The sequence below is a fragment of the Rattus norvegicus genome, chromosome 14 (genome assembly GCF_021556685.1).
Source record: "Rattus norvegicus strain SHRSP/BbbUtx chromosome 14, alternate assembly SHRSP_T2T, whole genome shotgun sequence".
Classification (NCBI taxonomy): Eukaryota; Metazoa; Chordata; class Mammalia; order Rodentia; family Muridae; genus Rattus; species Rattus norvegicus.
Window position 1 is genome coordinate 85,785,249 of NC_141547.1, and position 138,411 is coordinate 85,923,659.

The following is a 138,411-nucleotide window of genomic DNA, read 5'->3' on the forward strand; positions in this document are numbered from 1 at the left end:
TCAAGAAGGTACCTGAGATCAATTGACATTCCACTGTCCACCCCTGTGGTCACTGAGCCCCTCCTGGAGAGGGCAGAGAGCCCGGGGCATAATAAAATATAACTGGTGTTATACTTACTATGTGTGCCTACCCTCTTGCTTGTGACAGTAACTCGGTGGCACAATGCTTGCCTAGCATGAACAGGCCGTGGGTTAGTTCACAGCCCTGCAAAGGAGAGAAAGTGGAAGACTTGGGAAGGTGGCATGAACCTGTGGTCCAGCTACCCCTGCTGACTGGGCCAGGAGTTCGAGGCCAGCCTGGCAACAAAACGAGATCTCGTCTGTTAAAAGAGGGGCAGTGGCAGTTAGGAAAGCAATATAGCTTAGGGCATTTGCCTAGCATGCTTAAACCCTGGGTTCAATCGGGTACTATAACAGAAAAAATAATTCATTCTTCTGGATGAATTAATTTTTAAATAATCTAAAAAACAAATTGTAGGTAGATGCCTGTACTCCCAGAATTTAGGAGACTGATGTAGGATGATCACTGTAAATCTGAGGCTAGCCAGAGAGCTATGTAGTGAGTTTTCCAGGACAGCCATGGCTTCAAAACAAGATTCCGCCCCAAAGAAAAGCAAAAGGTAATACAAATAACGGGGAAAAAAAATGGGTCTGGAGAGACGGGTCAGTGGCATGGTTCTCAGCACCCCCGTGGCATCTCACAGCCCTGTAGCTCTGGTCCCAGGAAGTCCGACGCCCTCCTCTGGCCTACATGGACAATGTATGCACATGGTCTACAGACACACATTCAGGCAAAACAGTCACATGCGCAAAATAAAAATAAACTCTAAAAAACAGAACAGTGCTCTCCCAATAAAGCAAGCCCCCCACCCCCAAAGTCACAAGTGTCGATGAGAATGTAGAACAATCAGAACCGTCATCTGTTGCTGTCGGGAATGTAAAATGGCACAGCCACTGTGGAACGCCATTCTGCGGAACTTAGGGAAGTTACATTTATAATCACCATTCGACTCAGATTCCACCCTGGATGCTTGCTTAGGACTTCGGAAGATGTACCCATGTAAAAACCTGCACACAATTGTTCCAGCACCATTGTCCCAAAAGGCCAGCGCAAACACCCATTGACTGACCACCCATTGACTGATGGAGAGATAAACAAACAGGGTGTGTCTCCATGGCCTGGAGGTGATGGTAAGGTATTTGCTGTGTGAGCTTAACCACCTAAGTTTAATCCCTAGACCCTATGTAAAGGAGGAAGGAAAAAAACAGACTTCACAAAACTGTCCCCAGGCCTTCATACACAGGCTGGGCGTGTGTATGTATGTACACACACTCGCACAAAAGGTTTGCTGTGTAAACGAATGAACAAACCTAAAGGTACATTGTCGAGGATCTCTCCCCACCCCTTCCCCAACAAGGATTCTCTACAGCAGGGTTTCTCAACCTTCCTATGCTATACCCTTACAGTTCCCATGTTGCGGTGACCCCCAATGTCTTAGGGTTTTACTGCTGTGAACAGACACCATGACCAAAGTAACTTTTTAAAAAAAATTTTAAGAGGTTGGGGATTTAGCTCAGTGGTAGAGCACTTGCCTAGCAAGCGCAAGGCCCTGGAGCCCTGGGTTCGGTCCCCAGCTCTGAAAAAAAGAAAAAAAAATTTTTAAAAGACTTATTCCTTTTTTTTTTTTTTTTTTTTGGTTCTTTTTTTTCGGAGCTGGGGACCGAACCCAGAGCCTTGCGTTTGCTAGGCAAGCGCTCTACCACTGAGCTAAATCCCCAACCCCGACTTATTCCATTTAATTATATATGAGTACACTGTACCTGTCTTCAGACACACCAGAGGATGGCATTGGATCCCCAGTATAGATGACTGTGAGCCACCATATGGTTGCTGGGAATTGAACTCAGGACCTCTGGAAGAGCAGTCAGTGCTCTTAACCACTGAGCCATCTCTCCAGCCCCCAAGGTAACTCTCATAAGGACAAAATTTAATTCGGGGTGGCTTCCAGGTTCAGAGGTTCAGTCCATTATCATCAAGGTGGGAGCATGGGCAGCATCCAGGCAAGCCTGGTGCAGGACGAGCTGAAAGTTCTACATCTTCATCTGCAGGCCTCTAAGGGAAGACTGGATTCCAGGCAGCTAGAATAAGGGCCTCAGGCCCATGCCCACAAGTGATACACCCACTCCAACAAGGCCACACCTCCTAATAGTGCCACTCCCTGGACCAAGCATATACAAACCATCACAGCCAACTGATGATGGCTCAGCAGTTAATAGCACTGGCTGCTCTTCCAGGGGTCCTGAGTTCAAATCCCAACAACCACATGGTGGCTCACAACCATCTGTAATGGGATACAATGCCCTCTTCTGGTGTGTCTGAAGACAGTTACAGTGTATATATATGTGTGTGTGTGTTTAAAAAATTATTTTATTGCTACTTTATAACTGTAATTATGTTACTGTTATGTATCTTCTTTTTTCTTTTTTTCTTCTTTTTTCTTTTTTTCAGATCTGGGGACCCAACCCAGGGCCTCGCGCTTGCTAGGCAAGCGCTCTACCACTGAGCTAAATCCCCAACCCCTACTGTTATGTATCATAATGTAAAAATTTGATACGTGACCCCAAAGGGGTTGGGACCCACAGGTTAAGAACCTCTACTCTGGACTCTCCCAGAGCTTAAGAGCTGGGAATTTGGATCATGTAAACAGATACGGTTCATGGGTAATTCATGAAGAACAGGAGACACACTTAATGTCTAGGAGTGTTTAGAACCCAGTGACTGAAAGGAACCCTTTGGGGACAGAAGTGTAGCTCACTTGGTAGAATGCTCACCCGGCCTGCATGAAGCTCTGGGTTTGAGATCCCTACTGTGTCGACGGGTGTGCGTTGCTCACTATAAACCTAGCACTCCAGAGGTGTGAGCAGGAGGATCAGAAGTTCATGGCCATCCTCAGCTGTGTATGGAGTTCAAAGCTGGCCTGCACAACCTCAGACTGCGTCAAAAGAAAGTCCTGGGGCTGGAGAGATGGCTCGCGGCTAAGAGTGACACAGTTGCAAAGACCCAGAACTTGGTTCCCAGCACCTAATTCAGACCGCTCAAAAGAGCCTTAAAACTCTAGCTCTAGGGCATCTGCCCTCTTCTTGCCTCCACAGACACCAGACATGCATATGGTATAAACACACACGCTGGTGGTTGGGGATTTAGCTCAGAGGTAGAGCACTTGCCTAGCAAGCGCAAGGCCCTGGGTTCGATCCCCAGCTCCGAAAAAAAGAAAAGAAAAGAAAAAAAAAAAACACACACACACACACACACACGCACGCTGGGTGGGATCTTGTTTGTGATCACCTCTCCCTAAATCTCTTTATCCCCTTCCTTATTATCTTTCTGACAAGCTGGCTCACAGTGCAGCTGCCTCTGTTCCTTTGGATCTGTGAGGCTCCCTGTACATTTCATACTGCCTTCTTCTATTTTGAGAATTTATTTATTTTCTTTTTTTTTAAAAGATTTATTTATTATATTTATTATATAGAAGTACACTGTAGCTGTCTTCAGATACCAGAAGAGGGCATCAGATCTTATTACAGATGGTTATGAGCCACCATGTGGTTGCTGGGATTTGAACTCAGGACCTCTGGAAGAGCAGTCAATGCTCTTAACCACTGAGCCATCTCTCCAGCCCGAGAATTTATTTATTTTCAAACTCATGTTTTCAGCACTCTTTCCCACAGCCTTAATGGCTATGCTGAAGATCACAGTATTCTACCTGTTATGGTCTGACACCCCCACCCCCTGAAGAGCTGTGACCACTTTGTTCCACACCTGCCAAACTATTTCACATCGTTGCTATAACATGCTTGCCAGTCATCGACACAGAGAAGTGAACTTGGCTCAGATCAAGGACATGCTTGCTAACCACATTCCCTGTCTAGTTCTGTATGTCCTGTATGAGCTTTGCTAGTCTTAAGTAATTCCACAAAGCTTTATGTAGGACCCATCAAATCAAAGGTCAATATAAACTGGTATGTCTAAAATATCTTGAGCTGACCACTGGGCAGCACTTCCTATATCTGTGTATGAACTCACTGTGTTTTTTGTGGTTTTTTTTTTTCTTTATAAGCTGACAGGGAAAGATGTTTGTTGTCATAGTTCAGATAATTCTAACTACATCCCTATTGAGGTAAAATTAAAAAAGTGCCTGCCCTTGTTCCCGCAAGTTCCCACTCCGCGCGGGATCTGAACACTCTAGCTGTTTCTCTGTTACCACTTTTACACGCTGTCCCCTTGGCTTTGTTACCACGCCTGAGGCTCACATTGAGTCCCACAGGCCATGCTAACCCCAAGCATTCTATAGCCTTGCACGGCTCCCGGTCACAGACTCTGTTCATACTCCCAACTACCCAGTGAAGTCATTACTCAGAAAACTGGAACCCAACACCCAGACTCATGTGTTAAATGCTCAATGTACAATACGTCCACACAATTAACTTACAGCCAACTGATAAGGATATAAACTGCCCACCTAGATAAGATAGTCTGCTCATCTAATCACACAAAATCCTGTATGCAGTCATCCCTTAAGAATATTCATAACAACCTGTAGATGTGCAGAGAGAAATCTTAACATTCACCACCATGTCCTCTAGGCTGCTCCTCTCTCTCTCTCTCTCTCTCTCTCTCTCTCTCTCTCTCTCTCTCTCTCTCTCTCTCCAGGCTCCTCCTCCTCTAAAACTTCTCCCGCCCATCCTTCCTTCTCATCCAATGACAGGCCTCGTTCTATCCTATATCTGCCTTCACCTGCATAATAACATCAACCTACTCATCCCTAGTCTGACCAATATCATGGTGCACATTCAATAAATTATTCTTTTTTTTTTTTTTTTGGTTCTTTTTTTCGGAGCTGGGGACCGAACCCAGGGCCTTGCGCTTCCTAGGTAAGCGCTCTACCACTGAGCTAAATCCCCAGCCCCAAATTATTCTTTCTTAACAGAGATTAGTGTTTATATGGTTTGTGTGGCGATTCCTGAACCCCAAAACTACTATTTTGCTGAGACGTTAGACACCCTTGCCTCCCAGATTCGTGCTGTTTTGGATTATCATGAAGTCACTAACCTTGGCAGAGAGGACATTCCTAGCAGGAGGAATGTGAAAATATGTGCACTATTTTTTTTTTTTCTGGAGCTGGGGACTGAACCCAGGGCTTTGCGCTTGCTAGGCAAGCGCTCTACCACTGAGCCAAATCCCCAACCCCTATGTGCACTATTATACAAACAAACCTTACGCCCACAGCAAGCGTCCTCTGTTTCAGGGTCGGGAAACCATGTCATACTGTCTGTCCCTTACATGGCCAAGCTGGACTCAGCATGTTCATGGAGGACGCTTCACTCAGACCATGGGCTCTACATCTAGTCTATCTCTGGGTTGGGGTCCTGAGATCTGAGATCTTGTCACCCACTTCAGACTGGGTCCTCAGGCCTCCTCTTTTACTTTACGTGGTCTCACAGTGTATTATCAGGGAATGCTGGGTAAGGTAACATTGGCCAAGGCAATGACAGCCACACTGGGTACAAATATAGCATCTTTATTTTGTGGCATTCTATATAAAGGTGGACAAATCCTAGCCTTTAGTACGGTCAAGACCAGGTGTCTAGAACTGTGCGGAGACCAGGCTAGGCTGGCTTGAGCTTGCTCAGTGGCTTGGCCAGAGGAGGGTAAAGGTACTGCGGCTGCATTGGAAATCTGGCTCAGTCTGCTCTGGCCTGGGCTCTACGGAAATGAGGCGCCGGGCACCACGCTGGCTCAGTGGGATACAGTCAGAGACACGGATCTCCAGGGTTCGTCCCTCCCTGCAACAGGAAGATTAGAGGGTCAGAGTGGTAGAGCTCTGTCTGCCCACGTCCCAAATGACCCCAGACTCACCCCTGGCAGTGTGAAACCAGCATGCCCACCAGCTCCCCAATTCGATTGTCTAGGGGTGGCTGGGAACGGTGTAGACACACTACAAGATCATCATGGCCTTGGGCGTGTAGCACCACCAGCTGGTCCCGTCCACTGGTCACACTCAGCCCTGTCACCTGAGACGACAGCTTGGGGTCAGGGTCACATCAAGCCAACCACTTCCTTCCCGGAAGACTTTCCTGAGCACCCCCTGGGCAGCACTGCCCTTGGCAGAGCGTCCGCTCCGGTGTCCAGCCACCCACCTGCCGTCCTCGCCTCTCTGAGCCCCGCTGACTGAGGGGAAGATTGGCATGACACCATGCAACAGCAGTGTGCGCCATGAGAGACAAGTTCAGATTCTTGTTGGAGTGTGCTGCTGGGGCTGACGCTTGGTTTATTATGCTTTGGGGACATTTTTATTGCCATACTGGCATGTAGCTACTGTACCACATAGGGTGATATCTGTGGTCCTTTGACTCTCACAGCAATGAAGTCACCAAGGGTGGGAGACCCAGACATAACACGGCCTGATCCCCGCCCCCAGCTACTCCTCACCCTGTGAGAAAAAAAATATTGGGAACAAAACTGCCCATGCAAAGGGGACCAAATAACCATAGAGCCAGGCAAAGGAGGGGACAGGATCCCACAGGAGGTGGCTGAAAGCTATGGTAAGGGCTCAGATCTACACAGGCAAGAGGCCCTCTAAAAAAATAACAAAGGCAGAGAAAGGGACCATTTGGCTTGGCTGAAACACGAAGGTATGGGGGTGGGGGTGGGAGGTGGGGGTGGGGAGGGGTCGAGGTACTTGAGAGAGAAAGACACTGTAGGGTTTTCAGAGGGGTGCTGACTGCCATCCTTTGGCTAAGGATAACCTGGTCTATCAATCCCTAGCAAACCATGAAGAGGAGGGGAGGGCTCCCAGGGCCCTCATAGACACGCCACAGGGGATATAGTATGTCCACAGTGCTCACCGCATCCAGAGGCACAGCCCGCATCACCCGGTACTGTCGTCCAGGTTCCAGCTTGTAGAGATGCCGGTCTGTGAGCAGAAGGGCCCGGTCCCGGCGCTTGCGGAATCGATTCACCTGCGGAAAAGCCGCCTGAGCCCAGGCTGGTACTCCCCATCCTTCTCCAGGCCCATCTAATCCTCCCTCTCTGTTTTTTTTCCTCGCGGGCTGACCAAGGATGGCCGTTTCTAGAGTATCAGAAGCAACCAGACCTAGGCAGAGGCTGTCTCAGGTCTCCCTGCTGAGTCCCTCCAGTCTTTGTCCCCCATGACCTCCAGGCCAAGTACCGACCTTGCGCACGTGGCTGGAGAAAAGCACGGTTCCGAAGCCATCCTTCTCCCGAAGTGCCTTTAGCTGCTCAGCGAACAGATGGGAAGCTGTGGGGTTGTCAGTGTCCTGAGGACAGAGCATGGAAGACGGATGTGTGGGAGGGGCTTGGGGTCATGCTTGATTGACAGAAACTCTCGGCCAAACACCACCACTGTCCTTCACCGTGGGGAGCCCCAATCGAGGCCCTGTACATAAATAAGCAGCTGGGCACATGGCTTCTCTGAGAGCAAAGGGCACAGAACTGTTTTGACAGTCTAGCCACCTCCTTTTCCTGTGTACTAGCCTGGCTGGCCTGGCCCATATATGTAGTTGTAGAGAAAGCCTTCAGAAGGCGAGAGTGCCTTGCATGTCTCACCCAGCCACATAGAGACCCAGGATGGTGTGTGTCATAGTCAGCATCGGTTGTCAACCTGACACACCCAGGAAGAGGGAAAGTCAATGAAGGAATTGTCCCCTCCAGATTGGACTGTAGCCATGTCTATGTGGCATTTTCTTGGTTGCTAACTGATGTAGGAAGACCATGTCCACTGTGGGCGGTGTTATCCCTAGGCAGGAGGGCCTGGGATGCTGAAAATGATATCTGAGTAGGCCAGAGAGAGTGAGCCAGTAAGCGGTATTCTTCTATGGTTTCTGCTTCAGACCCTGCCCTGGTTTTCTATTTTTGCTTCCCTGGATGATGCTCTGTAATCTGTAAACTGAAATGAAACTTCTCTCTGAGATGTTTTTGGACACAGTATTTATCACAGCAACAGAAATCAAGCTACGAGAGATAGCAAACTTACAGCAGCCAATTGAGAGTGAAGGGAGCAAGGCAGCAGATGTATTGAAGTATTGGTGTGTGTGTGTGTGTGTATGTGTGTTTTGTGTGTGTGTGTTTGTGTGTGTGTATCTCTGTGTGTATGCATACATATGTATGTGTTTGTGCCTGATGGGGCACTATAATTGAGAATATGAGGAGCTGGGCTGGAGAGATGGCTCAGCCATTAAAGGGTAGGCTCACAACCAGAAATATAAGAGAATATGAGGGGCAGCTATACCTGAGAACACAGGACTCTCAGGGGTCAGGGACTGCTCTGCAGACTCTAGGAATCGATATGGTTTAAAAAAAAAAAAAAGCCCAAAACCTGAAGCATGAACTCTTAGGACAGGACCAAGAAGAGGGTTCCACAGGCCAGGCAACCCCGGGATAGACAGAATAGCTGGTAAGACCCACAGCAGTGCCAAGTCTCAGCACCCCCATTGTCCTGGACCTGAGTAATACTCACAGAGGACAGGTAGTCTCGGGCCCAGGCCCTCTGGCAGCCCCAGTCCTGCCTCAATCCTTGCAAGGCCCCCATAGCAGCCACCTTGGCCTTGATCTGGGTCATGTCTGAAGGAGGGATGTTCTTCACTAACTGCCGTGCCCGCCACCTTGAAGAGGACAGAGATCAGAAGGTGCCTGTCTCGTTGATCCCTTCTCCAGCCCTTTCCCCTAAAGGGTCATTTCTGAAGCCGATGTTGACTGCCCGTTGGGTCCCAATCCCTGCCTACCTCTCTGACCTTGGCTCTTTGTACCCAGTGTTTGCACCTAGGAGACAGCCTCTAAACCCATAGCCATCAAACACCTCCTGATCCGACACTTGCTTTGTGTTCTCTTTCTGGAGAACTTCAACTCAGACTTCAAGGTCCACACCAGCATGGAGTCCTCATTTCCCAGTTTTGACTAGCTAGTTTCCCTTGTGAAGACTTTGACACTGGCCCAGCTCAGTGCCGGGACAGTCATGGCACATGGATGGCCAGTTAATGTCACTCAGTCCTATCTCCCTGCTGATTAAGAGTGGGGATTCGGTGATGTGTCTCCCAGTCGGGCTCAAGCATTCAAAGGACGTTGGCTGGATGGGAAACCGTATGGTGGGCTGAGCATGGTACCTGCTGAAGAGAATATGGCAAGTATCCTGGAACGGCTGCAGCACAGCGGGTGGTGTTGGCCACACAAGGTCACGGCCATAGAGTGGGGGCTGCCGTGCAGCCTGGAACCGTCGCTGTAGTTCAATCAGGTGAGCGCGTACTTTGTGCCTCCGGAACCAGCCCATGATGGTGTAGATGGCCCTCAGTCGCCTGCAGCGCCACCTGGCCAGGGTGCCCCGCCAAGCCTAGATGGAACACAGGGAATAGACACGGGGTCATCACTAGCAAGGCGCTAGCCTCCTGATTCTAGGTTGGCCCTTGATCTTTCCTGAGTCTTGTCTCCCGGAAGGCTGGCTATCATGCCTTCTGCTCTTTAGAGCCAATTCTGTCCAGAGGCTTGTTCTTGGGTAGGCATATGGCCCTGAAGGACAGACAAACTGCTCAGTAGTCTGTAGTCTCTCAGAAAAGAGGAGCTCATCTATCCCAGGCTGGCACTTGTAGATGCCCTGGGAAGAAAGCTTGTGTGGGGGCTGGGGATTTAGCTCAGTGGTAGAGCGCTTACCTAGGAAGCGCAAGGCCCTGGGTTCGGTCCCCAGCTCCGAAAAAAAGAACCAAAAAAAAAAAAAAAAAAAAAAAAAAAAAAAAAGAAAGCTTGTGTGGGAGAGAGGAGAGAGGGGATAGAGATTTTCTCCATGGCTCCTGGAGACAGAGGGACATCCCCAGAATGTGACCGTCAGGAACATCCTACAAAGCAAATAGCCAGGGACCCACACGTGACTTCAAAATATCAGGAACACCATCAGGAGTGGGAGAGGAGAGGCACATTCTGCACGATCTGTGTGAACACCTGTCCCCACCCTCTCCTCGCACCTTCTGCAGCAGTAACACAATGATAGGAATCAGGTGAGCTCGGCTCTGCTCCAGAGTGACCAGCGTCCTTGGGGATCGGATGAACAGCTTGCTGTGACCAAAGGCCACATCCCCTTGTAGCCCATGCTGCTCCAGAAGGGCGCTCACCGCCTCCCTGTCAGAGCCCAGCAGGTGGTTGGGCCATGTGTACTCACAGGTCATCTTGTACCTACAAGACACGATGGTGGGTACTTGGCATCAGGAAGGACACACGAGTCCCCCTCCCTGGCCAGCCCTGGGAAGAATGTAGAGGTACTAGGAATTCTCGGAGCTAAAATCATGCCAGTATGCTTCTGGGACAGCTATGGCATGGTGGGCAAACCCTCGCCACGTTTCTCCCTATGCCTGCTGCTTGTGCCCTCACATTTAACCTTGCACATGTACATGTCTTCCCCAGATTTTCTCACAGACATTTTGGTGCCTTGGGGCTGGACCTGCACTGGCTCTAACCTGCGTTATGATGCAAGACGTTATTTAGTCTCTCTGTTCCTATCCCCTAAGTTCCACACAGAAGCCATGGCTCCCATTGTAACGGGTGTGGGAGCTTGTACCTGAGCAGGAACCGAGGGTAGGGCTGCCGGGAAGCAAAGCCAGCCCTGCGGACCCTCACATTCTCCAGTAATCCCAGGTACTCGACCTGGTGACGACAGTGGGCTTCATCGAGTCGTCCGGGTACCTTGTCTTCGTTGGGTTTTATGCAGCGGACATAGAAGGGCTCCTATAGGAACAGAGGATGCTTAGAGGCCTAAGCTAGCCATTTCTGTGGGTCCTGACTCAAGGAACCAGGGCTCAGTGTCTGGGATAGCAGAGTTGGGACAAGCGAAATCACAGCAGAACAAGGGTCCCAGAGGCCTGGAACCTAACCAGAACTCAGAGCTGGGTCTGTCCAGGAAGGAGATAGGAGCCCCTCCACCCCCACTTTATCCCATCCTCCCAGAGAGGTTGCCATTTCTGGATGCTCTGTGGTTAACACACCCTTCCATACCCTCCCCACCAATTGCTTCTCGGACTTTTGGCCCAAAGTTCCTCAAGAAAGCTTAGTGTCAATCTCCTGCCTGTGTAACCCCCAGCTTACCTGCAAGGCAATGAGCTAGGGGTATCTGGTTTCAAAGCCTGCCATTGCTCTGTCTCCAGTGGGGCAGACAGGGTTCAAGCAGAGAGAACAAGAATGCCCCTCCATGATGTGTGCCCGGGGCACGGAGAAGGGTTTGAAAGATCATACCTTGGAGGCCAAGTTCTCCACCAGGGCAATCATGGAATTCTTAAAGAGTGTGCCGGCTGTCAGGGGGCGCTTGGTCACTTCTGTGATGTCCTGTTGCCCGTCTGGCCACATGGCTCGCAAGGTGGGATCCATGCTGAAGACATATGCTGCTTTACCCAGATACCCTGGCAGGGTAAAGCCCACCTGACCCAATATGGCTACATAGTTTTAGTCTTGAACTTCAAGCTGTCTGTGAGTTAAGTAGGGATTAAACCCCAGAGTCCCTGCAGATTCCCAATCCTGGTCCAGCAAGCCATGCTCACCTATTGTTTTGTTTTTTTTTCAGACATTGCTTTTTTTTTTTTGTTCTTTTTTTTTTTTTTTTTCGGAGCTGGGGACCGAACCCAGAGCCTTGCGCTTCCTAGGTAAGCGCTCTACCACTGAGCTAAATCCCCAGCCCCCATGCTCACCTATTGTACAGCAGCCGTTTGAAGTCCTGGAAGAGAGAGTCTCTATTCTTGTCAATGAAGCCTTCCACAGAGTACCTGACCAATACCAGGGTAGGAGAGTAGATTAAGGGACAGGCTTCCAAGAAGGTCCCCACCTTCTGTCACCTATCTCTAATTTCCTGGCTCAGTTTCTTCCAGCCTGCTACCCTCTGCTGGGTCTCTCACATCTGCATTCTCCTTGTTACCTACACTTGTTCTCCTCAGATTAAGTTTTCCGTCCTGGAAAAGGACTCAGAGGCTAAGGCCCCAGGTCTGAAGCCAGGCGTCCCAGCACCAAGTCCTACATTTTCCACATGTGCACTGGGTGGCTTTGGAAGAGCCATGCAATTTCTGTGCTCCTCCATGTACATTAAAGACTTGAACCAAGGGGCTGGAGAGATGACTCAGTGGTTAAGAGTGCTGACTGCTCTTCCAGAGGTCCTGAGTTCAATTTCCAGCAACTACATGGTGACTCATAACCATCTGTAATGGGATTCAATGTCCTCTTCTGGGGTGTCTGACGGTGTACTCACATACATAAAATAAATAAATTAATTTAAAAAGTACTTGAACCGAGTCTACTGAGTTTCTACAAATACCAGCAATTACAGTTATGATGAACTTCAACCTTGTGACATAGACATGGGAGCCCCAGAATGATTATTTGGTTCTTGGACTACTAGAAAGTTTATTGATAAATATTGATTGGTTCTGTTTGTAGCACTAGTGAAGACCAAAGGCATGGGTTACTGGGAACAGGTATATGATTGTCTATTTTCTCTCCTTGGGAAGCTTACATCAAACACTGTATTTCTCCGAGTTGCCTCAAATCCACTTTAGAGAGGAACGAGGAGGGGTAAATTATTAGTTGTCATGACAACTCCAGAAGGAAAATCTAGGCTTCGATGCTCAGAGGCGGTGTGCTGGGTAGTTTCTGACAACTTGAAACAAGTTGTCTGAGAATTGGGAACCTCAATTAAGAAAATGCCTCCATTAGATTGTAGGCGAGTCTGTGGGATGTTTTCTGTTTCATAATCTCTAAAAGATTCATCTGTTTATTTTTATTTCATGGGTATGGGTGTGTCTATGAGTGTCTATGGGACCATAGAGACCAGAAGAAGGCGTCAGATCCCCTAAGACTAGAGTTACAGACAGCTCTAAGCTGTAGTGTAGGTTCTGGGAATTAAACCCAAGTTCTCTAGAAGGGCAGACAGTGCTCCTAAGCCCCCAGCCATCTCTCCAACCCTGGGACATTTTCTTGACTGATGTGATAGAGCACAGACCGCTGTGAGCAGAACCATCCCTGGGAAGGTGGTCCTGGGTTCCGTAAGAAAGCAGGCTGAGGGAGCCAAGGTAAGAAAGCACCAAGCATCATTTCTCCATGGCCTGTGCTTCAGTCCTGCCCCTATTGCCCTCCGTGATGAGCTGCAAATGCGTTATGCGACTGAAATAAACCTTTTGCTCCCAAAGTTGCTTTTGGTCATCGTCTTTATCATAGCAATAGAAAGCAAACTAGGACAGGTGTCTGGGGACTGCGGTGAGCCCTCACCTGGGGACTAATCAATGCAGGATCTTAACCAGGACATGGTGGTACACATCCATAATCCCAACTGGAAGGCTGAGGCGGGGGAACGGCAGGCTCTGGGTCAGACTGGGCTGTGTAGTCACAACGTAGGTAGAATATATAAGGGCTGGAGGCAGCTCACCAGTACAGCGCTTGCCTACCATGCACACAGCGCGCCAAGTTTGATCTTCAGAGCCAAAAAAGAAAGAAGAAATAAAGGAAGTAAGGAAGGGGAAGGGAAGGGAAGGGAAGAAGGAAGGAAAAAGAAGAAAGAGAAGAAAAAAGGGGGGGAAGGAAATGCAGGATTCTGGCTTTCTGGGATTCACTTTTCAACTTGAAAGTCCTTCAAATAACAGGGATAGAGCAGGGCTCAGGAGTGGATATTTTGCTATTAGTTTTTCTGTTGTTCTTGTTAACAGAGTCTCTCATTATGTAGCCCTGGCTGTCCTGGAAGTCATTATGTAAAGCAGGATGCCCTTGAACTTACAGACATCTGCCTCCTTTTGCCTTCCAAGTGCTGGGATTAAGGTGTATGCCACCATGCCTGGTTTGACCTGCGTATTTTTTTTTAAGAGTTATGTATGTATATGAGGAGTACACTGTCGCTGTCTTCAGACACACCAGAATAGGACATCGGATCCCATTACAGATGGTTGTGAGCCACCATGTGGTTGCTGGGAATTGAACTCTGGAAGAGCAGTCAGTGCTCTTAACCTCTGAGTCATCTCTCCAGCCCCTGACCTGAGTATTTTAAAAGAACTTCTAGATGCATACAGATGGGGCGAAACATAAAATTTTGTCCTGTATCTATGCTTCCTGGGACTTTGGGTGGGACTTACGTGACATCCCCTGCATAGTGTTTGATCTGGAAGTCTCGGCCAAACTCCATGGTCTTGTCCGTAGGGCAAAGCTATGGGACAGACCAGGGTAAGACACAGACGATGGGAGTAACCTTGTAGTTTACACAAAGGGACAATCCCACGATCACCTTTGCTGGACAGAGGTGACTGTGACTTTAGTGCTATCAGGCTAAGTTGGCCAAGAACCCCATGAGGCCTGAGCGTCGGAACTCCTCCGTGTGTCCCACCCGCCCTCTGTGCTGCCCTAACATGGGGGACAGCGAGAACACCTGGCGGCTGGAATAGTGTGGGTGGTGGCGGTGGTGTGTGTCCAGGGTCTGCAGGAAGATCCGGTCAGTGATGGGGCCTGCCGTGCTGCAGGCTTCATCTAGTACAGCCAGGATGCCTCGGCGGGGCTGCTCTACAAGTTCCACAATGGTGGCGTTGTTGAAGTACTCGATCTGAAGTGGAGACGGCCAGAAGGGAGGCCCTAGAGAACCTTCCAACACCAGCCAGTCATGTCCCCCCTGCACGAAGCTGGCTTAGCACCCTCAGGTCACACGAGGCTCCTAAGGCCCCCTCCCTGACTGCCGCCAGCTCCCCTCTTCCCCCAGCCCAGGTACTCACGCTCTGCCAGGTGATGCCTTCTCGCTCATACTCCTCCTGCTCTTGCTTCAGAATCAGCTGGATAAAGAGCTGCTGGAGCTTCTCATTGCAGTAGTTGATACAGAACTGCTCAAAGCTGGGGGGTAGGGCGGGGCCTTAGAGGGGTTTTCACTCTCTGGGAGGGAGGTAGTGATGGGCAGCTGCCTTTCTCCTGCCCTCTGCACTGTGGGGTCTGAACTCTCTGCCCTACCACCCCTGCCCTAGAATGGACTTGGGAGCCACCATCCAGAGAAGCAGTGTGGTGGCACATGCCTTTAATCCCAGCACTCTGGAGGCAGAGGCAGACGGATCTCTGTGAGTTCAAGATCAGCCTGGTCTACAAAGCAAGTCCAGGACAGCCAGGACTCTGTTACATGGAGAATCCTGTCCCAAAAAACAAAAACAAACAAACAAAAAAAACCAAGCAAACAAAAAATGATAGGGGAGGTGAATGAGCCCCCAAATTTTGCTTGCCATCAAGTTCCCTAACTGGCTGGGGACACAGATAAGGCAAACTTAGAATACTCAAGGACTGGGGCTAGAGAGATGGCTCAGTGGTTAAGAGCCCCAACCGCTCTTCCAGAGGTCCTGAGTTCAATTCCCAGCAACCACGTGGTGGCTCACAACCATCTGTAAAGAGATCCGATGCCCTCTTCTGGTGTGTCTGAAGACAGCTACGGTGTACTTATATATAATAAATGAACAATTTTTTTTTAAAAAAAAAGAATGCTCAAGGACCAGCAGGAAAAGCCAAACATTTCTTCCTTCTAGACCAACCAAAGTTTCTGGTAGCCACGGTGGTTACAGGGTCAAAGGTACAGAAGGGGTTGATTGGTTTGCCTACCTGTTGACAGGGAATACTTCAAAGCCGTAGATGTCCAGCACCCCAATGACAGTGTCCTTGCCATCACGCCGAGGGTCCCGGTCCCGGGGTTCCATGATGCTGTTGATCTTGTTCACAACCCACTCAAACAGTCGCTGGTACATTGCCTGGAGCAGAGCACGGTGTTTTGTGCTACCAGCCCAATATTTCTGTCTTACTACCATGGCTTCTCCCTCCAACTCCTCTGAGAATACCTTTGCACAGGCGTCCCGGGCATAGCTGGCCTCAGCCACAGTGTGGCTCTTCTCAATGACCTCTCGGCCCCCTGAAGCCACTGTACGAGCCAGCAGGGTTCGCAGAACGAGGTCGCTGGGGGTGGCTGTCAGCTTGGCCACATATCCTACCAGGGCCTCGTCTGCCACTTCCAGGCCTCCTTTCTGTGGTCCATTTTCCTCTGTCTCCACAAATTCGATGTTTCCCTGGTGATGAAGGGACCATGAACAGGCTAGGCTCCATGTGTCCAGAGAGCCTAGCTCTCCTTTGGATGGAGAGAAGGAAGGAAGGCAGAAGGTGTGGGTATGGGAATCACAGCTTCCACTCAGACGGTCTACTAATCACTGTGGACTGCAGACGTGGCAGAGTTCTAAAGCCTTCAACTGGGGCCTCTCAAAGAGAACTGAAGCTGAAAGTTACTGAGGAATACTGAGGCCACAGTGCCAGAGGCTTGACTTTCAAGGCTCAGCTGTTAAGGAGCACAAGCTCTCCCAGACCCTTCCTGGGCATTGCCAACTTAGTCTCAGCAGAGGAGGGAGGCAGCTCAACTGGTATATCACTAGTGAGTCCAACCCCTCCCCTCTGGAGGTTCCCAGGCAGGGAGTTCACTCTCCCAGGTCTTCCAGGCCAAGCTCACCAGGTGCAATATGGCGGCTAGGATACGATGGATGGATTCTACCTCCTCGGGACTGAAGCCGATAATCTTCATGGCCTCCATCACTCCTTGGTGGCTCTTCTCATCACTACCCAAGGCCTAGGGGAGAAGGCGTTTACCACCCAGGCTAACGTGGACCCAGGAAACCTGCCCTTCACAGACCTCGGATCTCCATCTCTGGCACCTGCTCGCCCCATCCCTTCTCCTCCACGAATCCCTGTTCTTCCACCCCTGGTACTTGTTCATCCTGTATCTGGCCCGAGCCAATCACTGTCCAGTCCCTGAGTCTGGCTGAGACCTGTACCCCTTGCCCTCACATTGTGCACACCCATGTTGAGCCCAGCTCCCTGACGCGTGAAATTATACACAGCGGGATTTCTCTCCAGATGCAGCTCTTGCAGCTCTTGGTCCTCGCTGCCCCGAAGCAACTGAAGGGCACACAAGTTCTTTAGTTAGGACACCGAGTTTCAAGGACCCTCCTCTACCAATCCCATCCCCCAACAGAAACAGGATGACTCAGACACAGAACCTGTGGTCAAAGCTGACTGTGTCCCAGGGCACTCTCATGTACTCTGGGTGTCCTATGTAGAGGACATCTCTGGTCTCAAGGATCTCCCACCCTTTGGTGTCTGGGGTAAGGTATTATGTTTGGGATAGGGGTTAGGGGAATGAAGTCAGTGGTTGGGGGCAGGTTAGTGTGGGATAGAGAGGGGAAACTGGGGGTAGTGAGGAAGGGATGGAGGACGGGTCCAGCCTACTGCCCCTCCCTGCTTCTCCTGTTTGCTAACTCTCATCCCCTCTCCACTCAGAGAGGCTTACCTGGTAGAAAGCATGGAAGTTCCTCTCCCCCACATGCTGCTTGAGAACCCTAGACTGAGGCAAGAGGGAGAGTTGGATTCCAGACTGGGAGGATATCTGTATCAGGGGCCCCATCATGTGTTACCAGGCAGAAAGCAGCCTGGGACACAGGAACGCTGAAGCCCAGGGAAGAGCCACAAAGAACTCTTGTTTTCCTACCATTCGACATCAAGTCACTGTGTTCCCAATCCCCAGGTCTCTCATGGAGGGGAAGGGCGTCCGCAGCCAAGCTCCCCACCTTCTCTAGCAGGTAGCTGTGGATGTGTCCTCCAACAGGATCCCCCTTGAAGTCGAAGTTGATGTCCATGTACTTGCCAAAGCGGCTGGAGTTGTGGTTGCGGTTGGTGCGGGCATTGCCAAAGGCTTCCAGCACACAGGTAGACTTGAGAAGAACGTCCTTCACCCTGTGGACAGAGGCACTGTCTAAAAACAAAGCATCCCGGGATGGGCCAGGAAGCTGAGCTGACTCTGAGGGACTGAGTGGTCCACCTTGTTCAGAGTTTCCCTGGCGCTGAGATCTGGGAGGATCCAGCTTGCTGGTGTCACATGCATTGTCTGTGTAGCTCTGAGCCCAGAACAGGTGCTCAGCAAATGCTATGTGCTGTTTCTTGTGGCCATTCCCCGTGACTCATCTGTTTTGCAATAGATCTTTTGCTACAGATAGTAGTGATGACTGACATCCCTACTACTGTCCTGCAAGCCCCTACCACATCACTACAGAAGAGACAGGCTAAGACTTCTGCAGGGTCTGTATGGGGAATAGAGGACTGGACAGACCAGCCTATCTCCTGGATCAGGCAGCTGGAATTTGCCTGCCTGACCCTCTCACTAGGTTGCCAATTTCTCCAGACTTCTGCCGGCTCCCCCCAGATGTTCCCTGCCTTGCTTTGAGACACTTTTGACAACTCCCTGTTGATACCACCCCTTCCCCAATTGGCAGGGTACATACACCTTGGCTGGATCTCACCTCCTATATCTGAAAGGTCCTTGGTGTGGCTTTAGAACTCAGGGAGCAGCCTGGCGCCTTCCCAACAGAGAGTGACTTAAGCTGGCCTTTACTCTCTTTTTTTCTTCCTAGTCCAGGGCCCTTCTTCCCCTAGCAAAGAAGCTTCAACCCAGCTGGGACCCCTCAGTGCTCACCTCTCTACCTCAGCCCTCTGGCTTGGGTTGGTGACAGCAGCAATGTACTGCATGATGTGCTTGCTGGCTTCCGTCTTCCCTGCTCCACTCTCCCCTGCCGAGAAGATGGGAAATGATGGAACCAGCTGGGTTTGGTACCGCTGACCCAGATCCCTGTCCCAGTCCAACCCACAGATGTGGAAGCACCATCATCCACATTTATTAATGAAGGGTGTCTCTGGCAACCAGTTCATTGGGACAGGTACCTGAGATGACAATGCAGGTGTCCCTGGATCTGCGCTTCATTGCCTTGTAAGCAGCATTGGCCACGGCGTAAAGATGAGGTGGTCGCTCATAGAGCTCACGGCCCTGGTACTTGGCAATGGCCTCTGGCCCATACAATGGCAGTTCCTGGTAGGGGTTCACAGATACCAGCACCTCGCCAATGTAGGTATAGATACGGCCCTTCTCAAACCTGGGTATGGCAGAACAGAACAAGGCCTCTATAGTCACATCCATGAGAGGCCCACATGGCAGGCCTCAAGCAGTCCTCACTCCCTTCCAGAAAGAGAAGAGAAAAGGGGCCTCATTGACTTAAGACCCCTTGGTGCCATCCTGAGTAAGCACCCAGAGTAGTGCTCAGCACAGTGCAAAGGGTGTGGTCCACACTGCTCTCTGCCAGGATGCTCAGGTCTCTGGAACCAGGAGGATCCATTCCACAAAGGTGAAAAGAGTCCTGGGTCTTTCACAAGAATCAGGGCTGGTCCCAGGTGACCCCCTGCAGGGCAGTTGGGCGGAGACTGAGAAAAGGGCACTCTCCCAGAGAAGGGGGGCCTTGGTTGTTTCCTGTCTCAGAGTCTAGGCGGGACCAGATCCGGAAGGGGACTCACCCTGCCCCACCCAAATCATAGGGTGGTGATTTGCTGGTCTTCGCACCCCCCAGCCATGGCCACCACCCCTCTCCATCCCATCTCAACTCCTCCACCCTTCTGTTCACAAACCAAGTTACGAACAGGAGCCCAGGGCTGTGCCTCTCTTGGATTTCATGCTCTAGGAGGGGTCCTGGCCTGCCTACTCCTTGGGGCCCCAACAGTCCTGGGTGTGTAGGGCCCGCCCAACCCCAGGCAGGCCTCTTCAGGGTTCCTCTTTCTCTGCCCCTTCTGACAAGTTACTCCTAGGGACTACAAGTTGTGTGACGTGCACCCACTGTCCTCCTCTGCTAAGCACACAGAGCAGGGACAGCATGCTTGTGAGCCTGCTTTTCATGAGAATGAGGTAGATTAACAAAGCAAGGAACTCATTTCCTGGATAGTGCTGTCCATGTGTCAGCCTCGGGGCTCCATCTCTGTGCCCGGTGAGAGTCCTGGTCCTCAGTTGCTCTCTAAAGAGCTTCCCAGCACACACAGACCTCCCTCGGAGGTGGGCATGAAGTCCAGCCGCACAAAAGGCCATTTGTCATGCCCTGCTTCTAGCTCCTGGACCCCTCCTTGCCTTTTTCAGTGAGCCTGGGACCCCTCCCAGGAACAACTCGATTGTTGGGATTCTGGGGTGGAGCCCACTTCATTCTGGAGTTCCTTAAGGAAACTCAAGTCAGGTCCCACATGAGACCCAGAGAAGAAGCATCAGCAGGTACAGAGAGGAAATGCAGTATAGCTCCTGGTCCCCATGCCTTTGCCCATCTTTCTCAGAGGTTATCATGCTCTGGGCTTGTTAACCAGGGTGTGGTGAGAGGGAGTGGGCAGCTCCATTTCTGACAGCTGGTTACTTTCGGAGTGGCCATTATCTCCTGCAGATGCTATCATTTCAGCCTGTGTTGTCTAGGTATGTGTAGCCCTGTCCCCATTCCTGACGATGGGACCAGGGTACCTTCCGTGCTTCTGTCAGGTCGGCGTGGATGATGAGAAGGGAGGAAAGGAAGGAAGAAACCCAGCACCCTCCACCCCCATGTCATGTCTACCTGAGCTGTAGGTTCTTCATAAACTCCTCCATTGTTAGTTGGTCCAAAAGCACAAAGTCTGGTTTCCCATACTCAGGACCTTCTTCATCCTCCATCCTGCCCACTGGAAGCCTCCAGACCAGGACGCCAGAGCTTTCTGTACAGAGGTCAAGGGGAAGACAGAAAGGGGAGGCCCAGCACTGCCTAACTCCTGCAGAACTGTAGTAAAGTAGGAAGTGGGTTCTGCCGGGGGAGTTTGGCCCTGCCCACTTGCTACTCCCTTGCCTGGGTGCTTCAGGCACTGTTTCCTGCTCCCTGGCCCGCAAAGCCTGTGCCTAACGGTTTGTTCTGATGGGATCTTTATTGGCCTCCTCCAAGCTCTTTCCAAGCAAGGCATGGGGGTACGTACTTGTACTCCCAAGCACTCCAAAGATTATGGGCAGGCTGGGAATGTAACTCAGTTGGTAGAATGTTTGCCCAATGTTCACAGAGCCCTGGGTTCAATCTTCAGAGCACTATTAAAAACTGGGCACAGATGCCAGACATGGTGCCACAAGCCTTTAATCCTAGCACTTGAGAGGCAGAGGCAAGGGGATCTCTGTGAGTTCATGGCCAGCCTGGACTACAAAACTAGTTCAGGATAGCCAGGGCTGGTTACACTGAGAAAGTCTATCTCAAAAAACTAACTAACTAACTAACTAACTAACTAACTAACTAACTAACTAACAAAAACAAACAACTCTGGACATGGTAGTGCATGTCTGCAGTCCCAACATTTGGAGAAGGAGCACAAGTTCACAGTTGTACCTTACTGCAAGTTTGAGACCAGTCTGGACTATACCTTGTATCAGGAGAATTTGGAAGATAACAGGGTGTGGTGGCTCATGCCTTTAATCCTAGCACTCAGGAGGCAAAGACAGGCTGATCCCAGCCTGGTTTACAGAGTGATCTACAGGATAGCCTGGGCTACACAGAGAAACTCTGTCTCTTAAAAAAAAGGGGGGGGTGGTTGGGGATTTAGCTCAGTGGTAGAGCGCTTGCCTAGCAAATGCAAGGCCCTGGGTTCGGTCCCCAGCTCCGAAAAATAAAAAGGAGGTGGAGGTGGAGGTCGCTGAGGCAAAGGCAGGAGGGTTGTCATAAATTCAAGGCCCACATAGTCTACGTGAGTTGAAAGCCTGATATAGCAAGACTGTCTCAAAACAACAGAAGCCCCTACTTGCCACAAGATTTTTGAGGGTTGGTTTCCAACCTTGGCTGCACCTAATCTGCTTGCTCATAGAGACCCCCCTTTCCCTTGCCTCTTCTTCTCGTTCTTCTTTCCTCTATCTCTGTAGTCCAAGCTGGCCTCCTGCCTCAGCTCCCCCAAAGTAGCTAGGAATTGTACCAGGCCCAACAAAAGGGATAGTTCTTTTCAAATTTGAAACATCTATTTTGAAACATCTTTGTCCGCCTGTGTAAGTGCGCCACATGCATGCCGGGTGTCTGCAGAGGGCTAGAGGGCTGGACAGCTGTAAACTGTAGCCCTCTGGAGGAGCAGCCAGTGCTCTTAACTTCTGAGCCATCTCTCCAGCCCAACAGATATTTCTTGACCCCTTGTGGTTACCCAGCCACATATTTGCTGCCCCAGAGCTCAACATTAGCCAGGCGTGGGCACAATGGAGTTTAAACCATAGACTTCCTGCCTGACCCAGCAGATGTGGGGGCAGGCACTCAGCACCCTGCAATTTCTCACCACAGTTACAAGGGAGGGGAGGAGTGCACCGTGCAGCCCTCTAGTGGGCCACCCTTTGGTAGGACCCTCTTGCATACACTCTTTCATCCAGCCTCTGAGATAAGACCATTATCTCTTGGAGCTCTGGGCTCCAAGCTCTCATAGTTCTCAGCCCATTGTTGGGTTAACATTAAACATTTTAAAATGGCTAGGTGACACTCAGGTTTCTCTGTGCAGTCCTCCCTCCTGATCACAGGGTCTGCCAGCAAGCAGCTCTCTCTGCTCCCTTCTCCTATGCTGGGAGGAGGCTAAACGTTCCCAAATAAGTTATTTGCAGGCCAGCTTAGAGAGAGACCTTGTATTCATAGGTGATCTGACAATTGTATTTTGTTTTGGTTTTGCTTCGTTTTTTGAAACAGGGTTTCTCTGTGTGCCCCTGACTGTCCCGGAACTAGCTCTACAGGCCGGCGTCGCCCCCCACATGCTGGGATTAAAGACGTGCATCATTATCATCGGCTGACAGTTGTATTCCAACCATTCCATTTGATTTTTAAAATTCCTTGATAATGCAAACGTCTAATGAAATTGTAAGTTCTAATCCACCATGTGGTAAAAGCAGGCACCGTTAGTGAGAAGATGAGCCACTGGTCTAAACTGTCCTAGATCCAGTGGTAGGGCTCCGGCTCCTCCCTGGAGCAGTACAGCCCTTCAGCCCAAGCCACGCTGCCTCAGTTTAAGCCTGATATGAGAACATTCCATCTGCAGCCTTCTGGGGCGGTGCTCTGGTAGGGTTTCCCCAACCCGGGGACTCCCACCCTTGGGTTTCACTTCGCAAAAAAACCCCAGGCCTTGAAAAGCTCTGGGACTTGTGGTGGTTCAAGTTAAGAAGGGACATGGGTGAGTTCCAGTTAACGTCTGAAACACGGAACTCTGTCATCATCTAATATTACACCTGTCATGGTATAGTGTATTTGGGGTTTTTTTCTTCTAACCACTTAAAAATCCCAAGATCATTCTTAGGTTCGAAGTTGACTCTCAGGTGTAGCATTAGACTCTGATTGTTTCTACACCCTGTCAGCACGTGATTGAGACTCTGGCATGACCCACACAGGAGTTACTATTGAAGCTAAAAAGACGACATATTAATTTCTCCCTGGATTGAACCAACTATGGGCCCTTTCCACACCAAACCCAGAAGCTTCAGTTATTTTAAGAGAAGAGTTGGTCAGGCGGTTCCCGCTTGAAGCTCCCTTATATCAAGCTTGCAGATAGGGCAAGAGGGTGGAGCCACCACCCACTCCAGTCTGCTAGGGACTAAGGAAACCCTGGCAGTTTCACTGTCTAGTTTAGTGGCAAATCGACCATCTTTGGGTATATGTGTCTCCCAGCACGAAGCATCTTTTGTTGGCACCCACCAGTATGGTCTTTACAACTGTCTTGCCACCCATACCTTAGCTTCCCCCATAAAATTGAACCATAGCTTTATATATATATATAAAATTTAATGAGTGCCATCTTCATGCACACCCGAAGAGGAAATTGGATCCCAACATGGACGGTGAGCCATGTAGTTGCTGGGAAGTAAACTCAGCATCTCTGGAAGAGCAGTGTTAACTTCCATCCCTCTAACCCATGAATCATAGTTTTTTAACCCATTTTTAAAGTTTGTGTGTGTGCATTTGGGCGCGGGAGTGGATGGTCTCTTGTTTGGGTAGTTTTTGTTGAGGGCCTGGCATGTCTGGGTACTGTCCCATTCATTCGCTGTCTGTAGTAATGAAAACTAAAATTTACTCATTGTACCTTCAATGGCCGACTTGGCCAGGCCTTGCCCACTATATTTCATAACAATGCCTGTGTGAGCTAGTCTGCGGACATACCCATGGACAGACTATACTTTTAGGCTGAATAGTCGATACTCGGGAATATCCCTTACTTGGCTTCCTATTCTTGGTCCTGACAATTATTGGTATATGAAGAGTAAGATATGGGTTTTCAAACACACTCAAAATGGCCTCAAGCTCACTGGAGATTCGCCTGCCTCTCCAGTGCTGAGATTAAAGGAGCGCTCAACCACTGCCTGGACCAAATTATGTACCCTGGGATGGGAAGAGACAGGGAATGCCAGGTTATCCTCTAGAACCGGTTTGACTGCCTGATACAGGGACTGGAAACACATACCCTTGACTGCTAGGCCCTCAACTCTATCAGCCAAGAGCAGATCCTCAGGATCTCGAGGTAGTCCCTTTGTACCTCATCCCAACTAAGCCTTGATGTGACCACAACTGCAGCAACCCTCCTCCATTCAACCAAAGTTCCAAACGGTCATTGAAAGTATGTATCCAGTATGGTGTGTGTCGTCGTCATCTGCACGTGCTTGATTGAGAATGGAAAGGCACCTTGGTTCATTTGGGCTGCCACCAGAGTCAGTTTGCCCCCCCCCCACATGTAATGTGGAAAGAAAACAGGCTAAGACAATTATATATAAAATCACATTTATTTGAGACTGGGACTTTCGAAGCCCAGTCTGGCCTGATCTAGTGTCCAGAAGCACTGATTAGCAGATGTGTTTTCCTCTAGCTGGCTACAATGGCTGCGGTTCATTCTATTCAGATGTCAGACAATAGGCACAGCTGGGTTCCTTATTCAAAATCTGAAGGAGTCTGGGAGGAGGACAAACACATAGATAGAATCAAGCTTAGGCCAGGAACCAGAAACTACGGATTGCTTTGTTAAAGGCCAAGGAGGCTTCAAAAGCGATCAACACAGCTGGAGTCTCATTTCAGTCTCCATTTCCGCACCTGCAAAGATTAGAAACACCAAGTAATGCTGTGATAAGGAGGTACTATCACAAGATTAAGGGCTGTTGTAAAAGCCCACTGCCCTGAGGGGCAGTAACAAAGCCTAGCTAGACTGCACCCCCAGTAAGCCATGAGGTCCATGGTCCACTCCCATTCCGGCAAGACACATGACCTCATGTACACCATGATGAAATCAAACCAGAGGCAAATGCCATCTACAAGAACCAGGACCCAGAAAGTCTATTTCAAAATAGTTTCATAAACTTCAACACAGCTAACCTTTCTGAGATTTAGTCATACGACTCATTACATGGAAAGGTCACAGGCTTCCTGTTTTATTTTATATATATGTGAGTACACTGTCGCTGTCTTCAGACACACCAGAAGAGGGCATCAGATCCCACTCCAGATGGTTGTGAGCCACCATGTGGTTGCTGGGAATTGAACTCAGGACCTCTGGAAGAGCAGTCAGTGCTTTTAACCTAAGCCATCTCTCCAGCCCTCGTTTGTTTTTAAATACACTTTTTGTAGCCAGGTGACTGAATGACGGGACAACTACTAAGTCAAACAGAAGCGGAGCCTGAGCTTTCTGGCCCAGGCCCATAATTCAAACTCCTGGGAGATGGAAGCATGAGATCAGGAGTTCAAAGCCAGATCAGGAGTTCAAAGCCACCCTTGGCTACGTAGCAACTTTGAGGCCAGCCTAATTGACAGGAGACAAAATTCCAGATGTGACCTAAGAGTGTCTTCTTGCACACTTACCGCTTCAGTGGAAGTTCCATGAAACAGCCCGATGGTTCTGAAGTGCCATCAAGTCACTTCGAGCTCCAGCAACTTAGGTTTCCTAGACGGAAGGAAGCGTCGGTGAGCCAAACACATAACACTAAGCTGCCAACCGTCCACAGACCTTACACCCCACAGCTAAGAGCAGGACACTTCCCTTTAGCACAACTCAGCCACGACTGGCCCTTGAGAAAACAGCATGGGAGATGCCTGCTATCAAATTTCAACCTCACAACCCCTGGACAAACAACCACTTCACACAGTAACGTGTGTCAACGACAGCCTCAGCAGAGAAAAGCACTTGCTGCCCTGCCTTACAACCACCCGAGTTTAGTCTCCAGGACCCACATGGTGGGAAAGAAAACCAATTCCTGCAATTCTTCTCTGACCGCTATGATCTATGCTATCCACGGGCCCACACACAGGGACATGCACACAAAACAGAATAAAGGTTTGAGTTAAGGGGCTGGAGTGATGGCTCAGCACTGACTGCTCTTCCAGAGGTCTCAAGCTCAACTCAGCAACCACGTGGTTGCTCACAAGCAGCGTAATGGGATCCGATGCCCTCTCCTGGTGTGTCTGAATAGGACAGAGTGCTCATATACATAAGATTTGAAATGGGGGCCTGGTGTGGTGGCACTCTTCACCCCAGCACTTGGGAGGAAATGACAGGCAGATCTGAGTTCAAAGGGCCAGAGACCCTGGCACGAAACATACCCAAGGTAAAGCACGAAGGTCCATGCTTAAGGATTGGGAGTTCAAGGTCACCCTCACCTAACTGGTTGTCTTAATGCCAAAAAATACCTCCCAACACCAATGCCTTCCGCTACAGGGACGCCTTCCTTAGCTATTGGCACACGGGCCAGGCTTCTACCATCTTGGGTCTCTCCGATCCTGGTTTTCTTGCTTGCTAAGAACCAGGCCCAGGGCCCACCTGGAGCAAACACCATGTGACCACACCTCGAGTTTTACTTGAACTCATGCTGTATTTTGTAATTGTTTTAAGGACTTAATAGTTTGCATTAACTCTGGACCACAGAAACAAACTCTACTCCCTTGTGACTTACCCAGGCGCCAGGTATCTGTCGTACTGTCTGAAATTTCTATAACCTTGCTCTGGAGAGAGCAGGGCAAGGCCTCAAACCACTTCACAATTGTTTTGGCAAGCACTGTAGGAATGCACAGGGTCACGGCAGACCCAAGCACGCTGGAGGCTTGCTAAGTGCATTACGAAAACCCTGTACAACCCACAGTCCACATCGCAGTCTCTCCTTCCCTTGAGAACTCTTGGGAGATTAGTCCTGAATGTGAATTCAAGATACGACGGAGTTTGGCTTCAGAGGCCCCAGATAACCTCTGTTCTGGCTGAAGAGTAAGGCTCTCTGGAAGAGGCCACCTTTCTTTCACAACTGACTTACCAGGACATCTTCTAGAAGAACTCGATCATCCCTTCCACGTTATGGGGCCACTCACCTGGCCTCGATGCCCACCTAGGAGGGGAGACAAGACACATTCAGCTCCAGCCTGGGCCTATCACCCAGTTGTATGCCCTCCAAACGTTCTTTCGTAAAAAGAAAATTAAAAAAAAAATCTCTTGAGGGGAGACCCCGCTTGCTTCCCGCAGGACTCGCTGAGGTTTAAAGGGAATCCCCTAGAAACAGGCGTGAATCACCCGGTGGCACGTGTTTCCCCACGGGGAAAACGTCCCTGCTTCACCGCAGGCTAACCTCCTGCTACCGAGCTCCCCAATTCCTACCTGGACTCGAAGTAGCCCTGCACCGCGCCTGTACCCTGATGACGACGGATGCAGAAAAGGTGAGGGCCGCAGCACATGCGACAAAGGAGCCGCCAACCATGGCTGCCATCTGAATGCGCACACGTGTCCGTAAAGTTATGGCCACAGCAGCGAGCGGCGCGCGCATGTAACGACATCACGCAGCCCCGCCCTGAAGCCGCGTGCGCGGGCTCAAGGATGGTGACGTCAGCAGTCCCAGGGCGTGGTCTCAAGCGCGGGCTGCGCCTGCTGGGCCCGCCCTGGTGTTGGTTGGTGGTTGACCGCAGGCGGACCTCAGCCTCGGCGGTTGCCTTCTACATCATATCCTCTTAGTAATCCGGGTGACAAAGCTAGGGGCTGGAACCGGAGGTAGCCAGGGCAATTCAGGCTGTGCCTTCGGGGCCGGCGCCCAGGCTGGGAAACACGTGGGCGCGGCGCCCACGGATAGACCAACACTTGGTAAAGTGATGTGCATAGACCAGCAAATGAGAGAAGGCGGGAAAGAAAACCTCGGTCAGCCCTATCTTCCAGAATCTTTATTTTCTTTACGTTTTGTTTGTTTTGTTCTCCGTGTAGCCCTGGCTGTCCTGGAACTCACTCACTCTGTAGAATAGGCTGGCCTCCAACTCTGAGATCCACCTGCTTCTACCCCCCACCCTCCCAGTGCTGAGAGTAAAGGCTTACGACACGAGTGCCCTTCTTTTCCTTTCTTTTTTAAAATATATGTCTCCCTTTTTTCCCCTTTGCAACATGAACTGCTTCATGAATTTGCCGCAGAAACAAGCACCACAAGAACCAATTTTTTTTTTTTTTTTTTTTTTTTTGGAGGTGGATGGCTTAGTTCTAGGTCTAAAAAATAATGAAAGCCCAAACAATCTCTGGTTCATAATGCCCTGTCAGAAGCTCAGACATCCCATACAGTGCCCAGATAAACCAACTGAGAACTGAAGAAGCCCGATGGCATATTCCTTTATATTTTTTTAAAGATATATTTATTTATTTTATTTTATACGAGTATATTGTAGCTGTCTTCAGACACACCAACAGAGGGGATCAGATTCCATTACAGATGGTTGTGAACCACCATGTGGTTTGTGGGAATTGAACTCAGGACCTCTGGAAGAGCAGTTAGTGCTCTTAACACCTGAGCCATCTCTCCAGCCCCCCGCCTTTTTTAAATTTATCTTTATGTGCCTGAATGTCTGCCCGTGTAAGGATGTCAGATCCCCTCGAACTGGAGTTACAAACAGTCGTGACCTGCCATGTGGTTGCTGGGAACTGAACCCAGGTCCTCTAAGAACAGCATCCAGTGCTCTTGACTACTGAGCCATCTCTCCAGTCCCGATGGCACATTCTTTTTTTTATTTTTTTATTTTTTGGTTCTTTTTTTCGGAGCTGGGGACCGAACCCAGGGCCTTGCGCTTCCTAGGCAAGCGCTCTACCACTGAGCTAAATCCCCAACCCCCAATGGCACATTCTTAATGAATATTGAACACACGGTTTGGGCTGACTAGGACACCATGATGGTGGAGAAATGGAATGTTCAAATCAAGCAGCACAATTATCTAGGGATATCTACATATGTGTGCATGTCTCTATGCACACATGCAGTGTCCTCAGAGGCCTGCTCATAAAATGTGGGTGCTGGACACCAAACTCCTTGTGCTCCTCTGAGAGAACAGCAAGCACTCTCAACCACTGAGCCATCCTTCCAACACCTCTCTAGTCCCTTTTAACAGCCACGTATCGCCAGCCTCTATATTGACCTAATTAATAAGTAGGCTTCTTGCGACTTATCAGTAAGCTTAGCAGACAGACGTCTAGCCTCCACTGTCCCTGACACTTAAGAATGGTAAGAACTGGGGTTGGGGATTTAGCTCAGTGGTAAAGCCCTTGCCTAGGGAGCACAAGGCCCTGGGTTCGGTCCCCAGCTCCGAAAAAAAAAAAAAAAGATTCTAAAAAAAAAAAAGAATGGTAAGAACTTCTGGAACCTACAGAGGGGATTTCCGCTGTGTGCCGTATTAGGCTCCCCGATGCTCCATCAGTGTAACTGGTAAACCCATCCACTTAAGGATTTCCTTGGCTCTGCTGTTATGAAAGGGCACGTGACCCCCTTCCAGGGAGGAGCATGTTATTCCGTATAGCTTGAATCCATGTTTCTCCATTGTCGCACATATTTGGCTTAGAATAAACTACTTTGCCATTTCCTTTAAAGAGTCATCATCTCATATTGACAAAATATTGTAAGCCACCTTGGATAAAACTGCTGTTCCCTTGTCAAATTGCTAATTTTTTTTTTCAGGCTTACATCTGTAGGAAACCAGAATGTGCCACCCCCAGATATGATTATAGAAATCACGGAATTTTTATAGTTACAGGATAAAAGAAATTCATAGATCAAGGCTCTTTTCAGATCTCTCTTGGTTTGGGTGAACACGTGTCCCACAGACTCGTGGGTTTGAACACTTGAATCCTGGCGGGTAACACTGTTTTGGGATGTTTAAGAGCAATGGTTCAGTCTTGTTGGAGAAAGTGTGCAGTGGAGGAGGGCTTTGAGAGTTTAAAAACTCTCGCCCTTCCTGGTTTCTCCTCTCTGCTTTGCGCTCACACTTCAAGATGTGAACTGGGCTGGAGAGATGGCGCAGTGGTTATGGGCACTGTTCTCAAGGCCCCAAGTTCAATACCCAGCAACCACATGGTGGCTCACAACCATTTCTAGTGGGAACCAATGCCCCTTTCTGCTACACATGAAATACTTAAATCTTTAAAAACAAAGCAGGGTTGGGGATTTAGCTCATTGGTAGAGCGTTTGCCTAGCAAGCGCAAGGCCCTGGGTTTGGTCCTCAGCTCCCGGGGGAAAAAAAAAAAGCAAATGATGTGTGCTCTCGGCTTCCTGCTCCAGCCTCCGTGCTTGCTACTGTGTGTCTCTTACCTTCATAGTGATGAACTCTTGAACCTTACACCCAAAACTCTTTCTTCTATAAGTTGTTTCGCTCCTGATGTTTTATTACAGTAACCAAGAAGTAACTAACATAAAATTCATTGGTAGAAACAACAGGCAGGCAGGTCCTATCAGTAGGTTTTTTGAGACAAGGTCTCATGCACCTACCTGGGCCAGCCTTGATCTTGCTATGACCTCGAAATACTGATCCTCCTGCCTCTCTGATCCTAAGTGGATTATGTGAGTGTGCTGTCATGTCTGGCTTCTTTTTCCAGTGTAGATTGGAATCAAAAGTAGGCAAAGGGCAGCTTCCTTAGTGTTAGCTGCTCTGGGCTCTGACTGGCGGCAGCTACCTGGCTCTCAGTGGCTCTCCCAGCATCCAGAGCCTGAATCTTATTTTGCAGTATTCCTGGTAGTGGAGCCAGGAGAGATTCCTGTGGTTTTCTAGCTGGCCCTTCTAGGAGTTTCCGCTGTAGTTACTGGAGACTGGCTGGCACGCTACGCAGGGCTAATAGTCCTGGATGTTATCAGCTCCTTAATGGTAACGAGAGAAACCTGCTCTACCTGAGATAGAAATCATGAACTGGCAAAATAAACCATCCCAAAGTGGCTTTTCTGTGATTGATTGTGGGTGTATAGAGCGGAGGCTGTCCCTGGATTGACCTGATGTGGGTGAGGGGAAGGTTGTAAGGTTGTTTCTGGTTATCTTCAGACAAGTTATCACCCCCCTCAGTCCTGGATGGACTGGTGGACTGAAACTCACCAAGCAGACCATGTTGGTCTCAAACTCAGCCAGGCTACTAAATCCAGGGAGGGAGAGTTGAAAGGGTGACGATGTATCAGGCTTGAGATCAGCCTGGACTCAAAAAAACAAAAAAACAAAAAAACAAAAAAACAAAACCAAAAAGCAAACAACAAACAAACAAAAACATGCATAAATCACTGAATTATGATTCTAGCTGTTTTCGTTGGGGTCTGAGTGACATTAATCCCTTAAACAATCAGACCACTTATTTATATCCTGTGAAGTCTGATGGACAACCAGCAGCAGATTGCACAAGAAATCAACCCTCAGCTATAAACACTGTCACAGGAAGCCAGCTTGGTGTAAGTCAGACTTGCAGGAAGCTCTCCGGTGACAACCAAAAAGTCAATTTATAACTTCTGGGCCAGCTCCAAATATTCAGGACCTGATTAATATTTGACGGCTTCCCTAATTTATACCCTTGCTCCCAATTTGAGACAAGCTAGAAGAAGACACCTATGTTCCCCTATCCAAAATATGTGAGGGCACAGAGTGGACAGACCCTAATAGAATGTGTGAACAGATGTCCACAGTGTGAGGTGCCCACAGTAGACAGCTTCTAACCAAGCCTGTGAGGTGTTCACAGAGGACGGACTCCTAGTATCTAATCAGGACCTTCTCCTCTCCCTCCCTGCCTTATTCTTGTCTTTGTCTTTTTTGTTTCGGGTTTGTTTGCTTGCTTACTTTGAGACAGAGACTTGCCGTATAACCCCTGCTGCCCTCAAACCTCAAACTCCTGGCAATTTTCTTTCTCTTCAGCCTTTTCTGTGAAAAGTACCAAGCCTGTTGGGAGCCCAGTACGAAGGTCCTTGTGCCCACAGATCTCCAGGGAAATCATGACCGTTAGGTACACAGGATGGTCCTCTCAGAGAAATGGGTGTAGAACCTGTTCTTCCATCCAGAAAGCTGGGGATTGGAGGTGATTGATTAATACCTCCTAGTGATTGGCGTGATCACTGGGTCAGGCCATACCCAAGTCCCTATAGCTAGAATCAGACACACCCAGTAATTGAAATGAGCCTTTCATCCAGGGGCTCCCCAAGCTTCCACAACAAGGACCAGAGATGCCAATAGTCTAAATGACTCTTACATTATCTATATAGCCAGAGGCTACCCAGAGGTCCCACATGCAGGACCACAGGTAGCTAATAGCCCAAATGACCTCTATCTGTTTGATGGAGACCGGGCTGTAGTCTTCCTTGGGTCTATAGCCTAATACAGAATACAGGTATCCTATCTCCAGAATATTATTTCTTGGAAGAAATAATATGTACCCTGAGTTGAGTTTCAATGTAATTATGCTTTCTTGTGCACCAGAGATTGTGCATCAGGATACCTTTTCCCAAATAATGCTGGGTTTAAATATACTGGCAGTTAATTCCGTGACATCAGAATCTCTGAAAGTTATGACCCAGGTTTATGAAATCAATCTGAATCGAGTTGTCTCATGTCTTTGAGGTTCATTTGCTTGCCCATTCCTGCAGGGTTCCCCACACAAGTCCACCTTTAACCAGGACATTTTTGTGTTTGTTGCTTTTTCAGACAGCACCTCATGTAGCGCATGATATCTTTGAACATGCTGTGCAGCTAAGGCTGGCCTTGAGCTCCTAATCATCCTGTTTTAGCCTCTAGAGTGCTAGAACAAAGTGAGCCACACACCCGGCAATCAGAACTGTCTCAAAGTGTTTTCTACTACAAAGCTTTTCTACTCTGTGTGTCTTTGAGTCTGTAAACATGGCGGTCATAGACGCCCTAGTATAGCAAGCTCTGGACAAACCTCTGGAAAAGCCTCTGCTTGTTTGGTTTGGCCATTTTAACTTATTTACATAGACATCACTATATGATCATCAGTAGATGGATTTTTACTTGAAACATGGACCGTGTAGGTAAAGATGAGGTGTGGCATTTCAAGTGGTTCACAGGGAGCAGAGAGACTCAGGAGCTCCAGGGCAGTCTCAGTGCTAAGGGAAGATGTAGTATTTTCTGTGTTACAGAGTGATAAATATGGAAGAATGAAGCTCATTGGGTAAGGGGCTTGCCAAGTGTACACACGAAACGCTGGGCTTGTTCTCTAGCACAGAGTAAACCCTGCGGCTAGTGGTACATGTCAGTAATCCCAGGACTCTGGAGAGAGAGGCAGGAAGGTTATAAATTCAAGGCCCTTTTGGGTTAGAGACCAGACTGGATTGGAGGAGGCAAAGCAAGAGCGCTCTATCTGGAAGGGTACGTTAAAGCAGGATTGTGAGATGGCTTAAACGCCAGGCGTCTGATGTTAAGCATTTAAAGACCAAGTGAACTCTTTTGTTTGTGTCTACGGATTGTTGCAGAAGGAAGACTAAAAAGGCACTTCCGGTACCTCAGCTCGGTCTGCCACGTGGTGGAAATACACACACTTTTGAGAAGTACTAAAGGCCAGAGGATTCCGATGGCATTATAAGCAGAATCTAAGGCTTTCTGCTCCTATTACCAAGAAACAGAGACAGAACTATGTGAAAGGAAATGAGTCTGTGACTAGCAGGCAGTGTCCTGGGGTTCCTGGTTCTTGGCCTTTTTGCCTAAGAATTTAAAATGAAGTGCTGGCTGTATTTACCTTTCTATTGTTATGATAAAATACTGACCCGGAAACAAGGGTGGGGCAAAGTTTTATTTCAGTTTGCTGGTTACAGACCATTGAGGTAAGTCAGGGAAGAAACCTGAAGGCAGAAACTAAGGTAGAGGCCATGAAGTAGCTTGCTCCCCAGGACTTGTTAACCTTTTAAAAAAAAATTATGTATTTTTATTATATGTGCATTGGTGTTTTTTGCCTTTGTGTGTGACAGTGTCAGATCCCCTGGAGACTGGAGCCACAGACAGCTAGCTGTGAGCTGCCCTGAGGGTACTGGGAAATGAGCTGGAGTCTTCTGCAAGAGCAGCCAATGGTCCCAACCCCTGAGTCATCTCCAGCCCCATCGGCCTTTTCATACCACCCAGGATTACCTGCTCAAAGGTGGCGCTGCCTACAGTGAGCTGCACTCCACATCATCATTAATCAAGAAAATTTGGAGCTGGAAAGATGGCCCAGTGTTCAAGAGCCCATAATGCTCTTCCAGAGGGTTTGGATTAAATTTCTAGTACATGGTATCTCTCCTCTGTTTATAACTCCAGTTCCAGGGATGCTGCTATGGGCACCAGGCACGCCCCCCCCCCCCAGTACATACAGTTAAATACATGCAAGTAAAGCATTCATACACATAAAAATAATCTTAAAAAAAAAAAAGGTAGAAAATGCCTGGCAGGCATGCCCCAGGGCAATCTGATGGAAGGAAGCAATTCCAGCTGAGGTTCCTTTTTCCCATATGACTCTAGTCTGAGTCACACTGGTGGACACTAACCAGCACATAATGGCTCACACAGATTTGCAACAAGCAAGTTTATAGGGAGCAAAGCTATATAGTACAGAGCCGAGAGGGCCAATTGTCTGAGGCTTCCTTTTAGGAGTCAAGAGTTGGAGCTTGATGCCTAAGGGGTATGGGATGGCCAGTTCTCTAGGCTACTGATGTGTTAGGCCAGATAATAATTTTTTCAACTGTATATATCCCTTCCTATAAGACCCGACTTTAATCATGTGCACACCCAGCTATGCACTGGCATAAGTTAGTAAATGGGGAATTCTCTCTGAAAGTTTGTTTGGGGCGGCAGATTTGCTGTACTGTGCATGCATCCTGAAAGAAAGAGCTCAGGCTGGATAATATCCCTATCCTGTAGCAGGATGCAGTAGAGACATAACTGGATAAAACTGTCTAAATTTGATTATATCGGGATAGAGAAACTTATACTATTTTACAGAGAGAGGAGCATGTGCCTAATGCAGGTTTGGGTCCGAGATTGCTAGATGCATCACTCAGAGAGGACGTTTGCGCGTAATATGTGCAGTAAAGGATTGAGGCTGGATTATTAGAAGAGGGGTTGTTCAGAACCAGATCGAGTCCTAGGCTATGAAACTATTCCCTATGCTTACAAGCCTCAGTTATTACAAGCTCTCAGGAAGAGAGTAATTCCATTCCATTCAGCCTCCCCTCTAGCAACTAAAACTTGTGAAAAGATGAAATAAAATTCAGGCCATAGGGGCTAGAGCGATGGCTCAGTGGTTAAGAAGGGAATACCACATAGAGTGTCTGTGGAGTGCTCAGTGACAAATGGGACATCTATGTCATCCCCCCCTACCCCACCCCCGCCCCAGGCTCCCAAGCTCAGGAGCCATCACCGCAGAGAAAGTAGATTATAAAAGCCAGAGGTGCATGGCAGTGGTACACACCTTTATTCACAGCACTTGAGAGGCAGGGGCAGCAGAGCTCTGGTTTCTAGGCTAGCCTGCTGTACACAGCAAGTGCAAAGTCAGTGAGAATTACACAGAGACTCAGTTCAGAGGCTGGGAGGAGGGCTGAGGCTATGTAACAGCATCTTCTGGACATGACAGGACTCCTACACTCATGGACTCAAAGCAGCTGTGGATGCTTGCTTAAGACCCGCACAAGATCAGCCAGTCAACATTCTAGCATGGACTAGGAAAGGATTCATGAGCCTCCCCCCAAGAATTGTGAACTGGAAGGGGAGGAATCATATTTCTTTGAGGGCATGGCTTCCTCTTGTAAAGATGTGCATGTGGCCCTGAGAGAACATACTACACTTAGCAGGATACTTAGTATTCTAAAATAAATATTGGCTTAATTTAGTTTTTTTTTTCTTTTGAGACACAGTTTCTTTGTATAGCCTTGGCTGTCCTGGAACTCACTCTGTAGACCAGTTTGGTCTTGAAGTCAAGAGATCTGCCTGCTTCTGCCTCCCAAGTGTTGGAATTAAATACATGTGCCACCATGGCCCAGTTTAGTATTAATTTAGGATCAGTAAAGTCCTTACTGTGGGTCGGCATAACAGCAAAAGGGACCTGTTGGGATGCCAACTTGCAGCATGCTTTTGAAAAAAAATAAAATCACCTGATCCTCTGAAATTGTTCTGTGAATGTAGTAACTGCATACGATGATTGTTAAGATCTATTACGTTGGGGCTGGAGAGATGGCTCAGTGGTTAAGAGTGCTGACTGCTCTTCCGAAGGACCTGGGGTCAATTTCTGTCACCCACATGGCAGCTTATCACCGTCTGTAACTACAGCTCCAGGAGGTTTTTTTTTTTTTTTTTTTTTTTTCTATTCTTTTTCGGAGCTGGGGACCGAACCCAGGGCCTTGCGCTTGCTAGGCAAGCGCTCTACCACTGAGCCAAATCCCCAACCCTGCTCCAGGAGTTCTAACACCTTCATATAGATACATGCGCATGTATGTATGTATGTATGTATGTATGTATGTATGTATGTATGTATGTATGTATGTATGTATGTATGTATGTACACAAACGTTGTATACACTACCAAGGAGGTTCTATTGACAGCTACGGTTGATCTTGAACTCATTTTCCTGTTTCTACCAGCCCAGCCAGGTGCTAGGATTACATAGAAGTGCGCTGCCACGCCCAGCCAGAACAGAAAGTTACTAGAAAAAAGGGTTTCCTTGTGGCTCAGAGTAAAAAGCAAGAAATGCCAAGTGGCAGGGCGCCCAGAACCTGGGTTGGAGACTGGCTCTGTCCCTTCCCAGGGGCTTGAGGCCCGCCTCCCAGATCGCGAGGCAGGCTGGGAAATCGGCCTCCCTAAAGATGGCGGCAGAATTGAAAAGTTGGATCCACTCCCGCGCGGCCCTGAAGGGTTCGGGCGAGCTGGGGGGTATTGGGGCGTCTTTCCAGAGGGGATGGGAAGGACTGGAGGGTAGGCAGACGTACTCCATAGGCCCTGAGGAGGCGTGGAGGGGTCCGGAATGAACCGGGATCTCCTCAGGGGCATTCGGGAGAGCCTTTGCCCTGTAAGGAAGCGCCCTCCTTGGGCCCAGCGGTTTTCTCTGGGCGGAAGTGCGGGAGCGCGGAGGCTGTGGGCGGGGCATGAGGGGGCGGGGTCTCTGCGGTGGGCTGGCTCCCTAGGTCCGGAAGTGCGGGTGGGGCGCGGCCGGGGCGGAGACTGCGGGCGGGCCGGCGGCGCGGTGAGCGCGGGGGTGGCGGGCCCAGAGCGAGCATGTAGCGGCCGCTGGCGGTGGGGCTCCCGGGGCGGGCCGCGGGGGCCGCACGCGGCGACATGGAGGAGGAGGGCAAGAAGGGCAAGAAGGTGAGCGCTCACCGGCGCGTCCTCCCGCCGGGCCGGGGCGTGGGGTGGGGGTCCCTCGGGGTGGGCGGGCGGCGGAGCGGGCAGGGACAGTGGTCAGGTGGGCCTGCGGCTCCCGGAGGAAGTGCCGCGCCTTTCCGGTAGGGGGGTCCCTTTTGCTGCTCGCCCCCGGCCTGCTCCAGACGGCCTGTCAGGGGGCCCGCCTTCCCCGCGCGACGGGCTGGGGCCACAAAGGAAGTGGGCCCAGCGAGGGGCCAGAAGGTGGCCTGGGCTGGAACTTGGACCACTGGGCTGTGCCGCGACCGGCGAGGCTTTTACTGCCCACTTGGCTTTGTTTTTGGATGTCCAGTAAAAGCAAAGATGGACTTAGCTTCTCGGCGGGTTCGCTCGTCGACTGTCGCTCGTATTTAATACCACTGAGCGATTTTAGTGACGTTATGTTTGGCAGTAAGATTTAGGACATGGTTCAAGAGGCTCCTTCGTTTCTGTAGTTTAAAAAATGTGGCTTTAATTACAGGCTTGAGTAGTTGATAAAGAACATTTTAAGGATCCTGGGAAGACCATGTGGGGATAAACTGCTTTAACTGTTTTTAAAGCGAAAACTGGGGTTTGATAAAATGTATCCCTTTCAAATAAATGCTTTGCAATCTTAATGTTTGCCTGTCATTTTCATTTTGATAAATGTGTGCACCTTGTGGACAAGTTTAACACAGACTTTGATGTCCTGGCTCAGTTAACCACCCGGCCTCCTTGTAGCCTTTAATTGGCCACACCACTCCTCACCTTGCTTTAGGAAGTGTCCCATTTTTCAGAAAGTCTTACTTGAAATAGAGTGTGGCCAGGTGGCCTTCAGGGAGTCCAGGCCAGCGGCGGCGCTGCCCCCACTTTTCTTTTGTTTTAAGACAGAAACTTGCACTTGGCTGTTTGGATGTCCTATCAACTTGTTACCTCCGGAGATGGTTACAAGTATAGAAAAGGGGGGTTTGAGCATTGTAAAAGGATTTAGCTAGAAAAGAGGAGTGCTGTTTAGGAAGGACCTGGCCCAAGTGTGGATGAGGCTGAACTGTGCCAGCCGGTCTTTGCAATGCTAGTAGCCTACATCCCTGGAGACTAGTCATTGTATTTGCAGCACACTCTTAGTGCTCTGTAAGACACCTGGCCCACATTCTTGTTTGGGACAAATTGCCTGGCTGTTTTTTGTTGATTTGTATATCATACAAGTTCAGATAGAAAGCAGAGGAGCAGAGCGGTGCATTAAGACTTTCCCCTGAGCTTTCAAATCAGTAGCGAGAAGAACTTAACAGTTACATGCTGTGAAAAAAACAGAAGTACAGACTAAGGCAATGATTAATTTCATTGTCTCTATTAAAGGAGATAATGGGTTGTGTCGGGATCTGTGCTAGCAGTTGTAGGCAGTCTGCCACCTGCTTTAGTTTGTTCCCTGTAAGCATGTGAGACAGCCTTTGGGACCTGAATTTCTATGTAGGCCATGACTTAACATAGTTTACCAGGTATCTTCTGATCAGGAGCTGGCAGAACCTTCTTCACGTGTTTGTTTGTTTGTCTTTGAGATAGGGTTTCTTTGTTATGTTGCCCTGGCTGTCCTGCAACTCTATATCTAGATATCTGGCTCAGGCTGGCCTTGAACTCACTGAGATCCTGCCTCTTCAGTATTGGGTTAAAAGCTGTGTCACTACACCTGACTCCTTAACATGCTGTTTTTGTTTTTTGGTTTTTTTAAAGATTAATTTATTATATATGAGCACACTGTTGCTGTTTTCAGACACGCCAGAAGAGGGCATCAGATCCCATTTCAGATGGTTGTGAGCCACCATGTGGTTGCTGGGAATTGAACTCAGGATTTCTGGAAGAGCAGTCAGTGCTCTTAACCGCTGAGCCATCTCTCCAGCCCCAACGTGCTGTTTAATATGTAGTATCTCCTTCCAGCTTAGGAATTTAAGTGTTTTTCATAATAGTCAGTTAACAAGAGGCACTCGTTACAAACATTTAATGAATTCATCCCATCTCCCACCGGAAGACAGAGATTCCCTGTGTAGACCTGGCTGTCCTGGAACTGTTTCTGTAGATCAAGCTGCCCTTAAACCTAAGAGATCCACCTGTCTCTGCTGGGACTAAAGATATGTACCACAACAGCCTGGCTACAATTCAAACTTAATAAATCTTATTACAATTTGGATATTTAAACCACCCAGCTCTTCCTAAAAGATGTAAACTTGAACCTATGACAGTATGAATGGGTGCTGAAGATATAACTTGTTTGATACAGTGCTTGCCTGCCAGGAATGAGGCCCTGGTTTGGATCCCCTTTGCTTTGGATGGCCCAGAGGCATGATGGTATATTGTAATCCTGGCACTTGGGAGGGGGAGGTCAGAGGCTCGAAAGTTCAAGGTCATGGCCAACTTGGAATCTATAAGAACCTGTCTTAAAACGGGACCGGCAGGCCTTCTCCAGGTCTCAGATACTTGATGTCCTGTCAAGCAGTGGTTTTACTCTAGAAGGTCAGTGAACTGCTAGTGATCCCGAGGACCAAGTAGATTTCATGGAAGCAGTGCCCCGCCATTCTTGAAGCTACTATAGCAACAGAAGTGTGGAGGTTATATCTCCATCAGACAGTCTGTGGCACCCATTGTGTTTGTGCACCCGCAGTCAAGGAGAAGCAGGAAAAGCTAGAGAGCTTGAGAGCTGTTGTAGAGCTGGGTCAGTCCCAGGCCAGGCCAGAGGGATGAGCGCCTCAGAGAAACTGGTGACCACTTGATGTCTATAGAGTGGCTGCTGCCTTTCAGACTGAAGCGAACGAAGCTCTTGTTTTTATATTAGAAGTTTACTTTGAATTGAAAATTTTCAATGATTTTTATTTTGTGTACATTGGTGCTTTGCCCGTATGAGTATCTGTGTGAGAGGGCCGGATTCCCTGGAACTGGAGCTACAGACAGTTGTGAGCTGCCGCGTAAGCGCTGGGAATTAAAGCCAGGTCCTCTGGAAGAACAGCCAGTATTCTTTTTGTTTTTGTTTTTAATTAACTGATTTATTGACATCCTAAATGCTGTCTCCCCTTCCAGTCTCCCCTCACAGAGTTCCTCCATCCTTCCTCCTCCTTCTCTTCTGAGTATGGGGTTCCCCCTGGGTATCCCCCCACCCTGGTACCTCAAGTCTGCCAGCAGCTTGTGTTCTTAATCGCTGAGCCATCGGTCCAGCCCCTTTTGATTTTGTGTATGTACATGTCTGGGTTTGCTCACACGCATGTGGCTGCCTGTGAAGGCCAGAGGCAATGGCTCCCCTGGCGCTGGACTTAGAAGCAGCTATGAGCCACAAGATAGGGTGTTGGGAGTTAAACTAGAATCCTCTTCAAGAATAAACAGTAAGTGATTTTATCTCCTGAGCCATCTCTCCAGCCCTGAATAAGGCTCTTATGTACAGAGTAATCTCGGATGCTGTATATTACAGCATTATACTATATTATATATGATGTAATGTCACCCTCTCCCCTGCCCTCCTTTTCTGAGACAGGGTCTCAGATAGCCCAGACTGGTCTGGAACCCACTGTATAGTCAAGGATGGATGACCTTTAACCCTGATCTTCCTGCTTCCACTTCTGAGGAATGGGATTACAGGTGTGCACATGGAGACTAAATCCAGGGCTTCGTGTGTGTGTGTGTGTGTGTGTGTGTGTGTGTGTGTGTGTGTGTGTGTGTGTGTGTGTGATAGGCAATCAGTCGTTCTATCAGTTTAAACTACATTCTGCTTTCTTAAGGACAGGCACCTAACAGCCAGGCTGGTCTGGAACTCATTTTGAATGATTGAACTGTTCAACTACTGATCCTCCTGCCTCTGCCTCCGGGGTACTGGCATTGCAGGCATGGACCACCTTGTCTGGATTTGAGGGTTGCTGGATTGAGCCCAGGGCTCTGTTCAAGCTAGGCAAAATTGCTTTGCTAATTACACTATATCCCTGACCCTCTAACCTACCCCACATGTGTGCGTGCGTGCATGTGTGCGAGCACAGGGTTTCTCGTCCCAGATGGGTTTGGAACTCCTCACCCTGTTTGTGAAGCACTGGGGATCAGTGCCGTAAGCTCTGTGTCAGGCGAGCACTCTACCAACTGAGCTCCATCTCTAGCTCCCCTTGGTCTTCTTTAAGGCAGGGTCTTGCTGTGTAGACTTGGCTGTCCTCAAACTTTACGTTTGTGGCAGTTTTCTTCCTAGGTGTTGCGATCACAAGCATGTACCAACACACCTGGCTACTAAATGCTCTTTAAATTATTATTTTTAATTTTTTTAGATTTCTTTTTTTCTTTTTTTTCGGAGCTGAGGACCGAATCCAGGGCTTTGCGCTTGCTAGTTAAGCGCTCTACCACTGAGCTAAATCCCCAACCCCTAGATTTCTTTTTTTAAAAAAGATTTATTTCATTTATATGCGTACACTGTCCTGGTCTTCAGACACACCAGAAGAGGGCATCAGATCCCATTACAGATGGGTGTGAGCCACCATGTGGTTGCTGGGAATTGAACTCAGGATCTCTGGAAGAGCACTCTGTGCTCTTAACCTCTGAGCCACCTCTCCAGCCATTTTTTAGATTTCTTATGTGAATGAATGTTTTGCCTAAATGTATGTTTGAGCACTATGTGTGTACAGGTGGTCACGGAGGTCAGAGTGGGCATTAGGAGCCCTGGAATTAGAAAGCTGTGAGCTGCAGGGTCGGTGTTGGGATGGAACCCTGCTTCTCTGCAGGAGGAGCTGACTCTCCGGCCGCCGTACTTGGTTGCGTGCCCACTAGTTGGCATACAGAGGTCAAAGACTAACCTGCAGGGTAGGCGCTCACTTCCTAATACTCTGGGTGACTTGAAAGTGTTTGTAACTTCAGATCCAGGGAGTTTGGTGCCTTCATCTGGCCTCCGTGGGTACCCACATAAAGGTGGCAACACTCAGAATATATACACACACCCCATACAGATAGATAATTCTGTTTTCTTGAGACAGAGTCTGACCATTTCTCCCTGGCTGGCCTGGAACTTGCTATGTAGATAAGGCTGGCTTTAAACTCCAAAAGATCCTGCCAGCCTCTGCCTCCGTCTCCCATTTCTGGGGTTAAAGGCTAACACTCCTGGCTTTTTGTTCTTACTTTTGCTTTTTCGTGACAGGGTTTCTCTTTGTAGCCTTGGCTATCCTGAAACTCTGTAGACCAGGCTGTCCTCAAACTCAAATCTGCTGGCCTTTGCTTCCCAAGTGCTGGGATGATAGCCGTGCCTGACATGTGCCTCGCTGCTGTCAGTATCGAGTCTTCTGTATTTACTCAAGTGCCCATGCCATGCTTAGCATAGAGAGGGAGGGCTAAGGACTTAAGCTTTAGGAAGTTGGCCCCTTAGATGTCAAATCCGAGAATGAGAGGTGCTGCATTAGGAAAGACGAGAAGATAGCACCAAGTTCTAGGTGGGGATCTGGGGCTACTGCTGAAGGTCAGAAGCACCCTTAACTCTGCCGAGGCTGTCTTGGGCTGCAGGAGACTAATGTTGGTCTGCACACTGAAGCTGTTAGAGGTGTGCTAGTAATCTGCTTATTTCCCCATTAGACGAGTGTCGGTCAGCACACCAGTGCCAAGCACACAGCCAGCAGCTTCCACCTAGGAAGCGGAGCCAAGGACAGGGCAGAGAAGTTTTGATACAAATGATCAGGAAAACCTTTCCATTATGAAAACTTCAAGTAGAAATGCAACCCCCATGCCTGACTTCAAACAAGAGTGATGTGTAGGCAGCCCTTTTTGTTACTTTATTCTCATTCCCGCTTGTACCTGAGTGGGCTGAATTGTCCCTATATCCCCCAAGTTCATATGTTGTAGCTCAACCCCCACGATCTTGTGAGGTGACTGTGTATGGAGGGGAGCTCTGTAAAGGTGCCAAATGTTTCTTGTTGATTGTTTTTGAGACCGGATCTCTAGCTTAGGCTGTCCTAAGCATACTTTGTAGCCCAGGCTGGCCTTGAAGCTATGGAAATTCTATCTTAGCCTCCCAGAGTGCTGAAGTTAGAGGCATGCACTGGCAAGAGATGCTTAAGCTTAAATGGCGTACCTGAGGCTCACTGTGATCTGATTTGAGATGCTCTATTATGAGAAGAGATAGGGACAACGTGTGGGATTGGGGAAGAAGATGATATCCAATTATGTGCATAGAAGCCCAGGAAAAGTAGCCCTGCCTACACCTTAATCTTGAGTTTTCAGCTCCCAGAGCTGGGAGAGAATAAGCTTCAGCAGATCAAGTAAGCCATTTTTTAAAAAATTAACTATATTTATCTTTGGCAATGGAGGGTATTGAACCTAGGGCCTTAAGCATATTAGGCAAGTAGTGTCCCACTGAATGAACATCTGGGTTTTCACAATGAGTTTACGATATGTCTCTGTGGCCCTAGGAAGATCTATTTACTTACTTTTACTACTTTTAGAGACAGGGTTTCTCTGTAGACCAGGTTGTCCTCAAGCTCGGAAATCCTCTGCCTCTTCCTCCGGATACTGGGATTAAAGAATGTACCACCCCCAGTTTAGGAAGATTTTTCTTCTTTAAGTGTTTTTCTTCTTTTTCTTCTTTTTCCATGTGTATATGAGGAGGGGAAGGAAAAGGAGAGAGAGAGAGAGAGAGAGAGAGAGAGAGAGAGAGAGAGAGAGAGAGAGAGAGAGTTTGTGTTCCTGTGCATATTTACTCAGGTGTACTTGTACTCGTGGAGGCAGAGATTAAACATTGTCTTCCTCTACTGCTCTTCACCCTCACAAGGTCTCAGTGAGCCTGGAACTCTGTCTCAGTTAAGGTCGTCTGGCCAGCGAGCAAGTGTGCGCGTGCGTGCGTCCATGCCTGGTTGTTACGTTAGTGCCCAGGGTCTGTCCTTGTGCAGCAGGCATTTTGCCCATTGAGCCAGCTCCTCAGTACCTTAGCAGGGAATCTTGAGGCTGACTGTAAGGGGCAGTCGGAGGTGGAGGACTGTGCTCCTAGGGAGGTTTCTGAGGGACTGATCTACACGTCACTCTGGACGAGCTCTTACTGTATTTTGTAAGGACCATGGATTGCATCTCACTCTATCTGAGGGAACTCGAGATAGCGTTTTACCTTGTCCCTAGCTGCCCCAGAGTTCACTGTGTATGCAGCGCAGACGGCTCTTGAACTTGTGGCTCTGCTCCATCCTCCACCTCCTGAATGCTAGGATTGCAGGCATAAACCATCAGACGTGGCTGCAGTTCACTGTAGCTGTCTTCATTCATACCCAAAGAGGGCGCCAGATCCCAGTACAGATGGCTGTGAGCCACCATGTGGTTACTGGGATTTGAACTCAGGACCTCTGGAAGAGCAGTCAGTGCTCTTAACCGCTGAGCCATCTCTCCTGCCCTCTTTTCTTTGTTTGCTTGTTCATTTGTTTGTTTGTTTTCTGAGAAGGGGTTTCTCTGTGTAGCCCTGGCTGTCCTGGAACTCACTCTATAGACCAAACTGTCGGAAAACTCAAGAACTCTACCTGCTTCTGCCTCCTGAGTACTGCATTAAAGGGGTGTGCCATTGTGAGCCTGGATCCCTCAGTATGCTTGCTGCTACTCCACTTACCCCTTAGTCTGAGAGAAACAATAGGATCTGTGTGGCCCAGGCTGGCCTGGTACTAGCTATGTAAACTAGGCTGGCCTTGAACTCAGAAATATTCCTGACTCTGTCTCCTGGTGCTGGGATTAATGGCAAGTGCTTGGCTTCAAGAGCAGTTCCTCAGGTGACTACGAGAGATGAAAGCGTTTGCGTTTGGATTGTCCGGTGAGGCAGACAGTGGATGTTTGGGGTTTTGGGTTTCTGGTACTGAGGGTTGAAAAACCCAGGGCTTCAAGAACGTTAGGCAGGGGCTCTATCACTGAGCCACACCCCCAAGCCAGATCTTTTCTTTTTCCAGTACAAATGGGAAATTTTTTTCCTTACCTCTGTGCTGGTGCCAAATATGTGACACTTTTTCCTCTCAAGTGTACCTGATTGGTAACAGTTTTTTGTTTGGATTGTGTGAAGAATTAGGCATTTGACTAGAGGCATTAAGTGTGTACAATGAAAGTAATCCTCTTTAATAAGCACAGAAGGAAGTTGGAATCTGGCTTTTGTTTGGGGCTTAAGGTGGCGCATTGTGTCACCCGGGGAGGTGGAGAGGCTGGCTGAACTCTGCAAGTGAGCAGAGTGGTCAGCCTAAGCTGCGTGTCACTGTTCTTATGGTACAGGACTCCGTGTGTGCTGTCACTGCGTGTAAAGTACATTTCATGTGCATGGTTACTTGTAGCTTTGAGGGGTAAAAAAGTGTTTGTATCCATCCCATAGTTTAGAATTCCATGGCAGTTTTCCTGACAGTTTTTTTTTTTTTCTTTTTTTCGGGGCTGGGGACCGAACCCAGGACCTTGCGCTTTCTAGGCAAGCGCTCTACCACTGAGCCAAATCCCCAACCCCTTCCTGACAGTTTTTAGCCTACTTTATGTGGTGCACTGTTACAGGAGCCCTGCATCTTCTGTGACTTAGAGGATTCTGTCTCCTTTATTGATTTCTGAGGAGTGCATTGTTAAGGAAACCTAGGGGCTGGTATGGTGGGGCACACCTTTAATCCCAACCCATGGGAGGCATAGACAGGTGTATCTCTGGAGGTTGGAGGCCAGCCTGGTTCTAGGCCAGTCAGAGTTACATAGTGAGACTCCGTTTCAAAGAGGAGGAGGAACTGGGTATGGCACAATGGTAAAGAAAACCCTGGCTAGCTACTCTTCCAGAGAACCCAGGTTTGATACCCAGAATAAATATGGTAGAAGCATTTGTAACCCTATGTGACATCTGCTTCGTAGCCTTCTCGGGCACCAGGCAAGAATGTGGTACACACAGGCATGCTAGCAAATCACATAAAATAAAGAGAAAGGAGACGGCCCAGATTGGCAGGCTCACATTCTGTCACATGCGAGTATCATGTCTGATAACGTGGCTGTTGTGTGTCTGCTGTTCAGTAACCCCCTCCCTCTCTCCTGGGGGCTGGGCACCTGTTGTCAGCCCAAGCAGCTCCTGTCTTGAGACGCCTCACAGTGTCATGTTTATCCTGAAACCCACAGGGCTGGGCTTCCGATCTTTCTTCTGTCTCTTCTCTTTGTTTTCTTTGTTTGTTCGTTTTTTTTGTTTGTTTTCTGAGAAGGGGTTTCTCTGTGTAGCACTGGCTGTCCTGGAACTCACTCTATAGACCAAACTGGCCTCAAACTCAAGAACTTCACCTGCTTCTGCCTCCTGAGTGCTGGATTAAAGGTGCGCGCCACATTGACCAGCTGGTTTAACCCAGCTGCCACAGCAGCATTTTATTTTTAAACATTTATTTTTATTTTATATGTATGAATGTCACCTGAATGTGTGTGCACACCATGTGCATGCAGTGCCTGTGGAGGCCAGAAGAGGGCGTCTGGAGTTACAGAAATTTGTGAGCTTCAGTGTGTGGGTGTTGGCAGTTGAACCCACATACTGTGCAAGAGCAGCCCGTGCTCTAACTGCTAAGCCGTCTCCAGCTCCCTAGCATTGCATTATGAATTATGATTTTTATTCTCAGGTGTCTGAGATTACAGGTGTGTACTACTGCACCTGATTTCTGTGAGAATTAGAACTCAGGTTCTCGTGTGTGTACCTCCCCTATCTGTACCACATGTGAGCCTGGTGCCTCTAGTCCTTAGAGGTAGTGTGAGCCACCGTGTGGGTGCTGGGAGCTGAACCAGTCTTTCCAGCTCCATTCTCTGTCTTTGTGTTACAGTCTCTCATAGCCTAGGCAAGTCTCAGATCCACTGTGGGGTTGAGGCTGCCCTTGAACCCTGAGCTTCCTGTATCTACCTCCCAAATATGGACTGCACTTGACTCTGATCTTTGTTTTTGTTTGTCGAGACAGTTTCTCCCAGTAGTCTTAGAAGTCACTGTAGACCAGGCTGCCTTTGTCTCCCAATCACTGGGATTGAAGCCATGTGATACCACACCTGGCTTGGTTGTGTTTGCTTGGTTGTGTTTCCTTGTTTGTGTTTCCTGTGTTTGTTTTTTGTGGGCTGGGGTGGGATGGGCAACCACAGGGTCTTCCATAGCGGAGGCTGGTCTCCAACTCTGTTTAGGGAGGGTGTCCCTGCATGATCTTCCTGATTCCACCTTCCAGGTACTGGAGCAGCAGGTTAGGCTAGACCCGTTAGGTTCATACCCATTGTCTCGATCTACCACTGACGACTTCGTCCTTTATACCCTGTCCAGTTAGCTGATCCTGCCAGTCACCCTCTGTTCTGATGCATTTCAAAGGAGTTTTTAAAAAGATCTTAAAGTTTTTTTTTTTAATTTATTTTATGTATGAGTACACTGCTGCTATCCTCAGATGCACCAGAGAGGGCATCAGATCCCATTACAGATGGTTGTGAGCCACCATGTGGTTGCTGGGAATGGAACTCTGGAAGAAGCCAGTGTTAACCACTGAGCCATCTCTCCAGCCCTGTTTCAAAGGATTTTTACAGATGCTACTTTACCCCAGAATGTGTGAGCATCCATGCTATTAACCAGACATTTGCTAACAATTTTCTTTCTTTCCTTTTTTTTTTTTTTTTTTGCTTTTTCAAGACAAGGTTTCTCTGCTGTGTAGCCTTGGTTGTTTGGCTGTCCTGGAACTAGTTTTGTAGACCAGGCTGGCCTCGAACTCAAAGATCTGCTTGTCTCTGCCTCTTAAATGTTCTTTCTTTTCTTTCTTTCTCTTTTTTTGTCCTGGGAATTGAACTTAGGACCTCACTCACACGTTAGACAAGTGTTTTACCACGGAGTTTTGAGTTATGTGCCTAGCCCTTGCAATAATATCTTTTTTTAAAGTATTTTTTGTTTTATGTGCATTGGTGCTTTGCCTCCATGCATGTCTGTGTAGGGTTTTAGGTTCCCTGAACTGGAGTTATAGAAGAGCAGTTAGTACTTCAGCTGCCGACCCAGCTTTCCAGCCTCTCCCCTTTCCTTCTTCCGTTCTGTTGTTTCTTATTTATTTAGAGTCAAGATCTCACTATGTAGTCTGAAATGGCCTGGAACTTGCTATGTAGAACAGGCTGGCCTGGCAAAATTCTTCTGCCTCCAGTGTGCTGGGTTGACAATTTAAAAACAAATGTTTTTTTTTTTTAAAGATTTTGTATTTATTTATTATATATAAGTACACTGTAGCTGTCTTCAGACACACCAGAAGAGGGCATCGGATCTCTTTACAGATGGTTGTGAGCCACCATGTGGTTGCTGGGAATTTGGGAATTGAACTCAGGACCTCTGGAAGAGCAGTCAGTGCTCTTAACCGCTGAGCCATCTCTCCTTTGCCAAAGCAGCAGTAGTAGATTCCCCTCGAGTCTCCTGGGCTTTGGGCGGATTTTCAGTACCAGGCATGGAGCAGGCTTCAGAGCTCATTCAGAAGAGTTTCTTTCTTTTTTCTCTTTTATTTTAGACAATGTTTCACTCTGTAGCCCGTACTTCTGGAACTTAGTGGTCCAGGCTGTCCTTGAAGTCATGACTATCTACGTACTTTAGCCTCCCGATTGTAGGTGTGAGCAGCTATGACAGCAAAAACCAGTACGCATATTTTTCTTTGTAGTACATGCGTGGTAAGCATTCTAGCTCAGAGCTATGCCCTCAGCCTTCCTCATGTTAGTAGCTGGGTTTTTTTTTTTTTTAAAGATTTATTTATTCATTTATTATATATAAGTACACTGTATCTGTCTTCAGATATACCAGAAGAGGGCATCAGATCTCTTTACAGATGGTTGTGAGCCACCATGTGGTTGCTGGGAATTTGGGAATTGAACTCAGGACCTCTGGAAGAGCAGTCGGGTGCTCTTAACCGCTGAGCCATCTCTCCAGCCCCCTCCCCCTTTTTTTTTTAGTAGCTGTTTTTTAAAAATAATTTCTTTGAGAATTTTGTCCGATTCACCCCTCCTAACTCCTCTCATGCCCTACCTCCTTCCCTACCTCCTTCCCTATTCCCCACATTTGTGTCTTTTTTTAATCTCCTATCTACAAAGTCCAGTTTGTGCTGCCCATATATTCATGGGTGTGCAGCCTTCCACTGGAGTATGACTGACCTATCAGGGGCAGCTATGAACTGCTAATAACTCCCCTGCTGTGTCGGAGTGGGATTTCATGTCCAACCTCCCTCTCCATAGGACCAGTCGGCACAGCACACTTCCTGAAGGGGCTGAAGACAGATGGCTTGGTGGTTAAGAGCACTGGCTTCCAGAGGACCCAGGTTCGATCCCTAGCAGCTCACAACTCACAACCATCCGTAACATTAGGCAGCAGACATAGCCTTGGTGCACAGGCACACACGCAGGCAAACACGTGTATTTATAAAATAAAATCAACAGAACAACCTTCTGTAAGGACAAGGTAGAAAGTATTTTATTAGATTTCAGGCCATTACGTAATACTTAAGCAATAAAAGAGAAGAATTTTTGCAAAGCTTATACTGAAAAGTTCAAAATTCTATAATCATGGAGTGAGCAGTGTTTCCTTCCTCCCTCCCTTCTTCCTCCAGAGACGGGATTTCTCTAGTCAGTTCTGGCTGTCCTAGAACTCACTGCTGTGGGGCAGGCTGGCCTTGAACTTACAGATCCACCTGCCTTTGCTTCCCATGTGCTAGGATTAAAGGCCTGTGCCAAGTGAACAGGTTTTTGGTTTTTTGTTTGTTTGTTTGTTGTTTTGCATTTTTTGAGGCAGGGTGTGTCAGGTATCTTTAGCTGGCCTGGAATTTGCTGCATAAACCAGGCTGGCTGGTCTTAAACTCACAGAAATCTCTCTGCCCAATGCTGGAATTAAAAGTGTGTATCATTATGCTTGGTTTAGAACACATTTTTCTTGTATTTTTGGTTGTGAGACTAGCCTTTAATGGTGGAGCCATCTCTCCAGCCTGGAGCAGCTTTTTCTAATAGAATTCTGTTACTGAGAATGGAATTCTTTTGGTGACCTAACACTTTGCTGGCTTTGGTCCATGCAGCCAAAGCTGGCCCTTAGCTCTCTCTCCGCTGACCCACCTCTCAGGTGCTGAGATTACAAGTGTGTGCCATCATTCCTGGCACAAATGTTTATTTGTAAAAGTGCAGGTGGTGCAACTCTAGTGCCCCTGGAACTCTCCCATGGAGAACGAGGTAGGTTCAGACTCAGTGTGAGAAGGAATATTCTTGTTGGAGCCGACATTCAAGCTGCTTCCGGGATGTGCTTTCACTGGAACCCTGAGCCCTGCTCGGAGATGCTGGGTGTCTCCTTCACAGTGTGCTGGAGGAGGGTGGTGACCAAGATTGGGGCCTGCAACCAGGGGTGGAATGCATATTTAGGATACACAAGGCCCCGGGGCTTCAATCTCCAGCATCAGAAAATAGAACAAATATTTATTTGTATTTTTGGGCTACAAGCAACAAGCAGATGTTGGCCAATCCCAGTCTGCCCAACTCCATGCCATTCATTTTGGTTTAGCTATGTCTGTGTTATTACCCTGATGAGCTTTTTGTAACCTCTAAGACAGCATACTTGTTCTCTTTTTGTAGCTGTCCTTAAACAGCTTTCCCTGAGTGTCTCTCCCTGTTTGCTCTGTAGCCTTCTCTTTCCCTCGGATCCCCTGTGTTTGTGGAGGGAGGATCCTGTTGATTGGTGGATTAGTGTAAATTACCTTTAAAGTCACATTGGGGTGGGCCTGGAATTACAAAAGCAATGTGGCCTCCTGTGCCTCACTTGGTCTTCCCCGCCTCCTTCACGGTCAGGGTTACCTGGTTCCACTCTGTAAAGCATTTAGAAAGGAGCCTGAGGCTGTGACCGCTCTGGTTTATAGGTCTATAGGTCGTGACAGGCCAGTTGGTGTCAGGTGTTGAGTCATGAGTGTGTGGGATGCTCTCCCACTATTCTGCACTTTCTGAGTTTTTGAAATACAGAATTGGTCTACGGTAGCAGCTTTTTGGAACCAGGAAAGATTAGATTTATTTGTTGTAGGTCAGTGAAGCAAAACTATGAAATTGCCCTTTTTACAGACTAAGTTGGACAGGACATGTTAGCCTTTTGATTCAGTTCAGCGTGGAATTCATAAAATGGCTAATGGCTTCCTTATAGAATGGTTTCACCTAATGGATTTTCAGCTTTATGATGACACAGAAGGCACCCACACAGTTTTCACTTTCAGAATACAGAATTTCAATAGATTACAAAAATACCTACTGCTGGATTAGGTGTTTGATGGGCTGATGTAGGCGGTCTGAGCACCTTTAAGGCAGATGCAGCTTCACGGGGAGCTTAGGTAGGTTTTTTACTTAATTTATGATGGATTTACTAGGCGCTTAATTCACCATAGGGCCAGGAATATCTGCATTTTGTTACATTTGCTAATTGGTCTGTGGGTATAGATAGTCATACTAGTTAACCAGTTAAATAGCCATTCCTGTTGCAAGCCGTTCTGGAACTTTCAACTGTAAGGATCTTTAATCAATAATAAATTTAACTTCTCCTTTCCCAGATGAGGAAGTGTAACTGTGAGAATTAAAACAACAACTTGCTTATGAACACACTGTTTTGTTGCAAGTCGGTGACTTAAATTCAGGTCTCCTGGCCCTAGGCACACCGGAAATGGACCAGGAAGTGCACCTAGAAAGGCCTTGCTGTTGGAACCAAGTGCTGAAACAGGATGTGGAGCAGGCTTGTCCTTGTCCTCCTGCCACCGGGATCTGGGGGTCTGGGGGCCTGGGGGCCTGGGGGCCTCCGGCCCTCCCTGATGGTAGCCCTGTCTCATGCCTATGGTCAGACGTCCAAAGAAACACCCCTGAGCAATGGATTGCAACGCTGCAGGGTTGGATAGAAATGCCACGGGGGCCTGTGCTGCCTCTGGGATGTGCTCTGAGCAGCGGAGAGGATTGCTAGTTTCCTTTGTGTCTCTCGCAGCCTGCCTTCTTGGAAGGGGCCAACAGCTTCTGGACGCTATTGCTCTTTAAGCGTTCTTAAAACTGTAAACAACTTCAGTAAGCCCTGCAGAAGGAAGCTGTGGTTTCTGGCCTTCCTGTATGCTCATGTTTTTTAGAGGGAGGGCTTAGCATCTGATCATCTTTTTCAACTATCTCAGAAGGGACTAGAAAAGGCACGGCGGCTGTCTGCAGAAGGGGAGGACCCAGGATTCCTCCAAAGAAACTTTTCCAACTTTAGTGCCCCTGGAACTCTCCCATGGAGAACGAGGTAGGTTCAGACTCAGTGTGAGAAGGAATATTCTTGTAGGAACCAACATTCAAGCTGCTTCCGGGATGTGCTTTCACTGGAACCCTGAGCCCTGCTCGGAGATGCTGGGTGTCTCCTTCACAGTGTGCTGGAGGAGGGTGGTGACCAAGATTGGGGCCTGCATGTGGGTGCTGTCCTGTCCAGCTGAGGTCAGACTGAGGCACTCATTTACCTGAAGGAATGAGAGGCCTTGGGGTTTTGTGTCTTTCAGGGAAAGGACTTCCTGCGGACTTGTAGTCTCTTGAGTTCTAAGGGTACAGTTGAAAGTTGGCGGAAGGTAGAGTTGAGAAATTGAGGGAACTCTGGGGAGCCTCATCCCTCGAGTGCACAATAGTCCATGAATGAATAACAGGACTGGGCTGCCAGTAGGGACCCTGGCCTGCCCCCAGCACAGCCTCTGTGGGGTTAAGACTCCTGGGGGTGGGGTTGGGGATTTAGCTCAGTAGTAGAGCGCTTGCCTAGGGCAAGGCCCTGGGTTCGGTCCCCAGCTCCGGAAAAAAAAAGAAAAATTAAAAAAAAAAAAAAAAAAAAGACTGCTGGGGGCTTATCGAGAGTAGGCGGAGATCCCATTTGATTGCATTACTCCAGAACCTGGGAGTTCTGAGGTAGGATGTACACAGGGGATGTTGTGCCCATGTCTTGGTCCACATGCCCAGGTCCTTTCTCTTCCCTCCCCCAGCATCTCTAATATCCCAGTCTGGCATTAGTTACGGATGATCTTGACTTCTGATCTTCCTGCCTTCATCTCCACTGACTTTTATGAGGAGTTGGGGACTGAAACTTAGGTAACTGAGCTACGTCCCCAAAAAAGTGAATGTGTCACAGGCGTTGCAGGGAGTGCCGGGAGCTGGTTGCTGTGCGTGAGGCTGTGTGTGATGCTGTGGGGTCAGCAGGAGGGGCTCCTTTTTGTTTGGTTTGCTTTGCTTTTGGCTTTTTTGAGACAAGGTTTTGCTCTGTAGCCCTGACTGACTTGGGACTCAGAGATCCTCTGCCACTGCTTCCTGAGTGCTGGGATTAAAGGAGTCACCCCACCCCCACCCCTGGCTCCAGCTAGGAATGCTCTCTGTTAGAGCTGGTGTAAAATGCTACCTGGGCAGGACGCGACTGTGAGGGACGATAGGTGGAATCGGTAGGGACTGGCTCCTGCTGCCCCACCGGACAGAGCAGTGCAGGGCCATCCACAGATCTCCTTTCAGACCCTCCACTGACCTCTGGCCTCTTCCCCTTACAGTCCTTGTCCGTCCCTGGCCCGCTCTGGCTGTCTCAGTGCAGTTGCTGTCTGCCTTCCTGTTAGACTGCGGGAGGGGAGGCAGTCCCTTCGCCTTCCCGGTCTTTAGCTGTCCTGTCCTGTGCGGCTGGTACAGGCATGCTCAGGCCTTTCGCGTTGAGCTTTGGAGTAGTCTTAGGATGAGGTGAAACCTACCAAGTAGCTGGTGGTGAAGAGTACATGACACTCGCATGCCGAACCGTGAGGGCTTCGGTACCTTGGTTTGCGTCTTCTGTCTCAGGACTGCTAGCACTATCCAGAATAATGTGCTAAGCCTGGGGCCTTGCGAGGAGAACACAGTTAGCATATGTGGCTGCATTTACTTACTAGTCCTCAAAGAAAGAGCTTGCTTCCCAGGAGTCTAGAGGTACTGGCCTTTTTTTTCTTTCGTTAAAGCTTTTATTACAGAAGGAGTCACTTGTTTCTCTGTGTCTTCCTCCTTCCCAATATGTACCTCCAGGGGAGGTCAATGGTCCATTATAGAAGAGGAGTCTGGGAGAATGAAACATGGTAATATTTTTCCAGTGTCCTCCAAATCCTTCTGGGTGCTGTTGAGAATCTTCTGGTAGAAGAGGTAGGAACTTTAGGTCCTGTCTCCCAGACCTTCCATAGCTACGTCCTGGGGAGCTTTTATTTTCTCTTGTTTTTTGGCCCGTGGCTGACTAGTCCTGGTTGACTTGGAGAGGGCTTCCACTTCATGGCTGCTTTTTCTTTCTGGGCAAGTCGGATCTGCTGCAGGAATTTTCTGCGCGGCTCCTCAGATAGAGTGATGTTGGTACGTGCACTGGACGTTGCTTCTTGAGGTGGTGCCTCGGAGTCAGCCCTTCTGTGTCACAGCCCTGACCACCTGGCGCTTCCTTCTGGATCCCTGCTTAGGACCCCGCGCTTAATCAAGTTCTTCTTCAGCTCCGTCTGGGGATGACTGATTTTCTTTCTTCCTGGAGGTCCCATTGCTACACTCAGGCTCACTGCCGGAGCTGACAGAGAGACAGACAGACAGACAGACAGACAGACAGACAGACAAATACTAACATTTCGTGTGTGTGTGTGTGTGTGTGTGTGTGTCTGTCTGTCTGTCTGTCTGTCTGTCTGTCTGTCTGTGTCTGTACCATAGTGCATGTGGAGGACAGCCACTACATGAAAAGACCAGTGAGTCAGTTTCAGAGATTTGTGTCTTTTTTTTTTTTTTTTTTTTTTCTGGAGCTGGGGACCGAACCCAGGGCCTTGCGCTTGCTAGGCAAGCGCCCTACCACTGAGCTAAATCCCCAACCCTTGTGTCTTTTTGAGATAGGATCTCCTTGTGTACCCCAGGCTGGCCAGCATCAAGCTCAAGATCCTCCTGCTTCCAAGGGCCAATACCATGGGGTGTACCACCATAGTTGTCTGGATAATTTTTCTGTTCTTGTTTCTAGATTCCTTGCCCCCCCACCTCCCACACATAACATGCACACATCTTTCTTCTTTCTGTGACACTAAAGATTAAATAAGGACTTCGTGTTTGCTAGTGAGGTGATTTTTTTTTTTTTTTTTTTTGTGCTACCAGGCTACATGCCCACTCCCATTTTCAATTTGAAGGACTGTTTTGGGCATAAGATGGCAAAGAATGGAAAAATATTGACAGAATCTGAGAGGCTGTTCAGAGAGACTCTAGCAAAATTCTCACTGTGTGTCCAGTAGTTGCGTCCCTGTGTCCTGGCTTGCCCCTTCCACCTGAGGACTCCGTTTCTTCAGGAAGACTTGTTCTGGAACTACTCGCCTTTGTTGGGATTTCACTTGCCCTGCTGCTCCTCTGGGGTCCAACCCATGCACACTCAGTAGCGTGCTACAGAATGAAGAACAGCAGTTGCTAGATCTGCCTTTTGTTCTTGGTGTATTTATCTATGGGACATCACAGCAAATTAAAGACCTGCTCAGTTACTGAAATCTGACTCTGCCCATCCAGATATTGTCTGTTTTCTTAATGGACTGATTGATTCGTTCATTGAGACAGGATCTCTGTGTACCCCTGGCTGACCTGGACCTCAGACCAGGCTGGTCTCGAACTCAGGTCCTCCCTCCCCTGCCTCCCTTACAGACGTGTGCCGCCACATCTAGTGCCTTTGCTTTTAGCCGTAATCTCCTTTACGTTTGCATGGTAAGAGCTAGTGTGGCAGCGCTCTCCTATAATCATGGCATTCAGAAGTCTGCAGCAGGAAAAGTGGCCGTGAATTCTGCCCTAAGCCAGCCTGAGCTATAGAATAAACCCTGTCTCAAAGAGAAACCAACCGAAAACAGACTCATAAACAAATAACCAAACAAAAAGCAGCTGAAGATCTGAGACATAGCCTCCACCTTTTTCCTTGGCTCTGGAATGCTAAGCAGATGCTCTCCCCACCCGCTCTCCCCGCTCTCCCCACCCGTGTGTCCTCAGCACTTGGTGTTTTATCTGAGACCCAGACTGACCGGGATCTTGCAGTCTTCCTGCCTCAGGATCACATTCCTTGTCCAGGTTTGTTTCTGCAATGTCTGAATGCTGTCCTCCAGTCCTGATGTCCTAGCTGTTTGTCCTATTAGCTGAGAGCTGAGGCAACACTAATGGGTTGGTCAGCCCTGTCCAGAGAATCAGTCATGTCTTGTTATGGGCTGTGTTTCAGTGTTGTACATTGTAGGAACCAATTCAGGTAATTTGAGGCATCGGGGACAGGGGGTGGGACACATAATGCTTGTTCTCTCCAAGGTTCAGTTGTGGGCCAGACACATCTCCTTCCACAGACACACAGGTGCATCGAAGGCCCACTAGAGGGTGCTTGAAACTGAGGGGCTACTAAGCCCAGTATCTATATAGACTCTTCCTGGTACCTCCATGTCTGTGCTAGAGTTCCAGTACAGTAAAGAGATGAGTACCGTATATTATTACGTAGGGCTGTCATGTTGTCCTGTCGTAAATATATTTAAACTTACGAACTGTTGCTCTCGGGAGTTCTCCACTTAGTACTCAGCAATCACAGTAGACTGGGTAACTGAGATGCAGGAAGTCAGGCCATGGGTAAGGAGGGATTGTTTCAGTTCACTATCCGAGCTTAGTTAGACTTGAAGGCCCATGCCTGAGGCTCCTCATGACTGAGGCCCGGGATTTGGGGATTGTGCTTTTTCTGGCTAGTCTGTGAGTGGACCAAGGTGACATCGATTCTGGTCAGCTCTCCTGTTCTTGCTGCCACAAAACCCAGGTGGTGTGACGTTATGGTAGGCCACCAAAAGCTGCTGAACTGCTGGCTCTTGCCTGTTTTTTTGCCACGGGTTTACTTTCTCTTACTTTGTTCTTGTCCTGATTTCTCTGCTTCACTATAGCCCTCGTGAGGGCAGGGACTGACTGGTCCACCCACGCCTTCCTGGATTATCAGTCTGGTGGGCACACAAGATAAAGGTTCTGCACTGGGATTCCTTACGTATTGTAGTCTGTACAGGCTACACATTAGAGGCCACATAAGCTGCAAAGGCCAGACTAGGGATATAGCTGTGACAGGGCACTTGCTGGCCTGTGTGGGGCTGGGGAGAATCAACTCCCATACAGTGAGAGACATCTGTAGGGGCATCAGGGGCTGGCCTGGTTTCTCTGTAGAGTTGTAGCCCGTGTCACCTCATCACAGAGGTCCGTCTGTCTTTTGGGATGGGATTACAAGCCACCCCAGGGTCCTTCCCAACACCGAACTGTATGTTATGGAAACTGTCCACATGGCTGTGGTCTGTGGGGGGAGAGCTTGGTTAGAGGTTGATTTTGGCAAACCTCTGGTTTCAGTTGGTTTCCTGTTGCTTCCATATGTAAATTAATAATGAGTTGGACTGACAGACAACTGGAAGGGCAGACAGACAGAGCTGAGCCGCCTGCCTATAGGAGCCAGCCTCAGTCACTGTCTTCTGCCAGGAACTGTTACTGAGGGAAGAGCTCTATGGGGCTGTGGGGGTGGGGGTGTGGATAGACACTCTTCTGTCCAGAGTGACGGACTGTGGCTGTAGAGATGCAGCTTCCGGGGCATCGTGTTCATGGCCCATGCATGAGGACATCTAAGAACTCAGGGAAAATAAAGGGATCAAACATAACACACCTAGCATAATCTGAGCGCTATCTGAAGGTCCCACGGCGACCAACTCACAGCTGTCTTCACTGGGGTTTGCGTGGCTCAGATATGTCGCTAAATTTGGGGCCATTTCTAGCCCGCAGTTTACTGTCAGGTTGTCTGATAAGTCTCAAGTGACCACTTCTCATCGTTGTCCCATATGAACCCCACTCTGAGATCATCCTGCCCCTGCCCCATCCGTCCATTGCCTGTCTAAACTCATCCTGGGGCTGAAGGAAACGTTGTGGGAGCTCACAGAGAATGCGCCTGGAAGGTCCTCAAGGACAGACAGACAGCCTGTCCTCACTCATCTCCAAGTGGGGACCTGGCAGTTTGGTCCTCTTAGCCCTCTGGAAGTGCCTCCTGCCTTTCTGCTGGTTGTCACCTTCTACAGATCTTGTTCTCCTGAATTTTGTAGTCTAGGCCTGGGCAGTGGTAGATGGCAGTCGTTAATCTTTCGCAAGTATGAACTGTTATGAAAATCTAAATTAAACAGTGGAGGGGCTGGGGATGTAACAGTAGAGGAATACCTGACCAGCGTGTGCAAAGTCCTGGGTCCTAAGCACTGCAGAAAAACAAAACAAAAACATGTGGCACAGGCCTACAATCCTAGCACTAGCCCTCGGGATCAGGAGACAGGACTGCCGTTCCAAGTCCTCAGCTACACAGTGGGTGTGAGGCTAGCCTTCGAGACATCTCAGAGAAGTAGCCCAAGGGCCTGTGCTTACCACTCCGCTATGGCTGTTGTAGTTCCTGTCATCTTTTTTTTTTTTTTTTAAGAATTATTTATTTATTTTACATAGATGTCTTCGGACACACCAGAAGAGGGCATCAGATCCCATTACAGATGGTTGTGAGCCACCATGTGGTTGTTGGGAATTGAACTCAGGACCTCTGGAAGAGCAGTCAGTGCTCTTAACCACTGAGCCATCTCTCCAGCCCAGTTCCTGTTGTCTTATTTCATTCTTTTTCACACCAGCAGGAAGCACCAGAAGCTGCCCTTTACGTGTGTGTGTGTGTGTGTGTGTGTGTGTGTGTGTGTGTGTGTGTGTGTGTGTGTACAAGGCAGGACTGCAGGGTCAATGACAAACTATTCCAGGTCACAGAGGCTGCTGACGGGTGAATCAGCTCCCGTGAGTGGAATATTGTAATATTTACAGGGCTGTGGGTCAGTCTTTTCCTGCCTTGCGTGCATGGATGCAGAGGCAGGTGGGGGGTCGTGGGTCATTATCAGAGAGTCTGTGGTTATGGTAGTGGAAGACAGTGAGGCTTTGGTGCCGGACTGTAATGACAGCAGTTGGAGAGGAAATGGATTGTCGTGAGTAAAACTACTTTATATAATGTGTTGGCTCAGCTTTCTGTAGCTGTCGGATGGACTGTTCATGAGGACTTACAGGGATCATAGCTCATTTTACAGAAGGTAGCTCGGCTAACTGTCTTGTATGGGAAGGAAGCAGGATAGCTCAGACCACACGAGAGGAGTTGAGCCTGAGGGTTCCGAGTTCACCCTAAGCCTGAGGCCCCAAACTGGAGGGAAGCCTGTGGGAGAGCAGCAGGCATGATGGCTGCGTGTACAGCACTAACACCAAGACTCATGCTGCTGTTTGATTTGTTGAATGGGCCTCCCGGAGCTGTGTCCATCTCAGCAGATCAATGGAATAAACAGGCCAAGGATGTGATGCTAAGGGGCAGGGTGACATTCTGAGGCTGGGTGAGGCTTATTTGATCGAGGCTAGGGAGCAGCCCACATGTAGCCTCTCCTGGGAGCCTTGGCGGCGTGAGTCCTGCCCGATAATTTATTCTGTATGTTTTTTGTCTGTTACTAGTTTGGGGCATAAGGGAGGTCAGAGCTGAGTCTGCTGTGGTTTCCCAGCTGCTCTGCCTGGGTGCTAGGAGCATAGTGGGAGAGCGGCAGAAGTGTGGACAGCTCTCCCAGCTGCCTACTGCAGAGAGAAACAGTCAGGGCGTTCCGTTGCTCATGGCTTTGGTCTCTGTGAATTAAGTGACTTGGTTTCTCGAGTGATGAAGAGTGACCGGCAGCGCCATCTTTCTGCAGAGCGAGGGATAGCTTCTGTTACTGTTCTTTGGGAGGCACGAGGTTTGATTCCCCTCTCCCTAGCCCACAAGTTCATTTTGATTCCAGGTTGAGTCTTCAAAGCCTTGGTGCTAACCTCACATCCAGCAGGGTGTGTGTGAGGCTGTGAGTGTCGGTGGCCAGCTGGGAGCCCTACCAGAGGGAAGGAACTGCATGAGAACCCAGGGCTCTGTTAGGGCCTAGGCTCCTTAGAGTTCATTTGACCTCGATCACTCAAACAGATGCCTTTGTGGGTGGCAACCCTGTCCCACTTGCACCCTCAGAGCTGAGACGACATGGCCTCATAGAGCTGCCAGGAGTTGGAGCTCTGCTGTGTGACTGTCTTCGGGGGAACTGTTCCCCACATAGCTTCATGACAGCGAGAGTTGCCTTCTGAGTGTGACAGGAGCCACTGACAGGCTTGTCTGTCCTCTGGGCAGAGTCCGCTTGGACACCTACCCTACCTCGGCATATGAGCTGGCTGTAGAGCCATGCTGCAGCCTCATGCTGGTCCTTTCTCATAGGCTGGTGTGGACAGTCTCCCGTTCTCATGGTGACTGCGCTAACAGTGTTGGCCACTGTGTTTGTTAGTGGTAGGCACAACACAAATGTGTGAATAACGACCTCCAATCATTGCCATTTCTGCCTGCAGCCTGGAATTGTGTCGCCGTTTAAACGAGTATTCCTAAAAGGTGAAAAGAGTAGAGATAAGAAAGCCCATGAGAAGGTGACAGAGAGGCGCCCTCTACACACTGTGGTGCTGGCCTTGCCTGAGCGAGTCGAGCCAGACAGACTGCTGAGCGACTATATTGAGAAGGAGGTGAAGGTAAGTCACTGTGGGCCTGCCGCCGGGCACGCCTGCCAAACAGCCCATTGCCAGCTCTGTGTAAGCATGTTCGCCTGCGCCCTACCCACTGTCTTGCCTCTGGATGGATCAAATAACGAAAACTCCAAACCCAGGCCCAGTCCGTAGCTTTGGTTGCTGAACCTTCGTTTGGCAGGACACTACTCTGCCTTGAAGGTCATGGATATTATGTGGAACAGGGAAACCTTGCCTCCTCTGATTCGCAGGTGACAGCATGTACTCGTCCAGGACCCACTCAACCTAATGCTGGAGGCCTTAAATCTCAGGCTTGTGCCTGAGAGACGGCTCAAGCTGTGTGTGTCCCTAAAATGAAAATAAGTTGATAAAATGATAGCCATGAATTCAGAGAGGAGAGGAGAGGTGGCGACAATGGGAGCCCACTGGAAAGAAGAAAGCAGTGAAGTAGCCTAGTGGGTGGCCCCAGCTGGGTCAGGTCCCTGATGGAGTCCAGTGGCTCAGGAGGCTCCATGTCTGACTAAATATGAGACCCTCCACACTGGGTGGTGGGCTTTGGATTTACTGACTCCTGGCACACAAAGAGGTGGGAGAGACCCAGGCTTCCAGAATGTCTCTGAATAGGCCTCTCCTACAAATGGTTTGCCATCAAGTGTCCCTTCTCCTCGATGTAGCTGAGAAGATCCCTACTGACCCTAGGAGTTCTCTGCCATTCAGCTTGAGCAAGGCCTAGCAGATGGAAAGATTGCCCAGTGTGCATCTTCAGCCAGCTCTTCAGGGCCTCATTTTAAACACAGGCAGCAGCACATAAGCACACACTTGAGACAGACTTCTGACATTGAGCCCAAGACAGTGCACGTGAATTTGAAAGCGATGGCACTTGGGTGAGGGCAGCGGTGGGGACCGTGGGTGCTGATTGATAGTGGGGCGTGTTCTGAGGAAGGCGTTGTTGGATAGCCTTATTGCTGTGAACATTGGCATGTGCAAACCTACATGTAGATGGCTGTGCCGGCCAGTCCTTCATTGGAGATGAGTGGCGGGAGAGGCGGTGGCCTCATCTGCTGCTGGCTGCTAGTGAACCGCTTTCAACTGATAACCATAATCTGCGATTTTAGTTTTTACAATTTTTAAATGAATTAATTGGTTGGTTTTGTACATATGGATGTTTTGTTTACCTATATGTCTGTACACCATATGCATCAGTGCCCACAGAGGCCAGAGGGGGATGTGGGGTTCCCCCCGACCTGCTGCTGAGAAATGGAACCCAGGTCCTCCAGAAGACCTCAGCCATCTCTCCGGCTCTGGTTTGCTATTTTGAGATAATATCTCACTGTGTCTCAGGCTGCCCATGACTGAAGGTCTTCCTTCCCCTGCCCCCCAAGTGATGGGATTGTGGGTGTGGGTGTGGGTGTGGGTATGGGTATGGGTGTCTGGGTGTGTGGGGGTGGGGGTGGGTGGGTGTGTGCCCTCACTTGGTTGTAACTGTTTTAGGCTGGATCACTTAGAGCTGAGAGGTATAATAGTGAATGCATGGACCAGTAGCATGGTTATGTTACTTTTCTCTGTTTGGACAAACTAGCTGATGGAGACGACTCGAGGGAGCTTTTCTTCTGGTTCCTAGTGTGAGGGCGAATTGTCATAGCAGGAGAGTCATGGCATCAGGATGGTGGGGCTCCCTGACTTACGTGTGTGTGTCCACACCACACACAGTGCTTGCTGGCAGCGTCAGTCCCAAAATGCCAGCATCACCTACAACTTTAATTCCAGAAACCTCTGAAGATTGTCATTTTCTCATGTGTGGGCAGAGCAGGTAGAGCTCTGGGAAGCTTTGGGCACCTTGATGTCCAGGGGCCAGAGGATCAAGCATGTCGACCAAGGCAGTGGGGAGGTTGCTTTCCCTCCTGTGACTTTTGTTATTGATAAATGTTGATTGCTGATTTGTGTTAGCTCAGCTGTAATCCTAGCCCTCAAGAGACTGAGGTGGGAGCCAGCCTAGACTACACAGAGTTCTATGTCAGCATGGGCTACAGAGTAAGACCGTATCTCGAAATACAACAACAATAACAACCAAACCCTGAAAGGCTCAACTAGTGAGATTCCTTACCTATTTGAAGAGAGTAGAATCTGGGCTGGAGAGGTGGCTTGGCTAAGGTGCTCACTGCTCTTGACAGGAACCATGGTCTCGTTCTTAGCACCCGTATCAGGTAGCTCACACCGTCTACAACTCAGTTCTATGACATCTGACACTCTTTTCCTCTGCAGGCACCTGCACACACATAGATATAAGAAAAGAAATAAATCTTTCATTTTTAATGTTTTTTCTGAAGCAGGGTTTCTCTGTGTAGCTCTGGCTGTCCTAGAACTTGCACTGTAGACCAGGCTGGCCTCAAACTCACAGAGATCTGCCTGCCTCTGCCTCCCCAGTGCTGAGACCTAAAGGTGTGCACCACCACACCTAAAATTTTAAAAAATCTAAAAGATAAAAAAAAAAAATAGAATCCTTTTTGTCCCTTGAGCCTAAGTAGGAAGCATGGTGGCTGGATTTTGGGTGACACTGAAAAGGATCAGGGCCTTGTATTAGTGACCCCAAGTCTTGGAACTACATTAGGATTCCTGTGTGATTGTAGACAGAGCAGGGTACTTTGTTTTAGCACTTGACATACAAAGATAGGAGAGTTAGCTAATAATACAATATCATATTGATCGCTTGTCCTAGTCAGGGTTACTCTTGCTGTGATGAACTGCTATGACCAAAGCAAGTAGAGGAAGAAAGGGCTGTTTCCACTCATATTTCCAGCTAACAGTCCATCTCTGAGGGACGTCAGGGCAGCAACCTGGAGGCAGGAGCTGATGCAGAGACCATGGAGGGATGCTGCTTCCTGACTTGCTCCTCATGGCTTGCTCAACCTGCTTTCCTATAGAACCCAGGAGCACCAGGGTGGGCTGGGCCCCTGATCGCTAGTTTAGAAGATGTCACACAGCTGGGTCTTATGGATGCATTCTGCAGTGGAAGTTCCCTCCTTCCAGATTGTTCTAGCTAAATAAAGTTCTAGATAAAACTAGCCGGTGCATCTGAAGGAGCTTTTAACAAATTATTTCTTCTTTTCTTTTTAAAATTATTTTTGCCGCTTTATTTCAGGCATTTTTGTTAATTAAATTCGTCCTTTGACAATTTCATATGTGTACAAAGTACCCCCATCTCCCTCTGTCCCCCTCTGATCATTCTGTCTGCAACCCTGTCTTCATTAAACATCTCTTTCCCATATTCTTGTCTTTTCATTTTGCTTTATGACCCACTTAGTTTAACCAGGGCCATCTGCATGGTTTGAGGTCATCTGTTGAAAAGCGGTGGGCTCAGAATTGGGGACACAAGTAAATGACCGTTCCGTTCCAGGGTCTGTCAGTAGTTCAGCAGTGATGGAGTAGGATCCCAGGAGCCCCTCCTCTACCCGTGACTGAAGCCGCTGTGAGTCCACGACTATAGCAGTGATAGAGTTTAGAGGATATCGCTTCACTATCTTCAAGTTCTCCCCCCACTCCCACCCCCCACGCTCACTCCTCACCAACAGCCTTAAGATAGGATCATGTAAATGAGATATGGTCTCACTATGTAGTCCTGGCTGGCCTGGAACTCGCAGAGACCTGCTTCTGCCTCCCAAGTGCTGGGATTAAAGACCTGTGCCCGATAGATGATAGGTGTTACTATAACACCGACTAGCTGTGTGTGTGCTCATGTTCATGTGGATGTGTGTGCACTTGTGTGGAAAGCAGCTGGCAACCTCAGATGTTGGTCATAATAGTCATACGGCAGGGTCTCTCTTGCTTGCTGCTGCGTACCCCAGGCTAGCAGGCTCTGGCTCAGGGAATTCACCTCTTGCCTTCCATCTTGCTGTAGAAGTCCTGAAGTTCGTATGCCCAACTTGATGTGGTTTCTGGACACTTTAACTCAAGGTCTCACATTTCCATGGAAAATGTTTTTGCCTACTTGACCCATCTTCCCAGCCCCTTAGACTAAACTGGCCTTGAACTCCTGACCCTGCTTTTACATCCTGAGTGCTTTGGTTACTGGCATGCTCTACCGTGCCCTGCTTGAAACACCCTCCACCCCCGTTCCTTTCTCCGACATTCAGTAGAATTCACTATTGAGCCTGTCTGGGTCTGGGATTCTGTTTAGGGAGGCTTTTAGTTTCTATTTCTTTGATAGACCATTGGATCATTCAGATTGTCTGTTTCTCCTGTGAGTTCTTCCTCTTCTTTGGTAGATTGTTTCTACAGGCAGACATTGTATAGTGGCCCTTTCAAAGGTAAGTTGTATTTATGGCCGAGAACATGTAGGTCACTGTAAATGGATGCCCTGAAGACTGAATCCGCTTACTTTTGCTGAGTGGTACTGATGGTGGCTGCTAGGCACAGCCAAGTGAGTGGTGGTGCTGCCACTTCTGTCTTTCTTGCTGGCTGGGGGGTGGGGGTGGGAGCAATGTTCAGGACATGAGTGTGTGTGTACATGTGGAGAGGCCAGAGGTCAATACCAGATGTCTTCCTCCATTGCCGTCCATGTTATTTTGTAAGGCAGTGTCCCTTGCTGAACCTGGAGCTTGCTGACTTAGCTAGATTGGCTGGTCAGCAAGCCTCAGGGACCCTCCTGCCCCCACCTCCCCACAGGATTACCGGAATGTTCTTCCTCACTGAGTGCTAGGGAGAGAACTCAAGTCCTCAGGCTTGCACAGTAAGCACTTTACAATGAGCTCTTTCCAGCTCCCTTCTGATCTGTCGTCTGCTTGTCTGTCCATTTCTGATTAAGGTTGTTGAAGTGATAGGACACGCCTTGGAAGTCAGAGGCCGGCATATTTCTGTGCCTTCAGAGCTACATAGTGAGACCCTGTCTATAAAATGAAGCAACAAAAAGTGACTCCTTAATCAGTGCGTCTGCCTCTTTTATCTCTGATTTCCCCCATGGTGCTGGGATTCAGTCCATGGTACACACCAAGCAAGTGCTCTACCACTGAGCTAACCTTCTAGTCTCTCTACCCTTTCTTTCCCTTTTTGGGGGGGATGGGGGCAGGGTTCCCCCATGTGTAGCCCTGGCTGTCCTGGAACTTGCTCTGTAGACCAGGCTGGACTCCGACTCACAGAGATTCGTCCCATCCCCCACCTCCCACCTCCCACCTCCCACCTCCCACCCCCCACCTCCAATGCTGGGATCAAAGGTATGTGTGCTTGAGCATGGCCTGGCTCCCTCCACTTTCCTTATCTGAAGCCTTTATCTTCGCTGTTAAACTGCATTGGTTTTCTCTCATTGAGCACCACCTCAAGAGAACGTTTCTGCTTCCTCTCAATCTATGTGCATCTTCATAAGGAACGTGGTTTTCTTGTAGAAAACATAGCTAGATTTTGCCTTATTTTAAAATCTAATCTGGTCTGGGTGGTTCTCGCCTATAATCTCCGCACCGGGGAGACAGAGAAAGGAGGAACTGTGTTAGAGGCCAGCCTGTTCCAGGACAGCCAGGGTAACAGAGAGACCCTGTCTCAAAACAAACAATTCCAATATAATAAAATAAGTAAAGTCAGTCTGACAGTATCTGTCCTTTTTTCCTTAAGTGTGTGTATATAAGCCTATAGTTTCACAAAGGCCAGAGAAAAGAGCATCAGGTGTCCTGCTTTGTCACTTTCTACTATATTCCCTTGAGACAGGGTTTCTTACTGAACTAGGCAGGCAGCCAGCAAGTCTGGCGATCCTCCTGTCTCAACCACCCACAGTACTAGGGTTACAGGCACCTATGGGACTGTGCCCAGCTTGTTACATTGACTCTGGGGATTTGAACCGAGGTCCTTGTGTTTGCATAGCAAGTGTTTTTACCCGATAGGCTATCTCCCCATCCTCGTGAGTGTGTGCTTTTAATGGGATTAAAACTAGGGCCTCACATATGCTATGTCCCCAGTACCCAGTCTCTCTATGAATTGGTATATTTAGGCCACTCGTATGCCAGTAAGTACTAATGTAGCTAGGTTAACACTTAGTATAGTTAGCCTTTGGCCTTCCCTGGGTTTGTTTTCTTTTTCTCCTTCTCTTTTCTGCTTTCTCTGGTTTTATTTGAGCACTTTGTACAGTTATATTTCTCTCTCTCTCTCTCTCTCTCTCTCTCTCTCTCTCTCTCTCTCACACACACACACACACACACACACACACACACAAGTTTAATTTAATTTAATGCCTTGGGATTTGCAGAAAGCATTTACAGCGAACCTTTCTCCAGTTTCAGACAGTGTAGTCCTGTTTCATGTGTGGTTGTGGCTGTTTTACTACTGAAGACTGCAACCCTTACCAGGTCAGCACTGACGGTGTTTCAGATCCTGGAGTTTTTCTGGCACTGGCACATTTGTATGCTTATGGCACAGTTGAGCATCCCTGGCAGCCCAAACACTGCACAGTTTGAGACTTTTGAGCATTGCCTTAGTTCAGATTTTATTGCTGTGAAGAGACACCATGACCACAGCAACTCTTACGAATGAAAACATTCAGTTGGGGGCTGGATTATCATTATCATCATGGTGGGAAGCTCGGCAGCGTGCAGACCGACATGGTGCTGGAGGAGGAGCCGGGAGCTGTACATCTTTATCCAAAGGCAGCCAGGAGGAGACTGGAACTCCACTCTGGGTGGAGCTTGAGCATAGGAGACCTCAAAGGCATCCCCCCCACCACACCTAATAGTGCCACTCCCTATGGACCAAGCATTCAGACACGCGAGTTTATGTAGCTCTTCAAACTACCACAGGCATCATCATGCTGATACTCAGGATGCTCAATCCATCCCACATCCAAGTAACTTTTGTTTTTTCTGTTTTACTCACTCTTATGCTACCCTCACCCAGTGACTATTGCTGGTTTTATTTTCAATCAGCTGCTTTTAGGGCAGTTAAAATAGAAAATAGAAGATTTGATTTTATCTTTATTTACATATTACTTCATGTAGAGCACAGATTCTGATCAGGTTATTTCCTGTATTTTTTTTTCTTTTTTTTTGGAGCTGGGGACCGAACCCAGGGCCTTGCGCTTCCTAGGTAAGCGCTCTACCACTGAGCTAAATCCCCAGCCCCATTTCCTGTATTTTTTATATTGTGTATATGTGAGTTCCTGTAAATGTGTGTGTGCACCACATGTGTGTCACCTGGTGCCTGAAGAAGCCAGAAGGCAGCATTGGATGTCCCGGAAACGGTAGTGAGCGGCCTTGTGGGTGCTGGGAGTTTAAGGCCAGCCTGCATTGTATAGTGAGTGAGTTGAGGCTAACCAGAATATAGCAAGATCCTGTCAAGAAAAATAGAAGGGGTGGGAGAGATCTTTAGTAGTTGCTGCTTTTCCAGATGACCTGGGTTTGATTGCCAGCACCTACATGGTGGCTCACAACTGTCTAAAGCTTTAGTCCCAGGAAATTCAATGCCCTCTTTTGGTCCCCATGGGTATCAAGCATGCATGTGGTGCATAGGTATGCAGTCAAAACATTTATTCACATTATTCGTACACACATGTATCATAGACACATACACACACATGCGTGTGCATGCACCATACTCACATATAGTAATTATAAAATTAAAAACTAAAAATATAGTTCATGGGACCTGAATTCCCTTCGCAGGACCCATGTGGTGGCTTACAACCATCTGTAAGTGCAGGGGGCGGGAGAGAGGGGGACCTGAGAGGCTGTAGACACAACTCGGTGGCTAGGAGCAGAGAGCAGCTCCTCTCTCAGAGGATCCTGGTTTTATTCCCACCCCCCATGTGGTACCTCACATGCAGTGTGTAATTCTAGTTCCAGGGATCCTGTGCCTTCTGCCTCCGTGGGCACCAGGCACACAGGTGGCATGCAGACACACATGCAAACTAAAAAGATGAAACAAGGTCCTGCCTCTGCTAGTGTGCCATCCCTTCATTTCTAGGGCAGAGCCTCTGTGGCCTAACGCCCCCTGCCCGCCCCAACCCACCTTTCAGTGCTCTGACTTAAGGGTTAAGTGTCAGACGTGAATTCTGGGTGTGCATTCAAGCTATGGCACTTCGCTTTTCCACTTGTGTGCATTCGTTGACTGAGCTGGGTTTTGTGTTTTTTCTCTTTTAGTGGGGCTAAACTCAGTGCCCCAACAGTAAGCAGGAGACATCTGCCATCTAGGTCCCTATGCTACCGAAGCTAGTCTTGAGATATCTTTGTGACTTGAGATTTCTGGTGCCAGTCGTGAACACAGAGCAGTAGGAAATGTGGGAAGATCATGTACAGCTGCCGGGACTTCAGTAAGCCTAGGGGCTGGAGATGGCTCAGTGGTTAAAAGTACCAGTGCTCTTCCAGAGGACCCTGGCAAACACAGACATACCTGCAAGTAAAAACAAACACCCAAACCACACGACAGACAGACAGACAGACACGTAGATAGATACGTACTGTAAGTACGTACAGAGTGAGTTCCAGGACAACCCTGTCTTGAATTTAAAAAAAAAAAAAATGCAGGGCTCTTCTGAAACTTTGGAAAATGGATGGGCTGCTGGCCCGGGGACAGGCGTGGGTCTGCGCTCTGTAGCGACAGTAGTCCTGACTGTTTCTCTCGGTACTCTTTCCTCCTCTCTTGCAGTATTTAGGGCAGTTAACATCCATTCCTGGCTACCTGAACCCTTCCAGTAGGACGGAAATCCTGCATTTCATAGACAAGGCAAAGGTAAGCGCCCCTCCTGCACACGCTCTGCTACAGCCTGCATCAGCCTGTGGTGCCCTCACCTTTGACCCCAGCCTTGGAGGGGCCACCTGGCTCTCTCACTCCGTGGGTGTTCTTGGCTCTACAAAGTCTTCTACAAAGGTCTCTTAGTTGGGACCTTTTCTCTAGACTTGGCTTTGGGCTGCTTCCCAAACTCAGTTCGAAGATATTTCTAGATACTGAAAATCTGGATCTAAAAGGTAGTTCCAGAAGAGTCCCCTACATGATTCAAGCATGTTCATGTACTTGGAGCAAGGACCACTATACTGAGGGGAGCAGCACTTTTTGTCACCTCTCCTTGGCTTAGAACCAGTTGTGTGGACTTTAGCCAGCACAGCGCTCCCCGAGGAGAGCTCGATACAGTGGCCCAGCGTTTCTGATGCCTGTGGTTCTTTGCAGCGGTCCCACCAACTCCCTGGGCACCTGACTCAGGAGCATGATGCTGTGCTCAGTCTGTCCGCCTACAATGTCAAGCTGGCCTGGAGGGATGGGGAGGACATTATCCTCAGGGTGCCCATCCACGACATCGCTGCTGTCTCCTATGTCCGAGATGATGCTGCACACCTGGTGGTCCTGAAGACAGGTATGGATTGCGGGGATGGCAGCCTGGAGGTCTGTGTCCCAAGGAGGATCCCTGGTTTTCCTGACGTGGTAGAGGTGGCTTCTGCAGGTCTAGGCTAGGTGCCGTCACCTATTATGTCTATAAACTAGATTTCCTGCCATGAGCTTCTGCCCCAGGGTCCCTGTCACACTCGGGGCCTTTGGAGACTTGAGGAAGACAAAATTCAGGGTCAGTGTTCTAATAAGGCTTTTCCTGGGCCAGATGTGGCCAGAGATAGGTGGATCTCTGTGAGTTCGAGGCCTGGTCTTTAGAGTGAGTTCCAGGACAGCCAGAACGACATAGTGAGACTCTGTCTCAAAAACACCTTTCTCCTGGTGACTCCTTAACCCCTGCTCCCCGTTATTGATGTTGCCTCCATTGTGTTGGTACAGTGGACCCCCAGAAAGAAAGTGGTGACTGAAAGCTGTGACAGGGACTTCTGAGCCCAATCCACATTTGTTTTGTTCTGTTTGTTGTTTTGTTTGTTTGTTTGTTTGTTTTTAATGAGACAGGGTCTCTTTATAGCACTGGCTGTCTTAGAACTCTCAGAGATCTCCCCACCTCTACCTCCTGGACACTGGAGTTAAAGGTGTGCCCCGTCATATCTGGCCTCCAGTCTACATTTTGAGCCCCAGTGTTCCCAAAGCTGAGACAGCAAAGCCAGTTCCCCTGGTCCCTGTGCTGCCCCCTTGTTCAGACAGCAGGGTGCTCCTTCCACTGGCTGTGCCCCTCCTCTGCGGCTGCTCACAAGGCCTGCCATCCTTCACACTAGTGTACAAGCTTCTACGAGCTTCTAGGTGTCCACCCCAACATTTGAGCCAGTGAGAAATGAGGGGAGAACCTGCCCTACCTGTCTTGGCACAGGCACACTGGCCTAGGCTTGCTGGGTCACTGTGAGTGGTTGGGATGATCCCAAAGCCAGCCCCGGAGGGCTGGTGACAAGGCACAAGGGTCAGATGGTCTCACCTTTTTCACGGTGTGAAAGGGTGTCTGGCTTATAATGCTGGTTGAAGTGCTATGGTCAACTCCAGCAGCTGGAGGATCGTGAAGGAGTTTTAGCTGCTCTGCCTTGTCTATGTAGAAGGAATGGCTCATCGCCTGCCTAGCACACTTAGATACTATATTTCCTCTTACACAACTCACGTGTCCCATACCACACATACCACACACACACAGTTGCATATGTCACAGAAGCCGCAGACTCGAATGCACTTGCCTGCTCAGCCCAGTCACATCCACACACATATGTAGATATATGTGGTAGATACTTGCCCTCATGCAGACACCAGTCCCGTCTGAGCAAGCTCCCCTTGAATTATTTAACTTATATGTGCCAAGGCTTGCTTTAGTTAAGCTCTCACTCTAATCTCATCTGACCTGGGATTCACTCTGAGGTCCAAGGCAGCCTCGAACTCACAGCAGTCCTGCCCCAACTTTCTCAGTAATGGGATTACACTAGTGAGCCACCTCACTCAGCCTGCCACAATGGGGAAAGGCTTGTTTGGCTCATGGCTTCTGAGGTTCCAGTCTGTGATCAAGAGACTGTTGCTTCTAGGCTTTTGGTGCAGGTAGGGATGCACAAAGCTGCCCGCCTCACAGCCAGAAAGCCAAAAAGAGGAAGAGGGTTGGGCCCATGGTCTCTTTTGATGGTGTGCTCCAGTGACCAAAGCACTTCCTGAAACTTTCTCACTTCCTGGTAGCGCCACCCTGCGGCCGCGTCTTTGCCGCGTGTTCAGCATCCGAGTCACTGTGCTTGGTTTTTCTTCTCAGAGTTGAGTGGGCCTGTCTGTTCGATGCTTGGCATTGAATTAGATTGAGCAGTATGAAATTGTCACTATTTTAACCTGTAAAAATGCCAATTTAACATGACTCAAACTAGTACAAAGTATCTGACATGAATTACCTCAGTTAGCATCTAGAATAGACCTAAGAGGAGCTCCTGAGTCTCCTCTCACTGGTGGGTGACAGTAGGTGTCCTTGAACTGGTTCCTTCTGGCTTAGACCCCAGCCACTCAGTCCAGCATCACCAAGGAGATCCTTTGGCTCTTGGCCCTCAGAGACAGAGAGGGAGGAGACTGGCTCCTGAGTGGGTTCCTGCGAGTATTTTAAGCTGGTTAGAGAAGTGGTCCCTGTATTTCTCATGCTGCAGGAATGTTTCTCTACTTAAATCATTAGAATAAATTGTTAAGGAAGAGAAAATAGAGATTTCCCTCCATATAAGGAACATTCCAAAAACATGACAAACAGTACTGAGAGTCCTCTCCTCTCACCAGCAGAGAATGCGCCCTGTGTCCCAGGGCCTGGCCTCACGCTGGCGGGAGCATATGTGCATCCCCTGATTCAGGCACATGGGCTGGTTTGGGTTTTGACGTGTAGTTTCCCCACCCAGAGCCAGGCGGATGGGTCAGTAATGTGCCCTGGGCGCCTCCTTGCATGGGGCCGGTACCTGTGCCTCCTCTGTGCAGAGGGTTGCTAGAGTTTGAGGCAGTCTAGTGTGGGGAGATCAGGGTCCATTCTCCTTGGAGAGGGGGTGAACCAGGGACCTGTGTATCTGCCTGTGTCTGCCAAAGGGTTTTGAATGATGGAGGAAAGACAGGTGGCAGTCTGAAGCTGGTGGCATGGAGCAGCCTGTGGCTGTCTCGGCCTGCTGCCCAGAGGGTAGCCGTGACAGCGTCACAGATGGCAACTGGCTGGTACCCACACCTCGCAGCTGCCCACCGAGGGCCAAGAAGCTAATTTAAAATGTTAACAAAAATAGAAAGAAGTGAAATGACTTATAGTAATACATCCATAGACTCTCTCTGTGTGTGAGGGTGGGGCATATACATATCAGCCCTATACACATACATCCCTAACCCTCTATTTTTTTTAAAAATTCATGTTCACTTAATATATTTAATTTTTTTGAGACAGTGTTAGTCTGAGGCTGGTCTGAAGCTCACCGGCTAGCCCAGGAAGGCCTTGAGCTCACGGTGATTCTTCTGCTTCTTGTCTCCCCAGTGCTGACCTTGCAGGCATGCTCCACCGTGCCTGACTTTGGCGGCATATTTAGTTTGCCCCCTGTATCTAATATGTCGCTATGGGAGCACATGAACAAGATGAAGACCACTGAGCTAGTTATTAGTTAAAAGTGATCAATGGGGGCTGGAGAGATGGCTCAGTGGTTAAGAGCACCCGACTGCTCTTCTAGAGGTGCTGAGTTCAATTCCCAGCAACCACATGGTGGCTCACAACCATCTGTAAAGAGTTCTGATGCCCTCTTCTGGTGTATCTGAAGACAGCTACAGTGTACTTATATATAATAAATAAATAAATCTTTAAAAAAAAAAAAAAAAAAAGTGATCAAGCCCTGGGTGTGATTTAGCCTGTGCTGCACAATTCAATATAGCCTCGTCATGGTTCTTACACTCAGAAGCTCTGTGGTCAGTGGCTGTTGTAAGGACACTGTTGTCGCAGGTTCTCATGGTGTTTCATGGCCATTGTCTGCACTCCCACCTCTCTCTGGCTAAGCCTGTCTCTGCCTGTGTTCCCAGGGCTGTAACGAAAGCCTCATGTTTCTCCAGTTTTGCCTTCTGCACACACCTGAGGACAGTGACAACAGGGCCACCTCTAAGCTTAACATACAGTCCCAGTGCCCTTCCAGGTGCTTAGCCCCACTCCCTGGTCAGCTGCGGAACCAAGTGCGTTTCCTGTGTATATGTTCTGTGTACAGTATGAGGATGTGGCCTTAGGCCTTGACCTTATCCACAGCTAGACCATTCACAGGCTTTAGTTTATCCATCTGGAGGAGGAGAGCGCCTTGCGCCCAAACTCCGTTGAGACAGGGACCCCTGCTGGGATTATTTGTAGTCTGAGTCCTGCGAGCCCCTCCGTTGAGACAGGGACCGCTGCTGGGATTATTTGTAGTCTGGGTCCTGCGAGCCTTTATGTAGCTCTAAGCAGTCGAGCAGCAGCCGCGTAGCGTGGCACACAGTGGGATATGAAGATGGGTGCTCAGGTGCGCTTCCCACAAGCTAGTTTTGTTTGGAAGGACTAGGGGCTGCATTTTATTTATTGATTTATTTTTTTATTTTAAACACACATGCACGCACGCACGCACGCACACACACGCTCGATGTTGTGGGTGTGTGCATATTGCTGTGGTGAACGCGTGTGCCGTGGCATGCATGTGGAGGTCAGAGGACAGCCTGGTGGAGTGGCTTCTCCTCTTCCACCATTACGTGCATTTCTGGGGATGGAGCTCAGGTTGTCAGCCTTGCACGGCAAGTGCTTTCCCACTGAGACGTCTCACGGGCCCCTGGGGAGTGAATGTTCCTGCCCTCCATGCACGCACTAACCCATGTGTTTACTTCTCAGCCCAGGACCCAGGCATCTCTCCCAGCCAAAGTCTGTGTGCGGAAGGTTCTAGAGGCCTCAGCGCAGGCTCCTTGTCAGAAAGTGCAGTGGGGCCAGTAGAGGCCTGTTGCCTGGTCATCATGGCCACAGAGAGCAAGGTGAGACCTCCGTGTTGTGGACCAGAGCGATCCACAGCCTCTGCCTATCCTTAGTCCAAGCCTTGCCCAAGACCCAGCTCCCAGCCTGGTCCTGCCTGTGATCAGAAGTTGCCTTGCCTCCAGCCCAGCCCTGCCCAAGACTGGATCCCATCCCATTCCTCACGGCCCCACTTAGACCCCTGGCCTTAGTCAGCCCTTCCGTCAGCTCTGCCTAGCACTACTTGCAGACGTTGTCCTTTCCTGTTGTTTCTCCCTGACCAAGCCCTGCCCATGTCCTAGTCAATGCCCCACCTATAACCACAGCAGCCCACATTCCCCGGCTCCTGAGCCACCTCCCATACCTAGATCTACCTCTTTCTCCTCTGCCACCCTTGCCTTTGGGCTCCCTCTTGGCCAGTGCCCCAGCACCATCCCTGAGATGGTCCGTAGAGTGTTTACCTGTCTCCTCTTCGGAATGCCTCTCTCCACCCCCACACCGACTGACAGTGATGGCTACAGCCATGGTGACCTGTATACCATACCCACCTGGTGCTTCAAACAAAGTTAGCATTTCCTCAGCACATGGACGCCACAGTGGCACAGAGGGGAGCCTTAGGAATCACTTACATCTTCCACGTGGTTTTTGCCTCTTACTTTCATTGGCTAATGGTGACTGCCCACCTAAACGTCCTCTAGCTTAGCCCACATGCTAATCAAATGATCAAATACTTCATTGTGGGCAGCTACCCGTGCACTGTAGAGTGTTGAGCAGAGTCCCCCAGATACTGTCACATCTACAGTTCTGGACAGAATTAACCCTCTAAAGAAGCCCTGTTTTAAACAGCACGCTGTTACATTTCTTTTGGAAATGTCTCTAAGGTCAAAAGTGAGACCCGTGGCAAAGCCGATGCCAACACCGTGTTGGCCTGTGAGGCTACCCTGGGCCACAGTCTCTTCTCGGGCATTGTCTCTGTCGTGTGAGAACCCTCTGGGCTGGGAGAGTCACTGGTCCTGGTCTGCTCCCCACTTGTGTTTGTGACACCTCTGAGAGATTATGTACCCTAGAGACTGGGAAAGTGCTGAGGACAGCTGCTGTTCTTCCTTCACGGTAGGTCGCCGCTGAAGAACTGTGCTCCCTGCTCAGCCAGGTCTTCCAGATCGTCTACACAGAGTCCACCATCGACTTTCTGGACCGAGCAATATTCGACGGGGCCTCCACCCCTACCCACCACCTGTCAGTGCACAGCGGTATGTGGGATGGAGGAGGGGGAGTGGTTGTCAGTGCACAGCGGTGTGGGGAGCGGTTGTCAGTGCACAGCGGCGTGGGGAGCGGTTGTCAGTGCACAGCGGCATGTTGGACGGAGGAGGGGGAGCGGTTGTCACTGCAAAGCGGTATGTGGGATGGAAGCGAGGGGGTGCTGTGAGCGTTCACAGGAGCTGTTCCCAGACAGGGCTGCAGGGGAACTGGGCAGGCGGAGCATGCTTTGAGGACCCTCCCTTTTGGTATACCTGGGCTGCTCTCAGCGTGTGGTCCCTTGCAAGACCGCAGGCAGACTGCTTGAGGTTGCTGAGGTTTTGTGGGAGGCTGAGAGACCAGGAGACTGGAGAGAGGCAGGAAGAGCCAGAGGACCCTGGAGGGCCAGCACCTCTCTCTGCACCACCATGAGAGCTGACGTAGTGCGGTGCAGACCTCCTGTCAGTCAGTAGATATTTCCTGTCTGGGTGTGGTGACATATACCTGTAATCCTGGAACCCAGGAAACAGAGGCAGGAGGATTGCTACTAGTTTGAGGCCAGCCTGGGCTACATAGCCAGACCATGTTTCAAATCAGCACACTTCTTATATGTGTTACTTTTCTCATTGCTATACCCAGTACCTGAAAGATGGCCGTGTAAGGGAGGAATGGACTATTGCCTGTCTGTCCCTCGTGGAGGGGAAGGCGTGGCCGCAGGAGTCAGAAGGCTCTGTCACGTCCGCTTGTGTCCTTAGTTGGGAGAGCAGGAGATGAGCAAGTGGGGCCAGGCTGTCACACACCAAAGCTTGTGAGCCTTCCCTCAGCAAGGCTCCACTGCGTCTCAAACAGTGCCACCAGTTAGGACAAAGTGCTCAATCCCGTGACCAGTGTTGGAACAACCTTTGGGAAATAGTTCACATTCAAACCAGTTGCCCATGGCCCCTCCCAGCATGCTCCTGGCAATCAACTGATGCAAAATCAATTCATTCTGACTTCAGAAGTCCCTGTGATCCTTGACAGTCCCAATACTGTTCAAAAGTCCAGTCTCTCCCCAGAACATATGACAGACCTTTACCGCCCCAAAACCAGTTTCCATACTTGGAAGCCATTTCCAGGGCATAGGGGCACAGGACACTGCCAGCTTCTTCTTCTTTTTTTTTTTTTTGGTTCTTTTTTTTCGGAGCTGGGGACTGAACCCAGGGCCTTGCGCTTCCTAGGCAAGCGCTCTACCACTGAGCTAAATCCCCAACCCCGCCAGCTTCTTTACCAGAGTGGCCCTCCCTAGTTCCCAATAGAGCCTATTCCGTATCTGAAACTTAGGAGCACAGTTTTCACCAAGTGCATTTCTGTTCCATTCTGGCTTTCCAGACTACTATGAGCATGTCCCATTAAGCCCTAAGTTCAGACTCTAAAACATTCCTCCTACAGGCCAGTTTCAAAGGCCTACGAACCACACACTCAGATTTCTCTCTGCAAAGGCCCTAGTTCTGATAGTATAATCTATTAGCGTTCTTTAGGTAACAAACCCATAGAATGAATATATACTACAAGGAGAGCCATTGGACTGGCCCACGCAGCGCAGGCTGGGTAGTCCAGGAGTAGCGATCTGTCAGCACACTGGAAAGGCTGAACTCAGTGTCTGCTCAGTCTGTCAGGCTGGGTTCTTCAGCAGTTCCAAATGGTGCTAAAGGCCTGGGGGACTGTCAGCGACAGGGTGGGCGCACTGAGGAGGAGGAGCAAAGACAGCAGGTGAGCGGCCGCACTCACCTCCTCAGACAGCTCTACAGTTGGCCACGCCACTGGCAGAGCCGCCCTCTCTGGGGGAGGATCTTCCGCTCTTCAGTTGGTCCTTCCAGGAAATGCTTTCACGACTGACCCAGACGGTCAGTCACCTCTCTCTTAGTTGATCTCAAATCCAATCAAACTAAAATTAGCCACCACAGTTCACTGTGAGAAAGCTCACTGAAGGTACGTCTGACCGCAGCTGACAGACCCCAGTGCTCAAACAGCCCAAGCTCGTGGAGCTTAGTCCTTTCTAGACGCTCCAGAGGCTCCAGTTCCCCGCCTTTGCCAGCCTCTACTCCAGTGCTTCTCCACCTTCCTAACGCTGCGACCCTTTAATACGGTCCCTCAGGTTGTGCTGACCACCAACCATAAGGTTATTTTCATTGCTACTCCAGAACTGTAATTTTGCTACTGTTAATGGATCCAGTGTAAACATCTGATGTGTAGGATATCTGATTTGTGACCCCCGAGGGGGTTGAGTCACCAGGTCTCATGAGAACCACTGTTCTAGAGGCTTCCCTAATCACTGCGTGTGCATCTCTGCCTCTCTCGATGATGGCCACACCTCCCGCTGACACACACGGGAGCTGTGTTGGGCTTTTCCTGACCATGACATGACCTGTCTACTAAGGAACACTTCCGGAAGTGTTTGCCTGGCTCACGGCTTCTGAGGCTTCGGTCTGTGGCCAGACCTGTTCCCTGGGCCACGATGAGACAGATCATGGTAGGAAATCAAGAGGAACAAAGACGTCACTTCCTGGTGGCCAGGAAGCAGAGAGGCAGGGGGCTTCTGGACGTGATATGGTTCCAGTGCACATAGCCCCAATGACCCTACTTGCACAGCTAAGCCCCACGTCTTCAGGTTTCCAAAACTCCTGAAATAGTGCCATGAGCTAGGACAAGGCTTTGGTACATGAGCCTTTTTGGAGGGACGTTTCCTAATCCAAACCACATCAGATTCCCCCAGCACAATTCAGGTCCTCTCCCTGTCTCAGGTCTTCTCTTTAGTAACCTTTATTAGTGTTTGCCTTGCACTGTTGCAGTCACAACCCCAGGAGTGGATGTGACATCTTCAGAGGCCATCGCATGTACCCGGTCCCTCCCCATCACTGTCTCCCACTCCCAGGTAGCCTCACTCAGGACTCCATCTCCCCGAGAGCCTTTGTTCACTGCCAGTCCTGTTGTTGGGAGTGTCTTTCCTCGGGGCTGGAAAAGTACAGTGTAGTCCTAACTACACAGAGTGGTACTTACTGGGTATTACACAGGCTACTGCCGTGGGCCAGATCTCTGCTATACCGGGGCACTCGGCTTGTCCAGGCTGAGATCAACTGCCCAGCTCTGTGGCTTCTGCTGGGTAACCTGGGACAAGTGGCATTCATTGCCTCCAATTTAGCTGAGCACATCTCCAAAAGCAGCTGGCCATCTGTGAGTTCTCTGTGGACGTCATCCCAGCCTGTGACAGGATGTGTGTTTGAAAAAGTCCTCAAGGGTGATGTGGGCTCAAGTCTGGGGACCTTGCCTTGGTCACTCAGCACGTTCCAGGGTACAAGCTGGACTCCTTCCTATAGATGTGACATGGGGCTTACCTGCACGGAGTGCTCAGTGTCGAGCCAGCTGGGCGCCTGGGCCTGAAACACCTGCCAGCCCCTGAAAGCCCTCTGTGTGTTCTTTGTCTTTGCACAGATGACTCTTCCACGAAAGTGGACATGAAGGACAGTTATGACGCCGACGCCAGCACCTTGTGAGTGCAAGCACTGATTGCTGGGTCTCGTGTCTGATCTCTATCTAGCTCGGCCCCACAAGTCTCTTCAGCACCACAGAGTCCAGTATCCCCCGTGTCCACCTCTAGAGCCCCGCCAGTCCTTTCTCGTTCCCTACCTTCTGTGACCTACAGAAGGGACCTTGGAAAAGACACAAAATGGTGGTGCCTTGTACCCTTTTAAAGCCTGTTAGCTCGGCCTGTGCGTTCTCCCAGCCTTCCTGACCCCCTTGCAGAGGGCCAAGCCTTCTGCCCTCGCTCTCCCTCCCTTTGCCCACGGCCCACTAAGGTTGGCTGACTCCTGGGATCTCCTCAGTCTCCGTGTGTGACTGACACCAAGCAGTCTTCCTTAGTCAGTGTCCTTTGCTCATATGGTCGTATTTGTGAACAGGACAGCAGGCCCCACCCACATTGTACCTTGTGCCTTTGCAGCTGCTTCCCGGACTCTGGGGATGTGGGGGGCTTGCCGCCCTTGCCCTTCTGCATGCAGGCATCCCCCCACAGCAAGACGGTCAGCGAGAGTGAGCTGAGTACCAGCGCCACGGAGCTGCTGCAGGACTACATGCTCACGGTAGGCAGAGCCCCATCGCTGGCCTGGTTCTACCGTGGGGCTGTGGGGTCTGTGGGGTCTGTGGGCCCGAGTTGGCGCTGGGTTGTTTGGCCTGGCCCATGCTGGTTCTGGTTAGGAACAGCAGTTCCAGTGGTGCCTAGGCCTCCTGCCTCTGTCTTTGACGTGTGTACCCCAGGTCACGTGTGTGCCCTTGCTGCTCCATGCAGAGCTGGCTTCATGCCCTTTAGCCCTACTGAGGACCTTTTTGTTTCAAGTCAGCAGATCTGTGTTTGCCCTGCTTCTCCGTGTAGTTCCTCTGCTGAGCCTGATGACAAGACACACACGGTTGGTACGTAGCAGGCACACGCCAAGCCCTCATTTCTCTGCACTCCTTTCCCCTCAGTTACGTACCAAGCTGTCATCACAGGAGATCCAGCAGTTTGCAGCCCTGCTGCATGAATACCGCAACGGGGCCTCCATCCATGAGTTCTGCATCAGCCTGCGGCAGCTCTATGGAGACAGCCGCAAGTTCCTGCTGCTTGGTGAGTGGGGCCGGGAGGGCCACTGGTCCCCTCTGGGAATGTGCAGAGTTCAGACAGGAGCGCTCCTCCACGTGCGTCTCATCACAGCTTGGCTGAGGCTGCAGGACTTACTCCTTAGATCCCTGAGCTGAGCTGATGGGCTCTGCCAGGAAGTGTGAAAAGGGTCCTGAGACTGAGTCTAGACAAAACCCATCAAGTCAGAACTGCCACTGGGAAGAGTCTAGGGACTATTTAAGGGGGTGTCTTTGTCAGTGGGTTTTGGGGAGCATGTAGAAATTTGTTGAGTGGAAAAGCAAAGACTATGTAGATAGAAGGACCCATCTTTGTACATGACACCCAAAGTGCCTGGCACATTCTTCAGAGCCACGGCCAGCCTAGGTGTCAGGTCTGCTGCATCAGCCTCACACCCAGAAGAACAGTGAGCTGGCAGCAGCTCTCTAAAAGCTCTGGGGTTCTCCCAGTGCTCCCTGTCCGTAACCAAGGGAGGCCAGCTGATCTTGCTTTGTATTGGCCGGGTGAGCACCAGCTGCTGGCCTAGGGCTGTCTTCGGTAGGGAAGGACTGGAGATAGGCTCTAGTCTGAGCCTCACTTCCTGCAGGACCAGGTCCCCAGTAAGGTTCTGGTCTGAGCTCCTCACTTCCTGCAGGATCAGGTACCCATAGTCTGAGCTCCTCACTTCCTGCAGGATCAGGTACCCAGTAAAGCTCTAGTCTGAGCTCCTCACTTCCTGCAGGATCAGGTACCCAATAAAGCTCTAGTCTGAGCTCCTCACTTCCTCAGGACCAGGTACCCAGTAAGGCCCATGTTCCAGGCCCCTGGCATCCAGCCCAGGATGCACACTCAGAAGCCTGAGGCCAGCTCCTTCCCATTTTGTTCTCAGCTGCCTCTATGCCAGAAATGGCAGTCGAGTCATGCATGATAGGACCCAGCCATAATCTGAACACTTGGGAGACAGAGGCAGGGGGATAGCAAATTCAAGATTAGCTTGGATCTCAGAAAACGAAGGCTGGAAGAGAATTGAGCTGTGGGTACTGCCGCTTCAGGCCTCTGCTTCTGTTAGCCTCGAGGCCTCTCTACCGCCTCCTGGCCACAACCTAAGCAGGTTTTTGTAGGAGTACAGAGTCTCATGCAGGTCACGCTGGCCTCAAACTCTGTGTAAGGGGGGGTGACCTTAAGCGCCTTACCTTCTGTCTCCTGTGTTCTGTAATTAGTAGTGTAAGTGAGGCTCCACCTCAGGAGAGTGCTGTCTGTAAACTCATCTGCTGTGGCCATGAAACCCTTATCCTGTCTGGATGGGCCCAGCCTGCCTGCCCACATCAAGGTTCTGGGATTCTGAGATACTGGTCTTTCTGAGTAGGACTGGTTTTGGCATGAGTCCTGGCTCTGAGGACAGACATCTTTGCCAATGGCTTTGTGGCTTTTGCTTTCTATCCTATTAGACAGGGGCTTTGAAGGTCACAGACCCTTAGCTGATGTCATGCCTCAAAGCCAAAGCGGGTGAGATTGACAGACTGCAAGCTGTTCATAGCTGGGGCCCTTGTTAATTAAACCTGCTCCAGGGCACGGCTTGTGTGGTGTGGGGGTCCTGAGCCACCCTCTGAGGTGTCACTCTGGGGTCATATGTTGGCAGGTCTGAGGCCCTTTATACCTGAGAAGGACAGTCAGCACTTTGAAAACTTCCTGGAGACCATTGGCGTGAAAGACGGCCGTGGCATCATCACTGACAGCTTTGGCAGGCATCGCCGTGCTCTGAGCACCACCTCCACATCCACCACCAATGGGAACAGGACCACAGGCAGCCCTGATGACCGCTCAGCGCCCTCAGAGGGGGATGAGTGGGACCGCATGATCTCAGACATCAGCAGTGATATTGAAGCACTAGGCTGCAGCATGGACCAGGACTCAGCGTGAAGGAGCGTGACAGCCTGTCTCACAGCCATCCCAGGCCTTCCTTCCTGGGAGGAGTGCCCAGACCCAAGTGCTAGCCCCTCCCTCCCAGCTTGGAGCTAGGGAGGGGCTGCAGACAAAGGTGGCTCTGGTGGCCAGGTCCTCTACTGTGAAGGAGTGGAGAGCTGCCACAGGACATGTGCCCCAACACAGGGCGGAAAGCTCTGTGCCTATTCCTCAGGGGCCCAGCAATGCCTGTAGCACATCCCCACTCGGGGAGGGCCAGGTGCAGCTGCAGGGAGAGCCAGTCCTGCCGGCCTGGCCCTGCACAGCTGATATTTGCACATGACTCTCCTCTCCTAATTCTCAGAGACCTTAAAAAGAAGTTTACTGCAATGTGAATAATTTAATCTCCGGTTGTCAAGCATTTTTTTTTTCTATTCCTTTTGGTTGAAAGCCATGTTATCACAAATGGGGACAGGTCCATTCTGGTCCCTGTCTACTGGACCATGACTGCCCGTAGCATCCAGGGCTAGGGTAGAAGAGACCACTGGTGCTTCTGCTTTGGCTCCCTGGACAGGGACAGGAGCAGGCATTTTGGTATCTCTCACATGTCGGGGCTACCTTGATCTATGCATTCTGTGTATAGATTATCCAAAGGACTGTCCCATGCTCTGGCCCTGTCCCTAAGCCTCCGTGATGATCAGGAGTGCAGTGTATAAGGAAGAGTGCAGCCCACAGAGCTGAGACTCAGGGCTGCTGGAAGGCTGACATGGGTCCCGTGGCCCTCACTCTGTCCCCTACCAGTCAGCTCTTCTCATGCCTGTCCACTTCATTCTGGTCTCTACCCTCTAGACCCCTTGAAGCTCTCCTAGCCACCAAGAGAGCAGGGGAGTGACCGGGGGTCAGGCTGCCCTAGAAAGCTAGGCCGAGGAGACTGGCCTCTGCTGCTCATCCTTGGGGAGGAGGCTCTGTGTCCTGGTCAGAAGGCCTGGGATGGTGGCAGAGCCCTTGGGGTTCCTTGGACACCTCAGTTGTACCCAGCACAAGCCACAGTGTCACGGATGCTTTCCTGAGCGGTGTTGTGGCTTCAGGACAGTGTGTGACAGAATTCTCCTGTCACCTGTCCTGGAGCTAGTCATGGGAGCCCAGGCCAAGCCAAGGAAGTCAAGCACTCTTGGGGTGATCTCTTGCTTGACATGCAGCTGATTCTCTCCTGGAAGTGGAGATCCTGAGGCGAGGCTGATGTCCACCCTGTGCCCAGTTACACCCAGTTCATGTGCACAGCAGCAGGGTGTGTGGGAGGGCAGGACCAGGGCAGCCAACGTCTATAGCCAAAGCTGCAGGAGGAAAGGCCAGGGAGTACAGGGGTGCGGTGCCAGAGAGAGGCAGGCGAGGAGACACCAGAGGGCAATCGGGTAACAGCAGAGATGGATCAGACACTAAGGGGGGGCAACACTGGGGTAATGGTGTCATGCAGTGAGGTGACAGAAGGCAGCGAAGTGTACCAGGTGCCAAGGGGATGCTAGAGGGCAGTGACTGGACATCAAAGGCCCTGACGAGACACCTAAGGGTGACGAGACAGACAACTGAGGGGACTCCAGAGGGTGATCATGTGACACCGATTTATTGGGCTGCAGAGCTGAGGAGAGGCAGACCGGGCCCCCGCTTCCAGTCAGCAGCTACATTGTCAGTTCCTGCAGAAGAATCGTCATGTTAGCAGAAGGTCTTTTTTGAGGGACCTCCCTAGGATCTGGGCTGAAGAAGGCTAATATGTGCTCACCATGATGGCATTGACAATGTCACTGTGGTTGTCCTTCAGGGCCCGCACAGCCTTTGCCCTGGACACATTGGCCTGGGCCATCACCAGTTCAATGTCACGAGGTTCTAGCCCGGCCTCCTCTACCTAACAGAAGGGAATAAGGAGGTAGCTTAAGCTGCCTGAGACCCTTTGAAGCAGTGTGCCCACCCGGACCTTCACCCCATCCTCAGGCACCCTTCAGTGCCCAGAGCCTCCAGGCCTCACCTCCTCCTCTTCCTCCTCTTGCTCCTCACACTCTGGCCTCACCCGGGGCCCAGGGGCCAGCTCAGGGACCAGGGCTGAGGACTCTGAGGGCACCTTGAACTTCTCCGCTGCTGCTTTGTGTACTTGCTGGGACAGATCCTCAATCTGCAGCACAGACAGATTGAGTGGAGCTCACTGACCCGGCCCTCCCCTCCCCAACCACCACATGATCACAGCCAAGACAGACCTTGGCCTCACCAAAGACCACATAGGTGTCTGAGGCAGGGCTCTTGAAGACATCTGGCTTGGCAATCACAAACAAGATGTTCTTTGACTTCTGGATGGTGATCCTGGTGACTCCCTGAATCTGCCGTAAGCCCAGTTTCGACATTGCCTGTGGCAGAGAGCAGGAGACTCAGACCGCCTTTCCCGGTGTCTGGATGGCTGCCCTTCCCCTGGTCAGGCAGACCTCCCTCTGTAAGGGCCTCCTCAGGACATCCTCGTGTTTAGGGGGAGGGGCGGGTTTTTAGATTTGACTCAACCCTCTTCATGATAGTATTTCTCTGGCTTCTGGGTTTGGGGTCATCGGTGAGGATGTCTCCCTTTATATATGTCCTCTCCCAGGGTCCTCTAGGAGAGCTCCCAGCTGACCTTTCGAGCCTTCTTCTCGCTGCGGCTTTGCTTGGCTTTGGCAGTGGTCTCCTCATTGCTGCCGGCTGGGTCCTAGAGGAAGGTGAGAGCTAAGCATCTGTCGGGCCCAGCTGGTGCTCACCCAGAGACCCTCCCCCTTCTGGGGCCAACCTGTGCCGGGCACTGCGATTTCTGAGGTGAGATATCCTGCTCATCCAGCTCACCCGACGACTCCCCGTGGCTCTCCGAATGCTGGCCGGAGCCTGGGGCCCTCTGCGAGTCTGGGGGAGGGGCGAGGTATGAGGGCCTCTTACTAGTGCAGGGTCCACCAGTCCCATCCTCTAGTGTCTCCCCGGAAAGAGTCCAGCTGGCCCAGTCACTGACTCCCCCACCCCCACATCCTCTTACCTTCCTCCAGGCTGTCCTCATCCTCTTGTTCATGAGCTGGGAACCCTCGAGGGCCCGATGGGTTTTGGGTCCCAGAGGGAGGAGGCACTTGGCAGGGGCTTGAGATGATGCAAGCCGGGTCTTTGGCATCTGTGGGGGTCACCTTGGGATTGGCGGAGTGAGGTGAGAGGCTGACACGTTGCCGGGCTCCCAGAGGCTTTGTGGATCCTGAGGTGGTAATGGCAGCAGCTCCCTGGACTCCTGCCCGAGACCTCAGACCATGAGAGGCTGAGGGCTTCTCCTCTTCCACAGGGTCTTTCTGGGAAGTGGGGCACAGGCAAGGGTCTGGGGGCCCTGGGGATGATTGGAATGCCCTGTTGAGGGCACTGGGAGCAGAAGGGTCAGGGTCAGGGTCCAGAAGCCTATTCTGAGGTGTGGTGAGCAGGTCACCTGCAGAGTTTTCTGAGGAGAGATTAAGGGTACCAAGGGTCACCTTGGGCTGTTCTCCGCTGCCTAGGCCTAGCACAGGCTCCGGGTGCTGAAAGGGTGGTGCACACCTGGCAGTCTCTTCAGAGTAGACCCTGCTCAGTGTGCATGTGGCTCTTGCTGGGGACCCTGGGCAGGAACCAAGCTTGGATTGTACAGATACAGCCACAGGAAGCCTGGGGCCTGAGGAGTCCTTGACACTCAGGCTTGTTCCCTCCCCAGCGGAGTTCATCAGCTGTGGCTGGCTGGTCTCAGAGCGTGCAGCAGAATGCGCCTTGAAGGTCTCCGTGGTACCCTGCGATGCTGTTGACTTGGACCCCTTTCCCTGCCCTGGTGGTTTGGGGCCTCTCCCACACTTGTTCTTGGCCCTCGAGGCCTGTCTTTGAGGTGAGTGTGTCTTGGCCCCATCGTGGGCTTCAAGACATGCTCCTGGCTTGGGTGCAGCTAGGTTCTCAGTTACTTTCTCCCCCATACAGGATAGGGGCTCAGAGGTCTTTGTGCTCAAAGTGGGACCTGACCCTTCTCCTGGAACCCCAAGGTTGTCATTCTTTACAACTGGCTCTGAGCCATTCTGTTGGGCTTGGTCTGAAGCTGGGAGCTCAGAGTGTGGAGGCTTTGCATCCTGTTCCTTAGGCACTGGCCTCGGTCCTAAGGCCACACCTAATTCCTGATGGGCCTCAGAGACAGAAGGCTTGGTTCCCGGGGTGTAGCCTGCTTCTCTCTGCAGGGCCTGAGGGGTGTCTTGAGCACTCAGCTCTGGGTCTGAGGTGGACTCTATACCTCCAAGGGGTGGAGGTGCCACCACAGGCATGTCCTGGGTTGCTGTGGCAATCCCTTCATCCTGCCAGGACTCCATTGTGCCTGCAACCACAGATTCTAGGTCTGAGGTTGAATCTAAGCCTTGCAGTGGTGAAGGTAATGCTACTGGGGCAACCTGGGGTATGGTGACACCCTCCTCAGGCTGCTGTGGTTCCGGTGTGGCAGCAACCTCAGGTTCTGGCTCTGAGGTGGGATCTGAGCTTTGCAGGGGTACAGATGATGCTGTAGGAGACTCCTGGGGTACTGTGACAATCTCTTTATCCTGCTGGGACCTCAGTGTGAGCACAGCCTCAGGTTCTGGCTCTGAGGTGGGATCTGAGCTTTGCAGGGGTACAGATGATGCTGTAGGAGACTCCTGGGGTACTGTGACAATCTCTTCATCCTGCTGGGACCTCAGTGTGGCAGCAACCTCAGGTTCTGGCTCTGAGGTGGGATCTGAGCTTTGCAGGGGTACAGATGATACTGTAGGAGACTCCTGGGGTACTGTGACAATCTCTTCATCCTGCTGGGACCTCAGTGTGAGCACAGCCTCAGGTTCTGGCTCTGAGGTGGGATCTGAGCTTTGCAGGGGTACAGATGATGCTGTAGGAGACTCCTGGGGTACTGTGACAATCTCTTCATCCTGCTGGGACCTCAGTGTGAGCACAGCCTCAGGTTCTGGCTCTGAGGTGGGATCTGAGCTTTGCAGGGGCACAGATGATGCTGTAGGAGACTCCTGGGGTACTGTGACAATCTCTTCATCCTGCTGGGACCTCAGTGTGAGCACAGCCTCAGGTTCTGGCTCTGAGGTGGGGTCTGAGCTTTGCAGGGGCACAGATGATGCTGTAGGAGACTCCTGGGGTACTGTGACAATCTCTTCATCCTGCTGGGACCTCAGTGTGAGCACAGCCTCAGGTTCTGGCTCTGAGGTGGGATCTGAGCTTTGCAGGGGTACAGATGATGCTGTAGGAGACTCCTGGGGTACTGTGACAATCTCTTCATCCTGCTGGGACCTCAGTGTGAGCACAGCCTCAGGTTCTGGCTCTGAGGTGGGATCTGAGCTTTGCAGGGGTACAGATGATGCTGTAGGAGACTCCTGGGGTACTGTGACAATCTCTTCATCCTGCTGGGACCTCAGTGTAAGCACAGCCTCAGGTTCTGGCTCTGAGGTGGGGTCTGAGGCTTGCAGGGCTGGGGATGATGCCACAGGGGTATCCTGAAGCTCTGGGACACCTTCCTTAGCCTGCTGGAACTCAAATGTAGCCATGGCCCCAGCCTCAGGACCTGGGGTTGGATCTGTACTTTGTGGGGATGGAAGTGATACCACAGGAACATCCTGGAGTACTGTGACACATCCCTCATCTTGCTGGGGCTCTAGCATGACTACAGCCACAGACTCGGGGCCTGAGGTGGGATCTGTATTTTGCAAGAGTGGGGGTAATGTCATAAAGGGGTCCTGCGGTATTGCGACACCTCCCTCAGCCTTCCAGGGCCCCACTGAAGCCACAGCCACATACTCCATTGTGGAGGGAAGGCCCTGGCCTCCTTCCTTCAAGTTCTCAGGAAGGACTGGACACATGGCAGGGCCTGCTCCTTCCTGCAGATCTGGAATTGCCTTTGCAGTGAGGGGTTTACAGCCTAAGATCATGCTTGTCCCCTTCTGGCAGGGCTCAGGAAGAGCCTTGGATGCTTGTTCAGCAACTGAGTCATCTTTGTTCTCCACCCATGGGGTCACTGTGGTAGCTTCCTCCACCTGGGGGTCTGGAGCTGTTTGCCGATCAGGAGGTGTCCTAGTAGCTTCGGACTCTATGCCTAAAGTTAGAATCTCTTCTGCTATTTCTGCAGCCGACTCCTGGCTATCGGTTAGGCAGATCTCTTGCTCTGATGTCTGAGGTGTGAACTCTGCTGCCCCTGGAAATGCGGTCCTGCTCCTGTACTCCTGCTCTATATTCTGAGCACTGGGCTGGGCATGGGGCTCCCCACTGTATAGCCTGTCATCATCTGCCCCTGCGTAGGAAGCTGAGTCTGAGTCAGAGGAGGCCGCCGAGGTATCGTCCCGGAAGGCGAAGGCCTCATCCATGCCCTCGATAATGGACAGGTCGGACAGCGACTGCAGGAAGGAGGCAGATGTGCTGTCGTCCTCACCCTCTCCAGCCAGGTCTCCATCCGGGGTTGCAGCAGCAGCAGCAGCAGCAGCAGCTCCCTCCTCTTCATCCTCCTCCTCCTCTTGGGGCAACGGTGTCACCTCCACAGCTTCCACCTGGAAGATGAGGCTACCCCGGAAGGGCAGGAGGGCGGCAGGGATCATCGGGTCGTTGGCCAGGCAGTTTGGGTCAAAGAAATGGCCCTCTTGGCTCCAGGAAGAGCTGCAGTCTGCTGAGAGGCTGGACTCAGAGGATGGTGGCTCGGGAGGTGCCGTGGGGTGGGGCTCTAGTTCATCTACCACTGACCCTGATGGGGAGAGGCCCCACTCGGAGGGGAAGTCCAGCCCCTCGGCAGGGGCCAGCAGGCTGAGGGAACAGGAAGGCGATGAAGCCCAGCTGTCCCCGTCTGCCGTAATGTAGGAGCCGGAGGGTGAGGCTGGTGTTGAGTCCAGTAACTCATCCAGCAGCTCGGCCTCCAGACCCCAGGCACCCCTGTGGGGCCCATGATCAGGAAGCAGGGCATAGGTGGTCTTGGTGGGAGTAGAGGGGGGTGTGAAGTAAGAATCGAGATCAGGGGGAGGGGAAGGCACAGGAGGATCACCCTGAGAACACAGCTCCGGAGGTGGGTGCAGGGCAGTGTGCCCACCCTCCCGGTCCCTGAGCACTGGCCAGGCCGCCCTGGGTGAAGGGAGGACCTGGCATGTTTCCTCACCCATCACGATGCGGGGCTCCAGGGTGGTGGGGAGAGGGACATCGGCAGGCACAGGCCGGAGAGGCAGGCCCTCAGGGAGGACCACTAGGCTCGGGCTGCCCTCTGCCGGGTCCACCCAGGTTGAGGCAGCCCCACTGGGCCCTGCATCCCAGCTGGCCCCCTCAGGCTGGGGCCGGGCACCTGGCTTGCTGGACAGGAATGTGAGCGCCAGAGGGCTAGGCCCTGGGGTCAGGCCATGGGGCTCTCGTTGGTCCCCTTTCAGGATGGTTGCAATAGCTGCATCACATGGGAGATCTGTGGAGACAGAAAAGCACATGAGCTGCCCTCTGGACACATCTCAGGGTCAGGCCAGGTGAAGAGCTGAACACGGGGATAGGCAGGTTTCCATGGAAGTTTGTGGAGAAGACAATGGCCTGTAGGCTAAGTATATTTGAGGAAGAATTTCCAGGTGTTTCAGCAGATCAGGCAGCTGCTGACAGGCTCTGTAAGAAGGGGAGCCATGAAGAGTGCCATTGTGTATTAGATACTGAGGCTTTTTTGGGGGACACATCAGCACAGGCCGTGTCTCTATTCATAATCCAGCTTGCCCGTTCAGCTTGGTTCAACTGGGCTGGGCAGGAACAGAGAGCCACGAGAATCCACCGGGCTGCCAGCTCCTTCCTGTGACAAGGGCAAGGGTCCTGCACACTGCAGCTCTGGAACATTCCAGGTCTACTGTAAGCAGGAGGTTTTGCCTCTAGCCCCTCTCTCTCCTACCCTTGCTGCCCTTACTCGAGGCTAACCTCGGACTCCTCAGAGCTCTCAGCGTAACCCTGCATGGAGCTAAGTTTCCGGAGAACGGAGACAGACATGTACCACAGAGTCTGAACTGCGGCCTCCTGCTCAAAAGGGCCGTGGTGGGAATTGATGCCCTGGGAACAGGACGGCTGAGGGAAGAAGGCTGGTCATGTCCTCTCCATCGAGGCAGCTGCTCATGGTAATAGATTCTCCACCATGCTGCGAGCTCCCGGCCTGCCCTGGGGTCCTTCTCTAGGTCTCAGGCACTGTCTGGGTCAGGTACAGGTGCTCACAGAAACTCAGGGGCTGACACACCTTCTGCTGGCACGGTGCGCCACTTACACATGCTGGGGCCGTGGAGCGCTGTGGGTCAGAAAGTACTTAGGGACTTAGGACGGTAGCAAAGAAACCTGTCCAGATGGCGGCACTCCACACTCCCTCCTATCTTTCTGGCTGATGCTGTCTTGCCTCTCGATGAGCTGCATGTCCCTACTCGGGTTACTCTGCACATTCATTTGAGTCTGTGGCTTTTCGCTCAACCATCTAAGTGTTTCTCTGAGTGCTCATTTTTAAAGACTCTCTAGCAGCCCCTCCCTCACCTGGACCATGGCCAAACACACATCTCTTTGAAGTATCCACTTAAAGCCTTCCCAGTGTCCCCAGAGCTCAGTTCACGTCCTGCGTAAGAGGGGGAGGGGCAGTGCCTAGGGGCCTGCCGCTCCAGCAGGCACACAGCCAACGCTGCTGGCTTTACCATGCTCACTGGTGACAGGGCAACATTGCCTGCACCGTGGCGGCTTTGTCTTTCTCAGCTACTGAGCAGTTCTCAGCCAGGATGAGAGGGAAGCTGAAGGGGAGACAGCCACCTCCCTGATATCTGTTCTCAGCAATATCTGAGCACTAGGCTCTTTGACACCAGCTGGATTCGTTGACCCGAAGCTGGGCTACTAGGACAATCAGGGCTCCTGACAGAAAGGAAGGGGGGTTCCTTCAGGTTCTTTTAGGGACATGGCACTGGACGTGGGTGTGGCTAGTAGCCATCACTGGGTGTTCCCAAGTCAGGTTCTTGCCATCTACACTTCCTAGTGTGGCCCCAGGGCAGTAGGGCAGAATTGGGCCAAGGTTAAAATGGAAGGGGGAATAGAAGACCAAGGTGTGTGTGTGTCATTCAAGGTCACCAAGAAAACCAGCTTCTGACTGGGTCTGGGGAGTTCCAGCCTAGATTGCCTGTTTCCCTAGCAAGAGTAGAGTGAGAACTGTTAGCTCTCAACATGGACCCTGGCACAGCACTGGTACCACCCCCATTCTTGACCATCCTGTCCCTGATAACTTCTTGCACCCAGCAAGGTGCCCTTGGCTTTGCCCAAGTTACACACATCCCATCTCCAGCAGGAAGCATTCAAACTTTGAGTATCCTCAGGCCTGCAAGTGGACTGATCTCTACCAACATTTAATGCCCCTTCCTCTCCAAGATCTGTATAGTAAGACCACTGATGGCTAGGATACTTGTTCAAGGCCCCACCTCTCAGACCCAGCTTTGCCGGTTTCCTCTGGCTGGGCTTCCAGGTTCCATGGGTCCTACAACTCTCTTGTAAGTCTAGCCGCTTGCTGCCCTGGGTACCCAAGGTACCTCTAAGGACCCTCTGGTGGTCACAGGATGAGCCTATGAGGACCCTCTAGGCCTCCCACTTCCAAATCTGCCACCCCAACATCGGTTCTGGGGCCCAGCTCTCTGTGGACAATGGAACGCGATGTGGCACAGAGACCCAAGTAAATGGGACTTGGTCCAAAGAATACGGCCCCCCACAGCCCAGAGTGAAAGGCTAAGACGTTGCCCTTCATAGCTTCAAGGCTAGGAAGATGCTGCCTGCGGCCTCTAGGCTTTCATGAAATCCTGGGGCTGGGGGATGGGGGAAAGATGCAGATGGAGGGAAGAACCGCTCTGGAAAGTCAGGGGAGGGGACTATGAGGAGGTAGAGGGATGGAGGAGAGAGAAAGCCAGAGAAAGGTTTTGAGTCTGAAAGGGGAGCCGGCGCGCGCGGTCTCACCTGTGCGGGATCCAGACCCTCCTGCCTCAGGCAGCGGCAGCTCAGCGCCCGCAGCCTCCCCGGGCATGGCCTGGACGTGTGCCTGCCGATACCCCTGTCTCTCTGTCCCTCTGTCCGTCAATGCGCTCGGAGTAGCCAGCACGGCCACCGCCCCTCTGCTGGGGGGGGGGGCGGCGTAAATGACGTCAGCACTGCCCCGCCCGCCTATCAAGCCGAGTGAGCGTGCGCCAGCTCGCCGAGCACTGCGGAGCGCCAGAGGGAGGGCGCTCGTTCCCTACGTTCACCTCATCGCCTCTCTCCCACTGCTGAGCCTAGGGCCATTAGGCTGCGCCCTGCCCCGCCTTCCCCGCAGCATCCAAGGGGCCGCTTGGAGGCCAGACTCCTCTCAAGGTGACATCGCTTCTTAACTGAAAAGAGTCAAAATGTGTCTCCAGAGCCAGGGGTTAATCTGGGGAGATGGCTATATATTCTGCAGAGGGGGCAGGGCCACTTTAATAAGTGATGGCTCAACCTATCGCTCAATGTCTGGACAGAGGACACAGGGAGCCCAGGAAAGGAGCCTAAGCCCCTAAGCCCCAAGATGAGCTGAAACAGCAGCGCGGGATTGGCTGCTCCTGGAAGTCAGTCTCCATAGCAACTACCTCCTGTCTCTGTGGCAACGGGAGGGAGATGGAACCAGGTGCGCCAGGGAAAGCGGCTCCAGACAAGATCTTGGGCTGAGCTGGATCTTTGACTTCTAGCTCGGCAGTCTTCATTTCTTTCAACCTTCAGTTCCAACAGGGAAGAAATGTATCTCACTAACTCTATTCCCGCCAGCCCTGTGCCCCATCTCCAGAGACGATGCTTACCATTTCCCTCTCTGAAATGTACTATGTTTCCATCCCGGCTGTTGCAATGCTCAGCGCGTGCCCCCTCCCCTCCCAGTGCCAGGCACCAGATGAATGAATGACACATTGTCATCTGTGAGCTGGAGTCCGGGAAATTAGTAGCTATTGAGGCAAGCAAGGAGGGAGTGTCCAATGTATAGGACCTTCTGGATCTACAGGAAGCCAGGTGCTGTTCCCTATTCCCCTGTACCTGTCTTGAGGTGCACACCAATGTACCCCCAGCACCCTTACCCACCACATCCAAACAAGATCAGCATCTCCTGAAAAACTGCCTCACCTCTTTCTGTTGCTGACAAATCACCCTGTCCTCCTGATATTTGACTTTATATTTAAGGACCCTTACCTTACCTCCAAGGATCTAAGTTGTTTCCTCCTGTGGAACCCCCCCCCCCTTTTTGGAGTTTTTTTTTTCTTTTCCTGTGTAGACCTGGCTGTCCTGGAATCCACACTGTAGACAGGTTGGTCTCGAACTCACAGAGATCATTTCCTTGTGCTTCTAGTGTGCTAGGACTAAAGGTGTGTGCTGCCACCACCCAGCCCCCTAGTTGTTTTTGTCCCTGGTGTTTATCACAGCAACAGAAAGCAAACTAATCCAGCAATTGGTACCAGATGGGTTGTGGCTGTGGCGGTCTGACCATGTTGTTTTGTGGGAAGATTGCAGAAGTATCTGGAGCTTTGGGCTAGAAAGGACCGCCAAGAGCTTAATAAGCTGTTGTAGGGCTTGAAGACAGGAATGCTGAGGTACAGATGGTGGAGACCTGCCTTGTAATTACGACTGTGGTTTCTGGTTAGCTGGGGCTGAAGAGTCAGCTGTGATTTTAACAGGAGACCAGCACCACTAAAGTGAGACCCTTGCTTTACTGAGACAATTGACAACGGTTAACTGGGGCTGGAAAAGGGTTGAGCTGTGTTTAGAGACCAGCATCACTGAGACAAAGTCTTCTGAGAAGTGTGTTCTCAGGGTCAGCACACTGAACTTGTGGTCCAGCAGGACCAAAGCTTAATTTCAAACTGGTACCGAGCTTAGTATTGCTGTAAGAGTATCCCAGATGGTTCTGAAATCACCCTACCAGTACTGACGACATGAAGGGTTATGGAGAGCAGCCGAGAACAGTGTGTTGGAGACACCGGGTCTGTGGGACTAGGAACAGCAGTGGGTGGAGTCTGTAAGACTCCTCAGGCCTGTTTAGAGCCCAGATCCCAGTGCCTCCTAGACACTGAACTACACTGCTGGGGCTTGGCTTTGCTCTGTAACTGTGCCCTGGTCCTTCCCTCTTGGAATAGAAGTACATGACTTGTTTCGGATTTTACAGAAGTCCAGTTGAGAGACTGGATTTTTAAGACTTAACTTTTAAAGGTGTGTGCCACCATGCCAGGCCCACTGTGTGTGGTATGTGCACACGTCACTGCAGATGTGGAAGTCAGAGGACAGTGTATAGGAGTTGGCTACAATCCTTCCACCATGCTGGTCCTAGGGACTGAACTCAGGGTGTTAGGCTTGGCAGAAAATGGCTTTACCAGCTGACTTGTTTTGATGGTCTCATAAAATATGTATTTAAAAAAATGTCCTGGGGTTGGGGATTTAGCTCAGTGGTAGAGCGCTTGCCTAGCAAGCACAAGGCCCTGGGTTCGGTCCCCAGCTCCTAAAAAAAAGAAAAGAAAAAAAATGTCCTTAGATCATCCTTCAAAACATTTTTTCTAGTCTATAAAACAGTACCAACATATTTAATAACTGGGCTTGGTAGTAAGTTCCAGGATAGCCAGGGCTAACCAGTAAGGCCCTGTCTAAAAAAAATCAAAATAAGGCAGGCATTGGTGGTATACACCTTTAATTCCAACATTTGGGGGGCAGAGGGAGGCAGATCTCTGAGCCAACCTTGTCTACAGAGCATGTTTCAAGACAGTCAGAGCTACAAAGAGAAACCCTGTTTCAGAAAACAAAAACAAAAAAGTGAAGCAACAAATATATTCCCATACCAACATGAGCAAAAATCAGAACTCAAATAACAGAAAGACAACAGGAAGGAGGAAAAATAACTCTTCATGTCCAAAGCAGGGTCTGGGGTATGTCCCATAATTCCAGTGTTTGGGGGGCAGAAACAGAATTACTCCAAGTTCAAGGCCAGCCTAGTCTACACAGTGAGTACTAGCTCAGTCAGAACTACCTGGTAACACCCTGTCTCCAAAGAAACACAACAACAACAACAACCCAAACCAAAAAACTAGATTGGAAATTTCTGCCAAAAAGTGAAATTAACATAAAAATTTTAAAATGTTTCAGGAAAAATAGCTGTGTCATCATTTGTTTTCAGGGCAGATAACTTGGCCCAACAGTGGGGCTGTCTGGCAGGAGCCATCAGTCCTCTTCCTAGACCCTATACAGACCTGAAGGAGAGCTGCAGGACTTCTCACTCCTTCCCCTCAGCCTCACATTTGGTCCCCACATCCCAGGAAAGCAGTCTCTAGGAATGGTTCCTACCCAGGGTCACCCACATCTTTTACCAGGACCTCTCAGCTCCAAGTTCCAGATGTAATGCTCCTGATATCTCCTGACACCGTCTGTAAAGCACTGTGGTTCAATGAGAATGGCTCTATCGGGCCATGTATGAACACATGGCCACGCTTGAACCATTAAGAAAGGATTGGGGGGTTGGGGATTTAGCTCAGTGGTAGAGCGCTTGCCTAGGAAGCGCAAGGCCCTGGGTTCGGTCCCCAGCTCCGAAAAAAAGAAAAAAGAAAAAAAAAAAAAAGGATTGGGAAGTGTGTCACTGGAGCAAGCTTTGAGACATAAAAAGAGCCTCCTGCCATGCCCAGTGTGTTTCCTGTCCCTGCTTGGCATGAGCTCTTAGCTGGTTTTGGTCCATTCTATCAACGTCATCACACTGACTAGATCAGGTGAGCTCAAGGTAGCAGCTACACTGGGTTGTTCTAAAGCTATGCACATCAAAGAATAGGAAGTAAATTCAGCCAAAATTCCAGGGCTGAGACAGGATTCCCAGAAGCCTGTGCTTTGAATCATCACCCAACATATGGCACTGTTTCTATTACTGGGATTCATGGGCCCAGCATCTAAGAGCTGGGGATGGTACCATTCACTACCTCTCCTAGTGACACCAAAACCTTTTGCTTTTTAACTCTCGAACATTGTTACTCTACTGGCCAAGTGCCTCTGGTACCACACCAGGGAGTGCTTCTAACCAGGGGTGACAACAAACGCCCCACTGAACTGTAAGCCAAGACAGTTTGGGCTCCTGATGCCCTTGACTCCAGATTAAGACAGTAGTTACGGCTGGGCGTGGTGGCTCACATCTTTAATCCCAGCACTTGAGGCAGAGGCAGGCAGATCTCTGTTGAGTTTGAGGCTGGCCTGCTCTATATAGTGAGCTCCAGGACAACCAAGGCTCCGAGAGAGACCCCATCTCAAAAAACAAAACAAAAAAAACGCAACAAAAAAACCCTGCCAACCACCTCCTCCACCAAACAGCCTTAAACGCATTCAAGCAAGCAGTTCTTGTGTTTGAGGTGACACTTATATATCATGACCCAGGGGAACTGGACTGCTTCTCCAAAATGAAGTCAGCTGTCAGTGCAGGAGATCCTTTCAGGGTACTTTGGTGTGGCCATGTCCTGTGACTAAGTCCAATGGGAAGTTTCAACCCAGTCCAAGTAGGAATGCCAAGGGCCCAGTGCCTTGGGGATGAAAGGAAAGAACCACGACCTGTTAGGGTGAATGGGTGGAAGAAGACAGTTAACAGATACCAGCTAAGGCCATTTGATAAGTCATAGGAATAAGGATTGTGAGTAATGTCTGACAGGTGTTAGACAAGCTGTGAAGCATCTTTGGGGGAGGGGAACACTCCCCTCCAGAGTGGGTAGCTTTGGCTTATCCGGATACACAGGAGTTTGAGGTGGGCTGGCAGGACGGCTGACTGGACTGCTATGCTTGCTGCATAAACCTGGGGACCTAAACATAGAAAATGAACACGGACAAACTCTCCTCTAGCTTACTTCATGCACATACAATGGCTTTCAAGCCCAGCTACCATAATAAAGTAAAAGATTAGGCAGCTGTGACTAAGAACTGTTGAAGCAGTTAGCGACTCTAGACTGACCACCCCAGTGTGCACTACTGAAGTGACAGGTGGCTAGGCGTCCAAACTCTCCAAGACCCGAGTCATTCACAAGTCAGTCACCTGTGCCCTCACCATCATTAACCACACGTAAATAAAGAGACCTGAGGAAATTCTTCACGGGTGAACACCTGAGCAGATGTATCGCACCAGTGATGCTTGTTTGTCTGCATTGCTCCTTGATAGCATTGCGGCCACACCACCGTTCACTAAACACTGGGACCCTGCGTCTCCAGCCTTCCAAACGACTGAAGACAAGTGACTCTCCAGGAGTGTTCCAGTCTTGAGCACAAGACTGACGTAACGCAGCTGGCTAGGTTGAGGGCTAAGCAGCTACCAGGTTCTCAGCTCTCCGATGTAGGAGTGAAGCCGTCAACTGGCTCTGTTCCTCTAGAGAACCCTAACACCCAGAAAATACGGGCACACTCCTGTAATTCCGGAAGATCAGGATCAGAGTTCAAGGTCAGCTTCCACTAACTACAAACAAACAATGCATGAGACTAACGGGAGCTCAGCCACAGGCCTTTAATCCCAGCACTAGGGAGGCAGAGGCAGGTGGTCTGTGAGTCTGAGGCCAGCCTGGTCTACAGAGTCGAGTTCCAGGACAGCTAGGGCTACACAGAGAAACCCAGTCCCCAAAAGCCAAATAAATAGAAAGGAAAAAATAAAAGAGAGCCTAGAAATCAGACAGTATAAACAAACTAACAAACACATCTGTTTGGTTCCCAGGCCACCATCTGTGTCTAAGTCCAGCTCTAGGAGATCAGGCACCTGTACAGTCAGAGACACACGTGTATATACATAACTAAAGCTTTAAAAACAAAATAGTGCACCCTGTTAAACCCAGCACTATGGAGGCAGAGACAGGTGGATCTCTTGGATTTGAGGCTAGTCTGGTCCAAGACAGCCAGAGCTACATAGCGAGAATGTCTCAATTTCCTCTCTCCAAGCCTCCCAAACTGAACGATTATCACCGTGCCACTCACAATCAATCATTCTGAGACCTTGGCCACACACCAAAGAAACAAAAGCCACAAAGAGTGATGAAAGCTATCAGAGACCTACAAGAAGAAACATTTGTTTACTGAACAATTCAGGACATTGATGACTTGCCTCCCCAAACTGTTCAATGACTTAAATGCAATTTCTAGTAAACTCTCACACTTACTAAAACCTTGATGGAAAGACAAAGTAGCTACCATAACAGAAGCCATCTTAAACAAGAGGGCTCAGCAAGCAATTTTTTGAGACATCTCACTATGTAGTCTTGGCTGTCCTAGAACTCGCTCTGTAAATCAGGCTGGCCTTGAACTCACAGACACCTGCCTCCTGTTGCCCAGGTGCCGGGATTAAAGCTGGAGTCCCTACACCTGGCTGCTCAGGCTAGTTCACACTTGCAATCTTCCCGCTTCAGCAGGAATTACAGAGCTGGGATTACGAGAGTCCACCACCATGCCTGCAGTGCTGGGTTACAAGAGTCCATCTCCATACGTGGCCTAAGGCAATTTTAAAGCCACACGGACAAGCATATCAGCCCCCAAAACTCAGAAATAGACGGAAAAATATGCAAACTTTTAACTGAAGTACAAATACAAAAATCAACAAAGGAAGAGGGCTTTTCAACACAGGATCTAGAGTATCTGGACACCTAGAGGCCACACCCCTCACCTCATTCTAAATCTCACAAAAACTGTAGAGTGCTTGCCTGTAGGTGTGAGGGCCTGAGCTTGACCGGAGTGCATGTGTTTCCAGACTTAGCGGTCTGGCTTACTTGGCACAATCCTGGCCAGACACCACATCACCAATAAATACACAACTGAATGAGTCAGAGTGTAAGCAACAGAACGGGATGTGGACAGTGCCCGAGGAGTAACACCAAGGCTGAGCTCTCGTCTGCATATGTAAGTGCACACACATGAACACAGGAGCACAAAGACGAGAGAAAGCTGGGCGAGACCGTTCCTCCACTTGCCTCAGAAGGATTAGAGCTGGGGCTAGAGAGAAGGCTCAGCAGTTAAGAGCATTCGCTGGCTGCTCTTTCAGAAAACCCAGGTTTGGTTCAACTCCCAGCGCCCACATGGCAGCTCACAAGTGTCTGTTAACTCTAGTTCTAGGGATCTGACAGCCTCACATAGACATACATGCAGACATAACATCAATATGCACATTAAAAGAAAAATGAGCGCAAGGCCCTGGGTTCGGTCCCCAGCCCCAAAAAAAAAATAACCAAAAAAAAAAAAAAATGAGATTAGAAAAAAAAATAATGGCTCGAAGACTTAAAGCCCAGTGAAGAGGACTAAAAACCACCAACTATTGATTGGGAGAAGATATTTGCAAATTGCATGCCCAACAAAGGACTAAGACCTATAATCTTTACAACGATCAAACCCACGCTGGAACCGTAGCTCAGCAGTAGAGCACTTACTGAGCGTGTGAAGGATGATCCTGGGTTTGACCTCAGCACTGCAAACAGCCAGACCTCAACACCAACCACTGGGCCATTTCGGAAGACAGACAGGAGGCAAATGCTCATCTGTCACATCAAAGACAAATGCCGCCCAGAACATACCGGTAACTTAAACCCTCATCACGAACAACTTGTAAGAACTGAACAGAGGCGGAGGAGGGCTCAGCTGCTGTTCCTGCAGAGGACCGAGTTCTGTTCTCAGCACCCACACTAACTCCAGGGGAGCTGATGCCTCTGTTCTCCACAGGCACCTTCACTGATGTGCTGCATATACCCACAGAAACACACACATACAAAATCAAAAATAAACCTTAAAAACAAATAGAGGGCTGGAGAGATGGCTCAGCGGTTAAGAGCACCTGACTGCTCTTCCAGAGGTCATGAGTTCAATTCCCAGCAACCACATGGTGGCTTACAACCATCTGTAAAGAGATCCGATGCCCTCTTCTGGTGTGTCTGAGGACAGCTACAGTGTATATAATAAATAAATAAATCTTAAATAAAAAATTAAAAACAAAAAAACCCCAAATAGAAACATTACCAGTAAGACGTTAGGTTGTCATGAACTAGCTACACTAATCCAGAAAGTCTATTTCCAGTTTCCGTCCTGAGTCCCCTGTGTACTACTCTTAGAGGAAGACAGTAGCAGTGAACAGACAGCTATAGGCAGTTAATATGGGCCAGCTGCCCTATGGATCCTGTGGTGACAGCAGTATCTCACAGCTGACTTCTGATGTAGGCACCAGCATGGCTTTGCAGCAGTCCTACCACTGGAGATCTCCAGTTAGCTCAAAAGAAAAGCCAGTGGCCCACATGGCGAGCAGCAGATTTTTATTTCCTTATACACCAGACTTCAACTGGCTTTTCAGCACTACCCACCCACCCCACCTCAACCTAGACAAGCTGTGGCCAGCTGTTCCTTCCTGTAAGCCAGTTCTAGCTGTTTTTCTGCTTTTCCTTCACCTCTGTAGAAACCAACAGTCTGTGCAGGACAAGAGAAGTACTAGGTCACACAGAGGACTTGGAGTGGTGCTTTGGGAGGAAGAACCCTCTTTTTGGGAAGGTAAGAACCCTCTTTGTTGTAAGACTCCCCTTCGGGCAAGCTTATAAGCATCTCCTGCAGAGGATAGAAGGCAGACATCCTGTTGCCACAGCTGCAGAGGACCCAGGGCTCCACTGGAAGGGCGGTCTCGGAGTAGGCTGTGGTAGTCCTGAGAGTGACAGTCTGGCCAAGGATCTTGTTTTCAGCCAAGTGGACTTTACTCTTGTCCCAGAACTAGGGTCTTCCAAATGCCTTCACAGCACCTGTTCCCTTCAGATACTCTCTTAGTGACATGGTAAGGGAGGGAACCTTGCAGGACAGTAACTGCAACTCTGCTATACACTCAAGTACACACACTTCCTGGGAAGCCCAAGTGTCTAGGACCCTACCCATTTAAGGCCTAGGTTTTCTGTCTCTCAAGTCCCCCCTCTGCTGTGCCACACCAGCCTATTATTGGGGAAGTGGAGGAGGAGAGTACACTCGGTAGAATCCTGGAGAGCCAGGGAAGTGGAGGTGTGTGTGTGTGTGTGTGTGTGTGTGTGTGTGTGTGTGTGTGTGTGTGTCCAAAATAAGGGAACGAGGAGACAGATACTACAGAGCCTGGGAAGAGACCCGGCATCCACCAAAACAAGTGATTTATTAGGACCGCCTGCCCTGGGAGCTGCTGAGCACCCCCTACTGTGGCCAAGGTCCTACAGAGAGTTCATCTCGCTGATGGGTGACAACTCTGGCCGGCCCAGCACTCACTGCTGGGTCTGGGTCCCTGAGCCCTCAGGTCTTGAGATGCAGTCTGAACAGATGGGAAAGGTCACTTGGCCAGCTCCTCAGCCACTGCTTTTCGCATCTTGTCCTTGAGGTAGGCGGTTTTCTGCCATTCAGACTTCAAATCCAGCCACTCATAATATGGGACCTGGAAGAAGGTAGTACAGACAGTCACATGGACTGTGGAATCCTTTCCCGCCTTTACATGTCCAGGGGCCCCTCCCACTCTGACAGAGCTGTTGACTGACAGCTTTAAACACCCAGGTCTTGGCCTCAAAGTCCTCAGGAAGAGTGCAGAGTGTAAGGCTATGCACATGGAAAGATGCTGGCTGGCAGGGCAAAGAGATTGCAAACCAGATAGGTCCCAGCAAGGCTACTGAAGAAAATGTGGCAAAGCTATGAAGTTTCTCTTTGCAGGAGACTCAACACGGCACATGTGATCTGAAGCCACACATAGCCACACAGCAGCACAGTTACAGGTCCAAGCCCTAGCTCTAATGGCAGAGCAAGGGATCCCGTGGCTGTACTGAACTTTCAGTGTGATGTGCTCACAGGAGGCAAGCTAAGCTTTTGTGTGCGTAGAGTGGGGTGGGGTAGGGGAGAGGTGCCTAGCTTAGGCCTGAGAGCTGAGTATCCACCCATATCCTTCTAGCTCTAGGGGCTTCTCCCTCTGCAGTGACCCTTGTTCTCCAGGTACTCACATCCACCACTAGGAAGCCTGCAGCCAGCACATGTCGACGGGCCAGGACAAAACGCCCCAACAAGTCCTTGCTTCTGCTGTTGAAGTTGGGGAACTCCCAGCGTAGGAAAGCGATTCTAGCAGGAGACAAGGGTACTTATAAAGCGCGTTCCCGGACTAAGGCCGAGGAGTTAAAAGGCATTTAAGAACAGCAGTGCTGCTGAATCCCTTCCGAGGGCATGACCAGGGATCTCTGGCCACATACCTTTTAGCTCCCGGGGGTAGTGGCTGGTTCCCAACTGGCTGGGCAAGGTGAGGAGCAACAAAATCTCTCAGGGGCAGGAAGTGGCCCTCAGCATCCAGCAGCACCTCTGCATCTGCAGGGGAACAGGATGAGCCTGGAGGTGAGGCCTCAGACACCCCACAGTGTACCCACAAGCAGGCATTAGAGGGAGGTACCCGCTGTTCTCTGTGCTGCTTCTTGCTATACCATGCAGGGTTACAAAGGGCCTGTTAGACTAGACCCTCTCCCAGCGGAAGGGAGCCCTTACCCAGCACCCAGCCATACTGTGTGGCCACCTCCAGGCTGCCTGTGTCATTGTTCCCCAGCAGTGCCTTCAGTGCGTCTTGCAGCTCCTTCTGTAGGGGTGTCATCTTCTTGTTGGAGGGTGAGGGACTGGGGGCTACAGCTGAGGCTGGCAGGAAAGGGCCTTTATATTCAGGGTACTCCAGCAGGGCAGTGCTGTTGATGTGGACCAATTTCTGGAAGGTACTCTGGTCCTTTGGAGACTTGCTCTCTGGGGGAGGAGAGAAGGTAGGCTGATGTACAGTACTGGGTACAGAAAGGGGGACCACAAGACATAGAGTAGCATTGGGAGCTCCCACCCCGTCTTAGGCTGGTGTCCCACAGTTAAGCTTGTAGGCCAACTGCAGGGAGTGGTCGGAAAAAAAAAAATCACAAATCACGAGGCTGTGCTTTGTGTGCTCTGCCCTCTGTCTCTGCTCTAGTGTCTTCCCTGGCTGGTAGAGCAGAAGGCCTCCATGTTCCATGGGAGTGCATGCCCATGCTGTGTGCAGGAGAGCAGTCTCACCTAGAAAGCGTGTGTGGAGCCCAGGATGGAGAACTGTTTGCAGCTCTGCTACCTGCACTTGCTGTAGCACACACAGGGCCCACACCAGGTCCACCTGCAGGGCTGGCTCCAGGCTCCCCAGCACGGAGTCCAGCTTCTCATGCACCTGAGCAAGGAGCACAGAGAAGAAAGCAGGGTCAGCCAGCGACCACAACACCCTAGGAAAGTCTGAAGCCAACCTGTGTTCTTGACCTGCCATACTGGAGCGAGGGACAGCTACTGGAAAGCAAGACCAAAGTCCTGACTTGGTAAAGCCCACACCAACCCAGGCTGAGGTATAGGAATCTTCCTCAAGCCCGGAGCTGTTTGTTTAGCTATTTCACTCACACCCTGCCCACGAGCAGGGACCCAAGGTCTCAAATCCCTCGTGATAGTCCCTAGTGGGCACTGTGATGAAGGAAGAATGTCTGGGCAGGTCACCTAGGTGTCCACATAGCTGCTGCCCCTGGCTGGCTGCCCTCAAAATCACCCCAGGCAATGTCCCAGTAGTTTGCATGTTCTCCAGTGGTCTCTGGGATGCTGCCTATTTCTCCAAGTCAAATGTTGTGCCCACTCCCAACCCCCACTCTAGGCAGTAGCCCGAGCCCTAAGTCAGTGTGTCAGAAGCAGTGTTTGGTGCTCGTACCAAGTTGAAAAACTGATCCTCTTGTTCAGGATGAAAGTTCAGCCGGGCAAAGGCAAGAAGAACGCTGCACAGATGGGACAGGGAGACATCCTGAGCGCTGTTCAGGAGGTGCTAAGACATTAGAGGGACAAAGTAAGGGCCCAGCAGCCATTTTCTCCCTGTCTAGAGCTCAAAACTGTTCACCCAGTAGCAGCTTCAGAGTTCAACTCCCTGACAGTGGCTTTAGAAATTGTCTGCTGGCCACAGGACATGCGCACACAGGCATCATGTACTCATACAATTCTACTCAGAGTGGTCAGTAGTCGGAAATACAGGGGTGTCTCCCCACTTGCTATGGCTGCTCCTTGGGAGGTCCAGAACTGACCAAGGCAGATGTGGATGCTCAGAGCCAACCATCAGACTGAGCTCAGGGATCCCATGGGGGAGCTGGCAGAAGGACTGGAAAAGCAGAGGGGGATTGCAACCCCATAGAAAGAACATTGGCCAGCTGGACCCCCCAGTCCTCCCAAAGACTAGACCACCAACCAAGGAGTGTACAGGGAGGACCCATGACTCTGGATACATATGCAGCAGAGGATGGCCTTGCCTGACAGCAATGGGCAGCCCTTGGTCCTGTGGAGGTCTGATGTCCCAGCATAGGGGGATGACGGAGTGGTGGGGTAGGAGAGGGTAGGTAGGGGAACAGCTTTATAGGGGCAAAGGGAAGTGAGGAGAGGGTGGATATGGGGGTTGTGGAGGGGTAACCGGGAAGTGGGATATCATTTGAGATATAAACGAACAGAATAACAAAAACAAATAAACAAACAAAAAAACCGCAAAGGTGCCTTCCCTTCCTGTGTATAGTCATGGCTGCCCCAAGGTGAATGGAAACAGGACACTCAGGAACCAAACAGGCAACTGCTCTCAGACATTTCCCTTACCATTAGACATTGCCCTCCAAATCAAAGTAAGAGAGAAATCTCTATTTACAGCCCACAAATGAGCATTTCAGCTTGGCTTTGCGTCCATAATAAAGCAGCAGTTCCCAACGGAGGCCTCTACAGATAACCCTGAGGTCCTAACTCACCTGAGTAAAGGCTTCAAACAAAGGCAGGTTGAGCCACTTGAGGAAGGCAAAGGACTTGGCGCAGCGGGCCACCTCTCCAGGCGTCATGCTGGGAATGAAGGGCAGGAGGTCAGCAGCGAGGCGCTGGGCCACTTGGGTTTGGTGGAAACTGAGCTTACCTGTGGGGTGGAGCAGGCACCAGACATCAATGGGGGAGGTCAGTGTCCCACACCCACCGCTCTGCCCCACCCTCGACTTCATATCTAAGGGCTTGATGTCTGTGACTAAATTCATCCTGAACCTGGCATGGGGACAGGGCTCAGCAGTCACAGTTTCTATGGCAGCCTTCTGGGCCAGTGCGTGCCATCGTTAGGACAGGCACTGAATTTGACACAGCTGCAAGTGCCTGTGGCCGGGGCTCTTACCATAGGCGTAGGCCAGGTCCAGGAGCATGCCTTTCGTCATGGGGAAGGGCTTCTGTACCAGGTGGTAGGAAATGGCCCGCAGCAAGGGCACCGACCGCCGGCTCTGGGCTGCCAGCGTCATTAGCACCTTCCGCAGCTCATCAGGGCCAAACTGCTCCACCAGCTCCAGGCACTGTCAACCACAGCCGCGCAGGGATCAGCTGAGGTGGTTGGGATGAGCTGGGGGCAGGGGTCCCATCCAGTGCAGCCCCTGTGAGACAGCAACTAGGCCTGAGCTGACTCAACACAGGCCCGGCTGCACAGAATCAGCCTTCTTGCCTGCCCCAGGGACTCCTAGGCCTGGAGTGCAATGTCTGCAACCAAACTTATCCCTAGGTCCCAAGGGCTGGGGACACAGGGCCCATGAGCAGCAGAGTTTGCTGTCGCAGTCATTTGGGCCAGCTCCCATCATGAGAGGATAGGAACTGAATTTGACTTGACTGCAGCGGAGTAACATGGAAGGAGTGGACAGAGCCATCTGTTCTAGCTAGTAGCCAAGCTGTGCATGAGACAGCTCGGGCCTAACCAGGACCCCTGTGTTAACTTCAGAAGCTGCCCGCCACACTCACCCTTTCCCACGAGATGCCTGAGACCGAGCGGCTTTCAGGGCTCCAATCCCATTTCCCTTCACCCAAGGAACAGGCCCCAAGTGCACAGGAGGCCTGTTCTCAGCCCCATACCTTGTCTTCCAAGCGGTTCATCAGTGACTCTGACAAGTGCCCTGCCATGGTCATCATGGACACCAATGTGCGGCTGTCGCTGATCTCTGTCCAGCGCCTCTCCAGGTGCCTTAGCAGCTCAGCCAGCAGCTCCTTTGAGTGCTGCTCTTTCATGAAGGGGGCACAGGACTCAGCCAGGAAGACCAAGTGCTTATACTTTAGCCTCCGCAGACGCCAGCGTACTTCCTGTTCCACGGACCGCAGCTCCTTGGAGCCCTGAGGAAGCACTAGTGTGTACAGACTTCGCAGCAGCTTCACGAGGGTCCCATGCCAGACAGAAGTTATCTGCACCAAGGAGGACAGGTCAGTACGAAGCCAGCCCCACAGGTATTTAGCAGCTCCTCCTACCCTAGCCTCGCAGGACCCGCTAGCTGAGCACGTCTGAGGTCCTGGAGGCTCAGCTAGCGGCTCCTGGACACACTAGTGCCTCCTGAGAGGACTAATAGGAAGCACAGCCATGTTCTTGAAAACTAGAATAAGAAATGTCTAGAGAAGGACCGGGGATGGCAGTGTACACTTTCAATCTCAACACTCCGGAGGCAGAGGAAGGTGGATTTCTGTGAATTTGTGGCCAGCCTGGTCTACAAAGTGAGTTCTAGGACAGCCAGGGTTACACAGAGAAATTCTGTCTTCAAAAACCAACCTCCTACCCCAGCCCAAATGCTAGGAGCCCTGTCTATAGCTGTCAGTCATCAGTGGCTACTTTCTCCCCATGTACACGGTAACTGCTCACCTGACTGTCAACTAGCCTGACAAGTTGCTGAAAGCGAGCATCCTCTACAAGCAAGGCCTTTTCCTTTGGCTTCTCAGACAGCAGGTAGGACAGCCGGATGAGAATGAGGGCTGCATGATTGTGGTGCAGACTATGATCACCACCTAGCAGTTCCAGCAGCTCCTCTGGCCTGGTGGCTTTCTCAATGAGGTAGTCCACCTCTTGGTGCTCTGGGTAGGGAGTAAACACCTGCTCTTTTCCCAACAACTCCGTCAAGGAACCTGAAGAGGGGGAACTGACGGAGGAAGTCAAAGTCTTACAGGCCACCCCAGCAAGTCTCAGTCGGCCAACTGGAGCAACGGTAGGAACTAGGCGGGTGGCTTCTCTAAGTAGGCATGTGCACTGCTTCATCAGGCGAACTGCCATGATGGTGGGCACAGGGAAGAGGGAGGGAGGTTAAGACTCCTAGTAAGTGATTCCAAAGTCCTGAAAAGAAAAGGGAGTATTACATGAACTTAGAAGATATGGCAATTTTTTTTTTTTGGTTCTTTTTTTTCGGAGCTGGGGACCGAACCCAGGGCCTTGCGCTTCCTAGGCAAGCGCTCTACCACTGAGCTAAATCCCCAACCCAAGATATGGCAATTTTAAACAACTGGTCTCAGTCTTTCCTGTTTTAACACCCATTACATGTGAAAGAGCACTTTCTGAAGCAGAAGTCCTAGGAACTTCTGCTTCAGGACAGTGGTCAGGTATCACCGCTCAGCACTCGGCCTGGGAGGCACCAGGCCTAGCTGCACTTTCAAACTCCCCAGGTCCTCCTCAAGGCTTCCATGATGCAAATCTGGGCACATGCACCTTACACAGTACTAGGTTATTTTGTTTCTAATTTCAAAGGTATCCAGGATCAAAAAACGACTGGCTTAAATATTCTAAGTCAGAATGATTTGGGGAAACTTAGGATCTATAACTCACGTTCCTGAAACTTCTGGGAAAACATGGAACACTGCTGACACGGGAGTGAGACTCTCTAAATGCAGTAGGCTGCCTCACTGAACAACCTGAAAAAAGTCACCCTTTCTTAACTTTTGGATTCTCTCTCTCTGGTGGGAGGGGGTAGAGATGGCTCAGCAGTTAATTGTATTTGCCGTTCTTCCAGATAACCAAAATTCAGTCCCTAGCACCCCATCAAGTGACTCACAACTGTCTGTAACTCCAGCTCCAGGGATCTGACTCTCTCTGGGCTCACATACACAGACATACAAATAAAGAAAAAAAAATTTACTTAGTTAAAAAAAAAAAAAAAGACTACAATTACTTTATGTAGCTAAGAATGACCTTGAACTTTTAACTCCTCTTGCCTCCACCTCCGAGTGCTAAGATTATAGCTATCCAACCACTCCTGGTTTTATGCCCTGCTAAGGATCAAATCTAGGTCTTCATTTGAGCTAGGCAAGCAATTCCGACTGAGCCACACCCCAGCACCCTTAAAAGCAAAAATCGATGGCAAACAAGCCCTAACACCACCCAGAGTCACCATCTTGCCAATTTTAACCCAATCCCTACCGTACAGGCTCCATTTCAATTACTCTTTGCACTTTTATCCCACAGTTCCCTGCCAACCACAGGGTATGGCAAAACACACTTCCTTTTTCTAAGTCCTGCAAAATGTTACCTTCTTCGAGATGCTACATATCCACATGACGCTCCTTTCAACGATTCTGCCAGTCTTGTTCCCTAAGAAGAGACAGGAACCAGGTGGGACAAGTTACTTGGACTTTGCTTAAACCAAAGCAGAAAGCGCCTTAAAATTTTTTCCTGCTTCCGGGAACCGGGTGTATGGCTAGCTTATTTTATTGTTACATGAGCACATTACTGCAGTGGGAAAAAGATTGGCTTAATTATACTTAAAAGGAAACAAAATATGGCTCAGAAGGGGGGCATCTGCCCAAACCCCAATATCCATCATTTACTGAACCCGACAGTAAAGAAGCGCTGGCAAACATTATCGATTTTCAAGACAACTTTAAAGCAATTTAAGCCAAACCTGCGATTAAGTAAGCATCAACCCTGAAACCTAAAATGCAGAGACACGAAAAGCGACTGGCAGGGGACGCCAAGAGTCACTGCAGGTAGCGTAGCTTCCTCGGCTAGGCCTCGTCCAACGCGGGCCGAGGGGCGCGTGCACAATCGCAGGCCGGAAACGAATTTGCAACCGGCCAGCGCCCTTGGGTCGCAGTGTCAAAAGCCCCTTTCCTGGCTCTCCCCACAATAGCCCCGCCGGTTCTTACTAACTGTTGCCCTTCCTAGCCACCCTTCCCGTCTCGGATACCTACGCTTAGAAACCCAGTCTCTCCATGACGCCAGACGGGTGCAGCGATCACCCTCACTGACCTCCATCAGCCGTACCGCCTCCACGCGGCCCGGCGCGCTCACTACGTCACTGGCGCGCCGCCGGAAGCTAGGTAGTCAAGTGCTCTCGGACGGAGGCCACGCCCTCCGCCCTTTCCGGGCAGGCGCCATCTTTGCTGAGCCCAGCCTTCCGGTATTGGGAAGCTTGGTGAGAGGCTCGTAGTGGGAAACTTAGACGGAAGGGAGAAGGTGAATTCTGGAAGGCAGGGTACGTCGGGCCAGAATCTCCTACTTGTGCGGTGTTTGGGTAGCGACTCTAATGTCCGTCCGTCCTGCCCCATTCCCTTGGGCCTTTCACAGGTCCTGTAGGAGGGGCGTGAGTTGGGGCTGGAAGGGGTTGCCAAGTGGCAAATTATAGCTCCATTTGAAGTTCTTTGTGGAAATGCAAGCAGTTTGTCGAGATTAAACAACTAAAGAACATACCATATACAACGGCACATCTATAAATTCCTGTAATCTCAGTAATGGAGGTAGGGGTCTGAGGGCTAGCCTGTACTACTGTCGAGGCTAGCTTGGTCTACATACCGTGGCAGGACAGCCGGGGCCATCTAGAGAGACCCTGTCTCAGCACACCACCGGCAGGACTGAGGAGATAGCTTTGCCCAAAAGAAACAAACTACAAAATGTAGGGCGGTGAATTTCCCTTGTAATCCCTGTGATAGGAAAGTAGAGACTAAATCTCTGGGACAAATGTGTATGTGTGCATGAGGAGATCACAGGAAGACTTGAGGAAATTTGTTTCTTCCATCATGTGGGGTCTGGGAATTAAACTCAGGGCAAATGCCTTTATCCCTAAACTGTTCTAGACAGGGTTTCTCCATGCAGCCTGGGTTGTCTCACTGTGTAGATCAGGCTGGCTTTGAACTCACAGATATTCCTCTCCTGCCTCCAGAGTGCAGGACTAAAGGCATGGGCCACCACCGACAGGGTCCCACTAAGTTATCTTGCTGGCCTTAATTTTGTAAAAAATAAAAAATAAAATATAACTTTCTTTTTTCCTTAAAAATTTTTATGCTTGTAAGAGTGTATTGCTTCTCTTCTTTGTGGCTAAAATCAAGCATAAACTCTAGTTCTTTGCTTAATAAAAGATTGCTGAATTACCCAGGGAAGCTCCTCTTGCTTTAGCCTCACAGTAGCTAGAGACTCTATTGTTACACTAGGATTGCCTTGGTTGTTCTTGTTTAAGAGTCTCATGCTGAATTAAAAACTTAGCTGAAAGAGGTCAGAGATATATAGATATAAAACTCTTCAGGGAAAACACATTTTTAGTATCTTGGATTAAACAGTTTCTTAGATAGGATACCAAAAGCAAAAAAAAGACAAAAAGAAAAAAAAAAGATAAAATGGACCAGAAAGGAGGTGAAAGGTTGAAGTGGTGCATGTACCACCACACCCAGCTGAGGATGTTTAAAATTCTTAGTGCCGGACTGGAGCAATGAAATAAACATGGTTAAGAGCTGGCTGTTCCAGAGCACCCTGGCTGGGTCCCCAGCACCCACACAGTGGCTCCAATGATCTCTTCTGGCTTCTGTTGTCACTGCAAGGTGGTGCACACTCACACCCATACACACAAAATAATAAAATTAAGAAGTTCTTCACATTTTTATCAATAAGCAACCCCTAATTTAAATTGTCAGAGCAACTGGAGAGTTGATTTTTTTCTGCTCTTTCAGAGCCTGGCCTGACTATGTTTCATAGAGATTCCCCATCTCCTCTATTAACTGACATAGTACCAATGTACTATATGGTCATGGAAACCTGAGTAGAGTACTACCGCAAGGTTATACAACCTGTGAGCATGGGCTTCCCCTGTATGGGTTCCCTGTGGCTCCCGACGACTGCGGTCTCCTCGATGTGAGTTACACTTACCCTTACTTGAAAGTTTTGAGAAGGGTCTTCCCAGAGCAGAATAGGAGGTGACCTATTTCTTGGGAGCTAACCATCCCAGACAGTCCAGTGGTGGGAGTCATCTCTGGTTTCTTAGTTATTTTTCTATTGCTTTGTCAAAACACCCATGACCAAAAAAGCATTTAATTAAGGGCTTGCTTACAGTTTCAGACGGTGAGCCCATGACCATTATGGTGGGGCTTGGCAGCAGGCAGCAGGCAGGCAGGCAGCAGGCAGCAGGCAGGCAGGCAGGCAGGCAGCAGGCAGCAGGCAGGCAGGTAAGCAGGAAGACAGGCAGGTAAGCAGGAAGGCAGTAGGCAGGCAGCAGGAAGCAGGCAGGCAGGCAGGAGCTGTAGCTGAGAGCTCAAATTGGTCCACATGCAAGAAGCAAAGAGCAAGAGGCTAAATGGGATTGGTGGGGCTTTTAAGACCTCTAAACCCTCCCCTCCTACCCTGTGACACACCTTCTCTAATAAGGTCATAATGTCCTAGTTTTTCTTGAACAGTACCTCCAACTGCAGACCAAGATTACAATGTATGAACCTATTCAAACCACCTTAGCTGGTAAGCCAGACAGGACTCTGATCTGTGAAGACACAGACTCTAGTCAAGAGAACGGACCTAAGTTTTCTTGTGAAAGGGCTGACCATGCATGGAGTCTCATGTGTTTGCTGTAAAAGTATCTTTTATTTACCCGATGTAATTGTTGTCTCGGAGGCTTTCTGCCTCCGCTTGCTAACTAGGCCTAGTCTTGGAAGCTTCTGGCCGCTGTACAGTCTTATCTAGGCCTAGAATGTTTTCAGCCTCTGAGACTTACTGCTGAGTAATCTCACTCTTTCTAGTCTTGCTGAACTCTGACTGGCTGGTCAACTCAACTGTTCTGGCTCCAAACTCCTCTCCATGTTGACTGATTCAAACTGGCTTTTTTTGGCCTCTTGACTTTTTGTTTTGCTTGGCCTCATGCTAACTTTGGGAATCTGTTGCAATCTTCTGGCTCCTTCTCCTTCTCTGACTTGTTCTGTCTTCACTTGTGTCTAACTTGTTTTCTGTTCTCTGCAACCTGTCTCTATACAACTGTTGCAGTAAAACTGCCTCCTTCCTTTTCTCTGCACCAGCCCTGGAGCAGCTTCCTTTCTTTTTCTTGTGAGAGTTGGGCAGATCCTATTCTGTCAGATCGTTCTCTGCTTCATCACTTTGCCTGCCACTCAGTTAGATAGACACCACCTTCAAACATGGGTGCTTCCTTCTCCAGACTAAAGGTGTGTGCTAAGAGCTGCAACGCCACAACTCGAAACAGGCTTTCCAGTAAATAACACAATCTTGGGGTTCACAGTGTGATCAACTATTCTGTAACAGCTCAGCGAAGGCTTGGAGCCTCCACTCAAGGCTCCTCGAAGCTGTGTGCCACCCTAATCTCATGCCCACACCTAGGCTCAGTTTTCTGGAACCACAGGCTGGACCAGGTGTCCGAGGCCTTGTAGCCCCAGGTGGCCAGCGGAACTGATGCCAGTCTGAAGTAAGGGAATGAGTTCATTTTCTCTGCCAATTAAATAACTAAAAGATAGGGAAGATGTGTTATTAGGGATCCTGGGGAGCCCCAGAAGAGCCATTATATGACACTTAGGGAGTCAGGGTTCTTTCTTAGGGTTTTTACTAATAAAATAATTTAGGAACACACACAAATGGAAGCCTAGGACAATTAGAGTTCAAAAAGAAAACCCCAGGGCAGGCCAGCATAAACCCCAGCGCTGGGGAATGGAGAAGAGGAGCTTGCATGCAGCTTGATCTGAGCAATTCACAGGTCAGCCACTGGGTGGCAGGCGTCCATGTGGTTGGGAGCCAGAGCCATGCAGCTTGGGATAGGGGCTTACAGGTCAGCCACCATGACAGGTAACCTTGTGCTACAGAGCAGAGCTTTAGGAAAAGAGCAAGGGACCCCAAAGTGTTAGGAGATTTAAGACGGGCTTTGGCCAATGTCTTTGTTAGGCTTCTATTGCTGTGATAAAAACCATAGTCAAAAGCAACTTGTGAGGGAGGAAAGGGTTTATTTGGTTTACATTTCTATATCACACATCATCATCAAAGAAAGGACAGGAATTCAAGGCAGAAACTGGAGCAGAGGCCATTGCTAGGGCTGGTCTTGTGCATGGTGTGTTTAGAGACTGAGTTCTGGGGGTAAGGGTTGGGATACTGAGCTCTTTGATCCAAGATCAGGTTGCAATCTAGACATGGGCATTGTATTGACCAATGTGCTGTAAAGAATGATCTTAAGGCTTACCCTGACTCTGTTGCCTGCCTGTGGATACTGTTCCCCTAACTGGGCTGCATCGTCTGGCCTCAGTGGGGAGGATATGCCTAGTCTTGCAGTGACTTGAGGGAATGGGAGGAAGGACCACTGTTCCTGAAGCGAGTGGTGTGGATGCTGAAGCTGAACCAGCCTTCAGCCTCAGGCACCGGACCCTCTGAGTCACCTGAGCTCGCAGCAGTCAGCAGAGCTACTACACCACCTTGCCTCAGACCCAAAAGACAGAAAACAGAATCGCTAACTTTTCCTTGACCGTCCTTTCTATGCAGAAAGATTATTTTTTAGATGGAAAGTATAGAACCAGCGGTATAAGTGAAGGCACTGAAGTGACAGAGCTCAGTTGAATGAAAGATTTGAATCACTGACCCTGTACTCACTAGGAAGTCAGACGGCCTCAAAGGTGAGAGGGGCACCACTGTCTAGTGTGGGAAATGCCATTGTCAAACTTAATGGAGTTTCCCTCAACTCTTTCTGGGAGATATATATATATATATATATATATATATATATATATATATAATCACACACACACACACATATATATATATATATATATATATTGATAAATGTATACTAATATATTAATATATATTATAACAGTATTGTGGTGGTTTGAATATGCTTGGCCCATAGGGAGTGGTACCATTAGGAGATGTGGCCTTGTTGTGTCACTGTGAGGGTGGGCTTCAGAGGCTCTCCGATGCTCAGACTACACCAATTGCAGAAGAGAGCTTCCTCCTTCCTTCCTCCTGAGGATGCCCGTCTTCCTGGCTGCCTTTGGATCAAGATGCAGAACTCTTAGCATCTTCTCTAGCACCATGTCTGCCTGGACACTGCCGTGCTTCTTGCCATGGTGATAATGGACTGAACCCCTGAAGTTGTAAGCCAGTTCCAATTAAATATTTGCCTTTATAAGAGTCGCCTTGAGGGGTTGGGGATTTAGCTCAGTGGTAGCCCTGGGTTCGGTCCCCAGCTCTGGGGGAAAAAAAAAAGAGTTGCCTTGGTCATGGTGTCTCTTTACAGCAATTAAACCTTAAGACAATTATATAATATAATGGTATATTTATAATATAATAACATATATGTATACATACATATGTAGAAGTTAGGACCTGGTTCTTCCTTCTAGTCCCATGCTCCCGAAAATAAGACTCAGACTCAAAATATTACAAATGCCTTGGCCATATCGCTAGGCTCTTTTCTGACTAAAACATAACTTACTCCATGTGGCTGATTACCTGTGCTCAGGTGCCGTGGTCCTATCCCAGAATTGCTTCTGTCTCCCAGATATCCCATCTTCTATTCTACCCTTTCCTATGGCCCATAGGTTTTTAAATTGATAGGTATGCATCCATATAATACACAAGATATGCTTCGTACATATACATACTACACATCTATTACATAATATGTACATATGTGTATATATGTATATAAATATGCACATGCATATATATGTATACAAATTTATACACACACTCCTATACATATAAATCTCCACTTTGGATCAATACAATAGTATTATCTTTGTATCAATTTTTCATATTATATCTGGTTAGGAAATAAAATATACATTTCCTATTTGTATGCAAAATTTTATTAAACAAGTTTCTGATTTAAAAAAGAATATTCTCCAATAATCTCTGACCGGACCATAAAAGACTAGAGCCTGTGACTGGGCTGCAGGGAGAGGAAGGTGGAACTTAAGATGGAGTAGGGGGGTCTCAGGTAGGGACCACGAGGAGAAGAAAAAAGGCAGGGGGAGAGGGAGGTCACTATGAGGCGGGATGGACCATAGCCTGCAGCCAAGAGAATATGGCTGTGAGGACACACATAGAGCAGGGGAAACAGCAGGACTCGGTTGGCAAGTAACACGGGGCCTGTGGCTGGGACGTGGGTGAGAATCTGCACAGCCTGATGCCAAGAGCTTATGAATAAAATGCCAGGTTTCTCTGTCTTGTTTGGGAGCTACACAGGCTAGAGTGGGCAGAAACAGCTCATAAGATTACTTCAATAGGTTACAAAGGCTTGCTCCCCGTGGCTTGCTCAGCCTTTTTTCTTACAACATTGGGGACCACCAGTCCAGGGGTGGCACTGCCCACAGTTGGCTGGGCTCCTGCATTAATCATCACTCAAGAAAATGCTCCACAGCTTGCCCACAGGCCAGTCTTGATGGAGACATTCTTTTCTTTTTTTCAGAGCTGGGGACCGAACCCAGGGCCTTGCGCTTGCTAGGCAAGCGCTCTACCACTGAGCTAAATCCCCAACCCCGAGACATTATTTTCAATTGAGATCCTCCTCCCAGACAACCCTGGCTTGTGTCAAGTTTATAACAAAACAACCCCCCCCACCCAAAACAAACAAAAAACCCCCTAAAATAAACTAGCCAGCACAGGAGGCAGCAACTGAAAGGAAAGGACATGGGGAAGAAGTTGAAGTAACTCCACACTTCCTTGTTGCTGTGAGGGGAAAGTAACTGAAGAAGGAAGGGAGGGAGGGAGGGGTTATTTTGACTCAGTCCATCATGGAGGAGAAGGGTAGCAGCAGGAGCCAGACGCAGCTAGTAACATTGTTAACAGGTGTGGGTCTGATTCAATAGAAATAGAGACATTTTATTAAGAAAAAGAAAAACAGTGTCTGGAGATGGCTCAAGAGTTAAGGACACTTACAGCTCTTGCAGAGGCTTGGGTTTGGCTCCTAGCACCCACATGGCACCTCACAACAGCCTGTAACTACAGTTCCAAGGGATCTAACTTCCTAGTGTATGTAAATTTATGTAAACAAATGCACATAGCACATAATAAATCTTAAGAAAAGAAAAAAAGAAAGGAAAAAATACTCCTGAGACTGGAATTGTGCTAAAGAACTGGAAAAGGCTAAAATGCAAAAGCCCAAGTTCCCCAGTGGCGGGACCCTTTGTGGGTGTTTTTGCATAAGTGCAGATCTCCCAATAGTCAAGTATGCAGCTTTGTTATATGCTGCCCTGGTTGGGAGGGGTTTCCAGTCTTTCTAACTGGCTTTTTTCTCATTTCCCTCCCTCTCCCTCTCCCCCTTCCTTCCTCTCCCCCTTCCCCTCTCCCCCCCCCCCCCAGTGTGTGTGTGTGTGTGTGTGTGCCCCTGCCTGTGCATGGCAGAGGAGAATGTTGGGTGTTCATCAGAGTCTTATTGAAATGGAAGCTTCCCACTTTAGCTAAGTCTGACAGCCAGCAAGTTCCCAGGTCTATCCTCCTCCACCCATCAGTGTGGAGTTACAGCACAGGTAACTACGCATAGCTTTCATGTGAGTGCTGGAGATCTGAACTCAGGGGCTCTTACATTCATGGGATGTGCTCTTACCCACTGAGCCGTCTCCCTAGTTCCTCATTTTAATCATGGTGCTCTTTCTGCTGCCACCATATTACTTCTTCAGTCAGAAAGCAGAGAGAAATGAATGTTCATACTCAACTGGCTTTTTAAAATAAATTTATTTATTTATTTAGGGGAAGAGAGGGTTAGAGACAGTCTAGTCTTAGCTGCCCTGGAGCTCACTCTGTAGACCAGGCTGGCCTCAAACTCCGAGATCCTCCTGCCTCTGCCTTTTGAGTGCTGCTGTGATTAAAGAAGTGTGTCACTGGGCTGGTGAGATGGCTCAGAGGCTGCTCTTCCAGAGGTCCTGAGTGCAATTTTTGCACCTACATGGTGGGTCACAGGATATGGTGCCCTTTTCTGGCCTGAGGATGTATATGCAGCAGAGGACTCAAAAAAAAAAAAAAAAAAAAGTCTGTCACCATTCCTGGCTTTGACTTTCTTCTCTTTATTTAGTCTGGAACTCCATTCCCCAGGATGGGGTTCTCTATCCCCCATTCATGTGTGTTTTCGCTCCTTGTTAAACTCTTCTAGAAACATCTTAATAAGCACACTCAGAGGTCTGTTTCCATGCTCTTTCTAAATCTGGTCAAACTGACAATTAAAATTAACCTTCATAGTTCTTGGACCTTAAGACGGCAAAGCCATGTGACCTACCCTTTCTTCTGACTGGTAGGAGTCAAGAAAGCAGAGACATGAACAAATGTCTACTCACCCCAGATAGGGAACAAAATAAGAGTACTACCCAAATCCAACTCGATGAAACAATGAATTTTCTTTGGGTTAGGAGTATGAGTGAAGGTGTCTTAGTTACTGTTTTATTGCTGTGATAAGCCGCTATGACCAAGACAACATATAGAAAGAGTTTATTGAGAGCTCACAGCTTCAGAGTTAGAGTCTGTGATGATCATGACAGGGAGCGTGGAAGCAAGCACGCTGGTACTGAAGCAGTAGCTGAAGGTTGGCATCTTAATCCACAGTAGGAGGCAGAGAGAGAAAGAACATACACTGGGAATGGCATGGGCGTTTGAAACCTTAGTAACTCCTTTCCAAAAGGTCACACCCCCTAATCCTTCCCAGAGAGTTCCACCAACTGAGACCAAATATTCAAGCATATGATCCTATGGGGGCCTTTCTTATTCAAACTACCACAGAGGGTTACTTATAGGAGAAAAAATGACTCATAGACAACTTAATTACCACATGCCTACCCTAGTATGAGTAATGGCTCATGAGAACTGGGAACCTGGAGCACACTGCACAGCCTGTAGGCAGCTAAATGGGTTAGAGAGGGTCCTTTACAAGTAGCTCACTGGTCTGAGTTTTTTTACATGCAGCTTGCTGGCCTAAGAGTGCCTCTCAGCAGTTTTTATTGCTTATATAAGTTTCAGGTAGGAGGAGCCTAGTGCATATGGTCAATTTCAGAAACTTCCTGAAAGTTTTGTGTTGTTTACTTCCCGGTTTTTTTTTTTTTGTTATTTTATTTATTTACATTTCAAATGTTATCACCCTTCCCGGTGTCCTCTCTGCAAACCCTGTATTACTTTCTGCATTTTAAATCTCTCCTCCGGGGCTGGAGAGATGGCTCAGAGGTTAAGAGCACTGTCTGCTCTTCCAGAGGTCCTGAGTTCAATTCCCAGCAACCACATGGTGGCTCACAACCATCTATAATCAGGTCTGGTGCCCTCTTCTGGCCTGCAGGCATACATGCAGGCAGAAAGCTGTATGACATATACATAATAAATAAATAAATGTTAAAAAAAAAATCTTAAAAAAAAATCTCTCCTCCGCAGGATGAAATTTTTTTTAGCTTTAGCTGCCATCCCCTTCCCCAGTACACTCCTTTTAAGAAAAACCTGTGCCTTTTCTAGGGTTCTCTCCAAGGTGGAAGAAGATTTTTATCTCAGAGGAAATTGCTATAAAACACTACCCTCATCTGATCCAGTTCAATTGGGATGCTGCCAAATCATAGCTTCAGATGGGTGTAAGAAACATTTTTGTTTTGTGTTTCCCTACCCGGGTTGTTAGCCTAACAAGGACCCAGATTTCCCGAGTCCCCTCTTCCCTCTTTATACTCAATGTTGATCCCATCAATTATGAAGTTGAGCTCCCACCAATGGGATGAAACATACTCACCACTTACATCAGAGATGAAAGATAGAGGCCAAGAGTGCTTCCTCCTAGCCTGGTTTGGGTTCTGACACACACACTTCTTTTTGCAAACAGAAATTGCCTTGCCCTTGCTGAATTACTTTTGCTTTTTTTCATGTGTCTCTTCGTGTGACACCAAGATGATTATTTTCCCAGCATAGAGGCTTCAGAGGGTGGTTTCCGTAGCTTCAAATGGGGGCTTCTGCAGGTTCAGATGGGGCTGGTCACCACGAAGACCAGGCACAGGATTAGTGGGCTGGACCTCCCAGCCTTACTAATGACCTCCAGAGAAGAGAGAGGTGACGGTGGTTGACTTCAGTCACCAACAGTCAGTAGTTTATCGATCATGGTTATGTAATGAAACCTTCTTAAAAGCTCTGGACATGGATGCTTAGGAAGACTTCTGGAGTGCCTGGTAGGGACATTCCTGCATCGTCCACTCCTTGACCCCACCCCGTGTCTCTTCTTCTGTGTGATGTTTTGAATAAGAGTGGTCTCCATAGATTTGAATTCTTGGCCATTAGGATTTGGGAGGTAGAGCTTGTTGTTGGAAGAATGTGTTGCTAGAGGTGGCCTTTGGGGTTTCAAAAGCCCAAGCCAGGCCCAGTGGCACCCTCTCTTCATGCTGCCTGTGGGTCAGAGGTAGAGCTTCCAGCTCCTTCACCAGCACCATGTCTGCCTGTGCGCCACCAGCCTTCCGTCTGGACGATAATGGACCAAACCTCTGAAACTATAAGCCAATTAAATGTAAGCCCCAATGAAATGTTTTCCCCCATAAGAATTGTTGTGGTCACGGTGTCTCTTCACAGCAGTAAAGCATTGACTAAGACAATCTGGTTACTCCTGATCTCTGTCCTTCAGGACAAATGCATATTTATAAGTTTGGTGTTTGAAGTGCTTTTGTGAGTTATTCCAATGGCTTGTTTAACTTGAAGCTATTTCTGGAGTAGTTAGTGTCAAGACCTGGGCTCTGGCAGCCCTAACGAGCTAGACTCGGCCACCTGTCCTCAGCACTCCAATTAAAGAATCATTTAGTAGTGAAAAACAGAAAGGATATTTATTTAATATGGCCACGCTGGGGAGAGGAACAAATGCAGACATCCATTGACACAATAGGTCCATCTTTGAGGTCCTGGGTGAGGTTTAGACTTAAATAGGGGGCAGGAGGCAGCTGAGTAATCCTGGTCAAGATGTGGTCCTCATTGTCTTGGCTCCGGTCTAAGGTAAGGTGGTCTGGTAAGCGCTGTGTGAAATCTCCTCTTGCGAAGTTTGCGTTGCTGCGATAAAGACCCATGATCAAAAGCTACTTGTGGGGAAGAAGGGGCTTATTACAGTTACAGTTGTAGTCCATTTTGAAGGGCAGGAATTCAAAGCTGGAACTGAAGCAGAGACCATGGAGGAACTTTACTAGCTTCCTTACCCTGACTTGTTTGGCCTGGTTTTATTTATTTACTTTTAATATACCTCCAGGGCTACCTCCCCAGGGATGGCACTACCCACAGTGTCCTGGATTCTCCCCACCAATTACTAATCAAGAAAATCTCCCACATGTCTACAGGCCAATCTGAGGGGATCTCAAATGAGGTTCCCTGTCCCTGGCTTGGGTCAGGTTGACGGGAAAATAAAATAAAAATAAAAACACCTCGGGGTTGGGGATTTGGCTCAGTGGTAGAGCGCTTGAGACCCTGGGTTCGGTCTCCAGCTCGGGGGGGGGGGGAGAAAAGAAAAAAAAAAAAAAAAGAACACCTCTACTTCTGGTTACAAAGGGACAGTGGAAGTGACCGAATCGGGAACGTGGGAGTCTCTAGGCTTGGAGCTGGTATCTGAAGTTGGGACTGAACTTGTGGAGTCCGATGTGAATCTGGGCTGCCAGTGTCAGGCTTGGCATGAGCTGTGCGTGATGTTGTTTGTGTCTGAGTAGGGCACACATGTCTTGCTGGAGTGCCTATACAATGCTGGCTAGGAGCTGTGTCAGTGTGTGGCCCACCTTATCCTGCACACTCGATTACTATGCCTTGCTTCCACTGTGGCACCCTTGAAGCCCTGTGCTGGCTAATCTTACATCAACTTGACATAAAACTAGAATTATGTGAATAGATGGAAACTTAACTGAAGAAATGCCTTCTTAAGATCCAGCTGTAAGACTTTTTTTAACTAGTTATTGATTGGGGTGGGAGGAGCCCACTATGGGCGTTGCCATTCCTGGCCTGGTGGTCCTGGGTTCTATAAGAAAGCAGGCTGAGCAAGTCAGGGGGAAGCAACCCAGTAAGCAGCACTCCTCCATGGCGGCTGCATCAGCTCCTGCCTCCAGGTTCCTGCCCTGTGTGAGTTCCTGCCCTGACTTCCTTCAGTGATGAATGACATGAATGTATAAACCAATAAACCCTTTCCTCCCCAACTTGCTTTTCTGGCCATGGTGTTTCATTGTGGCAATAGAAACCCCTTGTAAGCTCAGCTTCTGCTCTGTCTGGGCCTGGGGCTGGCCACACCTTGGAAGGATTCAGATGCAGGAGATACTCATGCTTCTGGAGCCAGGTGAGGAGGCCTGTCCTGGTCCTGAGGTCTCCCTTGGTCCCACAGTCTGGATGCAGTTTGTCTGTGGCTCAGCAAGTCTGACTCAGCATCCTGCCCTCCCTCCCTTCTGTGCTCGTTCATTCTGTCAAGAGCTCAGGACAGATAGACAGACAGAGACATAAAGCCAAATGGATTTTTATTAGCAGCAGTTAGAAAGCATTATGTTCTCTCTGGATCCAAGAGTGAAGGTTCTTGCTGTACAGGCTTGGGCTGGTCACTCCTGACAGGCAGGGATCCCAGGGCAGGCTTCTCACTGAAAGGATATCACTGTAGGAGATTCTGTAGGAGATACAGATGGGGATAAGAAGAGGGAGGTTACTAACCTCTCCTTCTACCCTAGTCAGACCCAGACTCCAGGGACCTGCAGGGCAGACACCTTAATGACTTTGCAGGTGAGCGTGTACCATTCTTTTTTTTTTTTTCCGGAGCTGGGGACCGAACCCAGGGCCTTGCGATTGCTAGGCAAGCACTCTACCACTGAACTAAATCCCCAACCTCTGAGCTCATGTTCTTAACTTTGAGCACTTCACTGTTTACTCAGGTTAAATGCCAAAGGCATCACAAGGCTCCCAGATTCACCAGGACTAGCACTGAGTGCTAGAATGGCCTGTTCTCTCAGGCCTCCTTGTTCACTGACATTCACTTCACAGCAAGTGACCATAGACTTGTGGGGTGAGCATGGCTAGGATATTCTCCTCCTACCCCGGGACCTAGTCCTGTGTGATTCTCACATGGTATCTGCTCTTGGATCTGATAAAGAGTAAGGTGGGCGCCAGAGGGGGTCTAGGGAGAAATGGAGCTCCAGGGTCTTGAGGCTGCATACCTGGTTCTGGGTCCATACAACTCATGATACAGCCATTGTTGCAGCATTTCATGGTGCCAGAACAATCACTGTCGATGGAGCATGGGTTGTCCTTTGGGCATGGTCCAGCAGCGATCATCTGGATTGGATTCCAGGGGCAGCGGCCAGCCTTTTGAACCTCAACTGGGGAAGAGATGGTCACTCTCTTACCACCCAAAGCCCTTTCATGCCGCAGCTTTGTTGAATGCACTTTACTGAGCTCCTGACTGAAAAGACCCCATTTTGTGAATGGGGCATTTGTTGAGGTCTGTCCTATTGTCAGGCAGCACCCTTGGAAGCCCAAGACCCCAGGGGCCGGGTTGGGCAACAGGCTGCAGGGAGGGTCTGGCAGGTGAGTGGGGCTCCGAATTGGTGTGTGGGTAAAGGGCTATTCCTCTCTAGGCAGGCTCTTGTCCCTGTTTGCTCTTCTCCACCACCATGGGCAGGGACTTACTGTTGACAGGAGTTTTGCAGGGCCTACCACAGGAACTGGGACAACACATGTCATTCTGGGCACACTCCTCGTTGGTTTGACAGTTGATACATTCTGTGTCCTCACTGGAGCTGTCATCAGGGCACATGGACTGAACTGTACAAAAGACGGGGAGGTAAGTGGGGGCCTAGATGTCACCCTCACTTCTAAGACTTCTCAGAAGAAGGCCCAGAGACAGAAGCTACAAAGAGCCAAGCCTTTGAAGAGCCTTAAAGGTGAGCAAATCAAAACAAAACAAAACAAAAAAACCCCAAAAACCAAAAAACAAACAAACAAAAAACCTGCCAGAATTGAGGTCTAGGTGACAGAATCATAAGAAAGCAACTGTGAATATTAGGAAGCACATCATAGGCTCATGGTCCTAGGCAGAGCATTAAGCCACAGGCTCATGGTCCTAGACAGAGCATTAAGCCACAGGCTCATGGTCCTAGGCAGAGCATTAAGCCACAGGCTCATGGTCCTAGACAGAGCATTAAGTCACAGGCTCATGGCCATGGGCAGAGCATTAAGTCACAGGCTCATCCATTATAGGTAGAGCATTAAGAATCTGACTAGAAGTGACCAGGGTCTGAGGGTAACTTCTGTCAACCTGTCTCTCAACCTCAACATTTTCCACCCAGGTCCCTGGCTGTGCAGCTTGTGTGGGACAGGCCCCTACTTCCTGCCATCCTTGAATTCTCCCCTAGGGGTGTCCTTTTGTTCCTTGTCTCCTCAGCATAGGCAGCTGGGATCAGTCAGGGAGGGGGGCTCTCCAAGCCACACCCTGCAGTAAGGTGAATACCTGGGGCCTACCTGAGTTGAAGACATGTTCCTGTAGGTTCCGAGCAAGGGCTACCTCCAGGGCCAGCAGGCCAAGAACGAGGCTGATGAAGCAGCGCATGGTGTCGGCGGCGGCAGGCAAGTGATGACTGATGGTAGCCTGAGTGTCTGAGATGCATTTAAAGGACCCACAGGAGGAAGACTTTGGGGAAGGAGGGGGGCAGGCTGGCATAGGCGTAGATGGGCTAAAACACTTCCTTCTTGGACACATGCAGAGAGCAGGCCCAGGCTGCCAGGAACAAGGCTCACAATGGAGTCCATTTTTAAGAAGTCCTTTGTAAGGGTGGTCGTTATTTTTCCACTTAAAAGGTAAAACTTGTTTATCGTGAAAATGAAGAAAATTAAGGAGCAGAGAAGGAAGAAATGGGATCTGTAACAAATGTGACAGATATCACTTTGAATGGTTGGGTTGGGACCCCTTTCTCAGACAAAGGAAATTCCGAGGGCTGGAGAGATGGCTCAGTGGTTGGGAGCACTGACTGCTCTTCCAGAGGTCCTGAGTTCAGGTCCCAGCAACCACATGGTGGCTCACAACCATCTGGGATCCAGTGGGATATGATGCCCTCTTCTGGTGTGTCTGAAGATAGCGACAGTGTGCTCACATACATGAAATAAATAAAAATCTTAAAAAAAAAAAAAAAAAAGGAAATTCCGAGCTCCAAATGTGTACAGTCACATCAGAGGATGGTTTCTTTTCCTGGTGCTTTTCTGGAGTTTTCTAAAAAGTTTTATAAGAATGTGGAGGCACTTGCTCCTTGTAGAGAGTACAGGGTACACATCAAAAAAGGATTGCCTGTGCAGGGAACCTTGGAAGCCCACTTCTCAGAAGGGCCCCATGCTGTGCCAACGGTGTCATGGGCCCGGATGGGATGTCCTGTTGGGCACTGTGCCCATTGCTCTCGGGACATTTCCTTGACTTCTCTTGCAAGGAAGGGGATGCAATGACTCAGAGTGAGTGACTGTGTGTTTACTGGCTGTCAGCGCCAGCCTATGGTGCAGCCCATACTCCTTTGACTGGCCGGAGGTCTTCACTGATGGCCCATGGCCTCTCCTCTTTGAAGACAAAGTCCCAGGGGAAGCTCTTTCAGGCTGTAACCTTGATATTTCGTTTCAGGCCAGCCCCAAAGGAAAACCTGTGCCTGCCAGCAGCCTCTCGCTAGTCCCCTGAGCCCCCAGGCCTTGGCAACTACCTCTCTGCTCGGTTTCTGCGTCTGTCTATTCTGGGCATCTCATGTAAATGGGATCTGGCAGTAGGCAGCCCGTTGAGTGTGAGTGTGCTTTCCTTACTGAGCTCTTACGTTTATCATCTGCCTCGTGGAAGTTGCCAGTGCTTCAGTCCCATGTACGGGCCACAGCAGGCACATAACATTTGTTGTCCCATCTAACACAGTCATCCCCACATTTAGGCCACTGCCATGCTTGTGTTATTCAAGTCTAAGTCACAGCTCTGCTCTGCCAATGCTCTGTTTCCACCCCTGTTTCCATTACCGCCTTGGCTGGAACAGAAGGAGGGCCACCAGGAAAGGGCTGGCCAGGGTTTCTTGCTTGAGTTTCCCAGAAGACCTTGCGTCTTAGGAGCCGGCGTTCTGTTCTCTCTGTGTCTTGCCGGGGCTCTGTACACACGGAGCCAGGCCTGATGCACTCTACATCCTATGCACACTGGCTGTTCTTGCCGAGGTATCACTGTCCTGCTGTACTTACAGACACAGGCCCAAAGGGGAAACCACTGAGAATCTCAAGCTGATGACTGTAGTTATAAACACAGGTGACTATATACAGGTTGCTGGCACGAAGCCAGCAGGCCTCCTGGATAAACCTCTTTGAGTTCTTTCTTGGTTGCTTCCATGGGTCTCAGAGCCCCTGTCCCTCCCCTCCTTCCCAGCTATGGTCATGTCTAATAGTGAGATTCTGCTGCTACCCCCTGCCTTTCCAAGTGGTTTGGCCTCTCTTGGTCCATGCCTGCGTCCTCAGCCTCTTGAAGCCCTAAGCCCCTGTTTGAGCCCCTTCCTCTCACTCCTCATCTGCCTGTGGACACCTTTGGATGTGTATGCGGTGTGTGATGAGTAGCTGTGACGAGAGTCTCTGTTGTATAACCCCTTTTTACTTAAGGGGTCTCCATGATCTGCACCCATTGGCAGGGCTCCGAACTCCTCCCACTCTGCTATAGCAGCAAAGGAATTCTAGCTTCAGAGAGGAGCCAACAGACAGGTTGAGCCCACCCTGTGGCCTGCAGATGGCCAGAAGCTCCTCAGCTCCACCATCTTGCTTCAGCTGATGTGTGTGTGAGCATGTGTATATGTATGTGTATGTGTGTGAGTATGTACAAGTGTATATGAGTATATACAAGTGTTTGTATATATGAGTTTATATGAGTGTGTGTGTGTGTGTGTGTGTGTGTGTGTGTGTGTGTGCACGTGCGTATGTGTATATATGTAAGATCAGGTCTCTCCAGTTCCTCTTATCCTCTTTAAGAGCCACAGGAGGAGAGAGTTGGGTCACCTGGAAGGGAAGTGGCCTCAGTTCCAGCCCTCATTCCTGGAGGTTTGTTTCTTACCCTTTTCGGAGATAATCAAAACAGGTTCGAACATGGTCAGCTTTTAGGAAGATAACATCTCTTTTTCTTCCCTTCCACTTAGAGGTATCTTGGAAACTGGTCCCTCTGTCGATACACAGATACATTGTTGGATGGCCGGTTGGTTTGCATAGCATTATGGATATGACCATATATTTCCTGGCCTATCCAAGAAACTTAGATGGTTCCTAATTCCTTATTTTCTTTTTAAATTCTATTTAACATGTCATGTTTGAGAGTTTTGTCTGCCTGTATTTTTGTGTACCGTGTCATGTGTGCCTGGTGCCCATGGAGGCCAGAGGAGGGCATCAGATTCTAGAACTGGAGTTAAGGATGCTTACGTTCCACCATGCAGGGCCATTCAGGCCGGGTCCTCTGCAAGTATAGTGAGTTCTTTGCTCTGAGCCATCCCTCCAGGTATCCCACTTCCCCACCATGCCTGATTTATTACTGCGGCAAATGTGCACAGAGGCCAAAGGCTCTGCAGGGTTCAGATACAGAAGCAACACTGTTGAGAAACAGATTTCTTGATTTGCCCATGTGGCGGGTCCTGTCTAGGATTCTTCCAGGAGACTCCCAATTCTGGACTCCTGCTGGCACACATGGCTACAAGCGGTCCATGTCCCCAACTCCAGTCATTAAGCACTCTCATCCTGCCCATGTGGATAGACGGATAGTTAAAGATGCAGGTGTCATCATTGTTTTATTGTTAGTAGGTCTATAGTGTGTGTGTGTGTGTGTGTGTGTGTGTGTGTGTGTGTGTGTTAGGTTGGGTTAGAGGACAGCTTTCAGGGGCTGGTTCTCTACCTCCACTGTGGGCTCCAGTGATCAAAGTCAGACATGGTCAGGCTTGCATGGCCTGCTCAGCCATCTCACCAGCCCGCGAATACTAATACGCTACTTTTATTTTATGTGTATGTATGTTTTGCCTGTGTACATGGCTGTGTATATGTGTGCAGTGTCACAGAAGCCAGAAGATGGCATCAGATCTTCTGGAACTGGAGTTACAGATGGTTCTGAGCTGCCGTGTGGGAGCAGGAAACCTTGCTTTTTTAAAAATCATTGTTGTAGGACTGGAGAGATGGCTCAGTGGATAAGAGCACCCGACTGCTCTTCCAGAGGTCCTGAGTTCAATTCCCAGCAACCACATGGTGGCTCACAACCATCTGTACTGATATCTGATGCCCTCTTCGGGTGTGTCTGAAGACAGCAACAGTGTACTTATATATAATAAATAAATAAATCTTTTAAAAAAATCATGGTTTTAAACATATAAAGAAGAAGAAATAGTTTAAAAAAAAAAAAAGCACCCGCCAATCACGTGCCTGGCTTCACAGTTGAAAAGCTCGTTCCGGAGTCAGTGCCACTGTCTGTGCTGTCATATGTTAGTCCTTGTGGTTCTGTCCCTGAGTACTTTTGTATGGGACTGGGAAACCAAGGGTCGTTTTCCTATGTATACAATTCTCCTGTGTTAATGGCTCCGTGCTGCTCCTGCTCATGGGCTAGGCACGGGGTCAGACTTTCCTTCTGGCCTCTACAGGAGAGGTGCAGTCCCTCCTTCAGGCTACCCTGTATCCCTCCTCATTTCCTGTCCGTTCACAGACAACTCCCCTCTGCCCTTTCACTCCCATGACCCCTAAGCCCAGCCGCCCTGGGGATCCGTCTTTGTCTTTCCTTTACTTCAGGGAAGTTATTATGCCCTGAGCTCCTGGTAAAATGGAGGAGCGACAGCATCTTTCATACTGGTCTAGACTGAGGACTAACAACATACAGATAGAGAATGAGAACACTTCCAAGCAGAGAAGGTCTTCCGCGGATGGCAGTGGATGGCTTGGAAAGATAATCTCTGGTCAGGCGTGGTGGTGCAAGCTGTCACTTGGAAGGCAGAGGCAAGTGGATCTCTGTGAGTTCAAGGTCAGTCTGATCTGCAGAGTGAGTTGCAGAACAGCCAAGGGCTACATGGAGAGAATAGTGTGAGTGAGTGTGTGTGTGTGTGTATCTGGCTAGGGCTGTAGTTCAGTGGTAGAGCTTTTTCCTAGCATGTGTGAAGAAAGCACCTTGGATTCCCTCCTCAGCAACACAGAGAGAGAGGGAGAGAGGGGAGAGAGAGAGGTGGGGAGAGAGAGAGGAGAGAGACAGACAGACAGAGGGGGGAAGGGAGAGAGAGAGAGAGAGAGAGAGAGAGAGAGAGAGAGAGAGAGAGAGAGAGAAAGAGAGAGAGAGAGTGTGGAAGAGAAGAGAAGAGAGGAGACATATCTGGACCTCTATCTGGCTCTATATTTTGAAGTGCCTGTATTATATTCTTCCTCTGTGCATATACACAATAAGTGTCAGACCGTGGGCAGCAGCCCTGGTGACATCTTGTCAAGATTTTTGCAAAGCATTGTCAGTGGTTGGGGAGCAGTCAACTCTGCTAGCAGGCTACTGACATCTTTAAAAAAAGATTATCTATTTTATGTATAAGAGTACACTGTAGCTCTTCAGACACACCAGAAGGGGGCATCAGATCCCATTACAGATGGTTGTGAGCCACCATGTGGTTGCTGGGAATTGAACTCAGCACCTCTGGAAGAGCAGTCAGTGCTGGTAACCACTGACCCATTTCTCCAACCTGAGGTTACTGCCATTTTGAAGCATTTTCTCAGCTTCTAAAAGACCCAATTTTAGAGCTTCGCATGGTGTCTCGCACTTTTGATCCCAGCAAAGGGATCACCAGCCAGGAGTCAAAGGCAAGCAGATCTCTGTGGGTCCAGGCCAGCCTGGTTTATGTAGTGAGCTCTGGTCCAGCGAGGGCTACTTAGAGAGACGCTACCACAAACACATCACATTGATTTTAGGGTGCAATTGTGGGACATGGATAGAACCCTTCCTCTCTGCACTCTGTATGGACAGAGGGGAGAACAGAAATCTGTACTTCTGTCCCAGTACTCGAGGGGACGTAGTCTTAGGGCCCAGGATGACACTGGCCAGTTGAGGACATGTGTTTCTGTGAGGTTGGGTAAGTGTAGGGAGAACAGGGAGGCCTGGCTGAACATGGAGTTCATGAGGTACACACATATCCTCAGAGCCTGCAGGCTAGGTCAGGAAGCCAGAAGGTTCTAGGAATGAAGACATTACTCTGAATTCACCAGGCCCAGAGGCAAGGGGCATGGGGTTCTTGTGCCCTGGGGGTGTTCTGGTTCTTGGTTTGCCAGTCTTGAGGCTGTGTTCTTCCAATATGTGTTTGCCCTTTCATGCCCCATCGAGTCTGCATGACCAGGGTGGATTTTGGTAGTACACACTGTGCACTTTTTGTCCTATGGGGTCAGTTAGGCTGGCATTTCCCCTGAAACTCTGAGGCAGCAGACAGGGCGGCTGAGGAGGCCAGGCTGGTCCCTGAGCTTGCTTCTTTCTCGTAGTGCTTGTTATGGCTTCTGGGTGTACATCCTGCCCTCATTCTTGGTCATGGTACTTAGGAACTCTGAGTGAGGGTCTCTCCCTCTTCAGTGGAGTCATGACTGTGTGTCATCCTTGTCACTGGGGTCACTACCCTGTCTGCTGACCTTAGTCATAGGCCTTGCCTGCTTGTTCTGAGGCTCTCCCCCACACCCCCTCATATCCCTCAGCATACCCCTATATAATGTGGTCTCACCTTCCCCAAAGCTCCTTGACCTGTCTGTCCGCTGTTCAGCAGCACCCAGGACAAGTGTGTTAGACACCCAGATGGCACTGGCTGCTCTAAGCAAGGAGACGAGGCTTACACGGCTGTCATACTAGACGATGTGACGTTCGTGTGTTCCCTTGTGGCTCATTAGCTAGCACTTGTCTGTGTTGGGAACGCAGTGGATGGGGTGCAGCCTCCAGAGGTGCTCCCTGAGGTGCAGCTGTGAGGCCTCTGTTGTGGCCTCGGGGCAGCTGAAAGCACAGGTGAGGGCAGTTGTCTGAGGACCTGATGCTCAGGTGGATCATGGAGGATGGATGGCTACCCTCTGACCTCCACCCTCGCTCACTACGGCGCCCGCACGGCTGCATACAGTCTCACACATACACGCATACACAGGTAAAATAAATACAGAATGAAAATGAAAGGAAGTGAGCCAACTGGCTGCCCAAGGACAGGATGGGTACAGGGTGTGCAGGGGCCGAGGAGGGAGAGCTGGCTGGCACCGAGTCTAGGCTCACCATGTTCAAGTGAGAAGGCAGGAGTGCTGGGAAGGAGTGAGGCGTTGAGAAGGGGGAGGGCCTGGGCTCTCCTCTGGCAAGAGGAGAAGTTTGAACTGCTACTTCCTCCTTCGGAAAACTGCCGGGAGGGTTTTTGTGACTCAGGTGGGGACTGAGGAGAACTAGCAGGTGATCGAGGAGTGGTTTCTCAACAGTCTGGGGAAACCCTTTACAGCCTAGGGGGCCTTTTTTTTTTTTTTTTTTTATTCAATCACGCTGTGATTTAGATGAAAACTTGGGACAAGCTCCCAGGCTTGTGGACCCTGAAGGACAGTAGGGATCAGAACATCAAGATGGTCCCCACCTTGGAAAAGAGGCCCCAGCTTCCTCTTTCACACCACTCCTCCTTAGGCACAGGGTAGAGTTCACTGGGGCTTAACCTGGGGTCTCAGATGCCTGGGAGAAGACCCCGAGTTTCTCCTCTAGTAGAGACCGGTTAGTGTTCCAGTCTACTGGAAATATTTCAGGGGCTCCACCATCCTCTACAGAACCAGCCCAGAGCCAGGACTGCCCTTGACACATTAAATCCATTGTTTGTTAGGGCGTGACAAATGGTTCTACAGTTAAGAGCACTTGTCGCTCCTGCTGAAGATGCGGGCTTGATTCCTAGCACCCATGTGGCAGCCAAGGATGGCGCCTAAGTCCAGTTCTAGGGGTCCTGCCCCCAGCCTTTGTGGGCACTGCACGTGCACTGCACTTACACGCAGGTAAATGTTCTTGTGCATAAAGTACAAATAAGTAAAATCTTTGAAAAAATTATTATCATCCCCCATTCCATTAAAAATTATTTTCAGGGGCTGGGGATTTGGCTCAGCGGTAGAGCGCTTGCCTAGCAAGCGCAAGGCCCTGGGTTCCGTCCCCAGCTCCGAAAAAAAGAAAAAAAGAAAAAAATTATTTTCAAGGCTGGAGAGATGGCTCAGCGGTTAAGAGCAATGACTGCTCTTCCAGAGGTAATGAGTTCAAATCCCAGCAACCACATGGTGGCTCACAACCATCTGTGATGGGATCTGGTGCCCTCTTCTGGTGTGTGTCAAGATAGTTACAGTGTACATAAATAATTCTTAAAAAAAAAAAAGTTGAAGATGGTGGAAATTAAGTCACTAGGGAGCAGCAGCTCTGGAGCGATGGCTTAGTGGTTAGAAGCTCTGGCTGCTCGTACAGAGGACCTCGGCTTGGTTCCCAGCACACACACGGTGGCTTACAACTATCTGTAACTCCAGTTCTTGGGGATCCACCAATAGGTTCTTCTAGCTAGTCTCTGAGGACACTGCATGCATATAGTGCACATGACATGCAGGCAGACATTCATACACACACGTTAAGATATATGTCTACATCTGTATGTATATGTATATGTATAGCAGGCAGAGATCCTGCAGAAGGCCTGGATCATGACCCTAGAGCACCAGTACAGGCTCGACACAGCACATTAGAAAGTGAAAAAGGTGCCTGAGAGGCGGCTCAGTAATAAGGGCCCGGACTCCTCTTCCAGAGGAACTGGGTTTGATTCCCAACACCTATATGGAATATGGAGGTATCCAGAGGCTCTAGTTCCAGAAGACCCACTACCCTTTTCAGGCCTCTGAGGGCACCAGGCACACCAGCAGTACTCAGACACATATACAGGTGAAACACCCACACATATTTAAAAAAGAGAGAGAGAGAGAGAGAAAAAGACTCAGGAGAAGACGAGGACCATAGGAACCATGTGTAGTCTGAGGTCAGGGAAGCTAGAAGCCGGAATGTTTCCTGGATTGTGTGTGTGTGTGTGTGTGTGTGTGTGTGTGTGTGTGTGTGTGTGTGTGTGCGCGCGCACGCGCGCGCGCGTGTGTGAATCCCAGAAAACCATTCTACAGTCTGTTATTTTGACACTGCTGTTAGTACACTTGGTGCGTCAGAGTCTGCCCTCGGTCAGGGTCAGCCACCTCTCCTCAGTAAACCAAGGAAAGGGCCAACGTTAACAAAGGAGGATGATTCAGTGTGACCACAATGGGAAGAGGGACAAAGAGACCCTCCCCAGCCCATCTTCGGGGACTGAAGTCTGAGTAGCTGCCCACGGGTGATCTAAGTAATTCCCTAAAGGTTTGGCACCGCCCACCACCAACTTTTCTTTGCTTCCTGGTCTGAGAATAAACAGACCATTCAAATGAAGACAAGCTGTTGGTACCACAGACGTGGTACACAAGGGGCCAGCCACCTCCACGCAGTGACAGAGTCCCACGCAGTCAGGGGAGATGACAGGGGACAGCTCCATAAGGGACATGGAGCGCCGCTGGGAGTTGCATGGGGAGGCTGTAGGTGGTCTTCTCTGATTGGCCTCAGTTGAAGTGGGACTAGGATACAAAACGCTGTCAGTTACTGGTCAAGCTCTGGTTACTAGGGCCGATGAGTTGCTTGACTTGGTACTCATTGTTACATGATGTGTGGCCTCCTGCAAACTGCTTCACAAGCCCGTGGATGGCCTGAGTTGAGTCCCTTTCTCAGACATGTTGTGGACATGATTTGCACGACGTACAGGCTCTCCCTGGGTTCTAGTAAGTCAGAAGACAGCCAGTTTGGATCAATCTCCTCTTTGGGAAGCAGTCTAGAAGTCAAACCGCTGGCGAGATGAGAAAGACAGGAACCTGGTGGGCATCTTCAGCTCGAAATCCTGGAGAAGAGCTGCGCGTCCCGCCTCCTTGTTGGGCAGGCCCCGGAAAAGCAGGGAAGGAAGACAGGTCAGCTCATACCCGTGTGGCCATCTTACTGCTGGTAGTGTCAACCTTGGATAGCTCTTGCCAGGTGTTTCCTCTGCTGAGATTGACTAGGGGCTCTGACCTCTCAACGCTGCGCCTCTGCTGTTCTTTTGCACACGGACCCTAGACAAAGCCTCTGCGTTTGCCCCGAGACCTAAGGAAAACAAAACTAAACCAAACCAAGACAAAAACAAACAAAAAAACAAACAAAAATACCGAAACAACAAAACCAAACCAAAACAATAATAAAACAAACAAACAACCCCCCACCTCCCCAAAAAAACCGAGCAAAATTACAAAGCAGTTCACAGCTCCCTCCACTGGCTCATATGAGTTACTGCAGTTGCTTTATCAAAAACAACTTCTGGTTCCCTAGTCCCAGCGCCAGCCTCCATCCACCGCTGAGCCAGGCTTTCTTCCGCCCTCTCTATGTCAAAGCCAAGTCCTGAGCCCCAGTGCTTTTCCTTGCTTTCTCCATGGTACGTGTTGTCCCTTTGACCCCCTTGTTCAGCCACATCGGTTTCCTGATGTCCCTCTCCCAGAGGATCTTGACTCTGCGGTTAAGTAACGACATCTTTGTGGCGGTTGTCTTGGAGAATATAGGTGAGGTTGTGTGAATACTCTTGTTTTCCTGAGAGCTGTGTGCATTTTAACCAGTGTTCGGGACTCTCGGCTCACCTCTGTTCATGCTCTGGAACATTCTCGTTAGCTCCGTTCCCTTCTGAGTATTTTCGTGACTCCACCTTATGCCTAGCGAGAGTTTGGTGTTTCTGGGCTCTGGCATGGTTGGAACCAATGCTGCTTTCCTTTCTGGGTCCCTCTGGAGCCGACAGCACAGCTGTCGCCAGCTCATGGGGTCCTCCAGCTTGAGAAGTGCAGCTGGGGGAACTGCCTTTTGATCTACTTCTGCTTTAGAAATATGTTTATTAACTTTATATGTGTGTGTGAGTGTGAGCATGTGTATGTGTGAGTGTGTATGTGTATGTGTGTGTATATGAATGTGTGTGTTTGTGTGAGCATGTATGTGTGTGAGCATGTGTGTGTGTGAGAGTGTGTACATGTGTATGTGTGAGTGTGTATGTGTGTGAGAGTGTGTATGTGTGTTGTATGTGTATGTGAGTGTGAACATGTGTATGTGTGTGTATGTGTATGTATGTGTATGTGTGAGTGTGAGCATGTATAACTGAGTGTGTATGTGTGTAGGTGTGTTGTATGTGTATGTGTGTGTATGTGTGTGAGTATGTATGTGTGAGTGCGTGTATGTGTGTGATTGTATTTGTGTGTGAGTGTGTATATGTGTGAGTGTGTTCGTATGTGTGTGTGTGAGTGTGAAGGTGAGAGGAGAACCTTCTAGAACTGTTTCTCTCTTATCATGTGAGTCCTAGAGATCAAACTCAGGTTGCCAGGTATTGTGTCTTTGCCCTCTGAAGCACCTCCCTGCCCCACACCCCCATCCCTCCTGTTTTGGACAGGGTCTTGCTTTGTAGCCTAGCCTGGCCTCAAATGCATGGTCCTTCTGCTTCTGCCTCCCAAGGACTGGGATACAGGTCTGAGGCTAAGTCTGCTGTTTCAAATACAAATTAAACAAACAAACAAACAAACAAACAAAACAAAGACAGATCCAGGAGTACTATCTGAATTGAGGTGAATTTTAGATGTCAATTACGAAGCAAAATTTAAACAGTGCGGAAAGAGCAATGCAGAGTGTCTCATTAAGAATTTTACACACTGATAACACATTGAAGGAATATGCACCAAAAAGAGGGAGAAAGGTAGCCTTTCAGTGTAATGAATTAGAGGATGTTTGGTTAGAACCTGAAACTTCAGATTCGGGGTTGTAGCTCAACGGTAGAGAGCTTGCTTGGTACTCCCTGGACCTTGCGTTTGCTGCAGAACAAATTTAGAATCTTACCTGTGGTATTTTGCTTTCTTCCTTGGTTGCAGGATTTAGGTACATGTGTGCTTATACAGAAGTCCACGTCACAGTCTTCCCTGACAGCTCTCCTCTGAGGGATGCTGAGGGAACTGCCCCTGGGAACTATCCTTTCTCAGGAGATGGCAAATCTGGGCCTGAAGGAACAGCTCTATGCTCTCACAGTGCTGTTCAGGCCTGTCGTGTGACACTATCCCTGGGGAGACATGAACAATCGTCTATAGATTCCAGGCAGATGAAGGGAAGGGTACTACCAAAGTCCATCCTGGTGAACCAGTGAGTTCCATCAGGGTTACTTACAGGAGCAGAAGTGACTCAAAGACCATCAGCACCAGCACAGGGGACAATTTACCAGACGCTGGAAGCCCGGAGCACACCGCACAACCTGCAGGCAGCTCAGAAGCTTGGAGAGTGTCCTTTCCGGTTAGCTCAGTTGGTTTGGAGCCCTGCCCGGCAGCCCAGTTTATTTGAGAGTGTGTTTCGGCATTCTTCATTGCTTATATCTGCTGAGGCGGGGGTGGGGGTGGGGCTCTAGTGAATCTAGTCTGCTTCAGGGGCTTCCTGTGGCTATTGAGTTGTTTAGTTCTGAGTTTAATGGACTCCCTTGCAGAGCGGAATGTGTGTCATCTCCCCTTAAAACAATGGTTCTCAATCTTCTTTTTTTTTTTTTTTTTTCCGGAGCTGGGGACCGAACTCAGGGCCTTGCGCTTGCTAGGCAAGCGCTCTACCACTGAGCTAAATCCCCAACCCGGTTCTCGATCTTCTTAATGCTGTGACCCTTTAGTACAGTTCCTCATGTTGTGCTGACCCCCAACCATAAAGTTAATTTTGTTCCTCCTTCCCAACTATAAATTTGCTACTGTTGATACTTTCAGGTGGCTGACACCAAGTAAGTGAAGGATCCTTTGAGGACCACAGGGAGCTCCAGATGTCAGCTCTGACCCTTCGCACAGGCACCTGGCAGGAATAGGGTTAGTAAGCTAAAGGTCATATCGCACAGAGAAGGGAAAGAGGTCACGGGAAGGTGGAAGTGATTGCTAATTTTGTCCATCTAAGGCCAATGAGGCTCTGTCTGAACACTTACAAATCACACGTGCATACACACACACACACACACACACACACACACACATGCACAGGCTCTGTCTGAACACTTACATCACACACACACACACACACACACACACACCATTCCACATCATGGACACCGTCACTGCACACATTCACTTGTTACACACACGCAAGCACTGCACATACATCACACGCTCCTGTGAACACACCTCTCGTATGTTATATCTCTCACACTTATAAGAACCGTGTTGCACCCGCAGGTGTGGCCCGCACATAAACTCTCACTGTAAATATGACCTAACAGCGCCAGGCCCTGAGATGCTGATCCCAGCTCTGCCCATTGTTTGCCGTGGGAAAGAGGGACCTCCCTCTAGGCACAGGTCTGCTGCAGAAGGTCAGTGTTGGCATTTTGTCTAGGCTCCGCCCCATAGTTACCTGGCAAAAGCCAGGTGGCCTGACTCACTATAAAAGGGGCTGCTTGACCCCTCCTCTCTTTCTTGCTTTCTTGCTCTGTCCTCTTGCCCCTCACCCCCTCTTTCTCCATTCCTCTCCGCCTTCTCTCTCCTTGCGCTCATGGCCGGCCGCTACTCCTCTACTCTCTCTCTCTCTCTCTCTCTGCCTTTTTCTGTCTCTACTACCCTCTCGACTCCCCTCCCCATGCCCTGAATAAACTCTATTCTTTTTTTCTTTTCTTTTTTTTTTTTTTTTCGGAGCTGGGGACTGAACCCAGGGCCTTGTGCTTGCTAGGTAGGCTCTCTACCACTGAGCTAAATCCCCAACCCCTAATAAACTCTATTCTATACTATACAATTGTGTGGCTGGTCCCTCAAGGGGAAGGGATGCCTCAGCATGGGCCCACAGAGGCATCCCTTCCCCCACACCTGAGTACACATCCACCAAACATATTCCTTCTCTCCTTTATCTTTTTTTTTTTTTTTAAAGATTTATTTATTTAATGTATATGGGTACACTGGAGCTGTCTTCAGACACACCAGAAGAGGGCAGCAGATCTCATTACAGATGGTTGGGAGCCACCATGTGGTTGCTGGGAATTGAACTCAGGACCTGTGGAAGGGCAGTCAGTGCTCTTAACCGCTGAGCCATCTCTCCAGCCCCCTTTATCTTTTTATAAAACACAACTGTCGGTGTACTCACCACACAGCCTTCAAAACTGATAGGTGTTCCATTTCGACCCACTGGCACAGTTGGTCCTCACACGGCTCTCAGACGTTGCCGAGCCCCACTGAACGATGAGGAACGCCGCGCCTGCAAGCTGTACCAAACCTCCGAACCAAAGGTGGCAGCAGCAGCTGGGGCACACCTCCAACACTTTTTACTTTTTTTTTTTTTTTTTTTTTTTTTTTTCCGGAGCTGGGGACCGAACCCAGGGCCTTGCGCTCGCTAAGCAAGCGCTCTACCGCTGAGCTAAATCCCCAACCCCAACACTTTTTACTTTTACGACACAAACCACACCACTAAATCGGTAAAGGTGGTCCGGAAGTGGTGGTGCGTACATCTTTAATCCCAGTACTTGGGAGGCGGAGGCAGGGGCTCTCTGTGAGTTCGAGGCTAGACTAGTCTACATCTAGAGTGTCAGGCCGGCCAGGGCAACACACTCGACCCCATCTTAAAGCACGAAACACAAATAAGATTAATAGCTCCTGGGGCTGGGGATTTAGCTCAGTGGTAGAGCGCTTACCTAGGAAGCGCAAGGCCCTGGGTTTGGTCCCCAGCTCCGAAAAAAAGAACCAAAAAAAAAAAAAAAAAAAAAAAAAAAAAAAAGATTAATAGCTCCTGTAACACTGTGAAAAGAATGGGTAAAGGTAACTGATCCAGTTGGTACACAGACACCAAAATACGGGGACACAAGGGGACGCCG

General features: G+C 49.7%; 5 protein-coding genes, 2 long non-coding RNA genes, 2 other non-coding genes and 2 pseudogenes across 28 annotated transcripts; 1 reads left to right on the forward strand and 10 right to left on the reverse strand.

The window, feature by feature from the left end:
• Positions 1-5,563: 5,563 nt before the first annotated feature.
• Myo1g (myosin IG) lies at positions 5,564-20,692 on the reverse strand. Of its 11 annotated transcripts, none has more exons than NM_001437040.1 (22): positions 20,491-20,692; positions 18,800-19,008; positions 18,555-18,648; positions 17,653-17,818; positions 17,376-17,429; positions 16,874-16,984; positions 16,539-16,655; positions 15,883-16,107; positions 15,650-15,795; positions 14,788-14,902; positions 14,451-14,621; positions 14,161-14,231; positions 11,740-11,814; positions 11,291-11,423; positions 10,620-10,786; positions 10,030-10,237; positions 9,181-9,404; positions 8,538-8,682; positions 7,234-7,338; positions 6,907-7,020; positions 5,918-6,072; positions 5,564-5,844 (listed from the first exon to the last, which is right to left on the reverse strand). In NM_001437040.1, the coding sequence occupies exons 1-22, from the start codon at positions 20,583-20,585 to the stop codon at positions 5,688-5,690; spliced, it is 3,057 nt and encodes a 1,018-aa protein (NP_001423969.1). In that variant the 5' UTR covers positions 20,586-20,692; the 3' UTR covers positions 5,564-5,687. The 11 variants fall into 11 exon arrangements, with proteins under 11 accessions (NP_001423969.1, XP_087438768.1, XP_087438770.1 ...); XM_087582642.1 differs by having other exon boundaries at positions 16,885-16,984; positions 17,376-17,424; positions 20,491-20,690; XM_087582644.1 differs by having other exon boundaries at positions 17,376-17,424; positions 20,491-20,690.
• A 3,963-nt stretch (positions 20,693-24,655) lies between these two features.
• Positions 24,656-27,656, reverse strand: LOC102547700 (uncharacterized). Of its 2 annotated transcripts, none has more exons than XR_015637547.1 (4): positions 27,518-27,656; positions 27,180-27,251; positions 25,741-25,822; positions 24,656-24,840 (listed from the first exon to the last, which is right to left on the reverse strand). It is a non-coding gene; the product is annotated as an uncharacterized LOC102547700 (long non-coding RNA). The 2 variants fall into 2 exon arrangements; XR_015637546.1 differs by having other exon boundaries at positions 24,656-24,978.
• Positions 26,850-26,982, reverse strand: LOC134478783 (small nucleolar RNA SNORA9). Its single transcript, XR_015637763.1, has one exon. It is a non-coding gene; the product is annotated as a small nucleolar RNA SNORA9 (small nucleolar RNA).
• A 9,707-nt stretch (positions 27,657-37,363) lies between the features above and the next one.
• Positions 37,364-82,958, forward strand: Ccm2 (CCM2 scaffold protein). Of its 5 annotated transcripts, XM_087583514.1 has the most exons (11): positions 52,577-52,688; positions 55,538-56,482; positions 60,815-60,988; positions 69,599-69,682; positions 70,118-70,301; positions 74,676-74,812; positions 75,904-76,039; positions 79,494-79,551; positions 80,002-80,140; positions 80,523-80,661; positions 82,292-82,958. In XM_087583514.1, exons 2-11 carry the CDS (start codon positions 56,345-56,347, stop codon positions 82,570-82,572), a joined length of 1,470 nt encoding a protein of 489 aa, XP_087439640.1. In that variant the 5' UTR covers positions 52,577-52,688; positions 55,538-56,344; the 3' UTR covers positions 82,573-82,958. The 5 variants fall into 5 exon arrangements, with proteins under 5 accessions (XP_087439642.1, NP_001119747.1, XP_087439640.1 ...); NM_001126275.1 differs by lacking the exons at positions 52,577-52,688; positions 55,538-56,482 and adding an exon at positions 37,399-37,462; XM_087583515.1 differs by lacking the exon at positions 55,538-56,482.
• Positions 54,578-54,945, reverse strand: C1h11orf98-ps3 (similar to human chromosome 11 open reading frame 98, pseudogene 3; annotated as a pseudogene).
• Positions 82,959-84,156: 1,198 nt separating the features above from the next.
• Nacad (NAC alpha domain containing) lies at positions 84,157-92,692 on the reverse strand. 2 transcript variants are annotated; one of them, NM_001100655.3, is made up of 9 exons: positions 92,536-92,639; positions 87,885-90,004; positions 85,592-87,044; positions 85,355-85,464; positions 85,205-85,276; positions 84,801-84,947; positions 84,575-84,718; positions 84,332-84,454; positions 84,157-84,245 (listed from the first exon to the last, which is right to left on the reverse strand). In NM_001100655.3, exons 1-9 carry the CDS (start codon positions 92,600-92,602, stop codon positions 84,231-84,233), a joined length of 4,251 nt encoding a protein of 1,416 aa, NP_001094125.3. In that variant the 5' UTR covers positions 92,603-92,639; the 3' UTR covers positions 84,157-84,230. The 2 variants fall into 2 exon arrangements, with proteins under 2 accessions (NP_001094125.3, XP_087438777.1); XM_087582651.1 differs by having other exon boundaries at positions 85,592-90,004; positions 92,536-92,692.
• Positions 92,693-101,679: 8,987 nt separating this feature from the next.
• On the reverse strand, positions 101,680-109,631 carry Tbrg4 (transforming growth factor beta regulator 4). 3 transcript variants are annotated; one of them, XM_087583883.1, is made up of 12 exons: positions 109,589-109,631; positions 108,870-108,931; positions 107,219-107,683; positions 106,447-106,770; positions 105,728-105,899; positions 105,324-105,481; positions 104,258-104,368; positions 103,594-103,738; positions 103,054-103,299; positions 102,768-102,879; positions 102,525-102,639; positions 101,680-101,971 (listed from the first exon to the last, which is right to left on the reverse strand). In XM_087583883.1, exons 3-12 carry the CDS (start codon positions 107,621-107,623, stop codon positions 101,870-101,872), a joined length of 1,890 nt encoding a protein of 629 aa, XP_087440009.1. In that variant the 5' UTR covers positions 107,624-107,683; positions 108,870-108,931; positions 109,589-109,631; the 3' UTR covers positions 101,680-101,869. The 3 variants fall into 3 exon arrangements, with proteins under 3 accessions (XP_087440009.1, XP_087440008.1, NP_001012154.1); XM_087583882.1 differs by having other exon boundaries at positions 109,531-109,631; NM_001012154.1 differs by lacking the exons at positions 108,870-108,931; positions 109,589-109,631 and having other exon boundaries at positions 107,219-107,671.
• Snora5a (small nucleolar RNA, H/ACA box 5A) lies at positions 105,575-105,703 on the reverse strand (annotated as a pseudogene).
• Positions 106,075-106,211, reverse strand: Snora5c (small nucleolar RNA, H/ACA box 5C). Its single transcript, XR_015637760.1, has one exon. It is a non-coding gene; the product is annotated as a small nucleolar RNA SNORA5 (small nucleolar RNA).
• Positions 109,632-121,987: 12,356 nt separating the features above from the next.
• Wap (whey acidic protein) lies at positions 121,988-124,109 on the reverse strand. The gene is made up of 4 exons (NM_053751.6): positions 123,995-124,109; positions 123,164-123,298; positions 122,692-122,853; positions 121,988-122,147 (listed from the first exon to the last, which is right to left on the reverse strand). Exons 1-4 carry the CDS (start codon positions 124,080-124,082, stop codon positions 122,119-122,121), a joined length of 414 nt encoding a protein of 137 aa, NP_446203.2. The 5' UTR covers positions 124,083-124,109; the 3' UTR covers positions 121,988-122,118.
• A 6,892-nt stretch (positions 124,110-131,001) lies between these two features.
• On the reverse strand, positions 131,002-135,936 carry LOC148001437 (uncharacterized). Of its 2 annotated transcripts, none has more exons than XR_015637722.1 (3): positions 135,762-135,936; positions 135,441-135,657; positions 131,002-133,470 (listed from the first exon to the last, which is right to left on the reverse strand). It is a non-coding gene; the product is annotated as an uncharacterized LOC148001437 (long non-coding RNA). The 2 variants fall into 2 exon arrangements; XR_015637723.1 differs by having other exon boundaries at positions 131,002-133,682; positions 135,762-135,874.
• Positions 135,937-138,411: the final 2,475 nt, after the last annotated feature.

Coding starts and splice junctions, on each gene's coding strand:
- Tbrg4 (XM_087583883.1), bottom strand. CDS start 107,623: ATGGCAGTTCGCCTGATGAAGCAGTGCACATGCCTACTTAGAGAAGCC. Junction 105,482..105,727: donor GGACCTGGCCTACGCCTATG/GTAAGAGCCCCG, acceptor TCCACCCCACAG/GTAAGCTCAGTTTCCACCAA. Junction 103,300..103,593: donor GCTCCACACACGCTTTCTAG/GTGAGACTGCTC, acceptor CTCCTCCCCCAG/AGAGCAAGTCTCCAAAGGAC.
- Ccm2 (XM_087583514.1), top strand. CDS start 56,345: ATGCTAAGCAGATGCTCTCCCCACCCGCTCTCCCCGCTCTCCCCACCC. Junction 74,813..75,903: donor TCATGGCCACAGAGAGCAAG/GTGAGACCTCCG, acceptor CCTTCACGGTAG/GTCGCCGCTGAAGAACTGTG. Junction 80,662..82,291: donor CCGCAAGTTCCTGCTGCTTG/GTGAGTGGGGCC, acceptor ATATGTTGGCAG/GTCTGAGGCCCTTTATACCT.
- Wap (NM_053751.6), bottom strand. CDS start 124,082: ATGCGCTGCTTCATCAGCCTCGTTCTTGGCCTGCTGGCCCTGGAGGTA. Junction 123,299..123,994: donor GGAACATGTCTTCAACTCAG/GTAGGCCCCAGG, acceptor TCTTTTGTACAG/TTCAGTCCATGTGCCCTGAT. Junction 122,854..123,163: donor CTGCAAAACTCCTGTCAACA/GTAAGTCCCTGC, acceptor TCTCTTCCCCAG/TTGAGGTTCAAAAGGCTGGC.
- Nacad (XM_087582651.1), bottom strand. CDS start 92,602: ATGCCCGGGGAGGCTGCGGGCGCTGAGCTGCCGCTGCCTGAGGCAGGA. Junction 90,005..92,535: donor AGGGTCTGGATCCCGCACAG/GTGAGACCGCGC, acceptor CTGTCTCCACAG/ATCTCCCATGTGATGCAGCT. Junction 84,719..84,800: donor TGGTCTTTGGTGAGGCCAAG/GTCTGTCTTGGC, acceptor TCTGTGCTGCAG/ATTGAGGATCTGTCCCAGCA.
- Myo1g (NM_001437040.1), bottom strand. CDS start 20,585: ATGGAGGATGAAGAAGGTCCTGAGTATGGGAAACCAGACTTTGTGCTT. Junction 11,815..14,160: donor CACTATGCAGGGGATGTCAC/GTAAGTCCCACC, acceptor GGTATTGGTCAG/GTACTCTGTGGAAGGCTTCA. Junction 8,683..9,180: donor TGCCATATTCTCTTCAGCAG/GTACCATGCTCA, acceptor GTCCTCTTCAAG/GTGGCGGGCACGGCAGTTAG.